We start from the raw sequence: 144179 nt of genomic DNA, 5'->3' as shown, positions 1-144179 counted from the left end.
GGTGTAACCTTTCAGTGTAGGACAATTGGAAAGATTATTTACCAAATGGTCAGGTTTATTCTGAGCCCCTCAAATTTCTCTGACAGTTTCATGACCGCCCAAAACCTTGAGAGATTAGCAGGTATGTATGCAAACCGGAATGTTTATTCTGCTGACTTAAAATGCAATAAAATCACAACATTCCACTTGCAGGGAGCCCCATCCCAACCCCACCACATATCTGTGTTAAGCAGAGCTTCAGGGTAGCTGAGGAAACCCTTATGCAACTCAGTTTTGCGAACAAATGTGTTCTATGTTAAAAAAATCTACAACACAGTGATATAGTAGTTGTGAAAAACATTTTTATTTTTCAGTTATGATCATAAGACATAGGAGCAGAAGTGGGCAATTCAGTCTATTGTGTCTACTCGTCCATTCAACGAGACCATGGCTGATCTGACAGTCCTGAACACCACTTTTCTACCTTTATCCCATAACCCTTGATTCCCTTACTGATTAAAAATCTTTCTATTTAACCTAACAACTCAGCCTTGACAGCCTTCTGCAGTAAACAATCCCACACATTCACTACCCTCTGAAAAAAGAAGTTTTTCTGTCTTAAATGTGAGACCTTTTATGCTGAGGTTATGCACTCTGGTCCTGAACTCTCCCTCAAGGAGAAACAACCGCTCCATACCTACACCCCTATGAGTCTCGAATGTTTCAATAAGGTTGTCTGTCACTCTTCTAAATCCCAAACAACTCATTTGTTCCTTATAAAACAGTTTGTTACTTAGGGTGGCCTGACCTTGTACAGCACATTGAAAAATGTTGAGAGTTAGCTCTAGAAAAAACTCAGCAACCTTTTTCTGCTTAGTATGTTGCCTTTGGACAAATGATACAGTCGAGCATGCCCTCAATGTGGTCAAATATCTTTTCTGAGCTTTCAGGTTGAAGTGTAAAATTTCAGAACCCCTGTAGCTTCAGCAAGGAAAATATGGATGAGCATGTCGGCATCCATCAGATTCTTCAGGGCCAAAGCCTTCCTCAACCATCCTTCAAGGCTTTCACAGAGAGATTTTCATGTTGAATGATGGCTTGCCTGTGATTTTGCAATGCAGTGTGGCTTAACTCTGTTTCTAATTAATTGGTGTAGACACATTATAAACTGACGCAAGTTCAGTTAATCTGGAGTTGCCAGTCCAGATCTTCTGCTTATCATGGCATTCTGCAATTGAATTTCCTATTGTGTTGGTGGGGGTGGCTGACAAAATTGATGCAGAGTTTGAAGCTATCCAAGTTTGACTCATTATGATTTTACAATATGTCCATTTGGCCATTTCAACTGTTGGATACAGAACACACATTTGTCAAACTCTGGTCCATGAATTTATGGTAAACATACAAACCTTCTCATTCTCAAAAGAATTTCACTTATTATTCCTGGTTAAAAAGCCAGAGGTTTTTGAACACTGTGTAAGATGAAACATTCAACATTACAAGATATTCAGGAGATGGGAGATTTCTTAACCCAGGACAGATTAAAACATTTCCATTGCTATGTGTAGCACATCAGTTTGGGAATAATGACTTATTTAAACAGTTTCAGGTTTGACACTTCTGATATTTAAAGGACTATTTTACTAGATTAAATCATAGACAAGCCCATTTTGAAACATACAACTCAATCTCAAGAGCATCTATGAAAGCATCCTTACATTTTGTTGACATGTTTAAAGAAAACAGATCAAATTATACAGGCGCATGAACTTAAGTACTTTCATTTGGAGAAGAAATAGATGGGGAAGCTGCAGAATAAGGGCAATCAATTAAATAATAAGCTGCTTTGGATTTGTTACTTTTCTTACCCATCTTGATCTTTACTTCATTAGTGTTTTATAACAGGTGAAATTCAATGCACTGATTCTTCTTTTATTCATTCATGGGACGTGTGCTTCACTGACTGGGCCAGCATTTTGTCAATCTGAACTGCCCTTGAGAAGGTGATAGTAAGCTCTCTTCTTAAACTGCTGCAGTTCACCTAGCCTGCACATCTTTGGGCTGTGGGAGGAAACCGGAGCACCAGGAGGAAACTCATGCAGACGTGGGGAGAATGTACAAACTCCATACAGACAGTCACCCAAGGCTGGAATTGAACCTGAAACCCTGGTGCTGTGAGGCAGCAGTGCTAACCACTGAACCACCGTGCCGCCCCAAAATTAAATATGTATAAAACACTGGTTCATGTTCAACTAGATTATTGCATCATCTTCTGGGTGTCACACTTGAAAAAAATACAAAAGGTTTTTTGGGGAAATACATTTGTACTTGAACAATTGTGGTTTGCCATTGTTTCATGACTTCTGCTGTAACTTGCTTTCACTTTAGAATGAATACTTTAGAATACATTTTGGATGGTAGGACCCTGGGAAGCACCAACAATCAGAAAGACCTTGGTGTGCATATACACCAGTCCCTTTTTTAAAATTTATTCATTTGTGGGATGGGAGCATGACTGGATGGTCAGCATTTATTGCTTGTCCCTAATTGCCCTTGAGAAGGTGGTGGTGAGCCGAAGACATAGAGGTGTGCTTTGGACATATTATGGCATTGTGGTAATGTCACTGGACTAGTCAAGTACAGGCTCATGCTCATGAACTGGGTATATTGCTCCAAATCTCATCATGTGTTACAATGACAGTCAGAATTCCAAACACTGCTGCCATTTTTAGCCTGAATTAAAAAATTTATTTTTTTAAATAATCACCGGTGCAATGGCTGGTGGCAAAAATTTTGTTTGATACTGATGGGATGTAACATTTTAAGGTGTCAAAGAAACTTCAAACAGACTGGACTGTGATTTATTTTAAACACAAAGATAACGTGGGGCTGATAACCTCAGCTCAATAGCAGGCCATCCCTATGGATTATGTCCTAAACTACAGACATATTTTATACTCTTTCCCTTAGAAGAACACACAAGGGCAGGGATTTAAAAGTCAGTTTCAAGTCTATTGGTATGTATGAGTGGGTCGCAATATTCTCATGTGTACCAGCCTTGATTCAAATGTCAAAGTGCTGTGCATGTCCACAGTTGAAGAAATATCTCCTAAACACTTCTGCCTTGCAGGTAAAGATAGTTAACACTCCAAGATAGCTAGCTAGCAACCAGGCAAACAAGACAACAAAAGGATTCTCTATTTCAATCTGAATGCTGGAATTCAATTGTAGTTGAAAGAAATCAGAGATACAGAATCACATCCCATTTGCAAAATTATGGATCATGAAATCATCCTGTCAATGTCAATGCTATCAGTAACCTCAATTGTAATGACTACAATGTTCAACTATCCACTCTTCATGAACAATTCAGTGATTGATCCCCACATCTGGTTTTTTTAACATTTTTCTTTTTGGACTCATCTTTTATTTCTAATCTGTATTTATGTATGTTGTGTTACTAATTCTTCTCACTCTTTGTTAATTCAATGAATAATCTCACTCTTTGTTAATTCAAGGAAGCCTAATTAAATTGGATACAATGATACATTATCCATGAAGGCTCAGGAGGTATTTTTACTCATGCATTTCATCTTACACTTACCAATTCAGCCATCAAACCAATTAAATATTCAGACTCTAAGCACACAGAAGGTACTCACCTCTGCTGAAAACTCCAACCCTCCCAACCATTAGTATGTCATGCTTCGGCAAGTGAGTACATACACCCTGTTTAACCCAGTCAGTCCCTGGGTCAGCAAATCTCATTTTTGCAGAGTTGGATGACCATTAGCATGACATGGAGATGTTCATAAATCAACTTAAACATTTGTTATATGAACTGTAGCTTGTAATAGCAAAGTCAACATTGTTATGAGTACCTGTGAGGCCTCAATCAACTGTCAAGTTTTCTTAAAGCTCCTGTATATGCTGCTACCTAGTGGTCCCCAGACTCTAGTAACTGCTGTGGAGGAAGGGTGCTGACCAAACTACCTTATAGCCTGGGATGAACTTAGCAGCAATCCTCTGGGTGACTGAAGCTTTGAGGGTGCCTGCACTCTGAAGATCTTCTGCAGGATACAGGAGCCTTCTGTATTTGCACAGCAATCTGAGTTGCTGGAGTCATGGGCTGATAGGCTAGTGAGCTTTGGTGCACACTCGGAGTGCCCTCAGAAGAGACCTCAGACACAGAGGCCTCTCTCACACAATTCACTTGCACCTCTCTGTTGATCTTTAGGAGCCTCCAGGCACTTTGTACAATCTCACCTTGCCATCACTCCCATCAGCTCAGGGACAAGGTGATGGAATGCAGATATGGGCACATCTCTGGCATCCACTGATGGGACTGCTGAATGCGACTCTCCATAAGAGTTGCCAATCTCTTGATGGAGGAGGTACCTACACAGACTAGACAGAGACTAATGTCTAAAAGAATGTGTGGACTTTCTGAGTTGGGGTACAGATATCTTGTCAAAGCTCCACCAGACATTTGCACATCTGACAACGACTTCAGAGATGCAACATCAGTATGGAGCCGTCCACTCAGAGTCCTCTGAATGTGAGAGACCTTGGCTGTCCATAGATGTCCAGACTGTGACCCTATATCTACTCTGGAATGCAAACCCACCAAGGTGACTGTAGTGGTGAAGAACGCCAAAGGAAGGTGTGATTCTGCACTATTCAAGATCCTCCCCTTCCCTCTGGATGTGGTCAAATGTTCATCAAAGATGACAACCCTGCCGGTTTGAAAAAACAAAATGATCCATTACTTCAGACAGAAGCCAACAGAATCAGAGGGAAATGGAAGCCTATAGCTTGCGGAATATGAAAGCCATCATCTAAGGCTCACTACATGCTTCCCTAGAGGGCAGTTTTGAGGTCATTCACTCCACACTAATTGAACTCCAACCTCACCCTCTGCAAATGAACAACTGCCCTTGTAAGCTACCATCTGCAGAGCCTTTCCTGTATTAAAGTCAGGAGAACAATGATTGGCACACCACCACTGGTCTGTGCCCTCTCTCTGCAACTTTGGGAGCTCCTGTGCTGCACTGGCACAATCACCTAATCATTTTGCACAATTGCTGCAGTGTCTGTTACTGTACAAGTGACATTCGGCCACTCTGAAACCCCTTGTGTGGTTTGGCAGTGCTAAGCTTGCTTTCTCTGATAAAGCAATTCTTTTTTCAGATGGAGCTACATTTCTTAAAGTAGTCTTAGAGTTCTTACATTTCTAAGGGTACTGAGAATATGTGGAATTGAATGTCGATATGGAGGAGAAAATAAAGAAAAGTTATGTTAGTATCAGATTGATATTTGAGCATTTGGTTAAGAGATATTAGTTTTCAGAATTACCCACAAGTTTATTTTTAATGTTGACTGTTCTTATGCACATATTTCAAATAATTGCATTTTCTATCTATTTATTTTTTAAATTCTCCTTTTTCTATCTACCATACATTCTAAATTTACTGATACTCTAATTTCAATATGTTATGAGTAATAATTTGACGTGCACAGAAGCTAGTCTGTTTTAAAAGGACAGCTACATTATTAAGAATTTGGTACTTTAATTAGATTTCCTTAATTTTTTGAAGTTTTGCAATATTGAAGCCAGCATGGCTAGATTTGCCTCTACTGAGTTATGGGCAGGGTGAAAAAGTGATCAACCTTCTCAGTGAAGTGCTGCAGACATTTTGTTAATAATGCCCCATCTCCCATGACAAATGTTTAAAAGGGAGATGTAGGATAGAGATGTTATATTCCTATGATTTTGCTTCTCAAGTTCTTCTTGGAGGTAGTGGGGTCGTGAAATGTTGTTTATGTACACTGTAAATCACAGTGAATAAATTGACTCTACATATAAGCTGGCATACATTCCCAACCCTGAAAGCCATGGTTTCATACACTCGATTCATAAGCTGACATGACCCCTAGCGATCCTCCCGCTTTCAGCTATAATACTCTAAACTTGCATTAATTTTCCCCTTGCAAATGCATGATTTACTTATTGGTATCTGCTATAAGAAATAAATCTGACCTGCAACTAGGAACAAGGGATCAAGCAGATTGTGTTGCAAAGTTGTGTAGTAGTTTATAATGTGCACATTCTTCGCATTATATTCCAATGCCATTTCAAACTGGCAATCATCCACACCTATGCTGGGAGTTCACTTTAATATTTAGCATATAGATCAACATCAGAGAGATTTTGAGGCTTCAGATGTCAATTTATACATTGAATCTAGAGGTAAATTACTGGTATGGGTGTGGATGGTCACCATTTTGAAATGATTTCAACATCTAGTACAAAGTTGATGCCAAAAGGATTTTTTGAGGCTTCGAAGGTTGAATAATATGGCAATGACAATGTACGCTTGGTGAGTCACTGTAATGCGCTAATGTGTGGGTAATTTGGTGGTGATAGAGCTACTGATTACACAGCACAGTATGGTCTACTAGCATACTGGTTACATAATAGAAGTCTGAACTAAAGATCTGGAGACATGCGTTCAAATGCCACCAAGGCAGCTGAAAACTGGGATTCAATTAGTCAAAGCTAAATAATTCAAATCCCAGAGATGTATTGTAACTGCCTTTGAAATATCCTAGCTAGCTACGTAATTGTATTCAAGAAGACAACTATCACTAACCACCATCGACAATGAAAGAGTGGCATTTGGCTTTTTAGATAGTTTTTAGAATCTATATGGGTGAGTTGTGAATGGTAAACATTCCTTTGCACTTTAACAAGCAATATAGATGGTGAACAAGTTGGGAGGATTTGAGAGGTGAACCATATTTTGCAAAGTGCCTAATCTCTGCCCTATTCCTGTGACTATGTTGATGATATGGCTCATGATTCGGAGATGCCGGTGTTGGACTGGGGTGTACAAAGTTAAAAATCACACAACACCAGGTTATAGTCCAATAGGTTTAATTGGAAGCACACTAGCTTTCGGAGCGACGCTCCTTCATCACCTGATGAAGGAGCGTCGCTCCGAAAATTAGTGTGCTTCCAATTAAACCTGTTGGACTATAACCTGGTATTGTGTGATTTTTAACGATGATATGGCTGGTCTGGTCAAGCTTTTGATTATTAAGGATGCTTTGGTTTGATAAAAGCAAAATAGTTTGGATGCTGGAATTCTGAACTAAAAAGGGAAAATCCTGGAGAAACTGGCAGTTTCTTTGGAAAGTGAAAAACAGAGTTTTTTTTCCAAAAACGTTTCTTTGGAATTTCAAAGTTCTGAAAAGTAGTCTTTGGATGTGAAATGTGAATGTATTATTTCTGTGTTTAATATTGTATTGGGGTCTGTTAACTCTTAAATAAAGCATTAAATGGGTAACAACAATGTGTCTGACTACATCTGAAAGGTTTTTGGACTCTATCTTTAATCTTTTTCAAAGTTCATGACTATTTTTTTTAAAAAGATTGACATCCAGCCAATAGTCAAGTCATACTTTAACACGTAGTGCACTTTTTTAAAAGGTAGATTTTCAAAATGTTATAAAGTCTGTCATTTTGATCAATGCACAATATTAAAATGACTTGTTAGTTTATTTGCCTGTGCACTATAGATTTGAAGATGTTGACCATTTCAGTTTAAATCCATTCTAGTTTAATGATAACATAGTTGACACGACAGAATACATACAGATTAATACTATATACAGAACACATCTGCACACAGTTTTAATATTTCTGTATGTATCAACTGATTAAATACACTTCACAAGTTACTTCCATTGAAAGAGTAGAGGATTACAATAATCTTTATTATGTAAAGTGCGGATTTTGTCATTTTTCCAATAATGCTTGTTTTAAATAACTTACATGGTGATTTAACTATCCTCAGGATCAAATGTTAATTTCAACTGTTTAAATACAAATGAGAAGTGGTGCAAACTACTTGGATGCACAAATAGTTTGTTTGTTTATGATAAAGATGACTTTAATGGAGTGTAAAGATTAGCTGGGTGTAAAACAGGCAGTTGTGTTAGAACTACCCAATTTAGTACGTTAAAATTGCACATTGACATTCAGAGAAAAGGGATAATTAATTATTTTGCTAACATACCACATATGAACATTGATACCCGAAAAGCCAGATTAATAGGGGTAAAAACATGGCCTTATTGACTGTGTGGTAAGGGTGTCTTAATTATTTACATTGCTCAAGTGGGAGATATCAAAAGGATACCAATCAAAGTAACACAATGTGATTGATGATGCTGAGCTTTTGTTCAGTAAACTTGGTCCCTGGCCACATCCTGTTGCAATTTGTAGGCAGGATGTGATGCAGGAACTAAGAGCTACACTAAAGAGAAAACAGTTGCAGAAGAGACACCAAAGCATTAATGATTTATCAAGTGCCAGCAGCAACAAAAAATAAATACGGAACAAAATGTCACACAGGCTTTCAATGGCCTTTTTCCATTACTATCAAGTGTGCAATTGTTTCAGAATGGATTTCAGAGGAATCTTTCAAAAGGTGTCTTCCACCTGTCTGCCTTTACTTTCTTAAACAAACCATGTCTGAACTAGAATTAGTGAGAATCATGCTGCTTTCTGATAGAACAAGGATTTAAGGTGTCAAAAGCTTCTAAACTGTTATAGTGCAAATGTATTTTATTAAAATAACTGTGTACAAGCTGTTTTCTTTTCCTAATTCTCCCATATTTGGCAGACTTCCCTGACAGAGGATAAGTTTCTGCTAGGATCAGTTAATACAAAATGCAAAAGTGTGAGAGAATTGGTTCATCCTTCTATCCTCAACGTGGATTAAAAAATTATCTTCAATCAACATCTTTCTAGATAACCTCTAGCTAGAATTGAAAACTTGCTGCAAGAGGTCCAGGTGTCAAACAGCATGGCACTGGAAAAGCAGGTCAGGCAGCATCTGAGAAGTAGGAGAATCGACGTTTCGGGCATAAGCCCTTCATCAGGAGGGTGTGAACATTCCCGATGAAGGGTTTATGCCCAAAACATCGATTCTCTTGTTCCTCAGATGCTGTCTGACCTGCTATGCTTTTCCTGTGCAACTCTTTTTGACTCTGATCTCCAGCATCTGCAGTCCTCATTTTCTCCTAATTGCGGCAAGAAGTTCAGGACCAAAGTTTTAAGATCTTAAAGTAAGTCCATCCATATAATGCAAAAGCTTATGCCAATATTTAAAACTGACATATTTTACCAGGCTTTCCTGGATATGCTATTTTGAGTTAGTTATTAGGTAAGGATGTGCTTTAAATGAAAGTCTCAACAGCTTTGCACAAATGAGTTCAAAATATACGAGCACATAGCCAAGATGGAGGGAATAAGGGTCATTCACCTTATCACCTGAAGAAGGGCCTGTGCCCGAAACGTCGAATCTCCTGTTCCCTGGATGCTGCCTGACCTGCTTTGCTGTTCCAGCAATAAAGTTTCAACTTTGATCTCCAGCATCTGCAGACCTCACTTTCTCCTCATTCACCTTATCAACACATTGATATAGACTTTATAACATTCTAGGCAGTTCTGGGGAATATACACACCGTTATAAATTTTATTGCATTACAGTCAACATGGAGAGTTCACACTGATGCTGAGAGGATCTAAATGTTATATTTCCAAGTCTGTGAATGGCACAAAACCAGGTGAAATGTGAGGATGCAAACAGGCTTTAAGGGGCTTTAGAAAGGCTAAATGAGTAAGCAAGAACATGGTAAGCGGAAAATACCGCAGATAAATGTGAAGTTATCAACTTTAGCAGGTGGGCTGGAGGTGAAGAACATGGTGAAAGATTGGTAGGTACTGATGTCTGATCAAAGTGTCCTTGTTCATAAGTCACTGAAAGCTAACATGCATGCAGCAAGTAATCAGGAAGACAAAAACTGTAGCAAAAGGGTTTGAGGAATAGGAATTGAGAAGTCTTACTGCAGTTGTACACAGCCTTGGTAAGATTGCAACTGGAATATTGTGTGAAGTTTTGAGAGTTCCTAAGGATGAGTATACTTGATGTACCAGAGGGTACATCAGAGGTTCACTGGACAAGTTTCTGGTATGGCAGGATTATCCATTGAGGAAGGATTGATGGGACTGGCCCTGAATTCTCTGGTGTTTAGAAGAACGAGGCGATTTTATTGGAAACTACCAAATCATTACAGGGTTAAACCGGAATAATACAGAAAGGACATTTCCACTGGCGAGGGGACGTAGAACAAGGAAACAGAGTGTCAGAATAGGGCCCAAGCCATTTAGGATGAGATAGAGGATTTTTTTCATTTAGAGGGTAGTGCACCTATGACTACTCCAAAGATGGTGGCAGCTCAGATATTGAGTATATTCAGGACTGAGACTAATATGTTTTTATATGCTGGGGACATCAGAAAATATAGAGATGATGCAAATGGTTGACATAGGTTAGATGGTCAACCTTGATCTAGAATACAAGATCAGGTTACAGGGGCTGAATGGCCTACCCTTGCTTAGGGCACAAATTGTTTCAAGGGCTGGTCTTTAGATTTTCTCAAGAGTTACTTTTTTTCAATTTTTGACTTCGTTTTCATTCTCACTCATTGATTTATTGGGTGTTACAGTCACATCTTAACAATACCTTCTGTATTTGTATTGGCATAAGGCATGAAGTGGCAAATTTTGATGTTACATTTTAAATTGGTACAAGACAAGAAGCATATGAATTTTTTTCCAATATATATAGCACACTTATACACACAAAGTCCTAGCACCCAAAACACAACTTCCACTGATTGGTGATTTCATAACTAATTTGTTTTTACCAAATATATATAAAACTGAAAATATATTAACCAGGCAGTTTTTATGGTATCTCAGATTTTAATCTCAAATTTAAATTTCACAATTTACTCAGTGCTCATTGCAGTAATGCCCTCTACATTTTCTCCCATTATAGTAGCTCCTGAACTTATACAACTTTAAACAAGAGATTCCACATTCATTCGAAAGGAATTAATTACTTTCGTAATATTCAATTTTCCTTTGTTTCTAGTAGGCTGAATATGCTTGTATTAACAAGGTGAAAACTGTTCTGTTTCCTTTGTAGCCTTCTTCTCATAGAAATAGGAAAGGGCCATTCAGTCCATTTAGCCCATACCAACATTCAATCAAGTGGAGAACAAAATTGTATAAAGTGGCATCACAAAGGGACTTGGGGTACTTGTAAATGAAACACAGAAAGCTAACACGTAGGTGCTGCAGGTAATCAGGAAAGCTAATGGAAAGTTGAATATTATTTCAATGGTGTTGGGGTATTTACATAGGGAAATCTTTCTACAACCGTGCCAAGTGCTTGTGAGACCACATACAGAATCTGAGCAGTCTTCACCCCCTTATTTAAGGAATTTTATCATTTCATTGGAGTCAGTTCAAAAAAGGTTCACTAGGATGATTGTCTTATGAACAACTGTTAAGCACATTGGGATTCTACTCACTGGAATTTAGAAGAATGAAAGTTGATCTCATCAAATCAGAGAATTCTTAAAGGGCTTGATAAAGTAAATGCTGAGAGGATCTTTCCCCTCATGGTAGAGCCATTGGAACTCCTTGCCACAGAGAGCTGTTGGGGCAGAGTCCTTGTGTACAGTTAAGGCTGAGATAGTTATGTTCTTGATCAGTAGTGGAATCAAGAGTAATAGCAGGAAAGTGGACATGAGGAATGATGGATTATGATCTTAGTGAATGGCAGAGCAGGCTTGAAGGGCCAAATGACCTAATCCTGTTTCTAGTTTTTAATTGTCTTGTGATCTTACAGATTATGACTGATCATCTTTATTCCTGCACTGTCTACATGTCCTTTGATTTTGTCGGTCCAATAAACTTAGAAGATTCACTTCCTCCATCCTTTCTTGTAATCTTTCTCCATGTCCTCACCTCTTTCAACCTCTGTCCTCCCAACTCTCTTGCAGGCTCCTCCTGCTTCTTCCAGCCTCTCTCCCCTTCCTTGAAATATGCACGTCCACAGTCTCTTATTCCCCAAACATCATCATGTAGCTCTTTTTCTCTGCTCACCCTTCTCGTAGCCACCACTTTACCCCTATTCCTGCCCTCCCAGACTCAGCAAAGAGTTAGACAGAAAGTATGTAGATACAACATGTAATCAAGATGGCTAATGGGATGCTCTCCTTTATTATAAGATGAATTATACAGGAAAGTCAGTATGCTCCCGTTACACAGGGAACTGATGAGATCACACCTCGAATAATGTGTATGATTTTGTTTCCCGGAGGCATTAATGCATTTCAGGTAGTTCAGAGTAGGTTTACAAGATTGACACTTGGAAGGAGCAGGTTGACTTAGATTGGATATATGAGGTTACAGGGGCTAGGATCATTTCCACTGGGGTTTAGAAGAGTGAGGAGAACTTGATTGAAATGTGTAATATCCTGAATGATCTTAACGATATCAATTTGGAAAGAATGTTTCTTCTTGTGGATCAGTCCAGAGCTAGGGGACATGATTTAAAGTGAAGAGATGCCCCTTAAGAGACGAGGAGTTGTTGTTTGGAACTCTGTGTTTCTGAAAGTGGCGATACAGGTTTATTGAATATTGTTAAGAAGCAGGTGGATAGATTCTCGGTAGGCACAGGAATCAAAGGTTACTGGGAGTAGAATAGCATATGGAATTTGAAACAGAGCAGCCTTGATTTTACTGAATGGCAGAACAGGTTCATGGGTTGGAATGGTTTACTTGTGCTCCTATTTCGTATGTTTGCATGTTTGTAAGTCTGTTTGTACAATTTGCTCCATCATGGACTTTAATGTACTGTAGTGATTTAATATTCTGAAAGAAACATCTGTATCAATATTTCATGATCCCCAAAAGTAATCAATAAAGACTTCAGAATATTCATCCCTTTTATCTATCCTGACCTATTGCTCTGGACAGCCAATCTCCTTCTCTTGGGTTGTACTGCAGCCACGTGGAGCATTTAATTATCTCAATCCCAGTTTAATTCCCAGTGACTGTCCACTTCAATATTTCTGTGATGTATTCAGTGTACAAACTCTGTATTCATTTCCAATATTAGACAATGGGACACTTTTCATTTGCTTGTCATTAAAGATAATTATGTTCTCTACTTGTTTGAAAAAAATAAATTTACATCAACTGTCCTTTGAAGGGACACAAGCTACACACTGCACCGACTGAATCTACGTCTCCCCACATTTTAAAATGTACAAAGGCAGCAATGAAAAGAAACCCACTGCAGGTTTTGTATTGTTACACTGTATCAATGTTACGTCTCTGACCATGAGGTTTTATATCAGTTTGTAATATCTTTTAGCATTATTTATAGGCAACCCTGGTGGGAGACTGGAGCTTATCTTTGATATTTCGTGTTACATCTCTGCGCCTTTGGTGGTTTACTGGGTACCAAAGAAGGGCCTTGATCTAACTAGACTTCCAGGATTTCTCTGTGCTTGTCTAGTCAGTTACACATTTAAATTTTTATGTTAGATATTTTCCTTGAGTTCATCATCTGTGAACATTCCTATAAGTTAACCATATCTCCTTGGCACAGAGAATGTATAAGCAAGTCCCAATGATTAAATTCATTGATAGAATTTATTATGTGATTTCCTCAATTTTGAAAATTAGGAGATGAAGAACTTTATCAAAATCTAGCCTAAACCAAAAGCTAACATAAAATTATCTAATGTAAATTGCATTTAGTAATTTAGTGTCACAGAAACTAAGTGTTACTATAAAATGAAGACATATTTTTGAAGCATTTCACCTTGTACTTATAAGGACAGTTCACAAGAAATACCAAAGTAACAGGAAAACAACATTTATATTGCAGGAAAAAAATTGGTTGGCAAGTGGACTTTGGTTGGTGGAGGCATTGCCATGGAGAATGCACCAGATAGATAATAACTGACAGTTACCTGCTAAGCTTTGTTTACATTTTAGCCCAGGTAGATTAAATTTGATTGGTCAAGATAGTGCTGTGAGAAATGAGCTAGAGAACGTGTGTTCCCTATTTTTGCTGAGTCTGGACAGAAAGAACACATATATACATTATGTCTGCTTTAACTTGAGCTGCCTAGCAGAGCTGAAGAAAATCCTGGGGTGGAAACATATAACATTGTCTTTGTGAACACCAGAAACATCTGTTTGCTTTTATAGGCCCAAGCAAAATTAATTTCAGCACATATTCTTTGAAGTAGCTAACATACCACTAACATTTATTGGAGAAATACATGTCTTTATAGACCATAAGAAATAGGACCAGGAAGAGATTATTCAGACTTTTGAGCCTGCCGTCCCACTTAAATGATCATGATTGATACAATTGTGTCCTTAACTTCACTCTTCTGTCCATCCCTTTGTTGATCAAAAATCCATCTAACCCAGCCTTGAATTTATTCAATGACCCTGCCTCCACTCCTCTCTGTGGAAGGGAACTGGAAACATGAATGATTGTCAGACAGAAGACATTTGTCCTCAGCCTTAATTGACCCCTTATTTTAAAATTGCATCCTCTACTTCTAAATTTCCTCAGGAGTGCAAATATGCTGTCAGCATCCATATTGTCAGACCCTCTGAGAAACTTATATTCTTTAATAAGATCACCTTCTATTCTTGTTCATTCTTCTAAACTCCAAAGACTATGGGCGCAAACTGCTCAACCTGTTCTTGTAAGTCAGCACCTTCATCCCAGAAATCAGCATAGTGAACCTTCTCTGAATTGTTTCCAATGCAAGTATATCCTTCACTAAGTTGACCAAAATTGCAGTACTCCAAATGTCATCTCACCAACATCCTGTACAGAATTAGCAAGATTTATCTCTGTTTCTATTCCAGCTCATTTAATGTTCTGCTTTTCTATTCTTCCTGCCAAACCACCTCTACAACTTTGTGTTTTCTCACATTATACTGCAAATGGAACATTTTGTCCACTCATTTAATACATCCACATCGCTTTACAAATGCTTTGTATCCTCCTCACAATTTGCTTTCCTGCTAGTCTTTCTATTTCAGAAAATTGGGTGACAAAACAATGAGTCACTTAATCAAAGACATTAATATAAATTTTAAATGGTTGAGGCTCCATCATTGATCTCTGTGATAGCTCAGTAGTTTCTGCTGACAATGACCCATCAATATTGAGCTTCTGTTTCCTGTTAGTTTGTCAATTCTCTACCCAGGCTGATATATTATCCCAAACACCATGATCTCTTACCATTTCTTATGTGAAGTTCCCCTTTGTCCATATTGCTTGTCTCAGCTTCAAAGAACCCTATTAATTTTGTTAAACTCAGTGTGCCTTTTATATATTGACTGTTCTGGGTGTAGGTTTGCTCGCTGAGCTGGAAGGTTCATTTTCAGACGTTTCGTCATCATACTAGGTAACATCTTCAGTGAACCTCTGGATGAAGCCCTCATCTGGAGGCTCACTGAATATGTTACCTAGTATGGTGACAAAATGTCTCAAAATGAACCTCCCAGCTCAGTGAGCAGACCTACATCCAGAACCTCAACCTGAGTAATAAATCTTTTCAAAACTCGCTAACATATTGACTAGATTGTGACTTTCTCAGTGCCCTTCTACCACTTCCTTAAATAATGGGTTCTGGCATTTTTCTACTAATAGATATTCTATGCATTGATACTGAAAATAGCATTTGGACTGGCATTGATCTTGAGTAGATAACTGAGGGTCCCCGTAAATTCTGATCTTAGGCACTGAAAAATAGGGGTAGAGCTGAAATGAGGAATTAAGCATGCCACTCCTGTTTGAATTCAGCAACTGTTTAATTTTTATCTGGCAGAGGGAATTAAAATCTAGTCCATTAGTTGTTCTATCTCTCTACAAAATGGTGTACAGATTATTCAGACTATAATGTATATTTTACGTCACTTTCAGAAATAGGTAGCAGTTGTTGAATATTTTCTTGTTTTTATTCATCGTATTTGTTTAAACATCAGAGTACCGACATGTGTAGTTACAATGGAGAAGGATCAGGTCTTTGATGAAGACAGTGAAAATGCATTACAAGTACTTTGGTCTTTAATGAAGCACCATGCAATGCAATGTTTTCTGTGTACTCAGATACATCACACTTTATATTTCCAGTATGACTACAATATATAGTGGTCAAAATACACTTCTTAAACTAACTCCGCTTAGAGCTCCACATGTCAAATGTACAATCATTAAATCATAGTTATTGAAAATACATAAAAATGACATCAGAAAAGCAAGATAGAATCTGCATAATGTACTTAACAGTTCCAAAGCTTTCTGATTTGTCTTGTTACAATGATTATATTGATTTTCAATGCCAGGTATATATGGACTTCACTAAAGCTTCCCACCATTTTATTACTATAAAAACAAGTAACCTAATTAAAATCCTCCAAATCTCAAAAATGGATGAGTGAACATCACATATTCCACCAGCAACTTATATGAGTAGACATCTTTTCCATCAGCCTACTTCCCAAGTAACTCATCATGAGCTAGTCCCACAGGTGGCCTAGGACATTGAATTATGAACGTGATGTCAACTCTCTTTCCACAGCATACTATAACACGATTTATACTGAAAATGGCAAACACAGTCCAATAAATAATCTAGCAGACAGAAATCAAGCATTTTTCCCATGTTAGATTATTAATTGAATCATAAAAACAAACACCACACATGGAGTCCATTGTATGAGTGCCTCTCTTTAAAAGCAATATCCAATTAAATTATTTTGCTGATGAATTTTTAAATTCTATATTAGATAACTCTATAAGTTAAAAGTTGCTTCAGATCTTTGCACACACTTATGAAAGCTAAGAATATAAATTTTATGTATTTTTTCATTGTGACTGAGCACTGGGGTGATTTTATATAAGTGACAATGATGTACTGAGTTGTAAACAACTTCACTTTCTTTGCAAATATGGAAATAAAATTGTTGATGTATTTTCAGGTTTAAGATTAATTTGGGTCTTTGAGCAGAGATATGCTCTAATTTTTATGCCTTCATACCTGTTTCAGGTATACATCCTTGTGAAACTGCCAGTATAACTCACAAACAAGGTTGCTCAGTCTGAAACTGAGCGTGCTAAAATAAGACATGAAGAATGAACACACTTGGCTAGGTTTCTCATTAGGTGCAAATGTTAAGATCCTAGCTGACTTTACTAGTGGACAAGTTGGCACCCAGAATAAAATCTGGCTTGACAGCTTATGTTATTTATTTTATAAATGTGGCACTCTTTCACTGAGATATCAGATTTAGTTTTAAAAATAAAAAGAAGTTTATTACACAAAAGAAAGAAAAATAAAGCAAGCTGAGCTATCGAAATACAACAGTTTGAAAACACATTGCAAAACAAAACATCACCTAATAGATAACATCATCACATTACAGTTATTTAAAATCCAGAGAAATTTTTCTCCTCTATCAAATCCATAGATTTAGATTAGATTCCCTACAGTGTGAAAACAGGCCCTTCGGCCCAACCAGTCCACACCAACCCTCCGAAGGGTAACCCCACCCGACTCATTTCCCTCTGACTAATGTACCTAACACTATGGGCAATTTAACATAACCAATTCACTTGACCTGCGCATCTTTGGACTGTGGGAGGAAACCCACGCAGACACAAGGAGAATGTTCAAACTCCACACACAGTCGCCTGAGGCTGGAATTGAGCCTGGCGCTGTGAGGCAGCAGTGCTCCCACGAGGAGGTTGGACAGTTCATCCACTTTACTAACACCTTCCACCCTGACCTCAAATTTACCTGGACCGTCTCAGACTCCTCCCTCCCCTTCCTAGACCTCTCCATTTCTATCTCGGGCGACCGACTCAATACAGACATTTACTACAAACCGACCGACACCCACAGCTGCCTAGATTACACCTCCTCCCACCCTGCCCCCTGCAAATACGCCATCCCATTTTCCCAATTCCTTCACCTCCGCTGCTTCTGCTCCCAGAAGGACCAATTCCACTACCGAACAACCCAAATGGCCTCCTTCTTCAAAGACCGCAATTTCCCCTCTGATGTGGTGGAAGATGCTCTTCTCCGCATCGCCTCCACTTCTCGCACCTCTGCCCTTGAGCCCCGCCCCTCCAATCGCCACCAGGACAGAACCCTACTGGTCCTCACCTTCCACCCCACCAACCTCTGGGTACATTGTATCATCCTCCGTCATTTCCGCTACATCCAAATAGACCCCACCACCAGGGATATATTTCCCTCCCCAACCCTATCAGCATTCCAGAGAGACCACTCCCTCTGCGACTCCCTCGTCAGGTCCACACTCCCCACCAACCCAACCTCCACTCCCGGCACCTTCCCCTGCAACCGCAAGAAGTGCAAAACTTGCACCCACAGCTCTCCCCTCACCTCCCTCTAAGGCCCCAATGGATCCTTCCATATCCGCCACAAATTCACCTGCACCTCCACACACATCATTTACTGTATCCGCTGCACCTGATGTGGTCTGCTCTATATTGGGAAGACAGGCTGCCTACTTGCGGAACGTTTCAGGGAACACCTCTGAGACACCCGCACCAACCAACCCAACCGCCCCATGGCTGATCACTTTAACTCCCCCTCCCACTCCGCCAAGGACATGCAGGTCCTTGGCCTCCTCCATCGCCAGACCCTGACCACACGATGCCTGGAGGAAGAGCGCCTCATCTTCCGCCTAGGAACCCTCCAACCACACGGGATGAGTGTAGATTTCTCCAGCTTCCTTATTTCCCCTCCCCACACCTTATCTCAGTCCCAACCCCCGGATTCAGCACTGCCCTCTTGACCTGCAATCTTCTTCCCGACCTCTCCGCCCCCACCCCCTCTCCGGCCTATCACCCTCACCCTCACCTCCTTCCACCTATCATATTCCCAGCGCCCCTCCCCCAAATTCCATCCCCCCTACCTTTTATCTCAGCCCGCTTGGCACACCAGCCTCATTCCTGAAGAAGGGCTTATGCCCGAAACGTCGATTCTCCTGCTCCTCGGATGCTGCCTGGCCTGCTGTGTTTTTCCAGCACCACATTTTTCAACTCTGGTCTCCAGCATTTGCAGTCCTCACTTTCTCCTAGCAGTGCTGACCACTTTGCCATCATGCCACTCTAACAACTTCTTCTCAGTTCCACTTCCATGAGAATGTGGAGCCTTTTCTCTTGACCACTTACAGAGCTGAGAACTTAGATTTACTCAGCCTTCTAATAATCTGCAGAGATATAACAAAACACTCCCGGTCTGGAAGTTTCACAGACACATCCTTTCGTTGAGCTGATCCCTTAATCGCTCTGAACAATTTCCTTTTCAGGAGAGGCTATACTTGCCTATGATTTCAGTCAGGTATCCTTTGAACTGTTAACTAAATTTGAATTAAATTTAAAAAGAATGTACTCATCCTAGCTTGTGCTAATCTAATGCTTTCATGTTTTCTCTCTCCAGTAGTAAACCCTTACAGTATATACAAACTTCCATTAACACTCTGGGTGGCACATGCTCATTTAAAACCATGGTTCTCGAAAGATTGACCTCGTTAGTTTTTAAATCCCTCCACAAAAATAAACTCGAACAACTATTTGACGTTATTTTGAAATCCAAACTCTAAACGTACTACATGTATGTAAAAATCACATATCTTTCATCACTGAAGTCATTGTTTAATAATAAGAAAGTAGACCTTCTGGCCCACAATCTCATATTATTAAAAATAAGCTTATTGCTGTATGCAGCTCTGCAGTTGTCCAAGGTTGCCTGTAATGAGCACAATTCACAGTTAGCAATAGATCTGTGCATTGAGTATTGTATTCTATAAATATCAGACTCAGAGCAGTGTTAGTGGAACAATAGTTCTCTTACGTTAATGTAACTTAATGCAGTCATTAGTGTAGAGATTAAATGTGTTAGTATGATAATTCCTGTCTTTCTTTGTTCCTCTCAAGGCTGGGGGAGTGTAGTGTTATTACAGTCCTACTTCTCTACAATATAAAATAGAAAATAAAAAATACTTTTTCTAGTTGCCAAGATGAAAAAAATAAATACCTGGTGTATTATCAGATTTTTAACAAAAAATCTATTAATTGTGTTTCTTGATAAATACAATTAGGAGCTTATCAAATCAAAATTATTCAATAAAGATGCAATGGTTGGTTAATATATAGAATCAATAATAAGTATAAATGTTTATCTCTCTAAATATTGTCAAAACACTCACGCAATCACACATTATTTATATTGTCTTCAGTGAAATAAAAGATTTATCTGCAAAGACTGGCTTTCTGGAATAGAAAGACGTTGGCCAATGGTTAAGCATGTGTGATAAATTATTTTACCATAGCTAATTGCTTCTGTAATCTGGCAAAGTTTATACCAAAAATACAATCTTGAAATGTTCTTTCAATCACTCTTTCAAAAGAACAAATAGGTTCACCTTGAACTGAGATAGAGGATTATTTTTCAGAAATGGGAGAGATCAGCTAGGTAGCTAGGTAGTTCTCTGCAAGTTTCCCTCCATCTTAGCTAGTTCTCAGCAAGTTTCCCTTCAAATCAGCCAGTTCTTAGCAACTTTCTTCCATCTTAGCTAGTTCTCAGCAAGTTTCCTTTCATCTCAGCTAGTTCTGAGTAGTCTTCCTCCAACTCAGCTAGCTCTCAGTAGGCTTCTCTTCAACAGAACCAGATATTCAGAAACGTCTCCAACCAGTAACTGTTCATAGCAGCCCTAGCAGGGTATGAACAAAGTAAGCAGTTATCATTGGTCATAGTGATTTTCCGGAAACCTCATTGGAATAAATTCCAGTGTCCTTGCCGTCTTTCAATGACATCTTTGAACGAAACCACATCAGATATGTCAAAATATTTTGAAATACATTCATTTTTTCATAATCCTTCAAATCTTAGGTCATCCAAGCAAAATTAAATATAAGGTGTTTATTTCAAGATATTTAAATGAAAGGTGTCTGCAATTGAAAATGTCATTGATTAAAATGTCATACACACAGACTAAGCAGTAACATTGACTGTTACTTTTATAAATACTTTTCCAAGCTTATTTCCAATTGAAAACATTTAAAATTGATGAAATCTGGAGCATAGCAAACTTATGAATATGCACATTAAGTTATTTCCAAGTGAAGTACAACATTCTATGATGAGTATGCATCAGCAAAGCAATAGTTCTAATTGGTGTTGACCAGCCTTTCTGCTTCATGACTGATATTTGAACAGATGTGCTCAGTTTCTTTGGAGTCATTAGAGAATAAAAGACAGAGCTGCTATCTACTTAAAAGAGAGAAGGAATGTATGAAATGCATGAAAGATAAAGCAATTAGACACACAGTGTCACAGAGATGTACATAATGTTAGTTTCAGTTCTTTGGGGCATAGAATGCAGTCCTTAATAGAATGCCTTTTGGACCTCAGCGGCTATAGATTTTTTCAGAATATATAGACTTCATTGCTTTTCATTTAAAATCTCTTCAGTGGTGAATCCCAAATGTATGCTTCCCCCAACTCCAACCCCCAATCCCATATCTACTAATCTATCATTTAAAACTTCTGAGAATGCATTCAATAGTAAACTACATTCGAGCTTTTGAGAAATGCCGAATCTTTTGTCCTTGTGCATTTTAGAATTTGTTTCCTTGTTAGCATCTGAGATAGCGAGTAACTTTGCTTGTGGTTTTGGAGCAGGTAGGGAACAGAGCACATTTGCAGAGATGGGGATTGGAAGTGGAACTTGGAGATGCCAGGAATATAATGCAAGACTTCACCAACAATATTTTGCGGATTTTATGCTGACCCTGAGGTGAAATACCAGTGATAGGTAGCCATAGCCACTGGGAGAAAAGAAACAAGTTGCTGGGGAGAATGGGGGAAGTAGACTGAAAACTGTGAGGGAAGAAGGAAAATTAATAAACATGTTTTGCTAAGGTAAACAAGATATCTAGCACAGGATACTTGAATTAGTGAGTGCCTTTGTGTGGCAGTGGTAGTGTCCCTACCTTTGAGCCAGGATTCCCAGATACAGAGAGTTGTGAACATAGCCCAATCCGTCATGTAATGCAGCCTTCCGTCAATGACGCTATCTATACTTCCTGTTGCCTCAAGAAAGCAGCCAACATAATCAAAGACCCTTCCCTCTCTGGTTACACTTTCTTCCACCCTCTTCCATTGGGCAGAAGATAGAAAAGTTTGAAAACAGATACCAACAAAATGAAAAACAGCTTCTTCCCTGCTATTATCAGACTTTTGAACAGACCTCTCATATATTAAAGTTCATCTCTCTCTACACCTTCTCTGTAGCTGTAGCACTATATTCTGCATTCTGTTCTATTACCCTGATGTAGTTATATATGGTATGATTTGCATGGATAGCATGCAAAACAATACTTTTCACTGTATCTCAGTATATGTGACAATAATCAAGTCAAATCAAAGTCCTACTTATTCCAGTAACGTGTAATGCGATTTCTGAATAGGCTCATGAGGAAATATTGATCTGGCACAGGAATGGATGATTAGTTGATATGGAACAATATTTGCTCGAGTGGTTGGGAATAAGCACACTTGCTCTCCCTCTTACAAGCAACTCTGTTAAAAACATTTACTTGCTGAATCTGCTTGCTCATTTCTCCCTTCAGCTCCAAAGATCTTCGTTGGTCTGTGTTAAGTTCAAACCTTATGAATCCTCATGAATATATTTCACTCATGGGCCTGCCTTTTTGAATGGATTAATTAAACGCTCCTAAAACTGCAAAGGGTGAAATTTAAGTTGGTGCGCTTATAGCGAGTTGGGATATTTGCCAATTTTCCCCACCGTACCTATTCAGATCCTTTCTTGCTGTCATTAAGGGGCAATAAAATTGTCCACTTATTACTGCAGTACCAGTTCATTGTCATTCTCATTAAGTCCAAAAGGTTTTTGTATGATACTAAGAAGCAAAACAAATCATAAGCGCAGTGCAACACGTGGATTTAAAAAAGATAGCGTGCCATTTATTTAATTATGCTCTAATTTAACAATGCAAATATAAGTATCTGATCACTATAGCAAATTACTTGATCCATATTTTTAAACTTTGTGACATTGCTATAATAAAATAGGTTATTTGACATCTCAGGAAAGGGGGTCAGTAGGCTGTCCCTGCTGTTTCAACCCAGGGCCAGCATGCATTGCAAATGACTATGACCAGTAAGGTTTCATTGAGTTTGACTGGCAAAGGATGTTCCCAGCTTAAAATAACATTGGGATTGGAATGATATTGTCACATTCCAATTTTTGTATCTCATAGAGTCATAGAGTCAGAGATCTACAGCACAAAAAAAGGCCTTTGACCCATCGTGTCTGTGTCAGTCAAAAATGACCTACCTATTCTAATCCAAATTTTCAGCACTTGTTCCATCATCTTGCATGCCATAGCATCAAGTGCATATCTAAACATTTCTTAAATGTTATGAGGGTTTCTATCTCTATCATCCTGACAGGCAGTGAGTTCCAGATGCCCACCATCCTCTGGATGAAAACATTTTTCCTCACATCTCCTCTAAACCTTCTGCCTCTCACCTTAAATCTATGCCCTGGGTCATTGGTCCCTCAATCAAGAGAAAAAGTTTCTAGCTGTCTACCCAACTATTTCCTTCATAATTTTAAACATCTGAAGCATGTCCCCATTTGATCACCTCTGCTTTAAAAAGTCTGTTCAATCTCTCTTCATAACTGAAACTCTCCAGCCCAGGCAATATTTCCATAAGATTCTAGAGTAAAGGCTTCTGATGCATGGGCTTCCAAAAATGCAGCTGTTAACATAGTGCAGACATGACTGTGGCAAGGAGCCACAGCTACCCACTTCTTGTTGGGAATGGACAATTAAAATTCATCCTTTACTTTGAGTGATCCAATAATTGTGGTCAGGTGTTGTCTAACCAAATGCTCAAAGGATGGCCAATTCATCTAATCCAAATACTATCCCAAGGAATGGGTTGGAATAAGTTCTTATTGTTAAATTCAAATGGGAGAGACAATCAATTACATGTATTGGCCATGGTTAATATCTGGAAAGTACTTTTAAATCTCTCTAGTTTAAATTAAATATTCCATCTAATATTTTCAGAGAGACTTCAAGAAGAACATGGAGAGAAAGAGAGAGAGGTTAAAAATCTCCTGCAATACATCCTTGTGGATGAAGCTCTGTGTCATGAGCATTCATTTGTAACATTGCCTTCAAGATGTAAATGACAGGCATTTAGGGATTTGTGGTTAACCACTGCCAAAGTGAGTCAACCTCTATAATTACTAACTTATGGGGAATATAATATTCATAATAGATGGGAGGGTAAGTGGTGAGAATGACACAAACTTCCACAAAAGGAATATAGACAGGTTACGTGAGTGTGTTTTGGTTAGGGACAAATAATATAAACAAAGTTCCCAGCCCATCAGCTTCCCACCCATCTCCAAGCTCAACCCCAAAACATAGATGGTGGCCTTCATCAGGGCTCCGGTCTGAAACATCGATTTTCCTACTCCTCTGATACTGCCTAACCTGCTGTGCTTTTCTAGCAACACACTCTTGACTCTGATCTCCAGTATCTGCAGTCCTCACTGTCTCCTAAACAGGGTAAAAGCTCAGCTGTTCCCAATATTACCTTGCCCATGCCACAACATGGTTGACATGGTCAGGTGGACAGGAATGGGTGTCTCTTCTTTTCTCAATGTGTTTAAAATGGCAGGCAGAAAGAGTGGATGTCATTGGACGAACCCTTATTCACCGGGGATATCCCTGACCAAAGATAAAATTTCCTCCCCAGTCAGGTACCAAAATCCTCCTAGTTCCAAAACTCCAGAACTTACGTGCCTCATAGGTGGTTTTGCCTGCAGTCCTGACAGTGCCCATTACCCTGGTACCACTGGCACTATTGGAGCTGCCAGCAAATCAGATCAGCCAGCAATTCCCAAGAATGGATCCTCCTCATGATGAGCACAAGTTCCACTGAGAGCTTGTTTAGCCCACCCACAACATGGCAGGGCTGAGCCACCGGCTTCTAACTGGCTACTCAGATGGTCACCGGCTCCTCCTCCAGCAGTGGGGTGGGAGAGCCAGCTGTTCCTCACAATTTCCACCTCACATCATTTGCAAATAATTCATGACCGTTCACTTGTTGGAGTTACAAGCACAGAAACAGGTCATTTGGCCAACTATATATAATAGCATTAATATTTCAGTTTTTGAAAAAAGTGTAATATGGTACTCAAAGCATTAATTCTGTTTCCATCTCCACAAATGCTGCCAGACCTACTGAGTTTCTCCAGCATTTTCTATTTTTATTTTAGATTTCAGGCATCTGTTGTACTTTATTTTTAATAGGGGCTCCTCACACCCTTTTCCATTTCGTTCTATCCAGTACCTTATTGGTTAGTTTTCTCTAAAATGTTTAATAAGCTACCCTTTAAAAACCTCTGTTGTTTACTTCAACTGCACCTTGTGATAGCACATTTTACATTGTAACCATTATTTGATGAAACAGTTTTTCCTGAACTCTCTTCTGTATTTACTATTGATTTTTTTATATTGAATTTTGATCTCATTCAAAAGTGCAAACACTGGACTTATTTTGATGCAATCCACCAGAATGGAAATTCCAGAAAAAGGGGCCAGGAGCCATGGGCAGGAATTCCTGAATCAGATTCCTGATGTTGGGAAAACTGTCCCAATTAGGTTGGGGAGTCACACTTGCCAGTGGAGGCAAAGCAATTAACCTCATTTATGAGCAATCTAAATTCAATTATCCCTGACCAACTGAACTTTAGTGATGGCTGGAGAGTTTAGTGCGAGTGGCAGGGGTGTTGTTGTGTCGCAGTGATTAGTGTATCTATCCCGAAACCGGAAGACCATTGTTCAAACTCCATTTGCTTCAGAAGTGAGTAATAACATCTTTGAATAGGTTGATTAGAAAAGTAGGTGAAATTTTAAAAACAAACTGAGAGTGGCACAGCATTCCTGTGCTTCCAGAAGTCTACTCTGTAACCTAAGAAGGGAGGGCGGTCCTCCATTGCAGCAGGAGTGAACAGAGTCACTGCATGTCAAGCCTCTCCCCTTGCCACTCCCTCTCTGGCAACCTCTACCCTGTGGACCTCCATCCTGCTCTGAATCAACTGTCTGTTGGGAACCAGTGTTGATTTTGGTGGAGGGCCTCAGTGCTTTATCCTTTCTGGCAATGGAGAGCTGCCGGTCACCAATGAACTACCAGCATTTGGGACCGAGATTTCCATGTCATTGTGGCTTGATCATATAGAAGGCTTTCACTGTCTAGTGAAGTATCTGAGTGACACGTTGGACCTCCTGCAGGATGTGACATGGGTTCTCATCCAGGCAGCGAATCCCACATTCCTGGAACAAGATCCAACCCAATTTCAAGGCCTAACCTATCAAGGTCTTTCATCTTGTTGAAGACCTCTATCAGCATTCAATGCTCTTCAGTATTCTCTTTCCTGGACAAAGAGCCCCAGCCTGCTGAATCTTTGCTGATACTGAAAAACTCTCAATCCAGAAACATGTTTGTGAATCTTTATTTCAACTTTTGAAATGCCTCTTTTTTTTATATAGTTTAGAAACCAGAACTGCTCACACCATTTCTTGTGGTCTAAACAAAATCTGGAACCAGTTTAATATGACTTTTTTTTTGGTGTTCTACCTCTCTAGAAGTTAATTTCAATGTTTAGTTTACTTTTGCTTGGTCTTATCAAACTGATGTAACTCCTTTTAATAACTTGTGTATCGGTTCCCTAGATCCCTTTCTACCTCTACATCATTTTGACTTATTATCCAAGTAGTATTCCTTTCCTATACAGAGCTGAAAATGTGTTGCTGGAAAAGCGCAGCAGGTCAGGCAGCATCCAGGGAACAGGAGAATCGACGTTTCGGGCATAAGCCCTTCTTCAGGAATGGCTTTCCTATACATCCTACCGAAATGTAACCCCTCATTTGGAATGAATTGTTAAAACAGCTTGTTCAGATTCTGCTCTCCAGGAGCAAACAGCTGGGAGGGAGGATGGAAACCAACATGATAATGCTACCCCAGGAAGGTACATTTGCTTACAGCAAGGATTGTTGTACAAAAGGCCAAGCCATTAATCTCCTAATTAGCTTTGATGCAGTTATTATGAAGTGCTGAAAATCATTCCATTGACACAGTGGTGATTACCTTAGAGGGAACCAATTCGGTACCATTTACAGTTACGCCACTTGGAAAACAAACTGCTAAAGGAAGTCTCACAGATATTTTACGTGGAAGTAACAAATGTTTGTAATCCTAAGACACTTGAAATGTAAACGATACATTTGTCATTATAATTTTGTTTGCTTGTTCCTCTGCATATCTCTCTTGTTAGCTGATCCCAGAATGACTGGTATACCCTGCAACACAGAAGTACAGTGCAGAAACTTAAAGGGGTCCAAGTGACGTGGGCAATGGCCAGACTTGTGGCAGATTTGGATGAAAAGTCCAGTGAGACCAACTGTAAAGTCAAGGGCATCTTGGTGCACCCTTTATGTATTTGCTGTGTGGCAAGGTGGGTTTCTCTTGCAAGGCAGTGGTAGATTGCCAATAATGGCAATTATAACATGCTAAATGTCTTATTAATACAGCAACATGCTTTATTAATATTTAGCTTCCTATCTTACCAAATGTGTTGAATAAGATGTACGCCAAAAAATCTCAACATGGAAATTGAAGTGGGTATTGGTAGACTTCAACTCGTCACTAACTTCAACCAGCCTCCATGTTGGTCAGCACCAAACAGCAGCTCAGGGTGTGATCCATGGGCATCAGCTTCACACATCCCTTGTCATTTGACATTTGTCAATGCCTCATGGCTACCATGGCACCTCTCTGACTGATTTCCGGTGGCAGCGATCTGGGCATCTCTTCCTCAGCCAGCTGTGGAGCTTCTGCAATGAGGCACTTGATGGACTGTTGCACTTCCAAACTTTCAAAGGCTACATTTCCCACTGAGGTGTCAGCATTTGAGTTTGTGAGGGCTGCACGAGACAGCCTTGATGATATTTCCTCTGAAGCCTTGGTACTCTAGATCTCAAAGGTCAAGGGGATCTCTTCTGGGAGAACCAGCCATCTCATCATGGTGGTGGTGGAGATGCTGGCAATACCTGTGAGACAAGAGAGTGAAGTCATTATGGTTAATGGATAGACATCCTGTGAAATGAATGATACTGAAATCAAGGTTGATGTGAGAGTTGCAATGGAATGAAGAGTAGTACTTACTTGATTCATCACAGCATCCCCACAGGTGTGGTCCCAGTCTTCAACTGTGAGGGCCAGGATTCGCTCCAGGGCTCCCATCCTCCCTCTCCATTCATCTGAGCCCTTTCTACTATATTATGGGCTGTCTTTGTCTGGCATGAGAGAAAAAGAGGGATCAAGCAAGACAGAAATGGGTGTTAGTGCTGGTGTTGGTGCTCAAAAGATGCTGATGTGTCTCTGGTGAATGAGTACAGAAGCCACTCACACTCATGCAAAAAAGCAGAAATAACTGCAGACCAATTGGACAATTGCAAATAATGAGTTATCTGCAGTCCTGCCAACTGAGATACCTTTTATTTTTTACTGGCAGAGTGTTTCACAAAGCTTGCATATGGAGAAATATACACAACGTGAATCTTTCAAGGTGTCAGGAGACACAGCCAATATTTTCATTTGCTTTTATTGCTCTAATTTCAAAGTAGAATGCAATTAATTCTGCACTATTATTATTCCCATATTTCTACACAAAATGCAGATATATAATCGTTTAAAATAATCAATTTCAGCTATGTTTTAATCTTTTCTTTAATGAGAATAACATAAATAAATGATGCATTATTGCTGTCATGACATTATCTCAGTTGATAACTTTTGCAGATGTGGCCAGCAGCTGACAACTGGAAAATATCCAAAACAGGAATTGCATATTTCAATCTACCAGAACTAATTTATTTTATTAACCAAACTCAACATCCACCTTGACAGGTCATCAGCCAGCTACATCAGTTTCTCTCTCCACAGATGCTGATTGGTTTGCTTCCAACATTTTCCCCAGATGTCCATCTTACTTTTGTTTCAGTATTTATATTTGACTTCATACATATGGAAAATGTGTTACTTTTAATTTACAGGAAGAAAAATCACTTTTGTCACTCATCTGGCCATCCAACCACAAGGGATGAACTCAGATTTCTCCGGTTTCCTCATTTCCCCTGCCCCCACCTTGTCTCAGTCAAATCCCTCGAACTCAGCACCTCCTTCCTAACCTGCAATCTTCTTCCTGACCTCTCCGCCCCCACCCCCACTCCGGCCTATCACCCTCACCTTGACCTCCTTCCACCTATCGCATTTCCAACGCCTGTCCCTACCTTTTATCTTAGCCTGCTGGACACACTTTCCTCATTCCTGAAGAAGGGCTCATGCCCGAAACGTCGATCCTCCTGCTCCTTGGATGCTGCCTGACCTGCTGCGCTTTTCCAGCAACACATTTTCAACTCTGATCTCCAGCATCTGCAGTCCTCACTTTCTCCTCGAAGATTTTAACCTACTGTGAATCCTCTTGCAAGGATGCCTTCCTTGAAGAAGCTCTCTTCCTCCCTCTACAAGGATTTCAGTGAGTCCCTCTCTCACTGCACACCCCAGGTCATCTCCTCTGCACAGAAGCTCTTCAGCCACGTTCTCAAACAGACTTGCTACCACAGCCACATCTCCTTCCTCAGCACCTGCCTACGGAACCAACTGACCCCGCACGGACTCCGGACTATGTTCCGACCAACAAAATTTGGACCCAACCAGGACAACCAGTACCTACAACAAATCCGAAGCCTCCAGCAACAGACCTCCCTCCGGATCCTTTGCTCCACGCTTGCAGCCATGCGCCGCTACCTACATTCCCTGCAACTAGACCTACCCCAGCTCAGGACAACACTCTCACAGACCTGCAAAGGATCTCTACTGTTCTTCATCCACAGAAGAATCCATACACTAAACAAACAGTTCTTCCTAGCCATATCGGAAATTAAAGACAGTAAGAACCAAAAACTTTCATGTACTTACCCCCACACTCTGGGTTCCTCAACTGTTCCAGAATCTTCCATCGGCCTCCAAAATCACTCCAGCGCCATTAACCACGCGGCCGCTACAGCGCCTGCGGCAACAACCGCCTCCGCGAACCATGACGTCACTTCCGCCCCCACCGACCTCGCAGCCTCCGCGATCGCCGCCCAGACAACCGCCTCCACGATCGCCAGGAAGACCATCGCCGACAGATTCGTGGCCTCCGCGGCTATCGGAAATAACACCGTTTCTGTCGTCGCCACAGCCATTTCCGCCCCCTGGGTTGCTGTCGCCGCAGCCACTTCCGCCCCAGTGACATCACTAACCTGCACGACCACCACGCCGCATGTGTCACTGCCCCCACTCCAATCTCCATCACCATATCTAACCCCGCCCCCACGCTGATCTCCGTCCCTGCCCCCACGCCCAACCCCGCCCCCACTTCCAGCACCAGCCCCACACCAGGTCCTAGCTCCCAGCCTTGCCGTGTTTTCACCAACCCTCCAGAACTACCCCTCTCTGAGGATGAAAGATCAGTCCCCAGCAGAGGCCTCACCTTCATTCCCCATGCTCCCGGATTAACGAGTTCAACACGCGGCGTGACATCGAACAATTCTTCTGCCGCTTTCGCCTCCGCGCCTACTTCAACCAGGATTCACGCCCACCCTCTGACGACCCCTTCTCCTGCCTCCAACACACCCCATCCACCTGGACACCCCATGCTGGCCTCTTACCTGTCCTCGATCTCTTCATAGCCAACTGCTGCCGCGACATTAACTGCCTCAACTTCTCCACCCCTCTCACCCACTCTAACCTCTCACCCTCGGAACGTGCAGCCCTCCACTCCCTCCGTTCCAACCCCAACCTCACTATCAAACCGGCAGACAAGGGAGGCGTGGTAGTAGTTTGGCGCACCGACCTTTACACCGCTGCGGCTAAATGCCAGCTCGCGGACACCTCCTCCTACTGCCCCCTTGACCATGACCCCACCTCCCACCACCAAACCATCATCTCCCAGACCATCCATAACCTCATCATCTCACGGGATCTCCCATCCACTGCCTCCAACCTCATAGTCCCACAATCCCGCACCGCACGTTTCTGCCTCCTGCCCAAAATCCACAAACCTGACTGCCCCGGCCAACCCATTGTCTCAGCCTGCTCCTGCCCCACCGAACTCATCTCTGCATACCTCGATACGGTCCTGTCCCCCTTAGTCCAAGAAATCCCCACCTACGTTCGGGACACCACCCACGCCCTCCACCTCCTCCATGATTTTCGCTTCCCCGGTCTCCAACGCCTTATCTTCACCATGGACATCCAGTCCCTGTACACCTCCATCCCCCATCACGAAGGACTCAAAGCCCTCCGCTTCTTCCTTTCCCGCCGTACTAACCAGTACCCTTCCAAAGACACCCTCCTTCGACTGATTGAACTGGTCCTCTCCCTGAACAACTTCTCTTTCCAATCCTCCCACTTCCTCCAAACCAAAGGAGTAGCACCTGCATGGGCCCCAGCTATGCCTGCCTCTTCGTAGGATTTGTGGAACAGTCCATCTTCTGCAGCTACACTGGCACCACCCCCCACCTTTCCCTCCGCTACATCGATGACTGTATCGGCGCTGCCTCGTGCTTCCACGAGGAGGTTGAACAGTTCATCCACTTTACCAACACCTTCCACCCTGACCTCAAATTCACCTGGACCGTCTCAGACTCCTCCCTCCCTTTCCTAGACCTTTCCATTTCTATCTTGGGCGACCGAATCAACACGGACATTTACTATAAACCGACCGACTCCCACAGCTACCTAGACTACACCTCCTCCCACCCTGCCCCCTGTAAAAACGCCAATTCCTTCATCTCCGCCGCATCTGCTCCCAGGAGGACCAGTTCCAATACCGTACAACCCAGATGGCCTCCTTCTTCAAAGATCGCAATTTCCCCCCAGACGTGATCGACGATGCCCTCCACCGTATCTCCTCCACTTCCCGCTCCTCCGCCCTTGAGCCCCGCCCCTCCAACCGCCACCAGGACAGAACCCCACTGGTCCTCACCTACCACCCCACCAACCTCCATATACAGCATATCATCCGCCGTCATTTCCGCCACCTCCAAATAGACCCCACCACCAGGGATATATTTCCCTCCCCTCCCCTATCAGCATTCCGAAAAGACCACTCCCTCCGTGACTCCCTCGTCAGGTCCACACCCGCCACCAACCCAACCTCCACTCCCGGCACCTTCCCCTGCAACCGCAAGAAATGCAAAACTTGCGCCCACACCTCCCCCCTTACTTCCCTTCAAGGCCCCAAGGGATCCTTTCATATCCACCACAAATTCACCTGCACCTCCACACGCATCATTTATTGCATCCGCTGCACCCGATGTGGCCTCCTCTATATTGGGGAGACAGGCCACCTACTTGCGGAACGTTTCAGGGAACACCTCTGGGACACCCGGACCAACCACCCCGTGGCTCAACACTTCAACTCCCCCTCCCACTCCACCAAGGACATGCAGGTCCTTGGACTCCTCCATCGCCAGACCATAGCAACACGACGGTTGGAGGAAGAACGCCTCATCTTCCACCTAGGAACCCTCCAACCACAAGGGATGAACTCAGATTTCTCCAGTTTCCTCATTTACCCTCCCCCCACCTTGTCTCAGTCAAATCCCTCGAACTCAGCACCGCCTTCCTAACCTGCAATCTTCTTCCTGACCTCTCCGCCCCCACCCTCACTTGGCCTATCACCCTCACCTTGAACTCCTTCCACCTATCGCATTTCCAACGCCCCTCCCCCAAGTCCCTCCTCCCTACCTTTTATCTTAGCCTGCTGGACACACTTTCCTCATTCCTGAAGAAGGGCTCATGCCCGAAACGTCGATTCTCCTGCTCCTTGGATGCTGCCTGACCTGCTGCGCTTTTCCAGCAACACATTTTCAGCTCTGGCCAGAAATTTAGCTCTGTTAATGTAAAGCATTGAAGAAATGGTTATCCATCACTGGATTTGATTCATTTTCTGGCCGAGGTAGACAAAGAGCCTGCCCCCACTGAAGGTTTTTTTAAAAATCACAGAGCTTTACCATTAACTTTGCTGCAAACAGGATACATTGATCCTAAAGGTACATGAAAATCTATTAGTGTGTATCAACAGAAAATTATTCAGTCAATACAGCACAATGAATTGCTAAAAGGCTGTCTTCAGCCACAGAACTGAAGAAGAAAAAGACAAGACATTCACATGTGGCACATATGGAACAATAATGTGGAAAAGGAGAAGTCATCCTGGAAACTAGAAATGATGCTGAAATAACTCCCGAGTGCAACCTGGAACAGAGTATTCACTGTTAGCTCAGGGAATTAGCTGAGGAAGGACAATAAATATTCCTGAACAGAATGGAATTACATCACCCGCATGGTTTGCACATGTGCACCGAGAACCTTTTGGGGTTATCAACAGACAATCTCAAAAGGACTGCTGAGCCTTTTAAAAGATAGACTTGCATTTAAATGGTTTTCTATGACAAAGGATTCAAACTACTTAACATTAATAATTTTTGAAATGCGGTTGTTGTACAGAGTGAGATTTCACAAACAACAATTAGATGAATAGTCTGTTCTGTTTTCTAAAGATGATGATTGAAGGCTTGATGTTAGTTGCTCTTCAAAATGGCCCTTTAGATCTTTAACATTTAATTCAACAGCAAGAGCCTTGGTGTCACATCCCTAAAGAACAGCACATCTTAATGCAGCGGTCTCTCAGAATTGTACTGCCATAGGGGCCTACAATGGGGTTATATACTCACAAATTCACACAAGCTCACAACTAAGATACAATGTTATTAACTGAACCAAACTGATATTTTTTCTTTCTCATAGAAGAAATTGTTCATCGCATTGTTCTTCAGTGAGAATAACTTGTTTATTTACATTAAACACCATGCGCATGAATTAGAGCAAATCAAACCAAACAGGCACTTAATCAATAATCTATGATCGAGACATGCTTCATTGACTGAATAATTTACTGTAGTAGACCCTAACAGGTTCATGTTCCTTTAGAATCAATGTATCCTGTTTGTGGCAAAAGTGATTGTTTTGTTCAGGATTGGCCATTTTGAACAAACAATCGCTGATCTTCCTTGTTGAGCAACAGAGTAGTGGCCAAATCAATTTATGCTAGAATGATGCTTGATTGGAAAAGCAAAATTTATTTAAAACAAATATATGGGCAAATATTAACCAGCACTAACATGTAGATAAAAAGAACTAATTCAATGTCAAGGTATTTTTTGTTGTTTTTTTAATTTAAATTTCTTTTGTCACTAATTGTAGCAAATTCCCTTATTGCTAAGACAGTATTCTAATTGTTTAGAGTGAAGGGAAAATCTAACCATGCGTCATTGATTTCTCGTTAATAAGTAATTGGCTTGCTTTACTATCGCTATGATACTGATGTCTGAAAGCAGAAATAATTATGGCTACTTGCAAAAGATTGACATGATTGGATTATAAGCGATTGAATTTATCAGTTTTACAAGTCAGCCTCTTCAAAAAATATACAGTGAGATTTACAAGTTATGTTTAGTAATGTTAATATTTTATTATCTATTTTATGAACTAAGTTCTAATCCTGATTGACTATAGTTCTGGAAAGAAAAATCTGCAAATGCCAGTTCTTGGTACAACCAAGTACGGTGGCTGAAAGAAAAGAAGCATAATGTCGATAATTTGCCAGGTAAGTATTTGGATTGAGATGATGGCACATAATCATTATTAATAGGAATGTTAAGTGATTTTTAAAAATTAAATTAATCAACAATTTAGAAGTATGTTAATCTTACTTAAAATGATATATTTAATAAGTACAATCCACCTCTTTCAAATTTTTTTCATATATATTTTTAGTAGTTGGAAAAGAATGCATTAATCAGGTAACATTTTAACTTATCTTTTTATCTCTCCTATTGTTCTCAAACATGTTGTCCCCTGTCATACAAGCCTTTCCTCTTTATCTGTGCTTCTTGATTAAAAAGAAATTTGTACTGTTATATGTGTATTGCTTTATATGAATTAAGACTGCTCAAATTAAATGAAATTATTGAGTAAAAGGTCTAATAAAGGCTTATTAGTTGCTATTAAACAAATTTTTTAAATCATAATTTCATCTCATTCAGAACTTGGAAGAAAATATAGCAGTGGAGGAGTGATGTTAGATCTTTACCTGATATACTTGCCATTAACCCATTTAATTAGGTTTGGTCATTCACCAAAAAAAAAGGTGCAGGAGTTGAACAGCATGTCCCCAAACTGTTGGTATTGGTCCTATTGGCAACTTGATGTACATTTTGAGGCATAGACCTTAAAGAAACATTAATCCCTTGAGTACGTAAACTAGTTCATGATATGTAGGTCAAAGCCAGATTCCAATGCTTACCAGATAAGGATTCTTCAGCAGTAACCTCCACAAGAAAGAATTGTAACATTCTCTTGGATCTCTTTGTTTGGGTGTGGGCTACTCACACAGCACCAAGTCTAGATATAAAACAGCTCCCCCTCCATTGTGGGTAAAAATCTGGTCATCAGGTGTGAAGCATTCTGTTGTTGTATGTGGTGCAAGTCTGGCCTATTCCCGAACCTGCACAGTTGCAGTCACCCAAACCATCTTCCAACTCATCTGGAAGTCTACGATGGACTGTGTCCATAGAGACAACATGTACAAAGCTTTGAATAACGGGGGCAATGACCACATCTGTGTGTGGCTGCATTAAGCTGTGTTAGACCGTTGGTACGCAAGTACTGAATGTCACCAAGTAGTGAGGTTCTACCTGTCCCTGGTGTTGCAAAAGATGGGACTGACCTCGCTGCCATGCAACACTCCAAGTAGTTGGACCATTCCATATCACCTGTCCTTCCTGGAGAAATTTGCAACCAAAAACACCTTTGATCACAAGTCCATCAGGAAGTGGTCAGTACACAGTGTCCTCAAGACCCTGTGGGAAAATAAGAGGGTGGATCCTGCTTGATTATTTCCCATGCACACTGTCAAAGTAATTTGGTAGAATTCCTCATCACCAGGACAAGACATTGCTTGCCTGGTGGTGAGAAAGACACTACCTGTGAGACCCTTTCTGTACACCCTGACTCTCTAGGCTACGCATGCTCCCCTTGAAGTGGCTACAGGTGGGGGATAGAGACTGTTATACCTCTCCTGTGCCTTAACAAAGGAAGTCTGAAGGGAGATCATAGAATCCCTACAATATGGAAACATGTCCTTTGGCCCAACAAGTCCACACCGACCCTCTGAAGAGTATCCCACCCAAATTTACGCCTGATTAATGCACCTAACTTACACATCCCCGAACATGATGGGCAATTTAGCATGGTCAATTCACCTAACCTGCACATCTTTGAATTGTGGGAGGAAACCGGAGCATACAGAGGAAACCCATGCAGACACAGGGAGAATGTGCAAACTCCACACAGTCATCCGAGGCTGGAATCAAAGTTGGGTCCCTAGCATTGTGAGGCAGCAGTGCTAACCACTGAGCCACTGTGTCACCCTAATGATGAGATTTGTCTCAAGCCGTTCTGTGATGCAGGACTCTGTGCTCTATGGGCTGTTCCCCAGGATGGTCATCGATACAAACATTGACTCTGCCTAAAGGACCATCAACTTGATGAAAGATGCTCTTTGGTCTGCTTAAAACATGTTGGTCTCTACTGAGATCAAGGAATTGGCCTCTACTGAATGTTGCAGACTGACACATTCCAAGGATCAGGACTACACGCTGAGGAACACACTAAACCTTGGGGCAGCTGCTTCCAACTAGGTAAAAAAAATTACTGCAGATTCTGGAAACCAGATTCTGGATAGGAATTGCTTCCAAGGCACAGTGGGGAAAGACTACCGTATAAGGTCTTCTGCTGAAGTTAAAAGGAGGTCTGTTCAGTTTTGGGATCCTTCTGGTGTCTCAAATATATGTAAATGTAGTCTTGTACAAGTAAGAAATGCCTTTGGTTTGTTTGCTAGTAAGAGTCAAACTCCGATTTTTTTTTTGTTTCTTTATATGCTACCTTACGGAATGGAACTACTTTAGTGACTATGTGTATAAAGATATTTTATAAATAAAGCATATTTTTGAATTAGAACATACACCAACTTCGATCAATATCAAATTCCAATGTTTATTTTTCTTCACATGCAAAGACTGTACAGAACTGTTTTAGTGCCTGTGAATGTAGAAAAAGATATTTTACAAATAAAATATATTTTTGCAATAAAAGATGCTAACTTTGATCGCATATGCTTTATCTTTGATAGTGACATCAATTCTATGCATTATAACACATTTTAGACTCTCTGTCAGAAGCCCTCAGGTCCTTTGCTCAAGCAGAATGGGTAAGACAATGAGAAGTAAAGTTAATAGAACTTTATGGAGAAGTTTTATATACGGGTTTGTATATACATGTGAACATATGAATTAGGAACAGGAATAGGCTATTCAACCCCTTAAATGTGCTTCGACATTCACTAAGATCAAGGTTGATATGATTCTAGCCTCAACTCCACATTCCCGCCTACCCTGATAACCTTTCACCCCTTTGAATCATAAAATCCCTACAGTACGGAAGCAGGCTATGTAACCCATCAAGTCCACACCAACCCTTTGAACAGCATCCGTCACAGACTCTCCCTTCCACCTATCCTTGTAACCCTGCATTTCCCATGGCTAACCCCACACATCCCTGGATAATATGGGCAATTTAGCATGGCCAATCCTCCTAACCTGCACATGTTTGGATGTGGGAGAAAACTGGAGCACCCGGAAGAAACCCATGCAGACACGGGGAGAATGTGCAAACTCCAGAGTCATCCAAGGGTGGACTTGAATCTGAGTTTCTGGCACTGCAAGGCAGCAGTGCTGTTGATCACTGAACCAAAGTGCCACCCTTTGCTTAACAAGAATCTATTTACCACTGCATCACAGAAGGGGGCAATCTCTCACTATTTAGGAAATATGCTTTTTTATTCTCTTTGCAAAAATATACAATTTTACATTTTCCAACATTATTCACCATTTCCATCTCTTTTTAAAAATAATTTAACTAACCTATATATTTTAGTAGCTTCCTGATGTCCTCTTCACAACTTCCTTTACTACCTAGCTGTAGCTGCAGCTGCAAGGAAAGAGCTACAAAGGCTATCTATCCATTGCATCACTACTCTTTCGCTAACACCCATAGTAGCATTATATCATGTCATTGTTGAATATAGAAGCATCATATGTTGTAAAGCCTTCAAATAGTTATTTATGTTAATGTTATTAATCAACAGGAAAAGCAAAGAGAAAAAAAATTAAAAAGCTACATTGTTTCTGGGACGAAACGGAGTTGCTTGCATTTTAAGCAACAACAAATTTACAGTTAATGACTGATGACTTCATCCAACCCAAATCAACTGGAAACTGTTGTCAGTTAAAGTTCTTCTGGCTTGTGTCTGACACTGCAACGTTCTATTGTGTAGAAGGTGATGCTCCTTCCGCTCCCTAACTTCAGCTTTGTCTCCCTGCACTGTAACTATGCTCAGTCTCATTCAGGATTACATTATAGAACCACCATCCATCCAAAGATTAGTTGGGCTATCCATGTTAAATTGCCCAAAGTGTCCAGTGATTCATAGGTTAGATGGATTAGCCAGGGAAATGCAGGGTTACAGGGATAGGGGAGGGAGGGTGGGTCTGGGTGGGATGCTTTTCAGAGAGTCAGTGTGGATTTGATGGGTCAAATGGTTTGCTTCCACACTCCAGTGATTCTATGATTCCTAGGACACAGTAGCCTTTGTCTCCTAGCAGCCATTCTTGTAAGGCATTCAGCTCTTGAAATGAATCAAAAACTGAGAGTTATCAAGGCTATATTTATGGCCGCTGTCATGAAGATGTGGGTGTACTGTACCTTTAAGAAAGTTAAAAGCTGCTAGAACTACCTAACAGAACCAAGTGTTCTGAACAAGATTCAATGTGACCGTTTGGTCTAGCAGCTATGTAGCTGGTTGCTAAGAGACAAAAACAAATTTTAATTAGGTCAATCAGTTTGAATGATATGCCAAAAAAAACCTCCAATCAAGTTTGAATTTAGTATATTGACAATATTAAAAGCCAATGACACAGTCTGATGCTTTGGGAAAAATCGAATAGCTGGAGGAGAACTGCCGAAAGACCAATAGATGTAGACTGCTTATAAGAACTGTTTCAGAGGTACCTGTCTAGGGAAAGAGTTTGCACAGAGAAAACATCGATACCGACATGTAGAGCAAATCTGCAAAGAGAAGATTCAACAGCTGGCTGGTTTTCTTTGAATTTTGAATTTTTCAGTAAATTGTAATTGGGGGTATTACCGGACTAGTATTATATAGGGGAAAGTAAAAGATAGGTTAGAGGAAGGAGTTGTTAATAGTTGTTAGTTAATTATTCTCTGTTATACTTTAAGACATAAAGTTGTTAATTTATACTTTAGATAGTTCTTGGCCTCTTAAATTTTCACAGAGTATTGCACAGGATAAATTGTTTCTGTGTTGCTGGTTTAAATTAAGCAGGAGGGTTTACCCTGTGTCGTAACACAGCTTCCATGATATTTGGTGTCATAGATGTAATACTGATGATTATAGATAACTTGTACATTGATTGAATGGAATCCTCTTCCACTGATGAAGTTTGCTTTGCTAAGAAATGCCATTCTCAGTATAATGTGTGCAGAGTCTGTGGTGCCCTGTGTTTGGTTGAAGCCAGCTATGTTGGCAAAGCCTACTAGGCAAAAGTGAGGACTGCAGATGCTGGAGATCAGAGTCTAGATTAGAGTGGTGCTGAAAAAGCACAGCAGGTCAGGCAGTATCCGAGGAGCAGGAAAATTGACGTTTCCTGATTTTCCTGCTCCTCGGATACTGCCTGACCTGCTGTGCTTTTCCAGCACCACTCTAATCTGGCAAAGCCTACTGCCCAGACTGCAGAACTAACTGTGTCATGGGGAAACAAGATGGCACAAATTGCATCAGAAACAGGTGCACTTTTGATGTATTTTGGAGTGTGTTTTGAGAAATCCCATAAAGGTCCGTAGTGGATCCCTTAAAGCAGTCAGTTGCATGAAAATTTAGAATATCTGCTACATTGATGGCCACTGGGATATGATGGTCACTTGCTTGTTCAAATTAAAAATCCTGCTGTAGGAGATGACACAGGTCTGTAATGGTGTCCAGTGACATCCTCATTCATTAAGGACATTGTGCCTTGCTCCCCCAAAGGAAATGGCATTGAGAACAATAGACTGTGGGTCTTGTGTACTTTTTTCATAGCCTGTAGGGACATTCTGCTGCAAATTCTTCATTTGGAATAAAAACCAAAACTGCAGATGCTGGAAATCAGAAACAAAACAGAAATTGCTGGAAAACTTCAGCAGGTCAAGCAGCATTTGTGGAGAGAGTTAACGTTTTGGGGTCTAATGGCCCTTCCACAACCACTGGAAGTGTCCGCTGGTCCTGGGCTTTTTGACACATTTGTTCCTCCTCAATTTATCTTGAGCAGCGATCACAACAATAACACCTACATTCATTGGAACGTTCGTGACAATTCCAAAGAATCGAAGTGAAGAATGTCAGAAACAAACCAACTTCTTAGACATATGAGCAGTTAGCAGTTTTAGCAAATGCAAATGACAGTTTACCATAATCCTGAATGCAACAGGACATGGAGTCCTTTGACAAGGAGAGCCATGCGATGCTTGTGCATGGACAGAATAGGCATTATTCCAATATATGCAACACATTACTCAGGCCACCTCACCACTTTTTCTGCACCTGCTTATCTTCAGCAGGTATTGGTGATATCCACACAGCTTCTGTCTGAAAACATACAGCCCCTTAGGCCATCAGCTCCTACTTCAGCTCAGAGTAAAAAGGCACGGGTTATTGAGAAGATGCACCAGCAAGTCTGCACCCTCCACCAACCCAAATATTTCCATTTGGATGGGTACTTTGAGTCTAAAGCACATTCCGGTGACCACATCACTGCAGCTGGCAGTGGAAGAAATGCCTCGGGTCACTGACACTCAGAGGACTGCCAGAGACCAGGCATCTGTTCAGCCTCAGGCAGAAGAGGACTCCATGGTGTCAGCAATGAATAACATTGTTGAAATGCACAGAGGCAGAATCAGCAGTTGGGTTTGTCAGAGACATAATGAAGTGAATCTGAGGTTGGAGGAGTTCACAATGTTACCAGAAATGTGCTGACTCTGACATGTGTGTGTTTGGCTGTTTCCATGGACAGGAGAGCCATATCCAGCAGAATACAGAACAACATGGGAGACCTGCAGTCCATTACTTTAGCCACTGATGCTGAGAATCAATGTACGGCAACGAGGAGAGAAGTAACCCCAACCTCACTCCAGGTGCCCCTTCCTTTCAGTGAGACAAGGTGGTGCCAGTAGAAACTCACACAGAGGAGAAACCATATTCAGAACCCTCCAGACTCTTATACCAGGACATTTCAGAGATGCACAAATCTTTCACCTCCACCCTTTTTGTGATCCCCGACTTGTGGGTCGAGTTGCAACCGAGGAGGACGAAACTGCATTTGGGCAGGACATTTCGAGCATACACAAGCCCACTAGCCACAAATGCCAGCGGGTTTCTCCTTCCAAGCCTCCAAGACTAACAGGTTCCACCACAGAGCAGGACCCCTCAGCCCAGCTGCAGATTGGGACTGCACCTGATGAAGGGCTCCTGCCTGAAACGTCAATTTTCCTGCTCCTCGAATGCTGCCTGACCTTGCTCTGAGTTGGTCCTAATGCCATCTTGATGCCTTTGTACATTCCCCTATATTCCCCGTTATAGCGGCCATCTGAATTTCCTTGCCATGCTGTGTCTTGTACTCATTAGCACAATGCTTGGCAGTCCGCTGAACCTTGTTCCTGGTAGCCCTGATAACCTGCAGGTTCTTCCCGCTAGCTGATTCCTTGTACTCTGCAATCTGAAGGCTGTGTAACGTCATCAGCCATAGTTGGAGAGGGTATATTTTGTCTCCCAGCAAGCATTTGTGTAAGACATTTGGCACTTGAAATGGAGCAGGACTGTGAGAGTTCTCCAAGATACAGGCATCAAGGCAGCTTCCAGGGTAGACTGCTCAGGCAATGACGCTCACAGATAAGTTTCACATTGACCAAATGGAACAGTTTCCTTTTAAAGAAATCAGTCATTTTGTGATATATGATTAGGGAATGAACTTGACCATGTGATCGAAGATTTGGTCAGGGAGATTTCATTTCAGGAGCAGTGACCGTAATTCAATATGTTTTAGGTTACTTATAGAGTCATACAGCATGGAAACAGACCCTTTGGTCCAAAAAGTCCATACTCACACTAATACAAAACTAGACTTGACAAATAGGATTAAAGAAAATCCCAAAGCTTTTTACACTTATAAAAGGGGCAAAAGGGTAGCTGGGGAAAGGATAAGTCCACTCAAGGATAAAGGAAGAAATTTATGTGTGGAGCCAGAGGACATGGGTGAGGTCCTGAATGAATACATTGCATTGGTATTCACAAAGAAGGACGTGATAGATGGTGAGTCTACAGAGGGATACAATGACACTCTAGGGCATATCAACAGAACAAAGGACATTTTGGGTGATTTGAAAAGCATTAAGATAGACAAGTCTCCAGGTCCTCATGGATCTAACTCAGAATAATGAGAGAAATGTGGGAGGAAATTGCTGGTTCTTTTTATGAAATCTTTGTATCTTCTTTAGTCACAGGTGAGGTTGCAGAGGACTGGAGAATAATCACTGTCATTTCTTTGTTTAAGAAGCGCAACAAAGATAATTCCGGAAATTACAGGCCACTGAGCCTTACGTTAGTCATTGGGAAATTACTGAAGGAGGTTCTTAGGAGCAGGATTTATTCACATTTGGAAAAATATTGTCTTATTAGCAGTATGGCTTTGTGCAGGGAAGGTTGCATCTCACAAGTTTGATTGAGTATTTTGAGGAAGCAACAAAGATGACTGATGAGAGCAGAATAGTGATGTTATCTATATGGACTTTAACAAGATCTTTGACAAGCTCCCTCGTGGCAGGCTGATATAGAAGATGAAGTTGCATAGGATCTGGGGTGAGCTGATAAGATGGATACAGGAGTGGCTTGGTCATAGAAGACAGAGTAGCAGTGAAAAGGTGTTTTTCTGACTGGAGACATGTAACCAGTGGTGTTCCTCAGGGATAATTGCTTAGACCCCTTTTGCTTGTGATATATATGAATGATTGGAAAGAGAATGTAGATGTCCTGAATAAGTTTGCAGATGACACAAAGATTGGGGAGCTGCAGACAGTGAGAAGGATTGCCAGAAGATACAGCAGGATATAGATAGGTTAGAGACATGGACAGAGAAGCGGCAAACAGAATTTAATCTGGAAAAATGCATGGTGATGCAATTTGGAAGGTCTAATGCAGGAGGGAAGTATAAATAAATAGAAGCATTAACTAACAGAGGGAGTTAAGTATATATATCCATAATTTCCTGAAAGTGGGAACACAAATAGTTAAGGTGGTCAAGTATGGCATGCTTGCCTTCATCAGTCCAGGCAGAGTACAAAAATCGGCAAGTCATGTTACAGCTGTACAGAACTTTACTCAGGCCACATATAGAACATTGTGAAAAGTTCTAGTCACCACACCACCAGAAAGATGTGGAGGTCTTTGGAGAGGTTACAGGAAAATTTTACCAGGTTGCCTGGTTTGGAGGGTATTAGCTGTCGGTTTGTTTTCACTTGAGCGTTGGAGGTTAACCGGTGACCTGATAGAACTTTACAAAATTATGAGAGGCATGAGTAAAATTGATGGTTGAAGTCTTCTTACAGGGTGGAAATGTCAGTTAATAGGGACATAAGCTTTCCCCTTTCACCTTAAACCTAAAAGAAATATGAGAGGCAAGTGTTTTACACAGAGGGTGGTAAGTGCCTGGAATGTGCTGCCAGAGGATGTGGCAGAGGCTGATGCAATAGCAATGTTTAAAAGGAATCTTGACAGATACACAAATAGGCAGGGAACAGAGGGATACAGACCTCATAGAAACAAAAGGTTTTCAGTTTAGAAAGGCATCATGTGTTGGCGCAGACTTTATCAGCCAAAGGGCCTATTCTTGTTGTATTGTACTGTTCTTTGTTCTCTGCCTAGCACTCTCAGTGCCATCTGTATAGAGCCCAAAGTGCCCAGCACCAGGGTGAAGCTAGCTATTTGGCAAAGCCTTCATCACGGGCTGTAGCACTGATCTTATCATGGCAGAGTTTGGAGTGTGGGTGTGGGTAAAGACATGGAAGAAGGTGCTCAGGCCCTAAAATTGTTAAACTTGATATTGAGGCCTGAAGGCTGCAGGGTCCCCCAGCAGAAAATGAAATGCTGTCCTTCCTGTTTGCTTTGATCTTTGCTGGAACACTGCAGCAAGTCCAAAACATAAATGTTGGTCAAGGAATATGGTTTTGTGTTGAAGTACAGCCAACCGGAGGCTAGGAGTCATTTTTACAGACAGAACCTAAATGATCCACAAAGTGGTCACCCAGTCTGCATTTCATCTCCCCAATATTCTTTATCTACCACCACATTTAAGGTCTTGTTATGACATGGGCTGCTTTCAGCACACCCAAACCATTTTCACCTATTCATGGCCCCCATTATCAGCTTTTATTCCTCTCTTGCATACTATCCATTGCCTAACTTTCTGAATCCATCTGGCTTCCATCTCCACTTGTCCGCTAATACCTTATCCCTAATCCCCTGTCATCAGCAAATATGCCTCCTTTTCCTAGCTATTGTCAGTTCTGAAGAAGGGTCACGGGACTCAAAATGTTAACTCTTTCTATCCACATATGCTGCCAGAAAGCTGAGTTCCCCAGTAAATTCTGATTTTATTTCAGATCTTAGCATTCACAGTTCTTTGTTTTATTTCTTTGGTAATGTGACTGGTCAGCAGTAGTACCAACACAAATTAGGTATTACCATAGGCCTTCACACAATAGGACATGGACATCTCCAATAATGAGGACTATGAGATGCCTTTATATGGACTTTGGTCATATTTGACTAGATTCAGATGTAGGAACACAAGCCACAATGTGCACCTTATGTATTAGGTTGGAAATACAATAGAATATGGAAACTTCGTGGCCCTGCCCCAAAACAACACATCATTGTCAATACAAGAAAGCTTGTACTGCATGTTAAGAGCACGTTCCCAAATATGGATAATTCAATGTGAGAGCAAAGAAGCTTGATGTCTTGAACAGCTTCTGAGTTCTTGGGATTTAGGAATTGTAGGAATTTAGGAAGGCGACCAGTTAAAGGTAACCTTTGATCTGATTCACATCGCCCACAAGTGGAGCCTGCTCCTGCAGGCAAAACAAACTTACTTTGCCCAATCTAATTTGCTGGCGACCATTTTCATGTTTATTATGCAGATGAGAATCAGATGAAGATGCAAGGCTAAACATATTGCATTTGGACGGATCGATTTGTAGACTCTACCTGTCAATACATGTGTCGTAGAGCTGTAGGAAATAGCAGCAGGACTAGGACATTCGGTCCATTATGCCAGCTGCACCATTCAACATAATCATTGTTGATCCTCTATCTCATATTCTTGTCCTTTCCCCTCTTGACACCTTTAACTTCTAGAAATATATTTTGCTCTTGAAAAAAAATTGGGTGATTTCACCATTTTACAGCCTTCAGTTGTAGAGAATTTCACAGATTCACCACCCCCTGAATGTAAACATTTCTCCTCATTTCAGGCCAAAATGCCCTCTAACTGTTTAACCATACTCTCCTCTGTACTAATCTAAACTGACCACCACAGATGCGTGATCTATGTACACATATGAGAAGAGTGCCATTGCTCACTCTGCACCAGATTTGCAGACTTAACCACAATGGAGAACCTGATGTTACCCACGGAACAGAAGTTCATGGATACCCGTCAAGAGGAATTCTATACAAAATGTTTATTCTCAGCAAACCTCTAACCAGTAAGTCAAAAGTATAATATCAACTACAACTAGTATACTTACACACCTTATTTGGAATAAACTAGGCATTTATGCAGAAAACACTTTGTCATTAACTCAGTATAAAATCTGCTATTTCACTTACAAGCCAATTTTAAACCAAAAAGAAGTCACAGGAGGAATTCAGTTATTCCGAACTTGACCACTTTACTTGTTAGGAGAAAGTGAGGACTGCAGACGCTGATCAGAGTCGAGAGTGTGGTGCTGGAAAATCACAGCAGGTCAGGCAGCATTCGAGGAGCAGGAGAATCACCATTTCGGCCAAAAGCCCTTCATCAGGAAACTTGTTACTCTTTTCCAGCTGCATACTCCTATCCATGTGTTTAGTTCTTTCATTCTGGTCTGTTCCGCAGTTCTATCTGTCTATCAGCTTCATCACTTTGACAGAGTCTTCAGTCGTCTCATCCTGGACTCTGGAATTCTCTTCCAAAGCCTTTTAATTCTTTCATTATCTTTAAAAGCTTCTTTAAAATCCTTTTTGTCAATCAACTTTGGTCAAAACCCATTATTGTCCTAGCTCTCATCTATCACTCAGTGAAGCTCTCTGACGTATTTAGAACATGAAAAGGGTACCTTAATGTCGTGAAGCTCAGAACCGCATCTCGATTTTTCACACATTACTGATCCTCAAGAGACTATAATGCATGGTCAGCAACTTTAAACTGTAATTTTGTACCTGCTGAAAACTCATTGGGAAATCAGCAAATTCAATTCACTTAGGACTTATCAAAAAGCAATCTTATCTACTTAATTTGAATTTGAACCCCAGTTTCTCAGATAAAAGTGCATTCAAACACCATGCTCCTTTATGCTTGCTTTGCAATATTCATTATACATATTTGCAAAGGGATGTCAGTCAAAACAAATACAATTGAATTAATGATGCACAAAAAGAATATTTTGAATTGTCACTTGTCCTTCAAACCTTCATGTTCTTTTCTGTATTGCAGTTCCTGTCATCCCCATCAATTTGGTGCCTCCCAGCATTCCCACCCATTCCTTTTGTTTATTCACTTCCCCATTTAGACCCTGAGTCCCAGACCGACCACAACGCAATGCCCAACATTGTGGTGCACTGTCCCTCCACAGAAACCAATGAGATAGTGACCACTGATGATCCCTCTCAAAGTACCCTATGCCTTACAACATGATATCATCTTCCAATTTTATAAGTTATTTGCTTTACAATAATTGTTCCCACTCCATCCCAGCAACCTGGCTCCAATCCTCACATGTGACTTGCCAATTTCCCCAAGACAGCACTTCCTCCTGATAAATATCCTTGTAATCCAGTGCCCAAACTCACAGGACTGACTGCGGCTCAGTCCCCAGACCATCTTTGGATGACAACTAAAATTGATGAAAGTTTGGACCCTTGGCTGATTTTTGTGCAGCTCTGCAACTGGTCCTTTGGTAATCATTAAAATAGATGGGCTCACTGCAAGACTGACAATGGCCTAATCTTTCAACTGGAATGACACAGATCCCTGGATCTTGCTTGCATCAAGCTACCAATTTACTGTGGACAAACTCCTGGATTGAGAACAATAATGCCCTTGACTAATTATGGCAGTACCCCCTTAATTTGACCATGGATTACTCCCCTTAGACTTTCAAGCATGGCCATGTTGGTTGGAGTACATGCAGTGTGTTGGCTGCATAGGCTGCTAGAACGTGCTGTAAGTGTGATCAGCATTCCCTCTAATACTCTATCTGGCTGCACAGATTTCCAAGGCCGATGCACGGCAGTGACTTCAGGAACTGGAAGTCAATGCCGCATGGGCATGCAAATGCTGATCGCTGAGCGCAGAACATCAGAACAACATTGACAGAGCACATTTTTGTGCATAATGTCTATCTACTGGACTGTTCAGTGCTCGCCAACATGACAAGCTGCCTAGCTCTGTCTGTGCTAAAAGGTCGGATAAGACAGAACTGCTGTGAGCTTGTAAGTTTTGAAGGAAATGGCAATGCGCTAAAAGGCAAGATGAGGCTGAAACGCTGTGAGGAACCAAGGAGATACATTTACTCAATTTGACATTCAAGTTGTGAACTGGGGCCATCTAGCTTCTCTCCAGCACCTGGAAAAATTGAAACCTGCATATTAGTGAAGGAAAATTAGCTAGTAAAGACATGCAAATGTATAGAAATAGTGTCCTTGCCACATAATAGCATGCTTCTCATCTAAGCATTGAATCCTTAAGTAGGAAAAAATGACTTTCTCAATGTCAAGCATTGCATTTTTGCCACATTGTCCAAAACTTTTCATCATTGACCACATCATTCAGACACTGGGAAAATTTCACACTTTGTTTCTCTCAATGCTGCTTGAATTTCTGAGTATTTCTAGCATTTTATGCTTTCATTTCAAATTTTTAGCATCTGCAGTATTTTACTTTTAGAGTCACAGAGTCCTACAGCACGGAGACAGGTCCTTCAGCTCAAACTGGTCCATGCTGACCAAAATGCCCATACACACGTAGAGTCATAGAGTAGCAAGGCACTTAGGAGTCGTAGATTTGTTTAAGATTAACATGCTGGAGGTTCAGTTAGGAAGGCAAACGCAATGGTAGCATTTGTTTCAAATGAATACAAGAGCAGAGGTGAACTACTGAGGTTGATTAAGGCTCTGATCAGACTGCATTTGAAATATCATGAGCAGTTTTGGGTCCATATCTAAGTTGTGCTGGCATTGGAAGGGGTCCATAGGGGTTCACAAGAATGATCCTGGGATGAAGAGTCTGTCATATGAGGATTGGTTGAGGACTCTGGGTCTGTAATCGTTGGAGTTTGGATGGATGAGAGGGGTCTTGATTGAAGCTTACAGAAAACTGAGAAGCATGGAATGGAATAGGCGTGGAGAAGATGTTTCCAGTAGGACCCAAGGGCGCAATTCAGAAGAATGGACAACCCTTTTGATCTGAAGTGAGAAGGAATTTCCTCAGGCAGAAGGTGGTGAATCTGTGGAACTCATTATCATAGAAGGCTGTGGAGGCCAAGTCATTCAGTGTATTTAAAATAAGATTGATGAGTCTTGATTAGAAAGGGGATCAAGGGTTGCAGGAAGAGAGCAGGAGAATGGGGTTGAAAAACATATCAGCCACAATTGAATGAAGAAGCAGACTCAATGGACTAAATAGCCTAATTCTGCTCCTATGTCTTATGGTGTTATGGTATAAAAAATATTTGGATTATAAATCATAGGCAACCTTTGTACCCCAAAGTTAGATACTTGAATTGCAACAGCAATAAAGTCATGACTTACACTCTAAATTTCACGGTATAACTAAGCACTGCACTCCTCCTAGGAACACTGATATATCACTGCTGAATTTTCTACTATTATTTTAGATTTTGAGCAATTTCCTCAAGACAATGACATTAATTTGAAGAAGCATCAACAGAAGGAAACTTTTAATGTATGTCGAGTGTAAGTAGAACCTAAATGGTATATTGCTAGTTGAAAAATTAGGTTCATCTTCATTACAATCTGTAAAATACTAGGAATGGTAGCAGTGCAAAGAAGCAGGGTATAAGGTTAAAACAATGTTCAAATAAATCCCAGCATGAAACAAAAGCTTTTTGAAGTTTTCTACCAGAAACATACACATGCAAAGCTTTTAGGTGGCTGCCGACTACTGCCTTGATTTGATTGAAGTAGCTGAATGTGTTCTGTCATCTTTGTAAGACGACTTTGATGCACGTCTGGGACTTCATGAATATTAAATGAAATAGCTCAAATGAAGCTATCTTTATATTTCTGTATTGCTGATGCATTTGCTCAGAAGCAGGAGACAGTGAAACACACATGAAGATGTGAAAATTGAACCATTCATTAGCAATATTTTGAAGATGGCATGAAACCTAGCGTTTGTATTCTAATGATTCTCTGTGGTGTAAAAATCAAATCCAGAGGTAAGTGCAACAGTGTAGTGCTTTAAAGAGGTTTACTTTTTGTGTTTTTAGTTTTTTGTTTTAATTTCCCTTTTATTTTTGCTTCTCTAATTTTATATTTTCCACTCAATTTTTTTTTCCCTGAAGCTATGATTCTGGTGTTATTTTTCAGGCTATAGTTATTATCTGCTAACCTACCGACAGTACCATTGTTCAGGCATGAAATATGCCATTTCTCACTGGCCATGTTAAATGACTTCAAAACCATATTAAATTTATTGTATATGTTTGCCTCTTTGCTAACCAACATCCAGTGGACCAGAAAGTTTTCTTCATACTCTTCTAGTCGAGATACTTATAATGCCATTCACCTGTTTATCCTTTTAATACAATTAACAGGCAAACACTTAACCACATGTATCATCATCATAGGTGAACCTGACCAGCTCGTCATCTGACACTTGTACTTTCAAGTTAGGTTGTTGAATAGGGATCAGGCATTGAAAATCTGGCAAAATACCATTGCAATTCATTAGATGCAAGTAAAGGACAGTCAAATAATGGGAAGGGAGAAGATGTTCTCATTTTGGGCAGTGAATAAAAGGCCTAAAGGTAATTGTTACAAATGCATTTCTAAGTTTTGCTTGCAAAGAGGAAGTGCCTTGTGCGTTTAAGGTATCGACACATGACTTAAGTGTGAACATACAGGTGGGTTTAGCTGAGTCTGATTCATGATCAGGAAATTATTTTTATATTTTGTCTATTTTTTTTCCATTAAAATTGCTGTATCTGTTTTTACAATTGAGACTGCTTAAATGAGCTTGTTACTCAGTAGGTATACCCCTCCCCCTTGCCATGGCATATATTGTTCTTACAAATACATACTACATACAAAAAGTTTTTCCACTTTTTACATAAAAATAGTCTGACGAGAAGTGTACTTTAGCTTCATGTCTTTCACATCTAGATAGTAAAGACTACCCATCCTGGAAATCTTTCAATGGGACTCAGTTGGGAATAATTAACTATTGTATAACTGTAAAAGAGGTAAGACTTGGAGAGTCGAAATGAGTTCACTACAGGCATAAAAGATAAGGAATATATGAGTATGAAAAGAGTATTAACTTAATGAGATGTTGGAACCATTCTTCAATGTTTGGATTTCTAACATAATTACAGATGTATTAATGCAGCTTTCAATAAATGCTGTGTTAAAAGGGTAAATTCATAATATCAGACTAAATAAAAATCAGAAATGATAGGCTGCAAAGGTTAAAAAGGTGAAATTCCTTTTACTTTAATTAGTATAAGACAAAAGCGGGAAGTTGGGTGGTCAGTAACTTAATGATATAGAGTGTGGGTCTCAAAAATGAGATGAGTTTGCAGAGTGTGTGGAGTTGATGGGAAAGGGAAATAAAGAACAAAGTGGTAGGTCTTGGTCTAAGAAGGAGATTGTTTTCCATTGAGGGTTGAAGAGTAGAGGAAAGACCAGAAGTATTGAACAGAACTAAAGTGCCAACAATTCTGAAAATTACCTCAACAGGCAAGGTAGTAGTTATAGAGTGAGAAACAAAATTAATAATTGTGGTCTGTGACCTTTCAGCAGAGCAGGTAGAAATTGGAAATGTAACTTATTAAACAACTACAAAGGCAGGGAGAGAGGGTAGGGGAGGAAAGAACAAATTAAAAGGATGTTAGAGGATGGAAGACAAGGGAGATTATAAAACAAAAGAGATAATGGTGCAAAGTAAAAGTATCCTGTTAAAAGGATAAGTAAAGTAAAAAATGAAAACAGAACAAAATATAGGCCCAGGCAAGGTCTAATTAGGAATACTGTAGTTAGATCTTTACCAACAGCTGTTTGTCTGAGAAAAAGAGGTAATGAAATTTTTGAATTCAATGCTGAGCCTGGAAGCCTTGAGTTTCCCACACACTTCATTGGAACAGGATAGCATTCCAAATCAAAATATTGGTGTGGGAATAGAACAGAGAATTAAAATGAATGTGATCAGAAGCTCATGGTCATAGCTACCGCATAAAATGGTATTTCTATCAGCACATGGTCTTCCCACGGCAGAGGATACTGCACCATGGAGTACAGTATATCAAAACTGAAAGAACACAAGCAAGTTTTTATTTCTCAACAAAGCAATATTTTGTGGCCTGGACAGTAAGAAGAGGTAAAAGCACAGCAGTTGCGTTGTGTAAGCTGGCTGTGAGGAGAGGAAGGAATGTTAGAGGGTCAGAGATGAAGGGGTTCAGGGAATGAAGGGAAAAGAGAAGATACCAATAAAGGAATGGGAAATATATAGTCATGAAAAGGAGCCATCAAGGCTGCATTTAACTGAATGTGGGGTTGGTGGAGTCATACCTGGCACTTATAAAGATGTTGTTGGAGGTCAGTCATCTCAACTGCAGAATATCTCTGCAGGAGTTCTTCAGGGTAATGCTCCAGGTTCAACCATCTCCAGCTGTTTCATCAACGACCTTCCCCTCCATCATTCAGTTAGGAGTGGGGATGTTTGCTGGCGGTTGTACAATATTCAGGATCATTCGCAACTCTTTATATAATGGAGCAAACCATCTTCAAATGCAACAGGACCTGGATAATATCCAGGCTTGGGCTGACAAGTAGCAAGTAACATTCAGGCCACTCAAATGCCAGACCATGACCACCTCCAATCTGAGACAACGTCACCAACGCCCCATGACATTAAATGCTGTTACCATCACTGAATGTCCCCCACAATCAACATCCTGGGGGCTTAACATTGACCAGAAACATTGACACGCCATGTAAGTACAGCAGCAACAAGATCAGGTCAGAGACTAGGAATACTGCAGCTGTTATTCACCTCCTGACACCCCAAAGCATATCCATCATCTCTAAGGCATAAATTAGGAGTGTGATAGAATATTCACCACTTGCCTGGATGACTGCAGCTCGAACAACACTCAAGAAGTTTGACACCATCTAGGACAAAACAGCCTGCTTGACTGGCATCACATCCACAAACATTCTTCCAGCACTGACGCTCAGTAGCACCACTGTGTTCTATCTATCCTGAAATTCACCAAAGATCCTTCAACAGCACATTCTAGTCCATGACCACTTCCAACTAGAAGGACAAGGGCAACAGATACATGGGAACACCGTCACTTGCAGGTTCCCTTTCAACCTGCTCACCATACTGCCTTGGAAATATCTTGCCATTCCTTCCCCGTTGCAGGGTCAAACTCCTGGAATTTCCTCCCGAATGACATTGTGGGTTACCTACAGCCATTCAAGAAGACAGCTCACCATCACCTTCTCAAGGTGAACTAAGAACGAGCAATAAATGCTGGCCAGCCAGTGACACTTATGTACCACGAATGAATAAAAGAAAGCTGGTTGGTAGAAAAACCTCTCTCTCTATCCAGGAATGCCGGAATGTGGATGTAATGGTGGAAGAGAGACAGGTAGTAAGGCCAAATGACACCATTGTTGACTGGTTGGTAGCTGAACCTGTTGATGGTCATCTTGACCAGGCCACAGAACAGTCTCACAAGGAAGTCTACTGGTCTTCCTGCTCCATCTATGATAGGTGATCAAAGATTGGGAGTATAGATTCTGAGGTGCATTACCTCAAAGCCCCCTCAGATATTAACAGATGAACTTCAAACTCACACATCCTACATAGCTGTAAAACATCGTTTTCAGCTAAAACTGCTGAATAACCTGCTAAATGTAGGTCTCCACCAGCCAGGGTTAAAATAGCACTGAGGGGAATGAGGTACTTTAGTGGACAAGTAGACCACCCAGTACCTCCACAATACCATTTCAAATGGGAGACAGAACTGGGAAAGGTAATGGGGCAGGCTGGCCATGTGTTGTACTTTATGAGCTCCTCCTGCCTTCCAATGAGCTGGTTGGTAACCCTAAAGTAAGGGTTACAGTGGTGACTTGTGGGGCACAGTTAGTCTAATGTATTGAAAGTGAGGTTTCAGAATCACCAGGCAAAGTATCAACATCTTTAGTAGGAGATGAGAAGTTTGACAAGACAGAAGAAAATTCAAGTTAAAATTGTAAATAAGAGGAAATGAAAATTGAAAAGAGAATTTGGTAAACAGAAAATATATTAATCAGAAGTAATGTACAGGTAGTTCTCATATAAGAATGGTATTTTCAAGAACGCTTACCTCTGTTTGCAATAGCGTGATTCCAGTGGCAATCATTTTGCACACTTCATTCTGTGCATGCGCCAATGTCAGCTGCCGTCAGAGCATGTGCTAGGTATGGTACTATACATTGAGCAGGGTAGCATTTTGTTCAATAAGATATCATCTGTCACCCTATGAACAACTTCTTCAAGACAGGAAATAAAGGGCAAAGCAGCAAAAACTGGATGTCTTTTTTAAACCAATCCCTAAGAAACAGTCAGAAGACAATCAACCACAGCCATCCACTTCTGCAAACCACAACTGGACTAAGCCGCTTTACCTGCAAACGTCAGCTTTGACAAAGGGTCGGTTAGATGCGAAATGTCAGCTCTTTTCTCTCCTTACAGATGCTGCCAGACCTGCTGAGATTTTCCAGCATTTTCTGTTTTGCACTCACCATTCTGATCTGATGAGGTCTCCATTCCTTCGTTCCTTCACTATTACCTTTCCTTCACTATCACTGGGTCAAAATCCTGGAATTACTTTCCAATAATGAGTGTACTATACCGAAAGGATTGCAGCAATTCAACAAAGCAGCACAATACCAGGGTAAATAGGAATGGGCAATAAATGTTGGTCCAGCCAACGAAATCCAAATTTCCTGAATGACTTTTTAATATGTACTGTGGTCAAGTGACCATGGCCCAAAATTGAATGTTTTAAATTGACCCATAGCCAGAAAAATCATGCCCAGAAGAAAATTGGCCAAATTAAGTTAAACACCAGGCAGCAGCTATTGACTACCGAGAAGAGTAGAAACCAAGATCAAAGAGGATTGAAATGTTCAAGGGGAACCAGCAAGAACCAGAGGCTGTGTACTTGAAAAGTGTTGATCAGACATTCTAGCATTTTGACTGCCTGGCATGGCAACAATGAATGGTGTGACCTCATTGGATACTTAAACCCAGCTCATGACCTCTTTGCCAAAGGCGACAGAGCATTCTGGAAGATCAGAGGCAAGGAAGGATAAGAACACACACCTTGATGCCACCCCATTAGGGAAGACTCAAACTGGCCAAGCAGTGGAGCTCTGACCAACTGGAGAGAGAAAGAGAGAGAGAGAGAGAGAGAGAAAGAGACAGAGAAGATCTGCTCTGACCTGCAAGACTCACCTTCATGGAGGAGAGCCAGCACTAGATCAGAGAGGAAGATTTCAGTAGCCCAGCTCAAACACAGATCGTTGCAGGTAATATCCTTTCTCAGACAATAAACAAAGATTAAATACTATGGGAGTTTGGGAAACAATCATGTGGTGTCTTTAATAAGAAATATTTTGTTAACAAAATCGAGTTGAACTACAAACAGCATAAGTGTCCCTTTGTTTGCTTCACTGACAAGAGCACTTGGGTAAAATGTTATTAATACATAAACTGGTCAAAATGACCAAAGCACAGAGAACAGTACTTTTTAATAACATGCATATTCATGTTTTTTTCTTACTGAAAAAATGCATAATGATGTGGACTGCATAATGTTACAGGAAACCTGTGGCTCACTTGGCAGTTACCCACACATAATTTTTAAAGCTGGTCTGTGTTCTCAGCAGCCATCAGTGTAAAATCTGTGTTCAAACAAGTTATATTGATATAGATGTGCAACGTTTTTTTCCTTTAAGATACTATATACAAATCAGAGTCAGGAAGTACTGAAGAGCTAGTGCTATTATATAGTAAATTTGAATGAACAATTTAATGAAAATTAGAAGTCAAATTTAACCTTTATATGTGTCAATGGATGCATCGACATTTATCCGTTCACATGCTAAATTACAAATCTTCGGAGAGACTGAAGAAATATCTAAGGTCTCAAACTGGAGACCTTAGCAGCATTCAACAATGAAACTGAATAACATATGTGTTTCAGAAGATAATGTATTAGAGGGAATTAATGCTCACACTATATTGAATTCTACCCATTCTGTTGATGTCACACATAGTCTGTACGTCATCACAGTTGCTTGCTAAGCTACTTGAGAGGACTGTTAAGAGTCAGCCTTATTGCTTTGGGACTTGAGTGCATCTAGACCAGATCAGGTAAGGATGGCAGATTTCCTTCCCTGCAGGACATTAACTTATAATATTGTGTATTTTTTTTACGGTAACAGGAACACCTACTAACATCAAAAAGAAAAATTCCTGGCAGAATGTAACGTTGGTTTCTTTCTTTAGAAGTGATAAGCCAGGGTCTATAAAAGTGCTCAGTCCTGAGAGAAATCCATATGTGCACTGAAGTATTTCTAAATGTGGAAATCTGCTCTGCACAACTACATCTATTAGAACAATTGAACCAGTTGAGCCAAAAACCCATCAGTTCATCATGATCAACATTGGAATGTATAATTTCTTTGCCTAAGAACTGTAATGTGGCATTTTATTGAATACTTTATGGAAATTCAAATACACCACATCCACTAGTTAACCTTTATCTCTGTTCCATCTGCAAAGAAAAATGCTAATATATTTGTCAAATATAAAATACCGTTAAAAGCCATGATGACCCTGTTTGATTGTATTGTGATGTTCTAAATGTCATACTACCACCTGTTTAATACTTGATCTAGTATTTCTACTGAGGACAGATGTTAGATTAACTTCAGTCTTTATTATCTTGCTTTTGGACTTCCACCTTTCTTATAGAGTCAGAGAGTTACAGAAATGTACAGCAGAGAAACAGACCCTTCAGTTCAACTTGTCCATGCTGACCAGATATCCCAACCCAATCTAGTCCAGCCTGCCAGCACCTGGTCCATAATCCCTCCAAACCCTTCCAATTCATATACCCAACCAAATGTCTTTTACATGTTGCAATTGTACTAGCCTCCATCACTTCCTCTGGCAGCTCATTCCATATATGTACCACTCTCTGCGTGAAAAAGTTGTCCCTTAGGTCTATTTTATATCTTTCCCCTCTCACCCTAAAACTATGCCCTCTAGTTCTGGACTTCCCCAACCCTAGTTCTGGACTCCCCCACCCCAGGGAAAAGACTCTGTCTATTTATCCTGTCCATGCCCCTCATGATTTTATAAACCTCTATAAGGTCATCCCTCAGCTTCTGACGCTCCACGGAAAACAGCCCCAGCCAGTTCAGCCCCTCCCTATAGCTCAAATCCTCCAACCCTGGCAACATCCTTGTAAATATTTTCTGAACCCTTTCAAGTTTCACAACATCTTTCCAACAGGAAGGAGATCAGAATTGCATGCAATATTCCAACAGTGGCCTAACCAATATCCTGTACAGCCGCAACATGACCTCCCAACTCCTGTACTCAATACTCTGACCGATAAAGGAAGGCATACCAAATGCCTTTGTTACCCTAACTACCTGCAACCCCACTTTCAAGGAGCTATGAACCTGCACTCCAAGGTCTCATTGTTCAACAACACTCCCTAGGACCTTACCATTAAGTGTATAAATCCTGCTAAGATTTGCTTTCCCAAAATGCAGCACCTCACATTTATCTGAATTAAACTCCATCAGCCACTCCTCAGCGCATTGGCCCATCTGATCAAGATCCTGTTGTAATCTGAGGCACCTTCTTCGCTGTCCACTACCCCTCCAATTTTGGTGTCACCAGCAAACTTACTAACTACACCTCTTATGCTCACATCTAAATCGTTATATAAATGATGAAAAGTAGTGGACCCAGCACCATACCTTGTGGCATTCCACTGGTCACAGGCCTCCAGTCTGAAAAACAACCCTCCGCTACCCCCCTCTATCTTCCACCTTTGAGCCAGTTTTGCATCCAAATGGCTAGTTCTCCCTATATTCCGTGAGATCTAAGCTTGTTAACCAGTCTCCCTTGGGAAACCTTGTCGAACACCTCACTGAAGTACATATAGATCACATCTACCGCTTTGCCCTCATCAATCCTCTTTGTTACTTCTTCAAAAAACTCAGTCAAGTTTGTGAGACATGATTTCCCATGCACAAAGCCATGTTGATTATCCCTAATCAGTCCTTGTCTTTCCAATTATATGTATATCCTGTCCCTCAGGATTCCCTCCAACAACTCGCCCACCACTGACATCAGGCTCACTGGTCTATAGTTCCCTGGCTTGTCCTTACTGCCTTTCTTAAACAGTGGCACCACATTAGCCAATCTCCAGTCTTCCACCTGTGACTACTGATGATACAAATATTTCAGTAAGGCACCCAGTAATCACTTCCCTAGCTTCCCACATCTGATCAGGTCCTGGGAATTTATCCACTTTTATAAGTTTCAAGACATCCAGCACTTCCTCCTCTGTAGTATGGACATTTTAAAAAATGTCACCATCTATTTCCCCACATTCCTTTTCTACAGTAAATACTGATGCAAAAAACTCGATTAGATTCCCTACAGTTGGCCCTTCGGCCCAACAAGTCCACACCGACCCTCCAAAAAGTAACCCACCCAGACCCATTTCCCTCTGACTAATGTACCTAACACTATGGGCAACTTAGCATGGCCAATTCACCTAGCCTTTGGGAGGAAACCGGAGCACCTGGAGGAAACCCACGCAGACACGGGTAGAATGTGCAAATTCCACACAGACAGTCACCCGAGGCTGGAATCGAACCTGGGACCCTGGTGCTGTGAGGCAGCAGTGCTAACCACTGTCTCCCCTATTTTCTGCAGCTCCATACAAAGGCTGCCTTGCTGATCTTTGAGGGGCCCTATTCTCTCCCTAGTTACCCTTTTGTCCTTATTGTATTTGTAAAAACCCTTTGGATTCTCCTTAACTCTATTTGCTAAAGCTATCTTATGTCCCCTTTTCACCCTCTTGATTTCCCTCTTAAGTATACTTCTCCTGCCTTTATACTCTTCTAAGGATTAACTCGATCTATCCTGTCTATACCTGACATATGCTTCCTTATTTTCCTTAATCAAACCCTCAAATTTCTTTAGTCATCCAGCATTTCCTATACCTACTAGCCTTTCCTTTCACCCTAATAGGAATGTACTTTATCTGGACTCTCGTTATTTCATTTCCGAAGGCTTCCCATTTTCCAGCCGTCCCTTTACCTGCAAACATTTTGAATAATGTGTTTTGTGGTTTTCCAATTTGCTGGGGCTTTTGCAGAATCTAGGGCATATTTAAATATTAAATGCTCTCACAATTTCCACATCCACTTCCTTTAAAACCCTAGGATGCAAACCATCAGATCCAGGGCACTTGTCAGCCTGAGTCCCATGAGCTTTCTCATGCCTTTTCTGTACAGATCATGAATGTTTTAAATTTTTTCCTTTAGCGCAGCTTTTTTACTATTCTTAGGTGCCTTTCTTCTCTTCTACTCTAACTGCAAGTACAAAAAATCTTTTCAATGACTCTACCATTTCTATGTTTCCCAATTTTAGTTCTTATGTCTCATCCCTGAAGGGACGATCTGTTTTCCAACTGTTACTGTGTTCCTTTTTCAATACTTGTACATACCAGGTCATACTAATTTTTGCAAGTTTTCTTTTATATACTCATCAACACAATTTTAGACAACCACCTGATGAAGGAGCGGCGCTCCGAAAGCTCGTGTGCTTCCAATTAAACTTGTTGGACTATAACCTGGTGTTGTGTGATTTTTAACTTTGTACACTCCAGTCCAACACCAGCATCTCCAAATCATAATTTTTTTAAACCACAGATGCACTTTTTTGCTACTCGTGAAATCTCTTTTTCTTAACTATTCCAATTAGCAGTTTTCTTGCTTTCTTTTCGAACTCAATTTAAGTTTCATTGAATATAAAATTGTCATCTGAACAGGTCATACTAAGGTATTAAACTGCATTTAAAATAATGCAATCAGTATTAAAATCAGGCATGAAATATACCATTGGTTGGTACAATTGCCTTTTCTATGTGGTGGCTAGGTGTAAAGTCTACCCAGGAGAAAGTGAGGTCTGCAGATGCTGGAGATCAAAGTTGAAACTTTATTGCTGGAACAGCACAGCAGGTCAGGCAGCATCCAGGGAACAGGAGATTCGACGTTTCGGGCACAGGCCCTTCTTCAGGAAAGTCTACCCAAGTCTAAAGGAAAGGAAATCTGTTCAGCCTACTGTTTGTGTTTATGTGAAATGAGTTTCAGCAGTTTCACCCTTGCTGGCATAAAGCCATATTTACAAATCTTATTCAGAGAAACCACAGGCATGGACAATTATCAGATGTGCAGCTATGAGTTGCTGGCTGAAATGGAAAGCGTTTCATTCCTCACCGTCCTTTATCAAGTTATGTGATTTAAAAATATATGTATGCGGACTCATTGTGTTTTACCCACTCAGGTACTTACACATCTGAGGAGCAGGAGAATCGACATTTCGGGCAAGAGCCCTTCATCAGGAATCAGCACACCACTCTCGAATCTGATCTCCAGCATCTGCAATCCTCACTTTCTCCTACCTACACACATCTCCCACTTCCTCTTCTTCCTCCGCCTGGGCCATTGTTAATTCTCCGGCTGGTTTCCTTTCTGTCTGTCAGCGGTGTCCATGGAAACTAGACGCGTGCCCTCTTCCGTTCTGATTGGTGGCGTCGCGGGCCGTTCCACGCTGATAGGTCAATCTGGGCCGTCCATCAAACCTGGAAGGCGGACTCTGAGCGTGTTGGATGGCAATGAGCATGCGCAGAGCGGAGCCGAAGGGGAAGCTTGGGGGCAGTTAGGCTCGAGCCGTTCGGGGTGGGCTCGTGGGTAGGAGGGTGAACGTGTGTACGGGCGGCGGCACTGGCGACGACGGTTGGATTCAAATTTGAATGTGCTCTCGAGCGCCGCGGCGACGATCAAGATGCCGGTGAGTGAAGGACGCGAGTCTGCAGACAATAACGGGGTGCTTTGGGCGGATGGAGGGGGCGGTGGCAGAAAGGCCTCTATTTAACTGCCGAGATCGAGTCTGGGTCTCGGACTGGTTTTCAGATTTCCCATAGCGGAGTGAGGCCTTGGTCTGGAAATCTGGAAAACCGAACGACTGATCGGTAACCAGGGGGTGGGGATGCGGCGGAAATTGGGTAGCGCCCTTCCTTAAATCAGTTTAGCCAGCTTGCCTGTCTTACCCCACCATCTCTTGGGGGCGGATTGAAAGATTGAATCCTCCCACTCTGATCCTTCTCTTCATTTATTTAAGGGGGGCGGGCGGGCGGGAGATCAGTTGGGATTGTGTGAACCGACTCCCCCCCGCCCCCCCGAGGGATCATGATGGATTGGGTTTGAGAAGCGGGGATCTGGAGGCAGACCTGTCTGTGCTGTATATATCACAGACAGACAGAGAAAGGCTGTGAGGCAAGCCCAAGCGGCAAACAGGAATCTGCTGTAAACAATACGTGGGGACGAAAAAGCTGATGACGCCCGTGCCCATAGGAGCGAAATGGAAAGGTGTCTGAGCTTGACCAGGGTAAAGGATTGCAATTCCAGGACTGATGTTGCACCATGTCTTGATGGATGGTCGTGCCGGAAATATTGCTAGATGACCAGGTTACCCCTCCCCGAGTCTCGTTGCATATGCCCTCCGCTCCTTTGAGTGCAATTTCATGGGAGTGGTTCAGTCTCTTCCCCCACCCATATTTCGTTATTATTTTGTAGCTATTCAATAATTTATGCAAGCTAGCACGAAGGATGCGGTTAAACGTTTGCTGGACGAGCTGGATCAGTTATAAAGTTAGGTTCACAAATGAAAAATTAGTACTTGCAAATGTATATAAAATTATCTGGGGCAATGGAGTGAAGTTGGTGCAGGGAAATTTACCAAGACCTAAATGTGATGTTAAGCTGGGAGTGCCAGAATCTATTGGCAACATGGAAAAACAATTGAAAAAGAAAACATAATTGGTTCGATCATCAGAATCATGGAATAAACAGTAGATTTCCTCCAGTATGTAAACAGGCCCTTCAGCCCAACAAGTCCACACCAACCATCCAAAGAGTAACCCACCCAGACCCATTCCCCAACCTACCTACATTTTACCCCTGATTAACACACCTAACGCTATGGTCAATTTAACATGGCCAATTCACCTAACCTGCACATCTTTGGATTGTGGGAGGAAACCGGAGTGCCCGGAGGAAATCCACACAGACAGTCGCCTAAGGTGGGACTTGAACCCTGGCACTGTGAGGCAGCAGTGCTAACTGCTGAGCCACTGTGCCGCCCAGTACTTTGCTTTTGTTCCAGCATTTAGAATCTCAATGCAGTCTTGTCCTGAATATGAAATCATCTAAAAGTCAAGTCCCTGTCACCATCATTTTCATTTAAATGATGTCTTAACTGTTTAAAAAAAATTATCTTGTTTGTTTTCAAATTTCTCCACCATTGGTATCTGCACCTTCTGTGTTCAGTATTGGATGCATATATTGGAAATGGTGGAAAAGAGCAATAAAGCCTGTTATCCTACTTTTCATGATACAGTGTTATTTACAATATTTTTACTTGGTGTGCTTGAATATGGCTTTTTAATTTGCAGGTTAAAGGAAGGATCAAACATTCTTCTAATAGTTCTCTTATGCTTGTTAATTATTGCTGATTGTACTTTTATTGGAGCTTGTACATGTTTGTAACAGTGTCAAGAAATTCCACTGTATTTAAATTTATGATATCAAGTTTAGTTTGGATTTCAGGAGTATCTGTTTTCACCAATTTCAACATTCTGTTTTTCTTTGTAAGTCGTGAAAATCTCAGGTAAAAAGCCACTATTGGCACAGCATCTCTACTCCTCATTCTTTTGGTGATGTTTAACACAGACCAACCTGCCCTTAATAATATTAAGCAAAGAGCTACATATGCATGAGATCTGAAACAAAAATAGAAATTGCTTGCAAAACTCAGCAAGTCTCGCAACACCTAGGGAAGAAAATACAGTTAACATTTTGGATTTGGTGACTCTTTACTAGAACTGTTAGCAGTTAGGAAAACGTCATATTTATGCTGAAGATGAAGTTTGGGGGAGGGAGAGTATATAGGTTGAAATATAGCCCAGAGAGAGAGAAACGTGAAAGGGATAGATTTGCAAGGAGAATATGGATGGCAGGCCAGGACAGAAGAAAAGCTGAATAAATAATATTAAGAGCTGAGAATGGGTGAGCTGTACTGAAAACAACCCATGTCTTAACAGGACTGTGTGTGTGTAACAGGACTGTGTGTGTGTGTGTGTGTGTGTGTGTGTGTGTGTGTGTGTGTGTGTGTGTGTGTGTGTGTGTGTGTGTGTGTGTGTGTGTGTGTGTGTGTGTGTGTGTGTGTGTAATATATCAATCATGGAAGGATGGAATCAGATTCTAAAGTTGTTGATGTTGAACCCTAGAGGTTGCAGGGTTCCCAAATTGACAATGAAATGTTGTTCTTCAAGCTGGTACTGAGGTTCATTGGAACACTGCAGCAGACCTGTAACAGACATGTTGGCATGGGAGCTTCGCAGTATGCTGAAGTGGCAGGCAACTAGAAGCTCAGGATCATCCTTGCAGACAGAACGTAGGTATTTTGCAAAGTGGTCACCCAGTCTGTGTACTGAGGAGACCACAGTGTGAACAGTGAATACAGTAGACTAGATTGAAGTGCAGGTAAATCACTCCTGGCATTGTCTGGGGCCTTGAATAGCGAAGAGTCATCGTATGGGATAGTGTCCTGGGAGTGTGAGGAGGAGTTTGCAATGGTGGAGGAATGAATCAGAATGTGCTGGATGGAATTGTCCCTGCAGAATGCTGTCGAGGGAGGGGAGGGAGATATGTGTCTTGTAGTGGCATCCTGGTGGCTTACAAATCTTTGGATGTGGAGGCTGGTGCAGTGATAAGTGAGGACCAGGGAGACTATTGTTATTGTGGGAGTGAAGGGAAAGTGTGACATCAGAAGTGTGGGAGATGAATCGAACAGGGGCCCTGTTGACTAAGGTAGAGGGAATCCTCAGTTGAGGAGAAAAGTGGATATTTCTGATGCCCTCCTGCAAAACGTGGCACTGTCAGAACAAATGTGACAGAGATAGTGAAACAGGGAGCATGGGATGGAGGCCTTACAGGAAGCAGGGTGTGAGAATGTGTAGTCTAGGTAACTACAGGAGTTAATTTGTTTGAAATGGATATCGGTGTCCAGCCTATTCTCAGAGATGGAAATGGATGTTAAGGTAGGGAATTGAAGTTGGACCAGGTAAAGTGGAGGGCAGGGTGGAAAATGGAAGCAGAAGTGAAATTCAGAATTTCAGGGAAGCAGTATGATGTCATCAATGAACTGGAGGAAGAGTTGTTGTGAGGAGGGACCGGAGTAGGATTGGAACAAGGAAGCTGCACGTATCTCAAAAAGAAGACAGGTCTAACTATGGCCCATGCAGGTACTCGTGGCCACCTTTGACTTGAAGAAAGTGAAAGGCATTGGAGGAGAAGCTGTTCAAAGTGAGGGCGAACTTGGTCAGGTGAAGAAGGGTTGTTGGAGATGGTTCGAGCCTTCTTTCCAGGAAGAAATGGAGGGCCCTTCGACTATGCTGATTGAGGATAGATTTGTAAAGGGATTATGTGTACATGGTGAAGAGGATGCAACTGCTGCCCCCTGTGAACTGAAAATTCTGAAACCATGAAAAACCACAGGTGTAAGTGGGAGGGACTGGATAAGGGAAGAGAAAACAGAGTTGAGATACAAAGAAGTAAGTTCAGTGGGGTAGGAACAGGCAAAACCAATATGTCTTTCCAGACAGTCCTGTTTGTGGACTTTGGGGAGAAGATAGAAGCAGACTGTATGGGGTTGGGGGACTATTTGGTGATAGTTATGGACATATGTTGAACGGTAGCGTCATGGTCCAGGGGAAACAGAAGGAGTATGCAGAGATCAGTATGCCAGAGAACCACAGCATCAACCTTGTCGGCAAGTTTAATGACAAAGTCAGGGAGACTTTTCCTCAACTTTGTGGATACATTTTTTTTGTTTGGTTTACTCCTACCTCTCTGCAGACCCACAAATGAAGCTAGAACCATTTAATAACAATCCATAGGATAATCATTTAATAACAAACTGAAACTAAGTATTTAGCTGTCACTAAAGTCTTCTGTGCCCATGCCTCACCTTCCACGGCATGCAATCTTGACATTCTGTTTGACCCGAGACGAGATTGCAGATCCACTTAACTTTACAATAGCATTGCTCCATGCATATCTCCTCTCCTAAATGACTGAGATCCTTAAACTCTTTTTAACTGTAGATTTGATTTCTTTAATGACCTACATGCTAACCTGTAGAATCACTATTACTACACTCCCACTCCCTTCTTATCCAAAGCTTGGTTGTATGCATCTTTTATGGAGCAGCTCCAATTTCCTCATGACTATTTTCCTCATTTGTCTTTGTTCACTGGCTGACTGCTGACAAGTTGAATTCAAATCCTCATTCTGAAATGCAAATCCCATTTACAACTTTGTGCCGCTTTCTTTTGCGACCTCTTCCTGTTGTAGTCTTTTGTCCATTGGCTCTGCTTTTGCCTTGAGTCTAAATTGCAGCAAGACCATACTGTTTGTGGCTTCTTTGTTGAATCTTTCAATTGTTTTGTTTAAAAGTCTTAGCAAAATTCTCTCTTCTAACCCTTTAACCTTATTCAACCATTAATAAGACTCAACCATATTTTGCATTTTTCATACAATAAGGATTCTTTATAAGTGAAAGTTGTTGGAAGTAGTGAACCTATTAAAACCTGCTGTACAACATCAAATATTCCAACATAATTGTTCATGCATTTACTTTAGCACATGTGCCTGCATGATTACTCTAGGAAATAAAAAATTATCTGAATACTAATAGTGTATTCTGAATAATATTACACAATTCATCTACATTTTAAATGTTTTAATAAGTACTCAATGGTTCAGCACTAGTATGCTTATTGGAAAACAGGAATTTTTGGACACGAGAATATATAAGGTAAAGTTACTTAACTCATTAACTAGATCTGCAAAACATAGAATATCAGAGCAAGAGTAAGCTATTCAACCTTTTAAGCCAGTTATCCTGTCTGTATGATCTTGCCTGCTCATCTGACTCAATTCCTGTTCCTGTTTTCTCCCCTTATCCTTTGATCCCTTTAGTCTAACAACTGTAGCTTTATCTTTCTTGAAATTCTTAAATGGTTTGGCCTCAACAGTTTCTTTGGCAGAGAATTTCTCAAGTCACCACTCTGGGTGAAAAGTTCATCTTTATAGAATCCCTACAGTGCAGAAAGAGGCCATTCAGCCCATTGAGTCTGCACTGACCCTCTGAAGAGCATCTTAGCCAGACCCCTACCTATCCCCTTAACTCCACATTTACCATGGCAAACCCACCTAGCCTGTAATTGCTGGACACATACCTAATTGGTACACATTTTGGTCTGTTTTTTTCCCCTAAAAAACTGTTTATCCTGAGAGTGTAACGCATGGTTCTGGACTCCCTGGTCATCAAGAGCTTCCTTCTTGCACCTATCTGTCTAATCCTGTTAGACTTTTATAGGTTTCTGAGATCCTTCCCTCGGTCTTCTTACTTGTGTGAATATTGTCTTAACTGATCTCATCTCTCCCCAAACGTTAGTCCTTCTACCCCATGAATCAGAGCTGAAAAATGTGTTGCTAGAAAAGCGCAGCAGGTCAGGCAGCATCCAAGGAGCAAGAGAATCGACATTTCGGGCATAAGCCCTTCTTTCCTGAAGAAGGGCTTATGCCCGAAATGTCGATTCTCCTGCTCCTTGGATGCTGCCTGACCTGCTGCGTTTTTCCAGCAACACATCTTTCAGCTCTGATCTCCAGCATCTGCAGTCCTCACTTTCTCCTACTCCTACCCCGATTCCTGAAGAAGGGCTTATGCCCGAAACGTCGATTCTCCTGTTCCCTGGATGCTGCCTGACCTGCTGCACTTTTCCAGCAACACGTTTTCAGCTCTACCCCATGAATCAGTCTGGTAAACCATCTTTGCATGCCGCCACTAGCCTGAACATCCTTCCTCATAAGGAGACCAAGAACTGCATACAGTACTTTTGGTGTGATCTGTCCAAAGCTATGACAATTGCAGCAAGGCATCCCTGCTCATCAATTCAAATCCTCTCGCTATGAAAGCCAAGATACAGTTTGCCTTTTTCATTACCTGCTGCATCTCCATGCTTGCTTTCAGTAACTGGTGTATGAAGATGCCCAGGTCTCATTGCACATCTCCCTTTCCCAAATTATTTCCACTCAGTTAATAATCTGCCTGCTGTGCTTGTCTGCAGAGTGGATAACTTCACATTTATCCACATTACGCTGCATCTGCTGTGTTTTTGTCCACTTTATTAGCTTGTCCAACCACACTGCAGCTTCTCTGCATCCTACTTGCAGTGTACCATCCCATAGCTTTTTACTATCTGTAAACTGGAGTTATGTTGTCTTCATCTCACTTGGTTCCTGACACCTTTGTGTTGTCTGGTCAAATGCTGGATATGTTGGATAATAAATAGGTTTGTATATTTTTTTCTGTATTCCCCACTTTTTTTAAATGATATTGAATTGTAAATGGCAGTAACTGGCCTGTACCTTAAAATGGTTGCAATTCCTATCAAATTCCATTTCTCCAGGGAAATGCTGCCGAACCACTATCATAATAAATTTATTCTTCTGAGTGCTTGTCGCTATAGTTTAATGAAATACTTGACTGCATTTTCAACTTAATCCCTTTGAATGATTTAAGTACTTTTCCTGTATCAGGCCTGTTAGTCTGCAACAAATGTTGTTGTCTACCAGTTAGCCTGTTCTATTTAATGTGGATTAAAAATGTATTATCTTATTTTCTGACCCCACTGCCAATACATTTCTGTACAAATGAGTCACTACTCAGCTTTCGTCTCTTTGTATTACTATTTCTCTACATTGTCTTTGAAATTTGGTTTATGCATGCACCCATGGAATAGTTGCTAGTTCAAAGTAGGTTTTAATAATTCATCATGCAAACATGTTTTATTCAATTTCTCTATTATCTGCAAATATCTAATCATTAAAACAAGTTGCTTCTGTTTTAATCATTATCGCAGTACTAAAATAGTATTTTATAGTTTCTTATTTAAATATTTTTAAAAGCTGTATCATATTCCTCCTTAGCCTTTTTATGTTTCATAGTAAGTAAACTTAGCTCTCTCAGCTGGTTCCCAAATTGCTTGGATGTGAACCTAGGCATCTATATTTTGCTTTTCTCTGTACCCTTGGTAAAGTATCAAGAACCTCCACCGCAAATGAAAGTCAAACCTCATTACTGATTTTTGTAAGAATACTACTTTAAGTATAACACAAATTAGGATTGAAGTGAACAATTACTTAGATCTAAATAAAAATGGAATTTTACTATTCTATGTTTATATTAGAACATCTCTTATTTGGATTACAATTGGAGTGCTTGCAATCATAGATTCATTAACAGGGCATTTATGCTACGGGATTGGTGTCTGTGTAAAGTGATTTTCACTTACCACAGGATATGCACTGGTGCTATAAATGCAGTTCCAACTTATTTCAGGAAAAGTTGTGTGTGGATGCAGGAGGTGATAATTCTAGCTTACAAACTGTTTCAAAGTTGTATGGTCAATCTAGATTTTTGAAAAAGAAATTCTGGTAATTTAAGCAATTACAGTGGCAATTTTCCTGTGCCTAAACATGGCTAATGTCTATTAGGCCTAGAATACTCGAGTAAGTTTGGGTTATGCATTCCCATCTCTAGAGTGGGGTTTGAGCCCACAAAGCTGACTCAGCAAAAGTACTAATTTTTTACTTTAATCCGACACTTTTTTATAATTGGCATAATTAAGCGTGGTCTGAAATTTATTTTCTGTAATCATTCATTTACACTGTAGCATCTACATAAGCTCTTGTTAAAGTATTTACTGATCGCAGTTTACACTTTCCTATCATTGTTATCTGAAGGTGTGGCTATCTTTAATTTTGAGTAATTTGTTAAGCTGCTTCAAAATGTGATCCTTGTGATGTGGCATTTATTGCTATTTTAAAATAAAACTTATTCATAAACTTTTGTGATCATCTAGCCAAGGTTTTCTAACCACATACCTAATATATTAAACATTAACTATCCATGATTAAAACTAGTTCTCTCTCTCTTGTGTTGACAGAGTATGTTGGCATTCAAAGTTGTGAGCCTTGATAGCCTAGCTAAGAAACCTATTTCCTGGTTTGGTGCAAAACCAGGAGACCAAGAAACCTCAGGTTCAACGCTTGGTTTGTCATAGAGTCACAGAGTCATACAGCATGGAGACAGATCCTTCGGTCCAACTCGTCCATGCTGACCAAGTTTCCCAAACTAAACTAGCCCATGTCCCTCTAAACCTTGCCTACTCGAGCACCTATTCAAATGTTGTACCTGTACCTGCATCAACCACTTCCTCTCGCAGTTCATTTCACATACAAACCACTCTCTGTAAAAATGTTGTCCCTCATCTCCTTTTTGTCCTCTCACCTTAAAAATATGCTTCCTAGTTTTGAATTCTGCCAGCCTTGGAAAAGGACCTTTGTTGTTCACCTTATCTACATTCCTCATAATTTTATAAACCTCTATAAGGTCTCCCCTCAACCTTCTGTGCTCCAGTGGAAAAAGTCCCATCCTCTCTTTGTAACTTAAACACTTCAGGTCCAAGGATATCCTGATAAATCTTTTCTGAACCTTCTTCAATGTAATAATATTCTTACTATAGCAGGGCGACCAGAACTGTAGGCAGTACTCCAAACATTGCCTCACCAATGTCCCACACAACCTCAACATGACAAACCCAACTCCTGTACTCAGTGGTCTGAGCAATGAAGGCAAACATGCAAATGTGGGCGGCACGGTGGCTCAGTGGTTGGCACTGCTGCCTCACAACACCAGGGATTGGGTTCGATTCCAGCCTCAGGCAACTGTCTGTGTGGAGTTTGCACATTCTTCCCGCATCTGCATGGGTTTCCTCTGTGTGCTCTAGTTTCCCTCCACAACCCAAAGATGTGCAGGTTAAGTGCATTAGTAAGGGGTGAATGTAGGATAATAGAGTAGGAGAATGGATCTGGGTAGGTTACTCTTCGGAGGGTCGGTGTGGACTTGTTGGGCCAAAGGGCCTGTTTCCACATTGTCATCAACCAGTAATTAGTGCGCATATGTGAACGTTGACCAATTTGGACTTTTGTTAAATAGCTGACTGACTGCTGTCCTGGGTCACTTTTATCCCAAAAGCAGTTCAGTATTTATTTTTATATGTGAAATTGTTAATTTTGTTTCTGCCTTCAGTAGAGTAGGGGGAATAAATTATAATGGGAGAGGGCAGCACAGTGATTAGCACTGCTGCCTCACAGCACCAGTGACCAGCGTTCCATCCCAGCCTTGAATGACTGTCTGTATAGAGTTTGCATGTTTTCCCCATGTCTGTTTGGGTTTCTGCTGAGTACTTTGGTTTCCTCCCGCAGTCCAAAGACATGCAAGTTAAGTGTATTGGCAATGCTAAATTATCCTGTGGTGTCCAGGGATGTGCATGCTAGGTGGATTACCCACAGTAAATGTGGAGTGATGGCAATAGGATGGGTTTGGGTGGGATGCTCTTTGGAAGGCTGACTAGCCTGTTTCAGCACTGTTGGGATTATTAGATTAGATTAGATTACTTGCCGTGTGGAAACAGGCCCTTCGGCCCAACAAGTCCACACTGACCCGCCAAAGCGCAACCCACCCAGAGCCATTCCCCTACATTTACCCCTTCACCTAACACTATGGGCAATTTAGCATGGCCATTTCACCTAACCTGCACATTTTTTGGACTGTGGGAGGAAACCCACGCAGACACGGGGAGAATGTGCAAACTCCACACAGTCAGTCGCCTGAGGCGGGAATTGAATCCGGGTCTCTGGCGCTGTGAGGCAGCAGTGCTAACCAGTGTGCCACTGATTCTATGTAAGAACTTGACATATTGCTGCTTGATGTGATACTTGACCAAGGTAAAAGGTGACCTGGTTTGCAGCTGCGGTGGAAAATTACTGATGGGGATAAAGACTGAGGTTGTATAGTTATAGGTTGTTGAAATGTAGAGGGTGTATATATTAATCTTGTTAGTCTCTCTGTTCTTGAGCAACATCGGGAACAAAGGGAGTAGCTGCTCTGTGCTTTTCTATAGGTTTATTGTGTTCAAGATTACTTGAGTGCTGCACGTAATCTAAGTAAAACTAGCAAAGTTGTTTGAATCATTTTATAAATGAAGGCTGTTTGTTCAGCTGGAGAGAGTGCTGTGGGACAGTGGAGACAGTGGCAGCCTCTCTGTGAATTCACAAAAAAAAAGCTTTTGAAACCAGACCCGAAGTCTCAGACTAACTAATTTCCTCGACACTAGGTGTATGAGCAGTAGAGTACTTGAGCACCTGAAGAACAAAAAAAAACATATTATGTGAGCTGAGTGAAGAAAGTACCAATGTTTCTCAGTTAAATTTGCAAATGTGATAGTTTAATAACTCATGTTGGATTTTAACTATTTAAAAAAAAGTAGCTCTGAACTAATTTGTAAAGTTCCACTTGACTAAACAGTCTTTCTCATTTATGATCCGAGTTTCATTCCGACTTCACCTCTGAATCTTTAAGATTCCACTTAATTGTTGCAATATGTTTGCAACTTTGAATTCTAGTGTCTTATCTGTACCAGGCACAGATCTGATCGTGAGAATACTGTCAATATTTCAATGTAAACCTAAATCCCAAGTGTCTCCACTGAGAGCTGTCTTTGATCTCCTCCTTTATCCAGGCAGTAGTAAGACTTGTGCCAGGTCCCTTTGGGTATAAGGTCTCATTTCTATTTACCAGTTCAGTGTGCTGCAGATGTTTGGCAGGTGATGAATGTGCAAATTTCTGAAGATAATTACCGTATATACTCAAGGGTGAGTTACTCTCATGTAAAAGTTGACCCCTTATTTTGGCCAAATAACCCGGACTTTTCCATATATCTTGTGTAAAAATCAACCCTTGTTCTTCACAGATAACAGATCAACATTTGAGTCAGTGAGCTGGTCGTCATGTCCCACTCCAGCTTTCCAGTCTGCCGGTTATTCCGCTCCATTCCTGTTCTTCCAGTCTGCTGGCTGTTGTATTCTGCCCTGCGTTTTCAGAATTACCATAATTCCTTTTTTTCTGTTTATTCGTTTAGAGATCAATTGGGCTTCTGCTAATGATATGGTATGAATTTTAACTGGTATGAATTTCAGCCTCTCAAATGTAATAGTCCATGTAATAGTCAACACCATAAATTTAATCTTAAAAAGTAGTCAAAAAAGTGCAACTATTGCTTGAGTATATACGGTGTATTTGTGTTTATAGCTTGATCTGTTCAGATGTCAGTGTAAGAAAAGTGTAAGCATCTTATATATTTTAGAGTTAAGTATGCAGCAATGGCTATAATGTATTCAAAAGAAAGTGAAATTAGACCTTACAATTCATTTGTCTTAAATTGTCTTTAATTGCCTCGAATGTGACAATATATTTTATTTACATGTAAAGATTTGATTCAAGACTGGAGGAGCACAAAACCATGCAGAACTGAAGTTTTGAGAAGATTTGTAGCTCAGGTTGAGGTTCTGGACGTAGGTTTGCTCGCTGAACTGGAAGGTTCATTTTCAGACATTTCATCACCATACTAGGTAACATCTTCAGTGAGCCTCTGGACGAAGCACTGCTGGTGTTTTCTGCTTTCTATTTAATTGTTTGGGTTTCCTTGGGTTGGTGATGTTATTGGGATCCACAAACGAAGCTGCATCAGAACATTATTTCAACGAGCCACCACACGCTGCAGCACAGAGGGACTATGCAGAGCAGAGGAAAATCACCTGTACAGTGTATTCAAAAAGAATGGGTACCCAACACAGTCCGCTGATTTTCTCAGTAACAAACCCAAACAAGCAGACGAAACGTGTCCAGAAACCCGAGCCACTCTCCCCTACATCAAAGACATCTTGAAAATGGCTGCCAGATTACTTAGACCCCTTGGCATCATGGTAGCCCACAAACCCACCAACACATTAAAACAGCAGCTAATGAATTTGAAAGACCCTATACAGATAATAAGCAAAACTAATGTCATTTACAAAATACCGTGCAAGAACTGTAACAAGCACTACTTTGGACAAACAGGCAGAAAACTAGCCACCAGGATACATGAACATCAACTAGCTGCAAAATGGCATGACCCTTTCTCTCACTAGTATCCTTTACAAATAAAGAAGGACACCACTTCGACTGGGACATCACAGCCATCCTCGGACAAGCCAAACAGAGACATGCACAAGAATTCCGAGAAGCATGGCATTCCAACTGGAACTCTATCAACAAACACATTGAATGAATTGGAACCCATTTACATCCCTCCCCCTGCCCCCGTGAGAAAAACAACAGGAAATGATGTCACCACAATAAATGACATCACCAACCCAAGGAAACCTAAACATGTAAATAGAAAGCAGGAAATACCAGCAGTGTCTGGTATTTCCTTTGTCTGGAGGCTCATTGAAGATGTTACCTAGTATGGTGACAAAACATCTAAAAATGAACCTTCCAGCTCAGCAAGCAAACCTACATCCAGAACTGATTTTAATCAGAAATCTAGAGTTGGCTTTCATACTGTTCTTTTCACTCATGGGTACTGACGCTCTGCTGATAAATGTAGAGTCAGTTGAGGAAGAATATAATTCAGTTGATATTCAAACATGAATAAATGGCTGATAATGTTAAGTGGTCACTTGAGGTGGACTGCAAGTGTTTATGCAACTGTAGCTGTATGAAGTATTGCTTTCAGAACATGAGAGAACATTTAAGGTTAGGAAAAAAGATTTTGTTCTCTTCAGCAAAAAGAAAATATGACTGTTGGGACATTTTCCTACTTCATTGGTGAATGACAAGTCATGTTATTATGTTTAATGCAGAGTAATAAATTGGAGAAGATTGACCGCGTTGAGGCTAGCGATAACGTGAAGGTTGTGGTACGCTGCAGGCCGATGAATGAGAAGGAAAGAAATATGGGACACAAACAAGTCGTGAATGTGGATGAGATGCGAGGAACAATCACAGTCTACAAGACAGATGCTGCTAATGAGCCTCCAAAAACATTCACTTTTGATACAGTTTTTGGCCCAGAGAGCAAACAAGTTGATGTGTACAATCTCACTGCAAGACCAATTGTTGATTCAGTTCTAGAAGGATACAATGGTGAGTTTTAGATTTGTAATGACTTTTGTTATTTAAAATTAAAAATTAAATATATATGCTTTTAAAATATATTTCATTGTTTTAAGAGGTAGGATTTCAAAGCAGCGAGGTCACTCAGAGTCCTGCAGTTAGTTGTGAGAATCTATTAAGCATTCCGGGAAAATTATTTTACAGGTTAATCTATTTCATGTAAAATATTTATTTTCCTCAGCAATTTGTTATTCATAGAAAATAATGTGAATACCAGTTAGCCTTGTAGAATTATTTTATACAATCTCTTCATTGGCAATCCTACCATCTAGAAACAAGTATATTACAAATATGCACAGGTGTGTCCTTCTGCTCATTTCTTCTAGTAGTTGGGCTAAGGGCTCTTGTGGTGCAATGGTAGTGTCCTTATCTTTGAGCCAGATCAGTGTCAAAACTCTCAATATGCGATTTGAGACCCTCACATTGCTATTGACTATTCACTGCCATCTGAAGTGACTGAACAATCTAGTCTGTACTTAAGCATTAAGGAATGGGTAAAATGTCGTGGCTTGGTCCTGACTTAAGTCCCACAAAAAATTCATTTCTTTCAAAAACAAATCTCTGTATATTTTCCTACCTTCCACTGAAATTAACCAGTATTGTTCGTCTCAACTGCTTTGCATGATACTGAGCTCTGTATTCTTAAAACACTCAAAAAAAAAAGTTTCTCACTAATTCCTTATTGGGTTTTTTAATGAATATCTTTTCTATGGCCTCTTGTTATTTGACCTCCCAATTGAAGAAACTTCTCCTCTATCGGTATCCTTATTCAATCAAATCCCCTCATAATTTTAAATGCCTCGATCAGGTCACTTTAGTCCTTTCTCTTTATAGCAAAAGGAGCCTCAATTGTTTTAATGATGGATTACGTATTGCTGAAACAATAGAGAAAACCCCTAAAGGTGCATTCTGAGTATTCATCCCTTCCGTTCATTGCCAATCACAGCCTTTCTCGCTTGTAAATGTTTTAGTTTTGCTATTCAACCTCATTCTATTATAGTTGAAACATATACCACAAAATACCATTTTTATTTCACTTCTTTAGGCACCGTGTTTGCTTATGGACAAACAGGCACTGGCAAAACATTTACTATGGAAGGAGTACGTGCTGTACCTGAACTTAGGGGCATTATTCCCAATTCGTTTGCTCATATATTTGGACACATTGCAAAGTCTGAGGGTGACACCAGGTAAAGTTCCAGTGTTGTCTTTTAGGGGTGCAGAAGCTTTGTGGACCATAACACTCTGGAATCATTCAGTCAGAAATTGGGTGGAATGAACTAGTTAGACCTTTAGAACTAAGATGAGAATTTCTTCAGCCAGTGGGTAGTTAATCTGTGAAGCTCAGTATCACAGAGGGCTGTGAAGACCAAGTCATTGAGATTTAAGATTCAGAGATGCCGGTTTTGGACTGGGGTGTACAAAGTTAAAAATCACACAACAGCAGGTTATAGTCCAACAGGTTTAATTGGAAGCACACTAGCGTCGCTCCGAAAGCTAGTGTGCTTCCAATTAAACCTGTTGGACTATAACCTGCTGTTGTGTGATTTTTAACATTGAGATTTAAGACAGAGATAGGTAGGTTCTTGACTGATAAAGGGATCAAGAGTTAAGGGAGAAGGCAACAGAATGGGGTTGAGAAACCTATCAGTCTTATTGAAATTCGGAACAGACTTGCTGGGCCAAATTACGTAATTCTGCTCCTGTGTCTTGCGGTCTTATTATGAATACCAGGATGTTGATTCCAAGCTAACATAGCATAATGTTCTTTTATAACATACACTAGCAATTTAAAAAAAAGTCTTCTCTTCTGAAGACAGTAGCTCCTTTTTATTTGCTGAGAAACTAAGGGGAATGGTTTTAACAGAGGCGTAAAGGAGATGAGGTAAATTAGTAAATAGTGATTATGTGGCTTAAATTTTCATTTTAAGAATTTGCAGATTATGGGAGAACAAAAAGCTTAAGTAGTCATGAAGTTTCATACTTCTCAATTTCCAAGGCAAAAATGAGTGTTACTGTAGAGGATAAATAAAAAGTAGTACATTGGGGGTTAGAACAGAAGTGAAGTTCAGAGAAGTATTTCATGGAAAATAGAGATACGAGTTTCAGTGGAGGAGATGGGCGACACAGTGGTTAGCACTGCTGCCTCACAGCGCCAGAGACCCAGGTTCAATTCCCGCCTCAGGCGACTGTCTGTGTGGAGTTTGCACATTCTCCCCGTGTCCGGGTTCTCCGGCTTCCTCCCACAGTCCAAAAATGTGCAGGTTAGGTGAATTAGCCATGCTAAATTGCCCGTAGTGCTATGCGAAGAGGTAAATGTAGAGGAATGGGTGGGTTGCGCTTCGGCGGGTCGGTGTGGGCTTGTTGGGCTGAAGGGCCTGTTTCCACATGGTAAGTAATCTAATCTAGAGATGAGAGTACCTGTTAATGATCAAGTTTTCACAACTCTTATTTGAATGCTATAAAATTGGCAGAATAGTATTGAAATATTTGGTATATTTGAGATTTATAGAATCTCTATTTAGTGGCAACAATTATTTGATACAAAAAAGTGGAAATTAAGCTCCTTGGAACCATCATTATCAGTGGAAAAAATATAGTTCTACTTGAGGCTATAAATCATAGAAGTACAGAAGGAGGTTATTCATCTTAGATCTGTGCTGGCTGTTTTCAAACTTGAGTTCATTACCCAGCTCTGTCATACCTCTGTAGTGTTCTCTGTCTCAAATGTTTGCTTTTCCGTTTAAAAATTACAATGATTTCTACCTCAGTCACAGCCTTTGAAGAATTCTATCCTTTAACAACCATCCATAGTGAAATTCCTCTTAGCTTTTCTTCTCACTCTACGACAATTTTAAATTGCTGCCCTCTTCTCGCTGCTTTTCGTAGAGCAAACTTGAGGAAAGGAAACATTGCACTTTTCCAAATTAGTCATTGAATTATCAATTTCTTGTGTAGTGGGAGGTAATGTTTCTACTGCATGATTAGTTTGACAAATGAAAAATGAGGATTGAGAAAGTAAATTACTTAAAAATGCTTAATATAAAGGCTGATTAATTAGGAGATTGGAGGATAAATTCAGTGTGCCATGTTCCCAGTGGTTAGTTGTATTTGAAATTTACAAAAGAATTATGTATAATTTTTACATAATTACATGACCTTGTCTCCAAACCATTCTGCCTTTGTTAATGTAGCTCCCTGCTGGGACTTTCAAGTTATTGAATTTAACTTCAAGTTATAGTTTTTTTATTTTACCCGCACAAACCCTTCAACTTTTTAAGGTTCCTTGTTCGAGTGTCTTATCTGGAGATTTATAATGAAGAGGTTCGTGACCTTCTTGGAAAGGATCAAAGTCAGAGACTAGAGGTGAGAAATTCAGTTCATATTAGAAGAAAAATCAGTCAAATTTATAGGTTTATTTATTTCCCACACTCTGGCAGCTAAATTAGGATGCGATGTTAACACTCTCCAAATATAAAGGGCACTCTCAATACTTATTATTTGCTTATATTGGAGGATTCCACTCAGGAACCTTCGATAGTGACACTCCACTAACTTAACCTATATTTTAGCTAACTTCTTTCTTACATGTAGAGTTCAGTTATGAGAGTGTTTTTTTTTCAACTTCTTAATGAGCTAATAATCTGCAAATTGATTTTTACCTACTCAGCCAATTTACTGCCTGGACAATAAAGCTGGAAGTGATTCCTATTACGTTCAGTTCTGGTATTGTTTATGCAAGTTTTACAAATCTGTCTACTCATGCGTCTTATTTCTAATTTTTAATGTTTCATCGAGCAGGTTAAGGAACGGCCTGATGTTGGAGTGTACATTAAAGATCTTTCTGGTTATGTGGTAAACAATGCAGATGATATGGATCGTATTATGACTTTGGGGAATAAAAACCGTAAGTTTTAAAAAAATAATTCATATGAAATGTTTGAAAGTCACAAAAGAAATTCTGATTGACCATGTATGATTGACCATGGTGTTCTATCCCTTCTTGACCTGTCTGTAACTTTGACATTGTTGTGCATACCATGCTTCTCCAACATTTTTCCTCATCCACCTGGATGAGTCTATTGTAACTTGGTTCTATTCCTGTCTATCCAGTCAAAACCAGAAAAATCACCTGTAATGGAATCTGTTCCCACTCCTTATTACCTCTTGAGTTCCCAAGGTCTCTTAAAATTTATCTATGTACTATTTTCAGGCTTTATCATTTAAAAACACAGCATATATGTGGAAACTGATGCTGAGGAAACCCAATTTCACCTAAACCATGCCCATCCACTGCCTCAAATCTGCCCTTCTGCTTGTTTGCCATCCAGTCAGAGATAGGCAAGAATTTTTCACTGACTAAATTTTGGAGAAGACTTGTTTTTGATCACAGCATGAATGCCACAAAAAAATTATCCAAAACCCTGCTCAGTCACAAAGTTCCATTTACCCATTTGTACTGCACTTCCTGACGAATATTGGCCCCTTGTAGTTACTTTGTAGTTATTTTTTTCAAATCTGAGTTTAGACATGCCGCTTTCTGTCTTAGTTCCAAAACTCTCTGGGGTTTCTATGCTCCTCCAATTCTGGCTTCCTTCTCATCCCTGTTCTTAAATTGTTCAACAATTGGCTGCCTCTGCCCTAAGCTCTGGAATTCTCTACTAAAGTTATGTGCTTCCCTATTTCTTCCTTTCACAGTTCTTGCTTCTACCTCTTCAGTGATCCTTTTGATCAAACCTTTGGCCGTCTACCCAAATAATTTCTTGTGTAGCTTGATGTCAGGTTTTATTATGTTAAAGGTGCTCGACATATGCAACGTTGTTGGTTTTAAAAATGTTCTTTTTGGCCCAGGTTTATTAGCTTCATTTTGTACATTTGTGAGCTGATGAAATAATTTTAATTTTTCTCTGAAAACCTGCTGGTTATACTGGCTGGTCAGTCTGTCTTCTCAGTTGAAATCGCCTGCAATATCAACTCCGGTTTTTTAAGAAAAAAGAATTTCATGTTCTAAATTGTGTTATTACTTTAGTCCATCTCTCTGAGCTGTCTCCAGGTTTGCTAAAATGATGAATATAATAGTGTTGATTCTATTTCTTTCTCTTCAGGGTTTTTATGTCAAATCTGAGTATGAGTAAATAATCATGATTCCACAGACATTTCCAGGTGGAAAATAGTGTCTCTGGTATTATGCCCAGTCATTGTTTTGTAAATCTCTGTGAAAATTTCTCATATAGAGTCTTTTTAATTATCATTATTCCAGTTGCTGTTCAAAAAAAATTACCAACATGTTAAGGATAGCATAACTACAAACAAAAGCCTAATAATAGCAATCCTGATGCTGCTTCAAAATCCTGGAATTCTCTTCTTAACAGCAGTGTGGACTGTTAAAGAAAGTGAATCTCAGTGATTTTTTTTTTGGTAAGGGCAAGTTGGAATCAGGAACAAGTGTAGGTCTTTCCAGTCATTTGCAGAATTGTACATCGATAAAAATCAAGTTCCTTTTTAAGACTGTAATGTAGTGGTGTTAATTGTTGTTGAGATGAAGTGTTGCAGCTTTGACTGTAACACGTTTGTGATTGTGCTACTGTGAAACTGAACAATATTGCTAAACTTGTATATGTATTAGTGTTGAATTAAACAAAAAATTGCTAGTGCTTAATAGATCTCAAACAATGGGAACAATTTTAAACTGAAGCCAAGATGAAAGACAGTATTATAACAAACTGTTGTGCTGTCTACCCATAAGTGAAAGGGGAGTTACGGTCTGACCTTTGTAGTTTTGGTTTTGAGTAAGTTTTTTCTTTTTGTATTTTTATTTTTGAATAAAAATGCTGATTGATATTGCTTTGATATTTTATTGATATTGATTCTTTACTTCCTCTAGGTTCTGTTGGTGCTACCAATATGAACGAACATAGTTCCCGCTCTCATGCTATTTTTACTATTACCATCGAGTGCAGTGAAAAAGGAATTGATGGAAATATTCATGTTCGCATGGGCAAACTGCACCTTGTTGATCTTGCAGTAAGAATTAGCAGAATATCTAAAAAACCCTTGTACACACTGCTATTCTGTGTTTCTTGTTCATTCTTCTCATAGAGTCATAGGGATGTACAGAACGGAAACAGACCCTTCGGTCCAACTTGTCTATGCCGAATAGATATCCTAAACTAAGCTAGTCCTTTTTGCCAACACTTGGCCCATATCCCTCTAAATCCTTCCTATTCACTTACCCATCCAGATGTCTTTTAAATGCTGCAATTGTACTAGCCTCCACCACTTCCTCTGGCAGGTCATTCCATACACGCACCACCCTCTGTGTGAAAAAGTTGCCCCTTAGGTCCCTTTTATATCTTTTCACCCTCACGCTCACCCTATGCCCTCTAGTTCTGGACTACCCCACCCAAGGGAAAAGACCATGTCTATTTATCTTATCCATGCCCCTCATGATTTTATAAACCTCTATAAGGTCACCCCTCAGCCTCTGACGCTCCAGGGAAAACAGTCCCAGCCTTTTCAGCCTCTCCCTATATCTCAAATCCTCCAACCCTGGCAATGTCCTTGTACCTCTTTTCTGAACCCTTTCAAGTTTCACAACATCCTTCCGATAGGAAGGAGACCAGAATTGCATGCAATATTCCAAAAGTGGCCTAACCAGTGCCCTGTACAGCCACAACTCCTATACTCAATGCTCTGTCCAATAAAGGAAAGCATATCAAACACCTTCTACCTGTGATTCTACTTCCAATGAAACTTTTGTTTTAGTTTATCTAGAATTTGTCATATCTCTGAATATCTTGGTTCTTATTATTGAAGCTCAAAACTGGAAGGGTGATAGTTGGGGACATTCCAAACTCCTATGCACCCTGATCAAGCTTGGAAGTTTCTGTGGGCAGTCCCGGAACGAGCTGCTTTGGTCCTGATTTAAAATCTTAACCAATGTTGCTTTTGTTATTTTTAATTCCAGTGCCAAGAGCCCCAAAACCATGTTTGTTGCATCAACATCTGCAACTTGATTTTTTTTTCAAAAATAATAAGCAGTTGATGTATTTTTCTTGCAGGAAGCTTGCTTTTTGTCTGGTACACTTTTAGATAACCAGTTCTAGGCCTGCCCTTCCTGATCTGAACACAAGACAATTTCATATTGTCTGGCTGCTACACAGAGTTTTGGCTCTTGAATAAATTGAATATTTTGATTTTGTAATGAAAATAAATCATAAAATGCTTTAGTCAGCTGGTTGTCAAGTAAGGATCCGAGGAGCAGTAAATTCGACGTTTTGGGCAAAAGCCCTGCATCAGGAATAGAGGCAGAGAGCTTGAAGGGTGGAGAGATAAGCTAGAGGAGGGTGGGGGTGGGGAGAAAGTAGCATAGAGTACAATAGGTGAGTGGGGGAGGGGATGAAGGTGATAGGTCAGTGGGGGGGGAGGGTGGAGTGGATAGGTGGAAAAGAAGATAGGCAGGTAGGACAAGTCATGGGGACAGTGCTGAGCTGGAAGTTTGGAACTAGGGTGAGGTGGGGGAAGGGGAAATGAGGAAACCAACACCACTCACCTGCATTCTGCTGACACACCCCCCCACAGATCCCACTGTTACCATTCCCAGCCCCCAGAACCCTGAGGGGAATACCGCCCCTGCTCATGACTCCACCCCCATTCTCCCCACCGTCACAACCACTCCAGTTATGGCTCCGCCCCCACTCCCAGCTCCACACCCACACCAGCTCCCAGCCCTGCCGAGGTTTCACCATCCCTCCAGACCTCCCCCTCACTGAGGACGAACGATCAGTCCTCAGCAAAGGTCTTACCTTCATCCCCCTCCGTCCATGCATCAATGAATTTAATACATGCCGTGACATCAAACACCTCTTCCGCCACCTCCGAGCTTACTTTCACAATCAGAATTCCCGCGCACCTTCCGAGGACCCCTTCACCCACCTCCAACACACTGCATCCACCTGGACTCCCTGCACTGGCCTATTACCTGCCCTCGGCCTCTTCATTTCCAACAGCCGCTGGGACATTAACTGCCTCAACCTGTGTACCCCCCTCCCCCTCACAACGCGCAGCTCTCCAATCCCTCCGATCCAATCCCGACCTCCCCATCAAGCCAGCAGATAACGGGGGCGCAGTGGTCGTCTGGCGCACTGACCACTATACCGCTGAAGCCAAACGCCAACTCGAGGATACCTCTTCCTACCGCCCCCTCGACCATGACCCCACCCCCTATCACCAAACCATCATCTCCCAGACCATACAGAACCTCATCACCTCAGGAGATCTCCCACCCACAGCTTCCAACCTCATAGTTCGGGAACCCCGCACTTCCAGGTTCTACCTCCTTCCCAAGATCCACAAGCCTGACCACCCTGACCGACCCATTGTCTCAGCATGCTCCTGCCCCACTGAACTAATTTCTACCTACCTCTACCTATCCCCCCTAGTCCAGGAACTCCCCACATACGTTCAGGACACCACCCACGCCTCCACCTCCTCCAAGACTTCCGTTTCCCCAGCCCCCAACACCTCATCTTCACCATGGATATCCAATCCCTCTACACCTCCATCCGCCATGACCAGGGCCTCCAAGCCCTCCGTTTTTTGCCTCTCCCGACGTCCCCAACAGTACCCTTCCACCGACACTCTCATTCGTTTGGCCGAACTGGTCCTCACCCTTAACAATTGCTCCTTCGAATCCTCCCACTTCCTCCAGACCAAAGGGGTAGCCATGGGCACACGTATGCGCCCCAGCTATGCCTGTCTCTTTGTTGGCTACGTAGAACAGTCGATCTTCCGTAATTACACCGGCACCACTCCCCACCTCTTCCTCCTCTACATTGATGACTGCATTAGCGCCACCTCGTGCTCCCGCGAGGAGATTGAGCAATTCATCAACTTCACCAACACATTCCACCCTGACCTTAAATTTACCTGGACCATCTCTGACACCTCCGTCCCCTTCCTGGACCTCTCCATCTCCATTAATGACGACCGACTTGACACCGACATTTTTTACAAACCCACCGACTCCCACAGCTACCTGGATTACACCTCTTCCCACTCTACCTCTTGCAAAAATGCCATCCCGTATTCCCAATTTCTCCGCCTCCGCCGTATCTGCTCCCAGGAGGACCAGTTCCACCACAGAACACACCAGATGGCTTCCTTCTTTAGAGACCGCAATTTCCCTTCTCACGTGGTTAAAGATGCCCTCTCGTCCACATCCCGCACCTCCGCCCTCAGACCCCACCCCTCCAACCGTAACAAGGACAGAATGCCCCTGGTGCTCACCTTCCATCCTACCAACCTTCGCATAAACCAAATCATCCGCCGACATTTCCGCCACCTCCAAACAGACCCCACCACCAGGGATATATTTCCCTCCCCACCCCTTTCCGCCTTCCGTAAAGCTGGTCCTTCTCTCCGTGACTACCTGGTCAGGTCCACGCCCCCCTACAACCCACCTTCCCATCCTGGCACCTTCCCCTGCCAACGCAGGAATTGCAAAACCTGCGCCCACACCGCCTCCCTCACCTCCATCCAAGGCCCTAAAGGAGCCTTCCACATCTATCAAAGTTTTACCTGCACATCCACCAATATCATTTATTGTATCCATTGCTCCCGATGCAGTCTCCTCTACTTTGGGGAGACTGGACACCTCCTCGCAGAGCGCTTTAGGGAACATCTCCGGGACACCCACACCAATCAACCACACCGCCCTATGGCCCAACATTTCAACTCCCCCTCCCATTCTGCCGAGGACATGGAGGTCCTGGGCCTCCTTCACCGCCGCTCCCTCACCACCAGACGCCTGGAGGAAGCATGCCTCATCTTCCACCTCTGAACACTTCAACCCCAGGGCATCAATGTGGACTTCAACAGTTTCCTCATTTCCCCTTCCCCCACCTCACTCTAGTTCCAAACTTCCAGCTCAGTACTGTCCCCATGACTTGTCCTACCTGCCTATCTTCTTTTCCACCTATTCACTCCATCCCCCTTCCCCCCCCACCCCGACCTATCACCTTCATCCCCTCCCCCACTCACCTATTGTACTCTATGCTACTTTCTCCCCAACCCCACCCTCCTCTAGCTTATCTCTCCACCCTTCAGGCGCTCTGCCTGTATTCCTGATGAAGGGCTTTTGCCCGAAACGTCGATTTTACTGCTTGGATGCTGTCTGAACTGCTGTGCTCTTCCAGCACCACTCTAATCCAGAATCTGGTTTCCAGCATCTGCAGTCATTGTTTTTTACCTGGTTGTCAAGTAAGTTATAAAATCAGATTAGATTGGAGATAGCTGATTATTGGGAGTGTACATGATGAACTGAAAGTCTCATTACTCTTCCTTTGTTTGGCTCTTGTAATGAATTGAACTTCTATTGCAAAATTACATATTTACTTTAATAAAATTAGAAAATAGATAAAGGTAGAATTCGGTGGAATTATTATCTTAACCACCCTCTCTTGGCCTCCAATTTTAACCATGCCATTCTCCAACTTTATTTTCACTTTTACATGTTCTGTATTGCATTGTGACAAGCTTTCCTGTGGTTTCCGTCATAAGAATTCACATGGAAGTTATCATGAACATATAAAAAGACAATATACAACATAAAATAGAGAATAACTTTATATAGACACTCCTTGTCTCAAAAATGCCTGCATCTTCTTGTGACATTTTACTTGAAGGTAACGCTGATTTCGTCTCTATAAAAAATTGAGCATTATTTTATTCCTTAAAAAGTATTCTAAAATTAGAAATGTATTCTTGACTGGCCTTGGTATTTCACAATTACCTTGTCTGTCCAGTTCATAATTTTAATTCAGAATTGTGTTTTTAATTCTTGGCAACTTATTCAGGCATTAATTGCATTTTTCAATAATAAATATGTATTTCAGAAGCTTATAATGATAAAACAATGGTGTGTTAAGATACAGTTCATCCCATGTTGGTGGTATCTTTAATCTATTAATAGGGACCAGAATCAGTGAAAATGGAATAAACATAGTCAACCTAGAAATCTGACAAGAGGTATACAGTGTGTGTCAGTTTGGACAGTTCACATTTTTACTTCTCCAAATTGAATTTTATTCCTTATTATTTGTGCAGAATGCATAATAATTAAATACAATTAAGTACTAATTTTGAAAGCTAAATGAAAATTAAAAATGAAAGATGCATATCCAAAAGGCCATAACCTGTCTATTATCTTCACAAATGTAGATGAATGTTTGTGCATTTCAACATTTTTTGTTTTAATTTTGTATGATGATGTTTTTAAAAAAAGTCAAATAACTTTGGTAACTGCAGTAATTAAAAGGTAATCATGAGAATTTATACAGTAATGTTTTGAGGGTCAGTGAATTAGCCCCATCATATTTGCAGGGTTCTGAAAGACAAGGAAAGACTGGAGCCACAGGACAGCGATTAAAAGAAGCAACAAAGATCAACCTCTCATTGTCCACCTTGGGTAATGTTATCTCTGCTCTTGTTGATGGTAAAAGTACACATGTGCCCTATCGTAACTCTAAACTGACACGTCTACTCCAGGATTCATTGGGAGGCAATTCAAAGACGATGATGGTGAGCTTTCTTCCTCTTATTGTTGCATAATTGAGAATAATTAATATAATTTGGTGAAATTAGTTTGTTTTTAAGCAACATATGTTTTGAAAATCAATTGTTCCTATAATTCACAAAATATCTTGTGTTTAAAAGGTGGCTAAATAAAGCAGTTGTATGATTCTTATTTTCGTATTAGATTTTTGGGTACTAAAGAATATATTGATAGTGTGAGGAGATGGAATTGAGGTAGGTAGGCTATAATCTTGTTGTTTGATGGAGCAGGCTCAAAGAACCAAATGGCCTACTCTGCCCCTATGTAAATGAGCTATCCAGGTAAGATATGTGGTACAAAAATAGATTATGCATTTCAACTGATCCATTTATGGTCCACTTTAGCCTTTGCCTGTCTTTCTTCTTCTATATCCATCCGCATAATCCTCTTTCTCCTTCTTCCTTGTACACTTGTTTAACCTTTTTAAATGTATCTATAGTACTTACGTTAACCAATCCTTGTTCACGATTGCTTCATGTTCTTGCTGCTCTTTCAAAGAAGACGTTTCTTCTGAATTCCAAATTGGATTACGTGGTGGCTAACTTGTATTGAAAGCTTCTTGTAATGCCCTTCTCCATCGTGAAAACTATCTCTCTATCCAATCAATCAAAACATTCCATAATTTATAAGACTATATTAAGTCATTCTTTCAGCCGCTGTTGTTTTTGAAGCCAAGAGAAATCTGGTTTATTAAGTCCTTTTCTGACACCACATATTTCTGGTAATCCTTGTAAATTGTCTCTACATCCTCTGTAGTACCTCCTTTCTATAATATGAGTTTTTAAAGTTCATACACGAGACAAGAGCATTATTGGCTTGGCCAGTATTTATTACCCATCCCTAATTGCCTAGGTGGCAATTGAGAGTCAACCACATGGCTGTGGTTCTAGAGTCACGTAGGCCAGAGTAGATAAGGATGTCCATTTCTTTCCCTTAGGTTGGGTTTTTCTGACACTCTACTATGCTTTCAAAGTCATCATTAGACTCTTAATTCCAGATTTGTATTGAAATCAAAATCCTCCGTCTGCCATGGCAGGATTTGAATCCGGGTCCACAGAACATTATTTGGGTCTCTGGATTAACAGTCCAGTAATAATACCTCTAAATTATCAACTCCCCTCTTGTAGTCTCAGCATGGTTTGTCAATGCTGTCGCATAATTTTTTTTCTACTTTTCAGTTCTATCTCTGATAATAATCTTGGTGTTTGGTTTGGTTTTGGTTTCATGGCTTGCTAACGAGTGGCACAACTTTTAATGGTACACAAGTTCTCTTTGTACCATTATTCACCTAGATTTAAAACATCAAAGTAATAATTGACTTTACTATTCCTCTTACCAAGATATATTATCTCATCTTTCTGTGCTGAACCTTGTTTTCCATTTATTTGTCTGCTCTGCAAATTTATTTGCATCCTTCTTTAATTTGTTGTAGTTAGTACTGAGCAAAACTGTCTCCACTTTTTCTCTCTGTGCCATTTGCACAATTAGCAATTATGTTTTTGAATCGAGAAAGTGGTGCTGGAAAAGCACAGTAGGTCAGGCAGCATCCGAAGAGCAGGAGAATTGACGTTTTGGGCAAGAACCCTGATCTGCAGTCCTCACTTTCTCTTAATCGTGTTTTTTCAAGTCCAGAGTCTAAATTGTAATAGTAATTGTGAACAATGGTGATCCCAAACCGATCCCGGCGGATCACCATTACCATCCTCCACTATGTCCTTACTCCAGCCTTCTTTTTTTGAAGCCTGCAAGCAATCTATTTTACCACTTGTTCTCTGATTATAGTATTCTCTAATCTAATTCATTAGTCATTAGGGGACATTTCTTATTGAAGGTCTTTACATCTAGTTCATTACCAGTCTCTGTGTTGGTCTCTCTGTCTGTCATCTCCCAACAATTAGTAGAGTTTGTGAAATGACGGTTTTCTTTTCAATTCCTTGTTGTCTATTCATTATGATATTTTTGCTTTTAGATGATGTTAATCTCTTCATCATTTTCCTTATCACTGTTGTTAACCTGGCTGAGTTATGAATTCGTGGGCATGTGCTATCACTCTTTGAGGAGAAAGTGAGGTCTGCGGATGCTGGAGATCAGAGCTGAAAATGTGTTGCTGGAAAAGCGCAGCAGGTCAGGCAGCATCCAGGGAACAGGAGAATCGATGTTTCGGGCATAAGCCCTTCTTCAGGATTCCTGAAGAAGGGCTTATGTCTGAAACGTCGATTCTCCTGTTCCCTGGATGCTGCCTGACCTGCTGCGCTTTTCCAGCAACACATTTTGAGCTCTATCACTCTTTGTCAAATATAGGTATTAGTTTGGCATCTACCAGGCTTTTGGCAGTACACATTATTTTTTTTCTCAAATCAAAAATGTACCAGTGTCATTATCATGTACTTCTTTTTGACATTCCAGCAACTAATATAATCAATAGCTACAAAAAGTTAAAAAAGTTCTTTAGGCATTTATCTATCACATACCATGACAAATCTTTGATGCAAAAATATTTTGAACTATAGTACTATGCTAAAAAGTTTTTGAAAATTGGTAGTAAAGTTTATGTAGAAACTGCACAATCTACTGCAGTTAAATGTCTGAAATAAATGCTGACAGCTTGACAATACTGTATCAGAAGTCTAAATCAGTTCTTATTTACAGCATCTCAACTTAAGGTTGTGTTTAAGATTAGTATTATATGATTTGAAGTTTATCCAGAATTTTATTGAAAAGGTGAAAACCAACATAGTTAGTTAAAGGGACACAAAGCTGAAGGGATGACCTGTGAGAAGCATGTAGTGTGGTTTGGACAGGCTGAGTAAGTGGGCAAATGCATGGCAGGTGCAGTGTGAAGTTATTCACTTTGGTATTTGGCCATAAATTGGGAGGGGAATGCTCAGCGAGAGCTAGGCGTTCTCATGCACATATCAGGCAGTAAAGAAGGCAAACTGCATGTTGGCCTTTATAGTGAGAGGTTTTCAGTACAAGTACATGATGCCTTGCTGCAATTATAGAGGTGAGGCCACACCTGGAATGTTGTGTGCAGTTTTTAGTCTCCTTATCTGAGGAAGGATGTTCTTGTTACCAAGGGAATACAGCAGAAATTTACCAAATTGATTCCTGGGTTGGGAGGACAAGCATATGAGGAGAGATTGATTTGGTTAGGAGTGCACTCAATGGAGTTTAGAAGAATAAAGATGATCTAATACAAACCTATAAAATTCTCAGGACTACACAGGTTGATACAGGAAGGATGTTCCTGCTGGTGTGGGAAATCCAGAACTAGGGATTGTAGCTTAAGTGTAAGAGGGAGTAAACATGAGAGGAGAAATTTCTTTACCCAGATAGCTGCGAGGCTGTGGAATTTACTGCCACAGAAATTGGTTGAGGCCAACACGTTGTATCTTCAAGAAGGGCAACGGGATCAAGCGATATAGGTGAAGGATGGAGTGGGGTGATTATAGAGTGGCAGAGCAGACTCGAGGAGTCGAATGGCGTACTCCTGGTTCTGTCATCTATGATTCATGTTAACCAATGATCAGTCTGTATTTTTCAGAAGATTTTAATACTTGACTGTTTTAAAATGATATTTAGTGGGTTCCTCCCAAATTCCTTTTTATATTTCTTTATCAAATCAAACTGTCCAGAAACACTGCTGGAGCTGGTGGGATTTGAACATAGGCCTCTCTGATAACAAAATGGGGACACTACTGATGTGGTACAAGGACCCTAATTTTTGGATTTGGATATTTTCTGACACAACATGTTCAAAGATGTTAATACGCACCACTGGAGCAGATGGCAATTGAACCCTGGGCCTCTGAAGCTGAGATAGGGACACTACAACTCCCCCACAAGAACCCCCTCTTTGTTTTTTTTCTTTATCTTTCCAGAAGGTTTCTTGCATACAATTGAACATTTTCTTTATCCCCATTACTATCAAATCACCAGTGATACTGTTTTGGGCTTAATGACTTCCTTGGACTGAAAAGCACCTGCATCTCAATGAATGAATAATCATCCTAGATTGAGGGTGTATTTGCGCCACCAAGGGAGGTAACTAATCTCTTCTTGGCACCTTCATACTGCAAAGTAATCAAGATTGAGAGTTTAACATGCAGGAATGAACTTTTGGCACTTTTTGCTTTTTACACCTTTTTTCTTTCTCAGTGTGCAAACATTGGGCCAGCAGATTACAATTACGATGAGACTATCAGTACTTTACGCTATGCAAACAGAGCAAAGAATATCAAAAATAAAGCCAGAATTAATGAAGATCCCAAAGATGCATTGTTGCGCCAATTCCAGAAGGAAATTGAGGATCTTAGAAATAAGCTAAAAGAAGGTATGTACAAGTGAAGTAGAAGAACATTGACGCATTGATGAAATAAAAACCATATCTGAATTAAAATATTTAAATATTCGCAGGTGAAGAAATCTCTGGTTCAGAAATGAGTGGCTCTGAAGACGATGATGAAGAAGGTGAAAATGGAGAAGGAGGAGAGAAGAAAAAGAAGCGAAAAGGTAGATGTTTGAAATCAACTTGAATTATGTCTTTATCTGATATATAATGAGTGCGGGGATGGGAGTGTTTAGATTTAATGTGATAGTAAGCTATATTTTACAATGCATTTGAATGGGTCAGGATTAATACATTTTAAAATTTTATTTTATTTCTCCCTTCCCTATTTAATTAACTTGGGCTGATAACGTTAAAACCTCAATTTTGTTAAGCTAGAGTAATGATGCTCCATTTATTTTTCAAAAACAATTTCGATGAATATAAGACAAGCGTCAACCTTGTGTATACTGTCCCTCTCTAGTAATATGGTGTTTTGAATTGTATATTGGTTGTATATTCATGTCTGGAATTTGTTTTTAATTCTTTCTCTGGTTATCAGGGCTACTGGCAAAACAGACATTTGTTTCCTGCGTAGTTACAGTCTAAAGGAAATTAATGAACTGCTTGGAGTTTGTGACAAGACATTTTTACTTGCAGCATGTTTAAAAACTGATTTCAAACTTTCAAGCTGACATAGTGGGATTTGGGTTTATGTTCAACTAATCCACCTGCCTTGTTCACTTTTCTAATAGCATGACCATTATGCAGTCATATCTTTTTGTGTTTGCATGTTTCAATTTAACTGTAATACCTTATTCCTAACTGTATAGCAGAAATCATAGTATATTCTGAAGAATGGGGATAAGTTGAATGGTGGAATTTAAATGATGCAAACATGTTAAAATAATTTTGGAACAATAGGTGAGTTTCTAAAACCTGCCTAATACCTGCTGTTCACCTGCCAAAACTAGGCCAGAGGTAAAATTTGGACGAGTGATTTGCATTTCAGTCTTCAGTTTTATAAGGGATGTCATGGGCTGTTTCGGCATGCTGTTTGTAAGGACTACAGTTATAATAAATTTTATTTCATTCTATCATCTTGACAGTGCCGCTAACTTTTTTTTGTGATTTGCTTCGTTCCTGGGCAAGAGCAGCTGTACACAATATTTGTATTAACTATTAGTTTTTCTTTTTCTTTCAGTGACAGTCTCATCATCAATCTTCATTGCTTTGGCCTTCTGATTTGCAGAAAATAATGATTAATTTGTCTTATTTCCCTTCCTTCTGTATTCACACGCTGCCTACCTGTGGCTTGCTAATTTCTTCTTAATTCAAGATCAAACAGGTTTGTGGACTCTCTTTTTTCATGAGTTTGAGTGGGTTATTTTCCTTTCTGTATATATTTCTGTAATGTTAATAGCTTATGCAAGATCTAAACCTGATCCCAATAAAAAGTCTATTAGTGCATGCTTGTATACAGCATTGTACCTTTTAATATTTATAGGCAGGTTAACTGAAATGAACTGAGGTAGAAACTGAACTAAAAGTGATATCAAAAGAGATTGTAATTGGGAAGTGTGGAGACAGAATGTGTTGGGTACTCAAAATAAATATTGTGGAGAAGTAGGATTATGTGCACATTGTGGTCCCTGATGGATTTCTTCCCTCAATCATAACGATGGGGACTAGACTCAATCAAGAAATAGATCAGTGGTTATATAAATTTAAGTACAATATGGAAAAGCAAATTCAGTTTTAATGAATAATGTACTTTGATACAGTTTATAATAGGAAATTCCAAGCAGTCCAAAACTTTTATAAGAGTAGCAATCTAAGATGCTGTGGTATTATGAACAAATTGATGACTAAAAGGACTGGAAAATAGATATATTCCAGTCAGTTCTCTGGAATTGTCAGTGTATGATTTGTTCTAATTTTGGCAATAACAACTTAGCTCAAAATTCTGTGTAAGTCACCCTATGGGAATCTAATTTGTAGTTTATTGAAAGATCAAATTTATCAAAACATTGAAATAGCATGATATCAATTATTGAATGTAGTATGCGACTACAAATGTATGCTACATGATCTAATTGAATGATGCAACAGTTTCAAGGGAACGTCTACCCCTATTGGTTAGTTTATAATACAAAGCCACTTGTCGCAATGTTTGAAAAAGTTGGATTTAGAACATCCATAATGCATTGAGAGATTATTGACTAATTTCAAAATCTTCCACTTCCAAAGTGCGTGTCAATTTGTTTATATTTGATTAGCTCAAATAACCATTGACTATTAATAATGCTTGTTCATTCCTTTACAATCTGATGTAAAAACCTAATAGTGGGCAACTCTAAACTGTCTGAAAAAAGCTAATGAAATTCACAATAATACCAGAAAGTACTAGTGAAAGTCAGCAGCTTGGCCGCATCTATGGAGAGAGAAACAAATGTTTGAGTCCAATCTGATACGTCAGATTTGAAATATTTGATTTTCTCTCTCAATAGATACTGCCAGACCTGCTAAGTTTCTCCAGGACTTTGTTTTTGTTTCCAGCATCTGCAGTATTTTGCTTTGAATTAAAATCTGAATGTTTTTTGGGTAACACAAAATAACTTAAAATATACACTGAAATAATGCCAGAAAAGTCACCAGACCCTCTTACCTGCACAGGGCCGTTCCTACACCAAACTTCATTCCCGGAAATAAACTTTCTGTCTCACTAGCAGAGTCTTTTGTCTGGCATTGGCGTTCCTGATACCGTTTCACCCTCTTCTGCTTCCCCACCCCCCACTTTTAATCTTGTGAGGAGTCTTCCCATTAGTAACTCTGCTGGAGCTATTCCTGTAGTTGCATGAGGAATGGTCTTATGTTCAAGTAGGAACTGGGACAGTTTGGTATCTAATGAAGGTGTAGGCTGTTTCTTTAAAACTGCTTTCAAAGTTTAGACTGCTATTTCTGCCACACCAATGGATGATGGACAGTATGGAACGGTCTTTGTATGTTGAATACCATTTGAAATGCTGAAGTTCTCTGTTGTTAAATAATGACTCATTATCTGTGACCAACCTGTCTGGAAGTTTGTGTACTGCAAAAACTGTGCGCTGTTTTTCTATCGTTGTCTCCATGTTTGACTAATGAACTCTGTGCACATGTCTAGCCATTTTGAGTGGGCATCCACAATGACTAAGAACATTGAGCCTATGAAACACTTGCATAGTTGATGTAATCGAGTTCATCTTTTTATCCAGCCATTCCCACAAATGTGAGGAGTTGCTCGTAATAATGTTTATCCTTGTTGGCAGTCTAGGCACTGCCCCACCAATGCAGCTATGTCTGAATCCAGTCCTGGACACCAGATGTAACATCTTGCTGACAGCTTCACTTTGGAAACTCCAGGATGACCCTGTTAGAGTTCATCCAGTATTTGCTGGCAATCTTTGCTCGGGACAGTCACTCTTGCTCCCCACAATAATATGTCCTCTGTTGTAATTTGTCTCTACGGGTTCAAAAAGGTTTCATTCCTGGTTGTGACGGCACTTTGATTTCCATGCTCATCATCAGCTCTGAATGGAAGTGTGTGCAGAAAATTTAAAACTATTAAGAGTCTTCCAGGGGTGGTACCACTGGCATGTATCTGCTAACGGGAGGCAGCTCAATACATCAGCTTTCTGAATTTGGACTCCCGGAGGGTGTTTCTATTTGAAGTTATATGCACGTAGAAATAGAGCCCGCAGCTGAATTTGGCTTGAAGCTATGAGCGGTACTATCTTGACCTTTTTAAGTAGTCCGAGCAGAGATTTGTGGTCTGTTATTATTGTAAGCTTACATTTCTAAAGATATTGGTGGAACTTCCTGACTATAAATACGACTGCCAAACCTTCCTTCGCTATCTGGGTATGTTCACTCTCTCCATTAGCCAAGGTCCTGGATGCGTACACTGTTGGGCGCTTTTCTCTGTCGGGCCTTCTATGAGCAAATACTACCCTGATGCCATACAAGAAGGCATCGCATGTTAATAACAGATCTCGCTTGGAATCATAGTGTGCCAGCTCCTTAGAGAATGATGGCTGTTTCTTCACTTTCCTGAAAGCTATGGCTTAGCTACATGACCATTTCCAAGGCTGACTTTTTTAAGAGTTGATGCCAGGATGGAGGCCAGGTTATGTATGAACTGTTGTGGTTCTGTTCGCCGAGCTGGAAGTTTTTGTTGCAAACGTTTCGTCCCCTGGCTAGGCGACATCATCCGTGCTTGGGAGCCTCCTGCGAAGCACTTCTTTGATGTTTCCTCCGGTGTTTATAGTGGTCTGTCCCTGCCGCTTCCGGTTGTCAGTTTCAGCTGTCCGCTGTAGTGGTTGGTATATTGGGTCCAGGTCGATGTGTTTGTTGATGGAGTTTGTGGATGAATGCCATGCCTCTAGGAATTCCCTGGCTGTTCTCTGTCTGGCTTGAACAGACAGGACTTAGGTTCAGCGTCCTTTGACAAAAACAATCAACAAAGACGGCATACTTAAACTACTGGACTTGTGCCTCACAACACACTTCACATTCAACAACCAGATATACGAACAAATCAACGGAACACCCAAGGGATCACCAATCTCGGGACTCATAGCAGGGGCAGTTATGCAAAGGTTAGAACAAACAGTCCTACCACAAATTCAACCCAAACTCTGGGTCAGATATGTCGATGACATGTTTGTAATCATTAAAAACACGGAAATAGAAAAAACACACCGGATCATCAACGCCACACTCACAGGAATCCGATTCACGAGAGAAGAAGAAAAGGATAGCCAACTCCCATTCCGAGACGTGATGGTACAGAGAACACCAAACGGAGAATTCACTACAAGGGTATACAGGAAAGCCACACACACAGACCAAGTCCTAAACTATGAAAGTAACCACCCCAACACACACAAATGAAGCTGCATCAGGACACTATTCAAAAGGGCCACAACACACTGCAGTACACCAGGACTGCAAAAAGAAGAAGAGGAACACCTATACAAGGTATTCGCCAAAAACGGATACCCGCGCAACTTCATCAGCAGATGCCTAAGAGAAAGACCACGGAACGAGGACATACCACAACCAAAAGGACTAGCCACACTACCATACATCAGGAGCATCTCGGAACTGACTGCCAGACTACTGCGACCCCTAGGACTCATAACGGCACACAAACCAACAGCCACGCTCAGACAACAACTCACCAGAACGAAGGACCCGATACCCAACATGAGCAAGATGAATGTAGTGTACAAAATACCATGCAAGGACTGCACTAAACACTATATGTTTTTTTTTCTTTCTTTTTTCTTTTTTTTTTCTTTCTTTCTTCTTTCTTTTAGGAAGGTAGGAAAACACCCGGGTGGCCAGTGACAAACACTGCCCTTCACATCAAAGGGCAGTGCTGCACTAAACACTATATAGGACAAACAGGAAGACCGCTAACAATCCGCATACATGAACATCAACTAGCCACGAAACGACACGACCAGCTATCCTTAGTAGCCACACACGCAGACAACAAGCAACATGAATTCGACTGGGACAACACTACTATCATAGGGCAAGCCAGACAGAGAACAGCCAGGGAATTCCTAGAGGCATGGCATTCATCCACAAACTCCATCAACAAACACATCGACCTGGACCCAATATACCAACCACTACAGCGGACAGCTGAAACTGACAACCGGAAGCGGCAGGGACAGACCACTATAAACACCGGAGGAAACATCAAAGAAGCGCTTCGCAGGAGGCTCCCAAGCACTGATGATGTCGCCTAGCCAGGGGACGAAACGTTTGCAACAAAAACTTCCAGCTCGGCGAACAGAACCACAACAACGAGCACCCGAGCTACAAATCTTCGCACAAACTTTATGTATGAACTTTCTGTAATAATTCACCAGCTCAAGGAAAGACCTAAGCTCCACAACAGATGCGGGGGTTCATAGAGATGTACAGCACTGAAACAGACCCTTTGGTCCATCTTGTCTATGCCGACCAGATATATTCTAACCTAATCCAGTCCCATTTTCCAGCACTTGGCCAATCTGCCTCTAAACCTTTCCTAATCATTACCCATTTAGATGCCTTTTGAATTTGGAATTGTGCCACCCTCCACCACTTCCTCTGGCAACTCATTCCATACACGCACCACCATCTGCATGAAAATGTTTCCCTTTGGGTCTCTTTTAAACTTTTCCTCCCTCACCCTACACTTATGCCCTCTAGATCTGGACTCCACCACGCCAGAGAAAATACCTTGTCTATTTATCCTATCCGTGCCCCTCATGATTTTATAAACCTCTATGAGGTCACCCCTCAGCCTCCAATGCTCCAGGGAAAACAGCCCCAGCGTCTTCCTGTGGTTCAAATCCTCCAACCCTGGCAACATCCTTGTAAGTCTTTTCTGAACCCTCTCAAGTTTCACAATATCCTTCCGATATTGGGTGGCACAGTGGTTAGCATTGGGACCAGGGTTCAATTCCCGCCTCGGGCAACTGTCTGTGTGTAGTTTGCACATTTTCCCCATGTCTGCATGGGTTTCCTCCGGGTGCTCCGGTTTCCTCCCACAGTCCAAAAATGTGCAGGTTAGGTGAATTGGCCATGTTAAATTGCCCGTAGTGTTCGGTGAAGGGGTAAATGTAGGGGAATGGGTCTGGGTGGGTTGCTCTTCGGAGGGTCGGTGTGGACTTGTTGGGCCGAAGGACCTGTTTTCACACTGTAAGTAATCTAATCTAATCTAATCTAAAAGGGAGACCCAGAATTGCAACATCCCAAAAGTGGCCTAACCAATGGTCCTTTACAGGTGCAACATGAACTCCCAATGCCGAAATTCAATGCTCTGTCCAATAAAGAAAAGCATACCAAGTACCTCCTTCAGTATCCTATCTACCTGCGACTCCACTTTCAAGGAACTATGAACCTGCACTCCAAGATCTTACCATTAAGTGTACAAGTCCTGCTCTGATTTGCCCTTCCAAAATGCAACACCTCTCATTTATCTAAATTAAACTCCATCTGCCACTCCATGGTCCTTTGGCCTATCTGATCAAGATTCCTTTGAACTCTGAGCTAACCTTCCTCCTCTGTAATATGAACATTTCTCAAAATGTCACCATCTACTTCCCCACATTCCATATCTTCCATGTCCTTCTCCACAGTAAACACTGAAGATACTTGTTTAGTATCTTCCCTCATTTTGTGTGGTTCCACACATAGGCTGCCTTGCTGATCTTTGAGAGGTACTGTTCTCTCCCTAGTTACCCTCTTGTCCTTAATCTATTTGTAAAATCCCTTCGGGTTCTCTTTAACTATTTGCCAAACCTATTTCATGTCCTCTTTTTGCCCTCCTGATTTTCCTCTTAAGTATACTCCTACTGCCTTTATATTCTTCTAAGGATTCACTCGATCTCTGCTGTCTATGCCTGACATATGCTTCCTTTTGCTTAACTAAAACCTCAATTTCTTTAGTAAGCAGCATTCAATACATCTACCAGCCTTTCCTTTCATCCTAACAGGAATATCCAATCTCTGGACTCTCATTATCTCATTTTTTGGAGGCTTCCCATTTTCCAGCTGTCCCTTTACCTGTGAACATCTGCCCCCCACCCTCAATCAACTTTTGAAAATTCTTGCCTAATACTGTCAATATTGGCCTTTCTCCAGTTCAGAAATTCAACTTGTAGATCCAATCTATCCTTTTCCATCACTATTGTAAAACTAATTGAATTATTGTTGCTGGCCCCAAAGTGCTCCCCCACTGACACTCCAGTCACCTGCCCTGCCTTATTTCCCAGAAAATTTTCTTGTACACACTTAACAAATTCCTCTCTATATCTAAACCTAAACACTATGGCAGTCCCAGTCTATTTTTGGAAAGTTTAAATCCCCTACCATAATGACCCTATTAATCTTGCAGATACCTGAGGTCTCCTTACATATTTGTTTTTCAATTTCCCGCTGACTACTGGGGTGGTCTATAATACAATCCCAATAAGTTGATCATCCCTTTCCTATTTCTCAGTTCCACCCAAATAACTTCCCTGGATATATTCCAAGGAATATCCTCCCTAAGTTTAGCCACAATGCGATACCTTATCAAAAACGTTACTCCCCCTCCTGTCTTACGACTGTTTCAATCCTTCCTATAGCATTTGTATCCTGGAACATTAAACTGCCAGTCCTATCCATCCCTGAGCCATGTCTCTAATTGCTATGATATCCCACTCCCATGTTCCTCACCATGCTCTGGTGAGTTCGTTTGCCTTGTCTGTTAGGCCTCTTGCATTGAAATAAATGCAGTTTAATTTATCAGTCTTACCTTGTTCTCTGCTTTGTTTCTGCTTGCCCTGCTTTTTTGACTCTCTCCTTTTCTAACTGTACCCATCTCAGATTGATCTCTTTCCTCACTATTTCCTTGGGGTGTTCTCGCTCTTCCCACCCCCCCACCTTACTAGTTTAAATCCTCCTGAGCAGCTCTAGTAAATCTCCCTGCTAATACACAATTTGCCTTGCAATCTGTCCTCCTTGTACAGATTACCTCTACCTCAGAACATTTTCCAGTGTCCCAAAAATCTGAACCCTTTTCTGTTGCACCAGCTCCTCTGCCACACATTCGTCTGCTCTCTCCTCCTTTTCCTCCCCTCACTAGCTCGTAGCACCGGGAGTAATCTAGATATTACTACTCTCAAGGATGTCCTTTTTAAATTCCTGCCCAACTTTCTATATTCTCCCTTCAGAATCTCATCCTTTTCCCTTCCTACATCATTAATTCCAATGTGTACGATGATCTCCTGCTGGTCTCTCTCCCCTTTGAGAACATCTTGCACCCTCTCAGAGATCTCCTTTATCCTGGCACCAGGGAGGCAAAACACCATTTTGATTTCTTGCTGCTGGCTGTAGAAACATCTGTGCCTCTGCCTAGAGAGTCTCCTGCCACAATCGATCGCTTGGAACCCATGCACCTCCATTCCGTTAGAGCCATTCTCGGTAACAGAAACTTGGCTGTTCTTGTGACATTCCTCTGAGAGTCCATCACCCCCTACATTTTCCAAAACAGCATACTTGTTTGGGATGTGGATAGCCACAGGAGATTCCTACACTACAAGCCTACCCCTCCTACCTTCCCCTGAGTTAACCCATCTACCTGACTGTCTTTGCAGCTTTTCTCCCTTCCTATAACTGCCATCCACCACCCGCCCCCATCTCCTGTAGATTCCTTATTGCCTCCAACTGCTGCTCCAACCGATCCATGCAACAAAATAGGATTTGCAACCAATGACACTTCTTGCAGACATTATCATCAGTCACATCAAAACTCTCACTAAACCCTCACATCTGACAGGACGAGCACATCACTCTACTAAAGGCCATCTTTGCTCCTTCGCAATCTACAGACCCAGAAAGTAGCACCGTCTTATTGCTTTCAAAAAGCCTTGCTCCAGGCTGACGTAACACTTACGGCTTATATTTTTAAACTTTAATCAAGAGATCGATCTCAATAAAACATATAATCAAGAAAGAACTCACTTTACTCACTACTGTAAATTTACAGCAGGGCTACACTTAAATACTATGCACTTATCTGTTCCTGTCCCACACAGGTTCCTCCAGGTTAGCTGTGAATTTTGTTGTTTGTTACTTTTTTCGTAGACATACTCCAGTGTCCAGAGTTACTTGAACTCAAGCAGCAAAGGCAGTAATTGTGCAGATTCACTGCTGTGTCAGGCAGCACTATAGGTTTCTTTTCTGACCATGTGGTCACTGCCTTTGTCTGACTTCCTCCTTTTTAAAGTGCCGTTGTTTTGATGCTTTGTTCCCCAAAGTTTCAAAACAATGCAACAGTATATAAAACAGTAATTGCTGCTCCTGGAATTCAAGGAAATCACCTCCAGCACTTAAAATACCTCAAAAAAGGAACAGCTCCTACAGCCACAATTTTTTCCTGTCCTCCAAGATTACCCAGAATCAGGCACCTTTGATTGCCCTCACTTTATCTTTTAGTGGATGCCACAATGGTCTTGTCAACTCTGTAGCCCAAGTAGGTGCCTGGAACACATTTTTTCCTTTTAAAGGGTAGCCCACCTGGGAGGAACATCTAAGGACTATGTCCAAGTTCTCAAAGTGCTCCTTATTTGTCTTCTCTGTTATTAGCAAGTCATCCAGATAAGTGGTGCCCTACATATGGTGACTTGGGGTGAACCTTGTAAAATACACTGTATCGGCTACTGGGAAACTGCATAGGCTGGTCTTACCTCAGATGGCAGTCTTGTATATTAGAACAAATACTAATGGGTTTTAATTGTAACATACTTCTGAGAATCCTCATCTAACTGCATTTACAAGTATACGTGCTGTGATTGAAAGTGTGTCCAGAAAATTTAAAATCACCTGCTTTTCATAAGAGACCGAAACCAAACTTGTACACTTAATCTGTAAAGTTCCCCTCTTATAGGATCTCATTCCAGCCGAGGTCTTGCACAAACTTTAGGGTTGGAGTCTGGAACTAATCACCGAAACAATCGCGTCATTATCAACCTCTATTAGAACTGTGTGACCATTTAACTAGATGTTTATTTTGATTGGTTTTGATTTGGATGTTGCTAAGCAATTTCGCTGTTCCAACCAGATGTAGGTGGACTTTCCAGAGTGTGTACTCTCCTGGATGTTGGCCTTATGTATTCTGTTAGTCAATTTAGGTCCAGTAGGACCCTTTGCTGTCTTGAGTCTGCGTACCGGTAGCAACTACAATGACTTGCTGGCCCAGATCCTGAAGGAAATTTTAACTGTTTGAGGTTTTGAGGTTTGTTTTGAGGTTTTGCTGTGGGTTGACCTAGAGTCCCTCTGTACAGGATATATCTTGAGTGAGGTTTTGCAATTGCTTTCATTCTAGTGGTGTTCCCTGAGCTCAGATGGACTGATGCGGATGTCCACTTCCATCAGAATACCTTGCAGCTCGTATGCACCACTTGCTGCATTTTTCAATGATAAAGTCAGTTGTAGTGCCTGTTTGAAGTCCAGTCGGGCTTCAGCCAGTACTCATTTTTGCCTGGTTACATCATTAATGCCACTCGCGTCATCGCTGAAATAACTCCACAGAGCCTGGTATCCTGTCACCAGGTCATCCTTTATTTACATGAGGAGAGTCCTTGACCCTGAACCAACTCCCTCAGAGCCAGCTCTCAGAGTGAATAGGATGTCTGACACTCCTGTTCTTTGTTTTCGTGAACAGAACCTCTGACATTCCTGTTTGTTTGTTTTTTTTCCTTTTTTCTTTTTTTTGAGCAGGATGTCTGACACTCCTGTTATAGAGTCATATAGATGTACAGCATGGAAACAGACCCTTCAGTCCAACCTGTCCATGCCGACCAAATATCCCAACTCAATCTAGCCCCACCTGCCAGCCAATGCTCCCTGATTGGGGCTGTTAATTTGGTCCATTCAGGGAACCCATATTCTGAGAGGTCCACCTGGCTGACCTTATTACAATCACGACATATTTCAAATAATTGTTAAACATGTCTAGAAAATTGTCCTTACTCAGGTTCCATCAATGTATTTTTTTGTCAGGTAGTCAGCCCACTTTGGGAGTTGCTGCTTTGTGATGCTTGTGCTCTTTCACTGGCCTGTTCTTAGTGTTGTTTTGTCTCTACATTTTTGTATTATCACCCTGCAGTGAGCGATTTCAGCTCCTTCACATTAAATGCCTTACTTTAATCAAGACTGCTTCTTGCAGGTACCTGATGATGTGTACTGTTCTGGTAGCTGAGCGTTTCTCTCTTGCCATGATAAAGCATTCCCTTGAATGTTCCTACAAGCTTTTTGCCCAGCTGCTCCATACTTACCTTGACACAAACATTCATGTACCAAAATAATCAGCAGACAGCCTTTTCGAACCATGCAATGTGCATGACTGAAAATTGGTATGCATTTTGAAACAAAATAAAGTTATCAGCATTGCTTTACAGTATTCTTAATGACATTGTCATCATGCTAATCCAGGTCACTCAGCTGAAAATGTAAAAATGTGATCTGCTGAATAAGATTGAACTTTTTTGCTTTAAAGGAAGAAAGAAGGTATCTCCGGAAAAGATGGCAGAAATGCAAGCAAAGATTGATGAAGAGAGAAAAGTTCTTGAAGCTAAGCTTGACATAGAGGAGGAAGAAAGGAATAAAGCCAGAGCAGAACTAGAGAAAAGAGAGAAAGATCTGCTGAAAGCACAGTAAGATTTTTAAAATTCATACATGGGATGTGGATGTCACTGGCTAGGCCATCATTTATGGCCCATGCCTAATTGGCCAGAGGGCATTTAAGAGTCAACATTCTTGTGGGTCCAGAGTCGCATGTAGGCCAGACCAATTTAAGAATGGCAGTTTCCCTCCTAAAAGGAAATTAGTGAACCAGATGGTGTTTTTTTTCTGACAATTGACTATGCATTTATGGTTGTCATTAGACTCTTAATTCCAGATTTTTATTGAATTCAAATTCCACTATCTGCTGAGGCAGGACTCAAACCTGATTTCCCAGAACATTACCTCGGTCTCTGAATTAAAAATCCAGCAATACTACTACCACAAAGCTACCTTCTCTTCTCCCCATGGAGAGTATAGAAGTTTAATAAACTAAGACATTGACATTAAATTTGAAAAAGTTAGTAACATATATTAATGCAACCCTGTGCTCCTCAAAATAATAAAGAAGAGATTTGGGATATTTTCATTGGAAAGAAAGAATCAAAAGTAGATGTGGTCCATGCCATAGATATTTGAATACTGTGCTGGTCAGTTCAAAATGTTTTACATACTCACTTTAATGAGCAGAAATTCATGGACTGACGAGCAATGATGATGGTGAAAAGCATCAACGTATAGAAGTTTCAAACTTAAGATGCAAGAGCATAAGTGATCATGTGATCAAATTGGCTGGTTTTATGATCACAAAGAATGTTTTGTAGATGGGCTCCTGTCGGATTTTTAAAAGATGCAGAATGTATACCTTGTATTTAAGAGAGGGTCATATAGTACTTCTGGATTGTGGTGATTCCTTCTGCCATAATGTTAAGGGTTTAGATGGAGAGGAATTTGTTAAGTGTGTACAAGAAAATCTTCTGATTCAGTATGTGAATGTACCTATTAGAGAAGGTGCAAACTTGACTTACTCTTGGGAAATAAGGCAGGGCAGGTGACTGAGGTGTCAGTGGGGGATCATTTTGGGTCCAGCTACCATAATTCTATTAGATTTAAAATAGTGCTGAAAAAAGATAGATCGGATCTAAAAGTTGAAGTTCTAAATTGGAGAAATGCCAATTTTGACAGTATTAGACAGGAACTTTCAAAAGTTAATTGTAGGCAGATGTTCACAGGTAAAGGGACGGCTGGAAAATGGGAAGCCTTCAGAAATGAGATAACGAGAATCCAGAGTAAGTATATTCCTGTTGGGGTGAAAGGAAAGGCTGGTAGGTATAGTGAATGCTGGATGACTAAAGAAATTGAGGGTTTAGTTAAGAAAAAGAAGGAAGCATATGTCAGGTATTGACAGCTTAGATCGAGTGAATCCTTAGCGTATAAAGACAGTAGGAGTATACTTAAAGAGGGAAATCAGGATGGCAAAAAGTGGACATGAGATAGTTTTGACAAATAGAATTAAGGAGAATCCAAAAGGTTTTTACAAATACAATAAGGACTAATGGGTAACAGGGAGAGACTAGGGCCCCTCAAAGATCAGCATGGCTGCCTTTGTGTGGAGCTGCAGAAAATTGGTGAGATTCGAAACGACTATTCTGCATCAGTATGTACAACATATAGAATGTAGGGAAATATATGGTGACATCTTGAAAAATGTCCATATTACAGAGGAGGAATGCTGGATGTCTTGAAATGCAGAAAGGTGGGTAAATTCCCATGACCTGATTAGGTGTACCCTAGAACTCTGTGGGAAGCCAGGGAAGTGATTGCTGGACCTCTTGCTGAGATATTTGTATCATCAATCATCACAGGTGAGGTGCTGGAAGACTGGAGGTTGGCTAACATGGAGCCACTGTTTAAGAAGGGTGGTAAGGACAAGCCAGGGAACTATAGACCAGTGAGCCTGATGTCGGTGGTGGGCAAGGTGCTGGAGGGAATCCTGAGGGACAGGATGTACATGTATTTGGAAAGGCACGGACTGATTATGGATAGTCAGCATGGCTTTGTGCGTGGGAAATCATGTTTCACAAACTTGATTGAGTTTTTTAAAGAAGTAACAAAGATGATTGATGAGGGCAGAGCGGTAGATGTGATCTATATTGACTTCAGTAAGGCATTCGATAAGGTTCCCCACTGGAGACTGATTAGCAAGGTTAGATCTCACGGAATACAGGGAGAACTAGCCATTTGGATTCAGAACTGGCTCAAAGGTAGAAGACAGAGGGTGGTGGTGGAGGGTTGTTTTTCAGACTGGAGACCTGTGACCAGTGGAGTGCCTCAAGGTTTGGTGCTGGGTCCTCTGCTTTTTGTCATTTAGATGAATGATTTGGATGCAAGCATAAGAGATATAGTTAGTAAGTTTGCAGATGACACCAAAATTGGAGGTGTAGTGGACAGCGAAGAGGGTACCTCAGATTACAACAGGATCTTGATCAGATTGGCCAATGGGCTGAGAAGTGGCAGATGGAGTTTAATTCAGATTAATGCAAGGTGCTGCATTTTGGGAAAGCAAATCTTAGCAGGACTTATACACTTAATGGTAAGGCCCGAGGGAGTGTTGTTGAACAAAGAGACCTTGGAGTGCAGGTTCATAGCTCCTTGAAAGTGGAGTCGCAGGTAGATAGGATAGTGAAGAAGGTGTTTGGTATGCTTTCCTTTATTGGTCAGAGTATTGAGTACAGGAGTTAGGAGGTCATTTTGTGGCTGTACAGGACATTGATTAGGCCACTATTGGAATACTGCATGCAATTCTGGTCTCCTTTCTATTAGAAAGATGTTGTGAAACTTGAAAGGGTTCAGAAAAGATTTATTAGGATGTTGGCAGCATTGGAGGATTTGAGCTATGGGAAGGGGCTGAACAGGCTGGGGCTCTTTTCCGTGGAGCATCGGAGGCTGAGGGGTGACCTTATAGAGGTTTACAGAATTTTGAGGGGCATGGGTAGAATAAATAGACAAGGTCTTTTCCCTGGGATGGGGGAGTCCAGAACTAGAGGGCATAGGTTTAAGCTGAGAGGAGGTAGATATAAAAGAGACCTAAGGGGCAACTTTTTCACGCAGAGGGTGGTATGTGTATGGGATGAACTGCGAGAGGAAATGGTGGATGTTGGTACAATTGCAGCATTTAAAGGGCATTTGGATGGGTATATGAATAGGAAGGGTTTGGAGGGATATGGGCCGGGTGCTGGCAGGTGGGACTAGATTGGGTTGGGATATCTGGTCGGCATGGGTTGGACTGAAGGGTCTGTTTCCATGCTGTACATCTCTATGACTCTTACGTCACCTTGTTACTTTTGAAATATAACAAGTTGGGATTGAATAATTTTTGCTTAGTATCTTTAGGAAGGAATAATTTCATCATCTGATAAACTTCCAGCTAACAAATCAATATTCATTTTGTGTAACTAATGTACTGACTACTAAAAAATAATAGCGATAAGAACAATGCTTATATTCAAGTTCTAGCAAACCCACTTCTAGACTTTAAAATCCTGAGTGGCTATCTGTGTTGCAATGCAGGTCGACGGGGTAGTGGAGAAGGTATTCGGTACACTAGCCTTTATTGGTCAATGCATTGAGTATAAGAGTTGGAATGTCATGTTGCTGCTATACTGTACAGGACATTGGTTAGGTCGCTTTTGGAATACATTGTTCAATTCTGGTCTCCCTGCTATAGGAAAGATGTTGTGAAATTTGAAATGGCTCAGAAAAGACTTAAGAGGATGTTCTCAGGGTTGGAGCTAAAGGGGGAGGCTGAATAGTCCGGGGCAATAGAACATATAGAACATAGAACAATACAGCACAGAACAGGCCCTTCGGCCCACGATGTTGTGCCGAACATTTGTCCTAGCTTAAGCACCTATCCATGTACCTATCCAATTGCCGCTTAAAGGTCACCAATGATGCTGACTCTGCCACTCCCACGGGCAGCGCATTCCATGCCCCCACCACTCTCTGGGTAAAGAACCTACCCCTGACATCACCCCTATACCTTCCACCCTTCACCTTAAATTTATGTCCCCTTGTAACACTCTGTTGTACCCGGGGAGAAAGTCTCTGACTGTCTACTCTATCTATTCCCCTGATCATCTTATAAACCTCTATCGAGTCACCCCTCATCCTTCGCCGTTCCAATGAGAAAAGGCCTAGCACTCTCAACCTATCCTCGTATGACCTATCCTCAATTCCAGGCAACATCCTGGTAAATCTCCTCTGCACCCTCTCCAAAGCTTCTACATCTTTCCTAAAGTGAGGCGACCAGAACTGCACACAGTACTCCAAATGTGGCCTTACCAAGGTCCTGTACAGCTGCAACATCACCTCACGACTCATGAATTCAATCCCTCTGCTATGAACGCTAATACACCATAGGCCTTCTTACAAACTCTATCCACCTGAGTGGCAACTTTCAAAGAGCTGTGAACATAGATCCCAAGATCCCTCTGCTCCTCCACCTTACTAAGAACCCTACCGTTAACCCTGTGTTCCGCATTCTTATTTGTCCTTCCAAAATGGACAACCTCACACTTGACAGGGTTGAACTCCATCTGCCACTCCTCAGCCCAGCTCTGCATCATATCCAATTCCCTTTGCAGCCGACAACAGCCCTCCTCATTATCCACAACTCCACCAATCTTCGTATCGTCTGCAAATTTACTGACCCACCCTTCAACTCACTCTTCCAAGTCATTAATAAAAATTACAAACAGCAGAGGACCCAGAACTGATCCCTGCGGAACTCCACTTGTAACTGGGCTCCAGGCTGAATATTTACCATCTACCACCACTCTCTGACTTCGACCGGTTAGCCAGTTCTCTATCCAACTGGCCAAATTTCCCACTATCCCATGCCTCCTGACTTTCCGCATAAGCCTACCATGGGGAACCTTATCAAATGCCTTACTAAAATCCATGTACACTACATCCACTGCTCTACCCTCATCCACATGCTTGGTCACCTCTTCAAAGAATTCAATAAGACTTGTAAGGCAAGACCTACCCCTCTCAAATCCGTGCTGGCTGTCCCTAATCAAGCAGTGTCTTTCCAGATACTCATAAATCCTATCCCTCAGTACCCTTTCCATTACTTTGCACACCACCGAAGTAAGACTAACTGGCCTGTAATTCCCAGGGTTATCCCTATTCCCTTTTTTGAACAGGGGCACAACATTCGCCACTCTCCAATCCCCTGGTACCACCCCTGTTGACAGTGAAGACGAAAAGATAATTGCCAACGGCTCTGCAATTTCCTCTCTTACTTCCCACATAATCCGCGTAATCTTCCCTGAAGCATTGGAGGTGAAGGGGTAAAATTGTAGAGGTTTATAAAATCTTGAGTATGGTTGGGGTGAATAGCCATGGTCTTTTTCCTAGGGTAGGGGAGTCCAAGACTAGAGGGTGTGGGTTCAAAGTGAGAAGGGAAAGATTTAAAAGGACTTTAAGGGCAACCTCTTTTTAGATAGAGGGTGGTGTGTGTATGAAATGAGCTGCCAGACAAAATGGCGGAGTTGGATATAATTACAACATTTAAAAGGCATCTGGACAGGTACGTGAATAGGAAAGGTTTAGAGGGATCTGGGGAAAGCCTGCCAAATAGGAGTAGGTCAGATTGGGATGTCGAGTCAGCATGGATGAGTTGGACTGAAGGGTCTTCTGTGCTGTATGACTTTATAAGTGGAGCTATACATGAAGAAATGGATACGCCAACTGAAGGAAATTGATAGTTGGCAATCAGGAGGTTTGCTTGGCCATGTTTAACTAGATTCCTAGGATCTAGAGTCAGTATTGAGGATTTCAAAGGCCACTGCTTTCTGATATCAATGTGCTGCTGTCACGTCTATGGGTCTTTCTTACAGGTTGGACAGATGTATATTTCATAGTTGTTTTGGCGAAGTCTGACTGAAGGTTGTGATTCTATATGTCAGCCTGATTCTTGATTGGTCTGCAGGACAGCTCAAATGATTTTGGTACAAGCCACACATATTAGCAAGGAGAACTTTGGATTATTGACTGAATAGGTTTGTCTTTGCCATGTACATTGATGTCAGATGAATTGTTCTGTTTTATTCTTGTCTCCTGATGATTTAATTCAGCTGAGACTGAGTGGCTTGCTCAGCCATTTTAAATTGCAGTTGAACGTCACAATAGATCAAAATGCTTCATGATAAAAGACCTCTGTTTCTCCTCCTAAAGGGCATTAATGAACTAGATAGATGGTGGGCGGCACGGTGGCACGGTGGTTAGCACTGCTGCCTCACAGCGCCAGACACCCGGGTTCAATTCCCGCCTCAGGCGACTGACTGTGTGGAGTTTGCACGTTCTCCACATGTCTGCGTGGGTTTCCTCCGGGTGCTCCGGTTTCCTCCCACAGTCCAAAGATGTGCAGGTCAGGTGAATTGGCCATGCTAAATTGCCCATAGTGTTAGGTAAGGGGTAAATGTAGGGGTATGGGTGGGTTGCACTTCGGCGGGTCGGTGTGGACTTGTTGGGCCGAAGGGCCTGTTTCCACACTGTAATGTAATGTAATAGATTTTTATTAGTAATCTGGTTGTTTAATGATCATCATTAGCTTCTCATCCTAGATTTACTTAATAAACTACATTTAAATTTCCACTGGTGGGACTAGAGGACTAATTAGTCCAGTTACATAATTGCTTTTGTGCTCTGCATATTGTTGTCAAAAGAATATTATGACCTCTAGTGGTGAAGCCCAAGATTTTATGTTTTATTATAATCCTGCCAACACTTTTCTTATGTACCTAGTCAGTTTTAAATTACACGCAGATCAAGACCAAGTATTCTTGACCACAGGCAAGCAGCCCTCTTGCTGATTGCCAACTATCAACCTCCTCCTTCAGGTTGGTCTTGGGTGATTTTGAGATTAAAATTTGAAGGGTTGATTTAATCCATCTTTTGAATTTGTGCATTCTGTTCTTGTTTTATATAAAATGTTGAGTTTATATTATTTGAGATTAAGTAGCAAACCCTGACTTAATTTGGGAAATTGAAGAAAAGTTGATTGGAGATGAGAATATCTCTGGATTACAGATTGGGGAACTGTACAAAAGTACTGCAGCAGCACTGTGGAGCAAGGGAAATATGATGACTACAATTGATTATAGTTGTGGAAATAGAAATGTACGATGGATGAATTTTGAGTCATGTACACGACCACAAGATTTATGTGTATAGAGATTTCTTGATTGATGCTGAACTTCATGGTTAAATTGTTCAAGGCTTGAACTGATTTTGTTTAAAATGTGCCTAAGTAGATCAGTTGAAAAAAAAATCTTGAGCAGGTGGAAACATTATCAGTACAGAATAGAATTTCCCTTAACTTGCCATAACTATTATTGTATTAGGGGATTACAGTACCTGGTTATGTCCACCAGATGTAGCTAACATGTCAGTGATGGGAAAATTAGAAATTTCTTCTCGATAAAATTGCAAAACTTTAGACCTTTCCAATCACTTCTAGTCCTTCCAATGCAGTTATGCTACCATTTTTCATTATTCAGTGCACTGGCTGGAATTCTGTTGATTAGAAACCTGATGATGGTTGCAAAACTTCTGCCATTTGTGGGAGCACTGTATGCAATCTTTGGCTGTCTCTCAACTAATTAATTGGTGTCGGGCTTATTTTCTGTTAATAGACTACCCCATTTTCAAAGAAGTGGTGGGTAATCAGAGTCAGCAGCTTAGTGTCAGTGGAAATAGTGCCCACTCCTGAGACATCCTTTCATAGAGGGTAGCCAAGGGGTGCGGCACCTACCCCAAACTAAGTAATGTGGTTTTGGATGCGAACGTCAGTCAGGCAGGCCCTGCCAAAGCTAGGCTGGAGTACACTGCTTGGTGAGGGCAGGGGAAGAGTTGATCTGGGTTGAGACAGGATCATTGCTGCAGTGTCGGTGTGATTCTTGATTAAGCACCCCTCAGGACATTAGAGACCTGTTAGATCTCATCAGGTGCTCTCAAATCTTGCATATACATACATGTCTCATAAAGTACATCCATTGTACATTCCTATTTCCACAACTGTAATTAATTAGAAATCAATTTTGTAAACTAAATGATGTGGTGTGCCAACCGGCCGTGGCATCAAGAACTCATTTAGATAGCTGGAGGAAGACCTTTCCTCAACATCTTATGAGTCCATAGGCCTCTCCTGGTAAAACCCAACCCATTTTCTTTCAAGTGCACGTAAGAGTCACAGCAAGGTTGTTTTCAAATTATTACATTGTTTATTTCTAAGGGCATTGCCTCAAAATCTGTAGAATTTAAACTTTTATAAACTAATGAAATTAAATTTCAACAAAGAATTGTTAACCTGCAACATCATATCGTTCTAAGTTGATTCTTGATAGATTATTTATATTTAACTTCATTATGGACATAGAAACATGTACATAGAGTCATAGAGATGTACAACATGGAAACAGACCCTTCTGTCCGACCCATCCAGGTCGACCAGGATCCATTTGCTTCCCTTTTTTTAACCACAGTTAGCAAATGCAAAAGTACAGTGTGAGGAAAAAATGTGAAATGAGCCACTTGGGCAGGGCAAACAAGGCAAAGAATACAATATGAATGGTGAGACTCTGGGAAGCACTAGGCATCACAGGGATCTTGGTGTGCATGCCCACTGGTCCCCTAAGATAGCGAGAGAAATAGATAAAGTGGTTAAGAATGCTTTTGGGATTTGTTTTATAATCAGTCAGTTCAGAGATCTTAGTCTACACCTATGGACCCACTTATCTTTTATTAGCTGAGGCATAAAGTTTAAGAGTACTGAGGTTATCTTGGAACTGTATAAAATATTGGTTAGTTTACAGCTGGAGTATAATGTACAGTTCTGGTATCCATATTATCAGAGAGTTATGATTGTACTGGAATGCATGCAGAGTAAATTTACCAGGATATTGTGTGAGCTGGAGAGATTTCTATTATGAAGTAAGATTGGACAGATTGGGGTTGTTTCCCTTAGAGCAGAGAAGATTGAAGGAGGACATGATTTGAGATGTGTGAAATTACAAGGGTCGTAGACAGGAAGAGACTTATCCCTTGCTGGAAGGATCAATGACAAAGGGTATAAGTTTAAGGTAAGGAACAGAAGGTTTAGAGAAGATGTGAGGAAAAAGAAAATCACTGAGTGGTGGGAATTTGGAATTCACTGCCTGTAAATGTGGTAGGGGCAGGAACTCTCAGAATATTTAAGAAGTATTTCAATGTACACTTGTGACGCTAAGGCAAAAAGATAATGGGCTAAGTGTTGGAAATTGGGATTACAATAATTAACTGGCTGTTTTTGACCAATGTAGACTCAGTGGACCAAAGGGCCATTCACTACACCATGATATAATGTTCTTTGGTTGTCCTTATAGGCAAACTGTTATTGTTAAGGATTTAATTTATTTATTCTTATTGAAAATAATTTAAAGCTTAACATTTTATGTATGTAATGGGATGTACTCACTGGAATTTTCAAGGCAGGAGCATCAGACCTTGTTAGAAAAATTGTCAGCTCTAGAAAAAAAGGTGATTGTAGGAGGAGTGGATCTTCTGGCCAAAGCTGAAGAACAAGAGAGACTACTAGATGAGTCAAATTGCGAGCTTGAAGCGCGCCGGAACCGAGCAGAGCAGCTTCGGAAAGAGCTGGAGGAAAAAGAGGTAATGTTACTATTTTTAACGCATTTTCTAATTAGCACAAAGTTGAAATACTGCTACCCTCAGTTTTGCTATTGTAATTGTTTGCAAGCCTTTAAACCTCCACCTCCGTGTCACTTAAACCCCACTTTTTGATTTTCCTCCCCTCAAACGTGTCAAATTTTGATAATACCCTATTTTTTAGACTTTGGGTCTTTTTATTCAGTTTTCTTAACAAAAAAGACATTATCAGATTGCTAGGCAATAGATTTGATTAGATTCCCTACAGTATGGGAACAGGCCCATCAGCCCAACAAATCCACACCGACCCTCCGAAGAGTAATCCACCCAGACCCATTTCCCCTACCATATATGTACCCCTGACTATTGCACCTGACCCTATAGGCAATTTAGCATGGCCAATTCACCTGACCTGCACATCTTTGGATTGTGGGAGGAAACCGGAGCACCCGGAGAAAACCCACGTAGACATGGGGAGAATGTGCAAACACCACACAGACAGTCACCCGAGGCAGGAATCGAACCTGGGTCCGTGGTGTGTAAGGCAGCTTGTTGAACCTGCTTGTTTACTTGTCCCTTTTGTTTTCACATTTTCTAATATTTTTAGTTCTCATCATGTTTAAATTCATAGAGAATCGTGTGTCTTCCTCTTGGTTATGTAATCTCCTCAAACTTTAGAATTCCTTACAAATTTATGTTTCTCAATGGCCTTTTTTTTTTAGTTTACATCCCTTTAGTGCAGCTTTTTCCATCTAATCCCCTTATTCTTGAATATCTTTCTTAAACCATTTCACCTCCCTCACCTGCTTCTCTACCTCTCTATCCTCAAAACTTGCATTTTGCGCCCTCTTTTGGTCACCTCATATATCAGGAAAGACAATTTTGGAGAGGTGTTAACATCACATATATTTGTCTTGGTCACTCTTAAAATTCAGTTGATGTCCATTGTGGTGCTTTTCTTTCATTAAATAGCAAGAACGTTTGGACATTGAGGAGAAATACACCAGTTTGCAGGAGGAGGCTCAGGGCAAAACAAAGAAACTGAAGAAAGTCTGGACAATGCTCATGGCAGCAAAGTCTGAGGTGAGAGGTAGCCGTGTTCATGGAGGAGCTGCTGTGATTTGTAGACTTTTTATTCTTTTGCATTTCCAGTCAAAGAAAATGATTTGAGCTGTAAATGAGCATATTAAAAAGTCTGAGGGTCGAGATTATAACAATTGGCTAAATAACTATTCATATGGAATCACCGCATAGGAAATATGAAAGTTGCAAACTTCGGACCTTCAGTTTATACTTTCAGATAATCAGAAATAATATGTATGAATATATTTTAATGAAGCACCAAAAATATAAATGATCTTTTGAATGGGCATACCATAGTGGTACTCACGGGTGGAATTGTCCTTGCCCCTGAATAATGTAAAAGTTGGGAAAATTATGCAAGATAAGCAGTGAGAAGCTTCTCAATGTTTTGAGCAAAATATTCCAATATTCCCAGAATGGCAAGACAAGATTCTCGTTAGTAATTGGCAAGAGGCCTATTTCCATGCGTTAGCATCTCATTATTAATGAATGCTCCTTCATTAATATGCAGCTTCCCATACTTCCAGTCGCTGCATAGAAACTAGATAACCGACAATTCCCAATATTGAAGTCAGGGTGATTACCTGGAGTCTTCATGTCCTCTGGACCTCCATCTTGGATACCAGGCACCAACAATTTAGGGCATGCTCCGTGGGTAGTATTACATACATCGAGGCCTTGGCATCTAACATGTACCAATCTCACCACATCAGAATGGCACATCTCCAATCTACTTGTCAGGTTTTGTACTTCAGTTGAATGCTGATGCCAGAACACTTTGCACAGACAGATAAGCAAGAGTATCCTCCAATATTAGTCCAGGAGCTTGGACACAGTCAGGTTACCACTCGAGAATGTCATAGTCATGGTGTCCATATGTCTGCAGTTTACGGAATGGACACCAGTCAGCCCTGTAGGTCCGGTGCAACAGGTCAGGAGTTGTAGGAGGTCATTCGAGGAGCTGTACAGATATCCATAAGGGATCGGACCCTCATCTTTTGAGGCTGTCTGTCAGTCAAGGGGTTGGGCCACAGTCAGACCTAGGTTCAATTCACTAATATTCAAGGGAAGGATATCACAGGCCAATGCTGGGGGAAGGAAGCTAGGGAACTTACATGTTGGGATTGGAGGCAGAACGCTGGGAAGCAGTGGGGAATAACAATAGTGAAGAGAGCAGACTCAATATAAAAAGGTAAAGTTGCCATAGTCGTACTGGACCATAGGCCTTGTGTCTCATTACAGAAAGATGACTGGTGGTGTTTTAACCTGAGGTCACCATGCCTCAGGTGAAGAGAGGTTGAGAAGAGGAATCCTTCATGGTAACCTCAGTTGATGAAGGAATTGAACCCACATTAGTGAGTTTTGAGAAGATTTGTTGCTCAGGTTGAGGTCCTGGTTGTAGGTTTGCTCGCTGAGCTGGAAGGATGGTTTTCAGACGTTTCGTCACCATACTTGGTAACATCTTCACCCGGAGGCTAGCTGAAGATGGTATCTAGTATGGTGACAAAACGTCTGAAAATGAACCTTCCAGCTCAGCAAGCAAACCTACATCCAGAACCCACATTGTTGGTGTATTCTGTGTTGCAAACTAATCTTCCAGCCAACTGGGCTAAGAATTTATATGTGGGGGAAAGACAGGAAAGGAAAAAAGTCTGGAAGGGAATTAGGACTTTGTTTTTTGTCTATGACTTGTATAAGTTCACTATTCTCTTTACCTGTATTTTTCCTGGAAAGTTCCTGCTTAGTGAGTGGTGTGGCACTTGTGGGCAGCTCATATGAAACAGCAGTCCTCTTTATTTTAAACCCATGAACACTTCTGCATTTTGGGAAAGCAAATCTTAGCAGGACTTATACACTTAATGGTAAGGTCCTAGGGAGTGTTGCTGAACAAAGAAACCTTGGTGTGCAGGTTCATAGCTCCTTGAAAGTGGAGTTGCAGGTAGACAGGATAGTGAAGAAGGCATTTGGTATGCTTTCCTTTATTGGTCAGAGTATTGAGTACAGGAGTTGGGAGGTCATGTTGCAGCTGTACAGGACATTGGTTAGGCCACTGTTGGAATATTGCGTGCAATTCTGGTCTCCGTCCTATTGGAAAGATGTTGTGAAACTTGAAAGGGTTCAGAAAAGATTTACAAGGATGTTGCCAGGGTTGGAGGATTTGAGCTATAGGGAGAGGTTGAACTGGGTGGGGCTGTTTTCCATGGAGCGTCGGAGGCTGATAAGTAGACAAAGTCTTTTCCCTGGGGTCGGGGAGTCTTGAACTGGAGGGCCCAGGTTTTGGGTGAGAGGGGAAAGATATAAAAGAGACCTAGGGGCAACTTTTTCACGCAGAGAGTGGTATGTGTATGGAATGAGCTGCCAGAGGATGTGGTGGAGGCTGATACAATTGCAACATTTAGTAGGCATTTGGATGGGTATATGAATAGGAAGGGTTTGGAGGGACATGGGGCAAGTGCTGGCAGGTGGGACTAGCTTGGGGTGGGATATCTGGTCGGTGTGGACAGGTTGGACCGAAGGGTCTGTTTCCATGCTGTACATCTCTATGACTCTATGACTGTATAAATTGAGTGGGGTTGGGGGGTGGTGTGTGGTGTTGTGATGCATATCTTCCTTTTCAAAACCACAGATTACAGACAGTAATAAGAAGGGATTAAGGTTTTTTTCTCTCTCATCCCTTCCCCTAACAATTGTATTTAATGGTTGAATGTTACTTCTACTAGACCTTGCTTGAAAACTCCTGGCAATCCAATCCTTCTATAAGTAACCCCTTTGCCCAATTTCTTTTTTTTGCATTACATCTTTCATTTATTGTGTGCTTCATTTCATGATAACTTATTCAATTCATTTTGATGTTTTTTTAAATTCAAAGATGGCAGACTTGCAGCAAGAACACCAACGTGAAATTGAAGGACTGCTGGAGAATATAAGACAGCTGAGCCGTGAACTTCGTCTCCAGATGCTCATTATTGAGAATTTTATTCCTCAAGAATACCAGGTTGGACAGGGATTCTTAATTCAATATTTATGTTGGGGTTTTTGATTATGGAAAAATGGCATGTGTAACTCTTGTGCCTAATTGGGTATTTGTTACTTATATAATACAGCTTTCATGAATAAGCAATATCTTTACTATAAAAGTGTACATCACTGGCCTATATGAGTCCTTGAACTTTTATTAGAAAATAGTGTAAATTGAAATATAGAACAAGAAGAAAGTGGGAAATTGATAACATTTATACGATAAATATTGATGTTTGGAAATTGATTTTTTTTTGTAGTACACCATGTGATTCTTCAAAACTAATTTAAAAATAATGTTGTTAAAAATTTTATATACTGCTAATGTGCTCTTATAGAGTCATAGAGATGTACAGCGTGGAAACAGACCCTTCGGTCCAACCCATCCATGCCGACCAGATATCCTAACCCAGTCTAGTCCCACCTGTCAGCACCCGGCCCATTAGCTAAAAATATACTTTAGGTAGTTCAAAGTTTATGAGAAGATTTGTAGCTCGGATGCTCGTTGTTGTGGTTCTGTTCACCAAGCTGGGAATTTGTGTTGCAGACGTTTCGTCCCCTGTCTAGGTGACATCTTCAGTGCTTGGGAGCCTCCGATGAAGCACTTCTGTGATCTTTCCTCCAGCATTTGTAGTGGTTTGAATCTGCCGCTTCAGGTTGTCAGTTCCAGCTGTCAGTTGCAGTGGTCGATATATTGGGTCCAGATCGATGTGCTTATTGATTGAATCTGTGGATGAGTGCCATGCCTCTAGGAATTCCCTGGCTGTTCTGTGTTTAGCTTGTCCTATAATAGTAGTGTTGTCCCAGTCAAATTCATGTTGCTTGTCATCTATGTGTGTGTGGGGGCTACTAAGGATAGCTGGTTGTGTCGTTTTGTGGCTAGTTGGTGATCATGGATGCGGATCGTTAGCTGTCTTCCTGTTTGTCCTATGTAGTGTTTTGTGCAGTCCTAGCATGGGATTTTGTACACTACATTGGTTTTGCGCATGCTGGGTATTGGGTCCTTCATTCTGGTGAGTTGTTGTCTGAGAGTGGCTGTTGGTTTGTGTGCTGTTATGAGTCCTAGTGGTCGCAGTAGTCTGGCTGTCAGTTCGGAAATGCTGTTGATGTATGGTAGTGTGACACGACCAGCTATCCTTAGTAGCCACACACACAGATGACAAGCAACATGAATTTGACTGGGACAACACTACTATTATAGGACAAGCTAAACACAGAACAGCCAGGGAATTCCTGGAGGCATGGCACTCATCCACAGATTCAATCAATAAGCACATCGATCTGGACCCAATATACCGACCACTGGAACTGACAACCGGAAGCGGCAGATTCAAACCACTACAAATGCCGGAGGAAAGATCGCAGAAGTGCTTCACAGGAGGCTCCCAAACACTGAGGATGTCACCTCGACAGGGGACGAAACATCTGCAACACAAATTTAAGTGTAGTTGTTGTTTATTGCATTTAATATTTCTACGGTAGTTAATATTAACGTCAGTTAAAAAGAAATTGATGTTAATCGGTTTATTGAGGAAGCAACGTTTTAAGCAAAACATTTTGTCCTGAAAACTGTCCTGTCCACAATTGGGGGGAAAAAAGTAATTGAATAGAGGTTCTGTCATACCCCTTTGTACCTATTTGGATACAGAACTGACTCAAAGGTAGAAGACAGAGGTTGGTGGTGGAGGGTTGTTTTTCAGACTGGAGGTCTGTGACCAGTGGAGCGCCACAAGGATCGGTGCTGGGCCCTCTACTTTTTGTCATTTACATAAATGATTTGGATGCGAGCATAAGAGGTATAGTTAGTAAATTTGCAGATGACACCAAAACTGGAGGTGTAGTGGACAGCGAAGAGGGTTACCTCAGATTACAACAGGATCTGGACCAGATGGGCCAATGGGCTGAGAAGTGCCAGATGGAGTTTAATTCAAATTAATGCGAGGTGCTGCATTTTGGGAAAGCAAATCTTAGCAGGACTTATACACTTAATGGTAAGGTCCTAGGGAGTGTTGCTGAACAAAGAGACCTTGGAGTGCAGGTTCATAGCTCCTTGAAAGTGGAATCGCAGGTAGACAGGATAGTGAAGAAGGTGTTTGGTATGCTTTCCTTTATTGGTCAGAGTATTGTGTACAGGAGTTGGGAGGTCATGTTGCGGCTGTACAGGACATTGGTTAGGCCACTGTTGGAATATTGTGTGCAATTCTGGTCTCCGTCCTATTGGAAAGATGTTGTGAAACTTGAAAGGGTTCAGAAAAGATTTACAAGGATGTTGCCAGGGTTGGAGGATTTGAACTTCAGGGAGAAGCTGGGGCTGTTTTCCGTGGAGCGTCGGAGGCTGAGGGGTGACCTTATAGAGGTTTACAAAATTATGACTGGCATGGATAGGATAAATCGACAAAGTCTTTTCCCTGGGGTCAGGGAGTCCAGAACTAGAGGGCATAGGTTTAGGGTGAGAGGGGAAAGATATAAAAGAAATCTAAGGGGCAACATTTTCATGCAGAGGCTGGTACGTGTATGGAATGAGCTGCCGGAGGATGTGGTGGAGGCTGGTACATTTACAACATTTAAAAGGCATTTGGGTGGTTATATGAATAGGAAGGGTTTGGAGGGATATGGGCCGGGTGCTGGTAGGTGGGACTAGATTGGGTTGGGATATCTGGATGGATGGGTTGGACCAAAGGGTCTGTTTCCACGGTGTACATCTCTATGACTCTAATGACACTTTCTCAAATATTTACAAAATTAAAACAAGATTAATGAACTGGACTCTTGATTGACTTTGATTTGTTGCATTGATCAAAGAAGGCAGGTTTGCTGAAATGAATGTATATACCTTCTAGGAGATGATTGAGAACTATGTACACTGGAATGAAGACATTGGAGAGTGGCAGTTGGTAAGTTTGTAGTAATTCAGGACAACAAATTTTGTACCCAACTGATGCAAGACTAGTTTTGCATGAAATTAGATAGAATATCCATCGCAGCATGTGTTGGCCAAATGACACATGCTTGTCAGTTATATGTCCATTCTGCAAGCTTATACTGTTGACTCATAACCTGTTGCAGTTGACTTCAGTAATAACGTATTTTTACCATTACCCCAAAACCTCCCATCAAATTGATGTCTTCCATGAATTTAGGAATTGTGTTTTGTTCCAAACATTTTTGTGTTATTCATTCATAGGATGTGGGTGTCACTGGCTAGGCCAGCATTTGTTACCCTTCCCTCATTGTCCAGAGGGCAGATAAGTGTCAACCATATTGTTGTAGGTCTGGAGTGTAGTGAACCAGATGGGTTTTTCTGACAAATGACAAAAGATGACAGTGTCATCTTTAGACTCTTAATTCCAGAAATTTGTTACCCTTTCCTCATTGTCCAGAATTCAAACTCCATCGTCTGCATTTTAAATATAGATACTTTGTAGGAAGCAAACTCTTACATTGTTGAAAATCTGTACAAAGGTTTTATCAATGTTTTCTAAGATTAATCCAGCAGCTTCTGTTTTGAAGCATTCATATTACTAACTTTCACCAGTTTGATTCCCTATAATCAGCTATACTCTGATTCCAATACTAGTCTGTTGCAAATTGTCTGCAAATATTTTCACACTTGGTTCTGTTTAAGTGCCTCCTAAAGTACATGTTAAAGAATAATATTAACTTTTAATTTTTAACTTTTTTTTAATTGTAGAAATGTGTGGCGTACACAGGAAACAACATGAGAAAACAGACTCCAGTAGCAGACAAAAAAGAAAAAGATGTAAGTTTTGAATTTTTAGCTTAAAGGAAACATCATCTAAATAGATTCCCTTTTTTCCCTTTTGTTACCTTCACCTCTGCTAGTCCATCTCTGCCCCTCAATATTATTTATTAATTGTAAATAAAAACAAAATTGAGAAATTCTTAAGTTTACTGAGATTAGCACATTCCTTGACCTCCTGCCGCTGTCTATCATTGAATCCCTGATGGAGCCAAGATCGGAATGTGCTATGGCTCAAGTAGTTATGATAAGTGGATAATTTAAATTGCAGTCAGTGGCAGATATGCCCACTCTGAGCTGACTGGAAGATCTGGGCTAGTGTATTTTAGATTAAAAATGGCACCGATTTAAACTTTTTCAAAAAACTGTTTGCAAAATTTGAGTTTTTTTCTGCCTTACTGAGGTTAGTGAGTCCGGGTGGCACCTGAACTCATTATACAGTATGTTTTGCATTGACGGGTACCGCCCTGAAATCACCTTGTATCAACCTATAAGTGGCAAAGGAACATTATTCTTAGTCACTTGGAAGAAATTTGTTAAAAAGAATTAGAACCAAAAATCGATGCAGCAAAGTATTGGTACAATGATATAGCAGGTTGGCTTAATGGTAAGATTTCTCATCTGAGTTAGAAGATTGAGGCGCTAGGTGAAAACATGCTGAGAGGTTCTGCCCACTATTTATCCCTTAACCAACAGCACCAAAGCAGACTCACTGCTCATTGTGCTGCTATTTGTGAGATCTTATTACATGTAAATGTACAACACGTTTACTGATGAAACAAATGGCTACAGTTTTGCACTTTGGGATAGCCTGAAAAGTGAAAAATGTGTAAGAAGGTAAGCCGTCCCTTTCTGGACCTTAGAAGACTAAATAAACCTGGTTTAATTGCAGAACTATAAATGTTGTTCAATTTTCCTACTAGCATTCATCATACTAAACTGTTACAATGTCGTTTACTATACATTTCAGGCTGAGACGGACAGAATGTTGTTGACAGGAAATCAAGGGATGAGTGCAGGTAGAAAGGTGGAGTTGAATCCCGAGTTCAACTATGATAGTAATGAATGGCAGAGCAGTCTCCACGGGGCTGCATGGCCTTCTCCTTCCTCGTGTCATTGTGTGTTATGTCATGCTTTATGATTTCTGTGTTGAATTATAATGCAATCTTACTGAGATGTACAGATGTGTTTTCTAGAAGTCATGTTAAGTCATTCAAACAAGGCCTAATAAAAGTTAAATGAGCAGGTCTTGTCTAAAGTGGAGTTCATTTTAAATTATGCCATGAAGTCTAAGTTTAAATGTATAAGATGCAAGTGATCAGGCTAGTAGTATAAACTACAATTTCAGAAGTTCTGATTACTTCACAGAAACTCTATTTACTACTTGGAATTAATTTTTAATTGCCTTCTTTATTTTCTTAGCCATTTGAAGTGGATTTGTCACATGTTTACTTGGCTTACACTGAAGAAAGTCTGCGACAGTCATTAATGAAGTTGGAGAGGCCAAGAACCTCAAAGGGAGGGAAATCCAGACCCAAGACGGGCAGAAAGTAAGGCAACAATGGGAATATTGAAATGTTATGCATTTTCTTTTGGTTTGATAGTGTCTTCATTTTCTTTCAAGATAACCACAGATAGAGAGTTCTCCCCTTTGGCACTTCTCTGTCTTGCTGAAATATATCTATCCTGTGTATTCTGAAGTATCCCTTAAATGCCTGGCTTTGCATCTCTATTAATGTATCCATCAACCAAATTTGCCAATTCATTCTAGCAAGTGTAGCAAGAGTACATTTTCAGGTACAAATAATTGCCTTTATTTATGTTTAAAATTCTTGTTCTGGACCGAGTTTTCCTCATTTTAAAATTAAATCCTATATCAATCACAGTAAGGGTGTCTTCAGTATGAGGTCACTAACTAATCCTATCTCATTGTGTAATATTGAGTCCAGTGTCGCCTGCAATCTGGTCAGCTCCAGAACTCTTCATCTAGGCTACCTTTCCACATCTGATTTTTCCAGACAATATGCAGGCTAAAATCCCAGTGGTTTTGCTACATGTTTCTGACAAGCTCCCACAATTTCTTCATTAGTACTGTATGGTTAAAGTTAGATTACACCATTCCCAGTAGTGATTTTGTTTACCATTTTTCATCACTAACAAACTACCTGTGTATCTTAGCTTCCTGAACATAGACCATCCTTCTCCATTGTGTTAATAGCATCATGAATTGAGAGTTACCTACCATCTTTTCCTCGCTTCTTTTCCTTCCTAAATATCTTGTATCCTTTAATATGCAGACCACAATGTATCATCCTGCAGCCTTGCTTCTGTAATCACTATCAGATTATACTTCTATTTTTTCCTAAAGTTCTACTGTATGTTGAGATAAGATTATGATGAACTAGTTATGTCAACACCTTGCAAGTTTATGACAAGCAGAATGGAAAGAAACAGCCTCCAATTAAGTTGCAGGCTGAATGAGTAATGAGAAAAAGTGTTGTGGGCATCATTTTTGTTAGCATTTTAGTGTTCATTTTGGAAAGGATTAAACTGAATAATTCATCCAAAGGCCATTATGATCTATTTCCTTTTTCCATAATTAGGAAACGATCTACAAAATCTGAAGCTGGAATTGAAACCCTTCTTCAGTGATCAATAGATGAGACTGGCTAGATGCATGGACCAGATTTTAGATGGATAAGGTTTCCAGGATGATGAAAATTGATAGATGTGACAAGAACAGCAAGTTGTCGCTTTTTTGAACCATACACATTGACCTGTAAGAAGAATGGAATTTAATGCTAATATCTAAATGAAATGCCAGTGAGTTTGTAACTTTTATTCGGCAATGTTCGAATTGCTGTCAGAATGCTGGTCATGAATGTTTACAACTAAATGCTTGGGATCCCAGTATTTAGTTGTTATTTTATTCTTCTTGATGTTGGCCTTGGCTTATATTTTGGTTGGTTTTGGTGGTGGGTAGAGAATATACTACTAGCAGCTAAGCTATTAGTAGGAATTTGCTGTCTGTGAAGGAAATACAAACCCTAATTTAACATTTTCAAATATTGCTTCAAGCTCAAAGAATGTTTTTTTTAAAATAAGAGCTTCAAACTTCTGGTCCATAAATTATTTTACTGAACTGAAAATATTCCCTCTTACCTTCATTCTGCTTTAAAAGTACAAAGTTGACTTCTACACTAGTTCTTTGTTTACCTTGACTTCTGTTAACCAGAGGTTTATGTGCACTTTGTATAACTGTGATGGCAAGGGATTGCAGTACTCAAAATGCATTCCATGACTGCTATAAAGTTAGATAATTTTGAGTCTTACTGTTGGATAAGGTTTCTTTGATTAGGATGATATGTTGCATCTGTCATTTCAGAATACGTTATTTAACCATAGGGCACATTAATCATTGAGTTATACAGCGTGGAAACTGACACTTCCGTCCAACTAGTCCAAACTGACCATGTTCCCAAACTAAACTAGTCCCACCTGCCTGTGTTTGGCCCGTATCCCTCCATACCTTTCCTATTCATGTACTTATCCAAATGTCTTTTAAATGTTGTAACTGAATCTATATCCTCCACTTCTGGCAGTTCATTCCACACACTGATCATTCTCTGTGTAAAAAAAAAAAGTTGTTCCCATGTCCTTTTTAAATCTTTCTCCACTCATCTTAAAAATATGTTCCCTAGTTTTGAACTTCGGGAAAAGACCTTTGTTATTCACCTTATCTGTGCCCCTCATGATTTTATAAACCTCTATAAGGTCACCTTCAACCTTTTATACACCAGTGAAAAAGGTCCCAGTGTATTCAACCTATTTCTAAAACTAAAACCCTCCATTCCCGGCAACATACTGGTAGGAGAAAGGGCAGAACTGCAAAACTAGGAGGCCATCCCTGTTACGGAGCTGGCATAGACATAATGGACTGAGTAGCCTATTTGCATAAATGTAGTTAATTGAAAGTTTGAGAAATTTGCCGTATGTGTAAAGAAGTGTTGAGAAGCAGCCCTTTGTACTGGTAATTGATTCCCTAAAAGTCAGTAACACAAATTATCAAAACAGTAAGCAGACACTTTGCAGCAAGGAGCCTGACATGCACACATGTAGATAGACCTATAGTTCTCCAATCCATGCTAACATTAGAAACACATGATTGCAGAATTTGCTGTCATTAGCCTTAATAGGAAGAGTTGATCAGATATTTCACTTATGCATTTCTTGGTTGGACTTGTTAAAAGGAAAGCATTGTTTGCTTAGAACCGTGACAGATTCTGGTTGGAACTTTTACTCTGCAGCAATATGGAAGGAATAGAAGATAACCATGAAAAAATAGTAAACTGTACAAACAAAAAAATGTTTGATAAGTATCGCAAGACTTGTGCTTCTGTTACTACTGACACTATACTGTATTCTTAACTGTTATTTGGGTGCCCTGCTTTTTAAATAGTAACAAACAGACAAACTTTAGCCTAGTGTTCATCACCCACTCTGAGAACTCAGGTGGTACTTGCTGCTATAAATGTGATAAACAAAAAGTCGTATATGCACACAACAGCTGATCCATGTTCCTTCGTTCCATTTTTTGACATAGAGCTATGAACCATTGTTGGTTCTTTTACACATATTGACCTCAGAAGTAAATTTGATCATATTATCTCTGACTCAGTTGGAAAGTTAAGGGTTATGGAATCACAGATTTCATAATACTGGGAGAGCACTGGTTTCAAGGTCAAAATTGCAATGCGTTTAGTTTTCAGTGAATATTACTTTACAAATGCATTGTGAAAATCTATTTATGTATTGTAGGAACTGTAATCATGAGAGCTGCTAACTTTAATCCATTGATATCATAATGTACTATTGATGGTTTAAGCTGTTTTATGATGAGCATTTTAATGGACTGCTTTTAATTCCTTTTAAAACATTAAGTTGACCATATTTTCAATTGATCGATTTCTGCATGATTTGTAACCATGCCAGATTGCTCTTATTTCTCTTTCCTACATATTAAATAGCACAGGGACCATGTAGCTCACAGTGTTTGTTGTAAAAAGCTGATGGAACAACCCAGCATTCAGAAAAAATAGCCAATAACTTAGCTACTTCCTTTGTAATATGAATTTAAGATCTATATTGCCAAACCCAGGGACAACTGTAAATGACTGGTAGGTAATGGCAGCAAGAATCTGCTTACTAGTAAAGGAACTATGTCCACATTATTCTTTTCATTTGTAACTATCAAATACTGTGGTTAAGCTGTTAGTACAAATATTTTGTTACAAAAAGCCTTTTTGCAAGTTCCAATAGAGAATGCATTATAGTTTGTGAAATTCAGACCTCAGTTGTGAGTACTGCTAATTTGATGGTTTGTAGAAATGTGAAATAAAGAGGTATAGCTATGTCAAACAGTTGTTTTGAGATTGTCATGCAATGTCAGACTGACAAATTTGACTATCCAATATTTCCTCTGATTCGTTTATGAATGTCTGTATTGTGTTCTTTATTATGAGCTTTAACAGAGACATGTAGTATTGTATTTTCTCAACATTGATTCAGGGAAAATTATATGCTGCAAATGGAAGCTACTTAAACATGTGAAAATAATCTTTTCTTTCATCTGCAAAATGTGTCAATTTTTTTTGTATCTACCTGATTAAACAACTGACCCTGGACTACTAATAAGAACACTTACATACCCTCTCCATTTTTGAATTTAATAGAGAATCTTGAATGCAATGATATTACACGTCAAGTGCACAAATCAAGAATTTTATTATTGTGTTTTAATGTTGTAAGCATCCTATGTCTTTCTGTTGTAAAGTTTATTGTAAAATGTTTAAAATAACTACTAGAAAGCTGCACATGTTCTGAAATCCTATTTTAATGCTGGGTTGTATAGTGTGATTAATAAGAGTCCCAAATTGTTAGTTTTATTTCACTTGACCTGAACTTACATTCTATATACTATGTTCAGAGCAGTTGAAATAAACACTTTACAAATGTCTTTTTTATTTGATTATTCTTTGTAATCTATTATGTATAAATTAATCATTGAGATGTACATATGAGACCATGAGTATGTATATATGCAGCATGTTAATGTTCATAAATAAAGAAATATCTATACAATTGTATGCTTGATCATGGGTAACCTCAGCAATCTAAATTACTGCTTCGCTATATGAATTGAAAGTCCTATGATTGGTGATACCATTATATAAAGTTAGAGTCAATTAGTTGTCAAAACAGACTAGCAGAACATCACTTGGCCTATTATGTCCTTTTAAAGTGTGGTCACTTTTGGATTGTAGGAAACTCTCCTCAAACAGCAATATTTAGAGACCAAAATATGTTTTAACATTGACCAGGATTATGGTAATATCTCCCTTTTTCTTTAAAATAGTGCTTTTGACCTCCTCTTGTCTACCTATGTTGTCTCATCTGAAAGACAGACTTTCTGATACTTTAGCACTCCCTTGGTCAGTGTACTGTTGTGTTTTCAGTTTCTTGAGTTGAGCTGGCATTCACAATGTTCTGCCTCAAAATTCAATGGTCTTGATTCTATGTTCTGTAGGAGAGAGTTCCAAAGACACAATCCTTTGAGAGGAACATTTCTCCATGATCATCAATACATTTTGGAGGGAAAATTCTAGATCTGCACAACTCCTAGTATAAAGTGATGAAGAGGTGAAATGACTAAATAAACATGGCATGGAAAATCTGTTTCAATATATGATGTGGCTGAGTGATTAGTCCATTGTACAGCACTGTCCAGACTCTTGTAGCCACCTTAGGTTGAATATCCTCAGGAATGCAGTTAATCCCATTATGCCTGCATATGTAAATCAGCATTTTTTTTATGTGACATGTGGCTATACTTTTTTCATATAACAATACATAGCTGTAGTTTGTAGCATTCACTGTGTTACTATAGGCAGCTGTTTCTACAATAATTGCCCCAACAGTGATACATTCTGACTATCCTAAATGACCGAATTGTGATTTTAATGTTAGGTCTCTTTCTTTGGTTTTTCCTGCTCGAGAGAATTGCTTCTCTCCACCCCATCCAGTCATTTATTCATCACTTTTAGATCACATCTTAATCTATATTTCAGAGAATACAGGCCTGGTCTTGTGACTTAACCTTTTTAACCTGCATAGTCATTGTGATAAAACTGCTCTCACCCCCTCAGAGCCAGTATTTTTATTTTAGGATGTAAGTTTGCTTACTGAGCTGGAAGGTTTGTTTTCAGACGTTTTGTCACCATGCTAGGTAACGTCATCAATGAGCCTCATGTGAAGCGCTCAGTGAGTAAACCTACATCCAGAACTTCAACCTGAGCTACAAATCTTTTCAAAACTCGCTAATAGTTATTTTAATCAACTTGTTTAACATGTTATGATATATCTCCAGGGCAGGTGGAACTTGAACTTGGACCCCCTTGCCTAGAAATAGGAACACCATATCATTGCTACGTTACTATGCCCATTATTGAACACAATACTCCAGATTGGATTTAACGTTTTGTCCTGCTGTTATGTAACATCTATCCATTTGTATTTCAGCTTTTGAGATCTAAAGACAAGACACAAGAATTAGGAACAGAAGTAGGCAATTTAGCTTCTGGAACCCCCTGCACCATTTAGTAAAATCATGTCTGATTCGATTTGCCTGATTGCTATTCCCAGCCTACCCCTGAAATCTTTCAACAGCCTTTCAAGAATCTGGAGAATACAAGAATTAGAAGAAAGATCATCAATTATTCTGTTTCAACTTAAAGATTACTTTTTTATCTGTCCATTGGTTTTCTGATTCTGTACACAGGCTTCAAATATCTTTGTTCATCTACAGTTTTAACTTTTGCCATGGGAAGATACTCTGATACATCTTTTCACTGTTCAAAATGGATGTCTTCACACTTCCCCATTTCGAATTCCTATTTTCATCCAATTTTCTTCACTCAATCTTTCATTGCTTCTTTGCAGCTTTCTACTCCCATAGGCATTGAAAAGGGCCTGTTTCCACACTGTAGGGAATCTAATCTACTTTTCAATCTCAAGAATTTCCCTAACAACATTTAATGTTACGTGAGAAGGCAGTTCCTTATGGAATAAAAGTGTGAGGATATGTAGCGCTGATGTGAATCAGTAAAACATATTTAACCACAGTTATATTCATTGTAATGACCTCAAAACACTTTCAATGTCTTGATGTTTTCTCTGCGGTGAAGGTGTGAATTATTTTATCTAGCAATTAGGCAGATGCATATACTTGCATTTAATAGTGTATGCATTTCCATTCTGCACTGTTTTTTAAAAGAAAAGGTTATTCCTACGTGTAGTTGGGACTATACGGATGCATATGCTCAATCCCCTGGTACTGTCAATGAGGTACTTGTCCAACAGTAACATGTTATAAGTTTAAAGCTTTAAAATTTATCAAAGCTTGACCTGATCATTTCATATTTATAGCTTTTCAGCCATTTGTGCCAGTAACTTGATTGTATCCCAGTTTTCATTCCTTCCAATCATGATGCAGTGTTCAAACCAATTTCACTTCACACCACCCTTCTCCATAGCAGTACAAATTCTCAAATCATTTTGAGTGTTGCAGTATTCTCATTCAATCAAAATAATATGCAGTCAGCCCAGTTTGTTTAAAGTGCAAATTTGACTTTTGTGATGCTGGTATATGACTAATTTTTTTTCTGGTTCTGTTTTATTACTGAACAAATCTGGACAAGTGTCCGAAAGCAGCTATGTGATATGTTGGCTAGGGTAGTCATTCCATGTGGTGAGCCATTGTCATCTGAGATCAACTGTTGCACTCTGACTAACTCACAATGGAAAGTGGTTTGGTTTCAAGAAAAAAAAACTTTGTGGAGACTGATCTAGCTGTAAACATGAGAAAAATATTAGGAAGAAAAATCCAAGATGTAACGCGCCAATTCATACAATCTCATCCTTTTGCAGGATAGTGGTAAATCTCTTGATAAATTTTGGTGGATTAAAATGTATACAATTCTGATAGGACTGGATGCAGAGAGGATGTTTTCACCTGGTTGGGGAGTCTAGAAACAGGGAACACCATCTCGGGGGGCAACCGTTTAGGGCTGAGAAGAGGAATTTTCTTTCATTGGGTAGTGAACATGTAGAATTCTCTACAACGGGCGGCCAGTCTCTGAATATATTCAAGAATATTGGATTTTAAAAGCATCAAGAGATATGGAGAGAAAGGTGGAGCAAGCCCGAAAGGTTGAATGGCTTACTATTGCTTCTAACTTCTCTGGTGTACCTGGACCCTGACTGCTGCTTGTTAAATACTTTTGACAATGGGATGAAGCTCTTATGGGCCCTTCAGTGGCTTCAAACTTGCCTCAGTTGACCTCTGAGTAGGAAGGCTGTCTTCCTTTCCCAGGCTTCACAGGGGTAGAATGGGATTGTGGGTAGTGTCAGGAAAAAGTCCTGGTTTCCTCCCAAATTTTCTTGCCCCATTTTACAGGGTACACGCTGGCGTGGTTTCTTGTTGTGGGAGACTCTAGGAGCAGAGAAGGGGGTCACCCAGTTCGGACAGAATTGAGGAATTTCTCTAAGAGGGTAGTGAATCTGTGGAATTCTTTATCACCAGTAGGCTGTTGACACTGGTTTATTAAGTATATTTGAGGCTGAGATAATCAGGAAAGCAATCAAGGGTTATAAACAAAAAGCAGTAAAATTGAGTTCGGGCTTATTAGCATCCGTGGAGTAGGAAAGTCAATGTTTCAGGCATAAGCCCTTCATCAGGAATGTGGGGGGGGGGGGGGGGGGGAAAGGTAGCTGGGAAGGCTATAGGTCGATTGCAGGTGGGGGGGCTGACAGTGATAAGTTGGAGATACTGTGCTTTTCCAGCTCCACACATTTTGATTCTGATCTCTAACATCTGCACTCCTCACTTTCTCCTTGAGGATTATTAGATCAACCAATTGACCACGAGAACAGACTTGATGGACGGAATGGCCTGCTTCTACTTTTATGTCTTATAATTTTAAGAATATTTTCAAAAGATGTTTGCGTGGGATACACGAGATTTTTAAGAATGAGGTATGACCACAATATGGAATGAGTTATGAGAGTTTTCTTTAACATTTAAAAATATTTTGTCATGGTGCCATACCAACTGCAAATATAAATTATGCAACGTGATACATCTTCTAGATGATGCAATTTGAATATACCACAACTCATTTTCCATTGTGAGAATCATCAGAATGCTTGCATGTTTGCTGGTTCATAAAGGATATTGGGAAATCTGATAAATTGTTTTGGTTTGAGATGGTTACTTGAAATGACTATCTTAGTGGTTACCAAGAGCCCTAAGATAGGTTAAGATGTTTCCTGTGAATCCTTTATGTACAGGTGATGGCCTCTGTCAAAACCTCCATATCTGATTGAAATGGTAAAATGAATCATTTTTGTGATTCCCATCTACCCCTACAGAAGGTTTCTAGGGTTTTTCCTGTATTTCAAATGAGTAGAAACAGTACATTTTCATTGACTCATAATAGATGGGCCTCTAACCGGGCCACAGTCAACAAACTGTTAAGAGTATCTCCCTGAAATGGATGAATTAAGACAAGTTAAGAAAATCCAGATCTCCAAGAGTGAAATGAAATGCAAAATATTGCTGGTGCAGAAAATCCAGAAACAAGATAATATCAGTGGTGGAAATACACAGGAGGTCAGGCTGTTGAGAATGAAAGTTAGGGTCAACATTTCAGCTTGATGAACCTGAAATGAGGTGCTGAATTAGGGGCAACTGCAGAGGTCATTCATGTGAACTCCTGCAATTTATTTCCCTCCATTTCATGTCCCTGTGCCAACTTAGTGCCGACTTTCACCTATCACCCTTATCTCTTTCACCTATGTTTGAGTATCCACAAATAAACTATATTGGTGAAAAACTATAGTTTTTCCACATAAATATTTCTCATTTACAAATGCCTATTTTGACACATAAAATCTTTGTGAAAGGTCTTTACAAGTTAGATAATTTCAAAGGAATTAAGAATTTTTTATTCGTAATGTTTTCTGTGGCAAACAGTGCCAAATGGCCCCTGACTCCTGACCTTCACATCAAAGGATACCTGATCCCAGCCCCGAGGTATACTGACTCCGTATTGTAGAGGCCCCTCAACTCTCCAAATGGGTGCATTGGCTATCCAAAAGAAAGGTACTGAGAACAGAAATGCTCTTAGCTGGTCTAATCTCCACATTCTGGCTTCCAGATATCAGTGACTTCAAAACCTCTTTGTCAGTAGAGGCAGTTGATCGCGAAATACCTGGCCTCAATCCTGCACCTGTAAGGATAAATGCTGACTTTGAGGGCAGACTTAGGGATTCCCAACTTCTAGCATTTTAGTTATGGAGGAGATGTGCTTTGTTGTTTATAAAGGGGTGCCTTGTGCTTTGCATGAGATATGATCATTCAGAGTCAGCATTATTTCATGGATGGGAAAATTATCCAAAATTCTTTGAGTAGGAAACAAGCAGGATAGATAAAAAGGAACCAGGATTTCTAAAAAGGCATTCAGTAAAGTTCCATATGTAAGGCCACTTATTACGATAAGAGCCCATGGTATTTGGGCAGTATATTAACATGGATAAACTAATAGAAAATAGAGTTAGGATTAGGGGGCATTTTCAGGATGGCAACTTGTAATTAGTAGGGTGCCACAGGGCTTAGTGCTGAAGTTTCAATTATTTAAAGTATGTATTAATATCTTGGATGATCGAAATGGATATATTATCGCTGTAGAATAATAGTCATATAGCACAGATACAGGGTCTTCAGCCCAACTTGTCTATGCCAGCCGTATAGTCATCGAGTCATACAGCATGGAAACAGACCCTCTGTCCAATTTATCCATACTGATCATAGAATCTCACACAGCACGCAAACAGACCCAGTCCGGTCCAACCCGTGCACGTGGATATTTATTGCTAGATATCCCAAATAAATTTAGTCCCACCTGCCAGTACCTGACTCACAACCCTCCACATCCCTCCCATTCATACAATCCAATACATACTGCAATTGCAACCACCCTCACCCTTTCTGACAGCTTGTCCCACAGATGCACTACCCTCTGTGTGAGAAAGCAGCTGTCCAGGTCCCACTTAAATTCCTCCTCTCCTGCCCCAAACCCACGTCCTCCAGTCTCAGACTCTCCCACCCCATGTTTGTGGATGACAAAAATTGGAAGGAAGGCAAGTTGTGAGGGTAATGCAGTTTACAGAGTGAAACAGACAAGGTGAGCATGTGGGCAGAACTCAGCAGATGGAAAAGAATGAAGTTGTGCATTTGGCGGGAAGGCTAAGTGAACCGGATGTCCTTAGCTGGAGAAAGTCTGCAGAAAGCTCGAACACGGAGTGACTTAGGGATCCTTGTGCATACATCACAAAACACAAGTATATAAATTCAGCAGGTAATATTGAATATAAGTGAAATGTTGGCTTCAATTTCAAAGGGAATGGAGTATAAAGGTTTTGTTATAACTGCAAGACACATCACATCTAGAATACAGTGAGCAGTTTTGGGTCCCTTGTCGACAGAACTGTACACTGGGACTGGAGGCAGGTTCCTGAGGTTGAGACCAGATATTGATGGATTTTATGCAGAAAAGGACAGTGATGAAGAGAATCTCTCAGAGAATAGTGAATCTTTGTAACTCTTTCCCACATTAGGTGCAGAGGTTGAATCATTCTATATGCTCAAGGCTGAGATAGACCGTATTTAGTCAGTAAAGGAATTGAGGGATCAGATCAGCAATAATAATCTTGAATGGTGGAGAAGACTGAACCAAATGACCTACTTCTGCTCCTACATCTTACCATCATCTTATCTACACAATTACATGGCTCTTCAGGGGCTCTCCATTATCAGGTTATCTATTACATCACTACTGACGTCACTCAGTTTACACTGTAAAACGTTAATTCTCAATTCCACAATGTTCTCTGCCACTTCCAGCTTCCTGACTGTCAATTATTTTCACTGCATGTCTCATGAATTTTTTTCAGCATCTTTTCATGGAATTCCAGTACAGGAGCAGTCAAAAAAGGCTGCTTGGCCCATTGACTGCCTCAAATGATTTGTAAAGAGACAAATTGTGGCAGCAGACCTGTCAGAATATCACATCTTTAACCTGAAGGGAAGTGAAAATGAACCCAGAGTCAATTCTATTCAGTGCAAGACTGCAGAAGGAATTTCAATACAATGCAGAAATAGTGTATTGGCCACTGCCCTTTTTAGTCACCCTTGTAGGCAACAGAATTTTCACTGTCTAAAGAGAGCTTTTGTGCAAGTAAGCTTTCACAATGTGTAACCAAAACAGCAACTGCTGAAAATATTCAACAGTTCTTACAGGATGTGTAGAGAGAGAATTTAATCAATTTAATTTCTACTGAATTGCCTGTATTGAATACAATAATGACATCACTAACGAGACTGCATTTCAGTCAATCTTTCCCCTGGACTGGGGGCTGCAGCAATTGGTTGCTCTTCACTGTTAATCTATCTTGTCATTTGTTTTAGATAATTCTTTGGTCTGAACAAATATCACTCTGGTAAACTAGATTGAAGATACGTACAACCATGGGTAGTAGCTCATGGTGTACATGGTCATAAGAAAGTGTATGGTCCTTTACCAACACTGCTCCATTTTTTGGAGTTTCCAACACTTCGCATCTCCATTTTAAATGAGTGAACCCTTATTCTGTAATATGTCCCCTAGTTCAGTAAACCCCAACAAATGGAAACATCTAATCTGTCAAATCCCTTCAGAACATTGTACATTTCAATAAATCACCTAACATTCTTCTAAATTCCAATGAATACAAAGCCTAACCTGTTTAGCCATTCTTAATAAGTCACTCCCTTTTTCCCAGGGCTCAACCTAGGAGGTATAGTTAATAAGTTTGCAGATGACACCAAAGTGGGTAGTGGACAGCGAAGAAGGTTACCTCAGATTACAATAGGATCTTGATCAGATGGGCCAATGGACTGAGGAGTGGCAGGTGGAGTTTAATTTAGATAAATGTGAGGTGCTGCATTTTGAGAAAGCAAATCTTAGCAGGACTTATACACTTAATGGTAAGGTCTTTGGGAGTGTTGCTGAACAAAGAGACTTTGGAGTGCAGGTTCATAGCTCCTTGAAAGTAGAGTCACAGGTAGATAGGATAGTGAAGAAGGCATTTGGTGTATTTCCTTTATTGGTCAGAGTATTAGAGTTGGGAGGTCATGTTGCTGCTGCACAGGACATTGGTTAGGCCACTGTTGGCATATTGCATGCAATTCTGGTCTTCTTCCTATTGGAAGGATGTTGTGAACCTTGAAAGGGTTCAAAAAAGACTTATGGGGATATTGCCAGGGTTGGAAGATTTGAGCTATAGGGAGAAGCTGAATAGGCTGGGGGTGTTTTCCCTGGAGCATCGAAGGCTGAGGGGGGACCTCATAGAGGTTTATAAAATCATGGTGGGGGGGGGCATGAATAGGATAAATAGACAAAGTCTTTTGCTTGGGATGGGAGACTCCAGAACTAGAGGGCATAGGTTTAGGTTGGGAGGAGTAAGATATATAAGGGACTTAAGGGGCAACCTTTTCAAGCAGAGGATGATGTATGTATGGAATGAGCTGCCAAAGGAAGTGGTAGAGGCTGATACAATTGCAACATTTTAAAGGTATCTGGATGGGTATTTGAATAGGAAGAGTTTGGAGGGATATGGGCCAGGTGCTGACAAATGGGGCCATATTAGGTTAGGATATCTGGTCAGTATGGATGAGTTGGACCGAAGGATCTATTTCCGTGCTGTACATCTCTATGACTGTGACTCTATTGAATCTCTGCCAGTTCAGAGATTGCCTGTCGTTACCTATTTATTATTTTCTTTTCAAATATGGGAGCAAAATGTAGTCCAGATGCGGACTCTGCAGCACCTCATTCAGTTGTTACAAGACATCCCTATTTTCAAACTCCCTGCCAATAAAAACCAAAGATTCATGTGCCTCCTTAATTACTTGCTGCAACTTAATCACTCATCCTGTAAAATGTGTACCTTGTCTTGAATTAATCTGTAATGGTATTTCCCATATTAGGATGACCTCTTCAAACATTATTCAAGCAACATTTGTCACTGAACAGTCTTGTAAGGAATAAGCTTCCACCCACCCTGTAAATTCGTCAAAAACAACTAATGTGTTCCCCTAATTCAGTGGGAGGGGTCTGATGAAATCTGTTTGTAGTGCTCTCATGGTCCCTTTGGTTGGGATCGGCATGACCTGTGGATCTTGACTGATCTTGCTGAGCACATTTCAGGGATTGCCGTCAGTATTTCTTTACAGCTCTTCTGATTCCTTGCCACGATCAGGACCTTCCCACCTCCACTATATGGCTCCTCTCCCAAAGTGTGCTATTCCGTGGTATAGTTTATGAGATTATGTTGAGTGCAGTGTGGTACTACCATCCGCTCCTCTCTTCACCAGATTCCATCAGCATTTTTTAACACTCCTTGTTCTTCTGTTAGCCTGTGTAAATGCACCATGTTTATTTCACCCGAACCCATTGCTGCTGCTGTTATCTGACACGCAAGGCCTGTTACAAATGCCTTCTTAGCTGTCTCATCTGCCCATCAATTACTTAATTATCTGTTCCCTTTTGATATGCTTTAACCTTTATTATTGCTGCCTGATAGCCAGACAGCTCCCACCAATTCCTTAATCATTGCCTAATGCTGGATATACCCTTCTGAGGTAATATACCCCTTCAACTCCATGTTACCATGGAACCCCAAATACAATCATGTAAAACTCTCATCTATATAAAAGTTAGCCTGTTGAGTGCGGTATCACATTCTATGATTAATTGTACCAAACAACAGTTTATCTCATTCAATAACATTCTCTAACCAAAACTGTTGCTAATTCTTAATTCCTTGGACTTAGACACAAATGCTTTAACTATCAAATCAAATGAACTTTGAACAGTTTGCCTTTAGCTGCCCCCTGCATCCAACTTGTCAATATTCATTATTATTTCTGGAAATGGTTCCATATTTTCAAAACAAAGCACATTTACTGTGTCTAATTTCTCATGAACTTTCAGTAACTTTTTTACAATATTCTTAAAAACAATTCTATTTGATCTCGGGCACTAACATCTTTAAACATCTTTACACTTCGACTACATACATACTTCACATTTCACATTTCTGGATTCAAATAGGCTAATGGGTTCCCTTTAAATCTAAAGTTCCTCCTTTTAAAAAATGTTGCTCTTTCCCATGGAAACTACTTCCACGTGTGTCAGTTCAAGCCATCCCTCGTTTGTGCTATAATCTTCCCTGGCTGCTTTCCATGAATGGAGAAGAAAGGGAGGTGTTTCACTTAAACTGCTTTCATCCTGTAACTCTGACGTGGCTCACTTATTTCGCCTGCCTATGTGGGTTTTGCTGTATGGACTTCTGAGGGATCTGAAAGGCATGACGTTTTGCCTTTTCTATCCCATTGTCCCACCCAACACTGAGGTTCTGCCTCCTCAACCCAGTGCCTCCTTTCTTGAATCCTTCTCCAGATTCCTTGGATATTGTCCACATCTTTCCGGTACAGCTTGCACTATGCCTCATAGTGCCAGTGCTGGGGATCTCCTGAAAATATGCAAAATGACATTATTAGATTAGATTACTTACAGTGTAGAAACAGGCCCTTCAGCCCAACAAGTCCACACCAACCCGCTGAAGCGCAACCCATCCAGACCCATTCCCCTAAACCTAACACTACATGCAATTTAGCATGGCCAATTCACCTGACCTGCACATTTTTGGACTGTGGGAGGAAACAAGAGCACCCGGAGGAAACCTACGCAGACACACGGAGAATGTGCAAACTCCACACAGTCAGTCGCCTGAGGTGGGAATTGAACCCGGGTCTCTGGCGCTGTGAGGCAGCAGTGCTAACCACTGTGCCACTGTGCCGCCCACAAACATCACGATGTAAAACGACTTGACAAATTGATGTGAGCTTAGGAAAACTGGTTATGATCATTTTCATTATACATGTGTATGAAGAATCAACGCTTACTGTGGTAGGTTACAAACACCTTTAAGCTTTATACAGAACATTACAGCATCCATAACCTCTCTGCTTCACGTTATCTACTGTTTCCACAGTCTTTACAGGCATTGCCTGTATTTCACCCAAGGCCTGCTTTATTTTGCTGATAGGATTAAGGTTCCCTTACTTTTAGCCTGCCTTTGTACACCTGTGGTTTCCATTAGCTTTACAATATGACTGAAAATGTAACCTTTAACTACGTGAAAATGATTCTGCCCCTTCAGATGGCACGGATGTGAAGCACCTTTGGGTAGTTTCCTGTTTTAAAGGTGCTAATTTATGGCAAAATATTGTTGTTATTGTAAACATTACTATCATAACTATGATCAAACGCAGCCAGCAGCACCATCCACTGCATTACTTGCTAGCCAATTATTTTTGTGCAATTTACCAGCTCAACCCTAAAGCTGTGCACTGAGTGTGATGATATTCTTTGAAGGTTAATTAGCCATAGATAACCATGCTTAGATTAGAATAATTGGCCGACACAGACTCGATGGAATGAGGGATCTTTTTCTGTGCTGTAGATATCTACGACTCTACGACATACTCTATGAATGTTAAAGCATCCCAAATGTATATTGGAATTTCATTTCCAATGATAGCCGAGTCCAGCTGAGACTCCACCAGATCCCATCCCGATTCCTGATGATTGCCTTAAAACATCGATTTTCCAGTTCCTCGGATGCTGCTTGACCTGCTGTGCTTTTCCAGCACCACTCTAATCTTGATTCCGTTCCCTCTCACAATCTAAATACTCTTCCACAATGGCTGTCCTATCATTTAGCCTTGGCGACTGTGACCCACTTTTCAGCTAATCAGATGCAGAAAATGACAATGTGGATAATTGCTTTTCTTTGCTGCTATGTTGTTACATTGTTCAGATGTTCTATTTTCAATTCCCATCAATTTTGAACAGTTTCTTGCAAGAAAAATCATACAATTCCACAAGTGACTTTTCAAAATAGGCTCAAAATAGGTCAATTTTGTGGAACGAAATTTGCAAACTTCATAACTTTTATCTGATCTGATATTATATCTCAGAAGTAATCACCAATGCCAACTTCAATAATTGTTGATAAGAGTTTCCTTTCTGCCAGCTTCACTGCTTGGGGAAGACCTTAGATTACGAAATTAAACATGTGAAATGATTCATGTTAGTAAATCTCAGATATGACAAGGTAGCTTGACGGTAATCCAGTGACAACCTTGGTTTTTCCAAGATATTGAAGGAGTGAATATAAAAGATGTGTTCACTCTTCATGGTTTACAGAAATTTCTGGTGATACATTAATCTGTTATCTCTTGTTGAAATAACCAGAACATTTTAAGTATCTCAGTCAAGATGTTGAAGGTTGTGATTTTGCTTTTCTCCATTGTTGTGTGTATCAACAGTGCAGTCGTGCGAACATTAAACTCAGAAGACCAGACATTAATGGAGATTATCAACACTCTGGAGCATGTAACAAATGGACAGATAAGTAAAGTAAGTGTCTTCTATGCTAATACATAATAACTGCAGCATATTAAAATGGAGCATAATGGTTCTAATATTTTGATGCACATTACAGCAACTAAAATGGATTTCATTGTCTTGTCTGATACACATTATGAAATCTGGCTGATTATACAACTTGAGGTTTCCAGTTAGACCGAAAAAAAAGGAACAAAATAGGTAACATCCAACAGTGCATGTTCTTCATTGAAGGTCAGATAAGTTCATTGAAAATAGAGAGGAGAGAGAACATTTGTTGTTCATTACTATTGCACACAATAAGAACAGTAAGTATGCTTAGACCGATTTATCATTATGTAGAGGAGTCATGTTGGGCACTTAATTGTAAAATATATTTTTTTTATTCATTCACTCGATGCTGGCATCACTAGCAAGGCCAGCGTTTATTGTCCATACCTAATTGTTTTTGAGAAGGTGGTGGTCAGCTACCTTCTTGAACTGTTGCAGTCCATTATTTGGTCTCTAAATTCAAAACTTAGTTAAATCTACAATTTAAGACAAATTACTAAACACATTTTGCTATGTAGGAAGATGTTAGAGGCAGTGTAGGACATTTCAGCAACATTTCAGTTCAAAGGCAATAAACATATTGTGCTGTTGTGTATCGGAGATGAATTACTTTGAATAAAGTTTTAATAGCACTTTTTTTTCTTTGAAGCCTGACTGTCGTAGTATCCTGGTTTTGGACACTTTCAGTGATATTACAGTAAGTTAAATTGTTGTCTGATTATGAAATTGAAGTTTATGAATTATACTTTAAAGACTGAAACAATATCAAATATTGTTACAGCACTGTAAAGCTTCAATCAGTCTTAACCATTCTTTAACTATATCATAATTAATGGCTGTTCATCTTAATGTAGGTTGTTGGAAGAATAAATTCACAACTTGTGTTCACTAACTGGTGAACTATTGTGTATTATTAGCAATGGATGATTACTTCTCAATGAGATTCTGATTCTGTTGCTGCTTCATCATAGAAGAAGGCCAGGAGGCAATAGATCAGCTGGTGTAGTGAAGTTGTCCCAACGCACATTGCTAGCTCTGTCCTTTCTAGATTCTTACATCCCATCATCAGCATGAAATGTTCTGGCTCAGCCAAAAAAACATGTAAAGAAATGTCTAAGTGCATAAGAGCAACACCTGGTGAGTTCTTCTCTGCACTCCTCAGGTGTCATCACTCTGACATTAACTGTTATTTCGCTTCTGAATTTTTTTATCAAGCCATTCAGAATGTACCCAGGCATCCTGCCCTCGAGGTAAAACCATTACCACTATGTTAGTGAGTTAAGCAGATTCCTTGTCCATTGACTAGGATCAAGTATAGTCTCGGTTCTTACTGGGTGAATTCACTTTTACCCCTTATTTGAAATTAATTGATACTTTTGTAAATTTAGCAGAGAATGGAGTATCATGTGATTATATTAATATGCTAATACTGCAGAATGTGATTTTGCCTGTTCGAACTTTATAAAATGCCCATCGACTATTTTTCAGTGTTACTGAAAATAATTAGATAATTAGATGTAAATACTCAATTAGATGTAAATACACTGTGATGTGACCATATTTAATGCATTTTACGAGCCCCCCATGAGAACAATTTTCAAACTAGCTAGCCATTTGGATAACTTATAGGCTTGTAACCATGGACTGAATTCCTGGAATTCGTATGGGCCTAACTTCTAAACTGGCTGTAAAAGCCGAAAATGTTGGCAGGTCAGTCAGCTATTGAATGAAAAAGATAGATTCAAGAATTGGATTAGATGCGGATAATAACAGAAAGAACTGCGGATGCTGGAAATCAGGAAGAAAAACAGTAACAGAAACTCTACCATGCTAATTATCTTGAATGACAAAGAAATATCAATATTTCAAATGGAAACTAACTAATACTCTGGAACCTGAACAAACTTAGACTTCGGTACATTTATTCACAGCTAACTGGTGTGTTAATCTTATATTTCTCACGCCATTATTTTAGAAAACAAATTTATAGCTATAAGCATTTCTGGCTTTTCCCCGATCTTGAAAATCATTGTTAATGATCAGAAGACTTTCAAGGCAACTTTTTAAAGTATTAGCTATAGGTTGATACAGCAAAAAAAAATATTAAAAAAAAACAGGAACAATCTGGTGGACTTCATTTTTGTCAAGTTTTCTGTGTTTAACACTCGATAATTTGATTTCAGCATCAGGGTGTATCAGAAACATTTTGTAAAGCTGCCAAAGCTCTGAAGAGTATTACTCCCTGTTTGTCTATCCAACAAGACCTGGAGAGACTTCAAGTAAACTTGCTGAAAATTGGAGAAATGGTAAGACTAGTTTGCAACAGACTTATTCATTCAATATTTTGATAGAATAGTTGTGAATATATTTGCTATTAAACGAATATGCCTCACTGAACTAGTCATCTAGAGCACTAGAGTCACTTCTAGATATCTGTGCTAACAATCTCAACAGTGTGATCAAATCTTACCCTCGTGTGTTGAGACCTTGACTTCAGTTTAGAAAATTAAAAACGGCTAATATTAGTAAAACTGGCTAGGATAGCTTACTATTTTAAAAACACAACTGATTGATGAATGACCTCAGTGAAGGAAACATCTTTATCTGATTTGGCTTAGTTGTAACTCTGGTTTACTCAGCAGCTTAGCTGACACTTACCTTTAACTGTCTTTTAAAGTGATTCTAGTAGATGGCCCACCATCAGTTACTAAGGGAATCTTAGTATAGCCTTGCCAGTGACACTCATATCTGAGAAACACACTTTCAAATTTCCTTCATCGTGCAATTCAATTTAACTGTATGATGCCTTCAGCTTACTTGCCATTCTCTGGCATACAATCATCATGCAGCTCCCCAAAACTATTACTTAAAGGTGTTGCACCAGCTTCAGAGGTTGTGCTTTCTAATACCTACACCCAAGCTTGCATTGAGTGAAAAATGTCCTGACTTTTTGTGGGCAAATCTACAGGTACCCCATTGATAATGAACACGTATATCGGGAGTGTGATGAAGTAATTGCCACTTGCCTAGATGAAGACAGCACCAATATAATTCTAGCAGCATAGCACTATCCAGGCTACGAACAGCGAATAATAACAGAAAGAACTGTGGATGCTGGAAATCAGGAAGAAAAACAGTAATTGCTGGAAAAGCTCAGTAGGTCTGGCAGTATCTGTGGAGAAAAATCAGTGTTGGCGTTTCGGGTCCAGTGACCTTTCCTCAGACCTGCTGAGCTTTTCCAGCAATTGCTGTTTTTGTTGTTGTTGCCACTTAATTAGCATCTCACCAACCACCTTAAACATATCACTCCCTCGACCACAAAAGAACAGTGGCAGCAGTTGCACCATCTATAAATGTACTGCAGAATTCATCAAAGTTCCTTTGACAGACTTTCCAAACTCATGACCTCAAGCACCTAGATGGACCAGGGCAGCAGACTCATGAGTGGCTCAGTGGTTAGCCCTACTGCCTCACAGCTCCAGGGACCGGGTTTGATTCCACCCTTGGGTGACTGTCTGTGCAGAGTTTGCACATTCTCCCCATGTGTGAGTGGGTTTCTGCCGGCTGCTGTGATTTCCTCACCCAGTCCAAAGATGCGCAGGTTATGCGGATTGGCCATGCTAAATTGCCCAGTGTTCAGGGATGTGTGGGTTAGGTGCATTAGCCATGGGAAGCGCAGAGTTCCAGGAATAGGGTTGGGAATAAATGTGGATGGGATGCTCTTCGGATGGTCAGTGTGGATCCATTGGGCACTGTTGGAATTCTATGGATCTACGAATACCACCAGCTGCAAGTCCCCCTCCAAGTCACACATCATCCTAACATGGAAATATATTGCCTTCATTTCTGTTGAGTTAAAATCCTTGAACTCCCTCCCTAACAATATTGTGGGTCCATCCACACCAAATAGATTACTGTGATTCAAAAGAATGGCTCACCAACTCCTTCTCAAGGACAATTAGAGATGGCCAATAAATACCTGGATGGCCACATCACATAAACAAATTACAAAAGGAAGTTAAAAATTGTATTTTTTCCCAACTCTCTTCTGACTCACAAGGCCACGGTTTCATGGATCACTCTATGGCTTGAGTACACAATCATGACTGACATTTCTGGTGTAGCACTGAGGGAGTTGAGTAGTGCACTGTTGAAAATGTTGTCTTCAGATTAGACACTAAATTGATTTCCCTCCTATATGGTTGTAAGAAATCTTCTGACTTTATTTTGACAAATTATAGGGAGCTCTTCCCTCCTTTTTAGCCAATACTTACAATTCTTCTGTTCATCGTCACATTGCCTTTTGTGGGAGCTTACTTTGTTAAGTTTGTCAGCTGTGTTTTCTATCTTACAAAGTAATTACGTATCAACGATATTTCATTCATCATAAAGCACTTTGAGATGTTTGGTGGTCATGGAAGTTGCTATGTAAATACAAGCAGCATTCTTTTTCCTTTTCATAGTGTAATGTTACTTCAATAGCTGCTGTTTAATTGAATACATACTTTGTGACCATAAAGTGTAATTGATTTTTTTTTTCTCTCTTAGGCAGTGAATTGCACGTTGCGCACCGATTCGGAAATTCAACTTGTTGCATTTCTGAGAAACTTGATGAAGTTTTCCATGAAAGCATACAGACAATGATGTTTTGAAGACTAGTGAGATCTTATCTTAATTAGCTTTGTGCATTGGGAAAACACCTGCAAGTGTTTGTTAAATTTGAATGGCTCATTTCTTTCTCTAAAAGTACAAAAATCCCAAATGCAATATTTATTTATTTACTAGACTACATTGTCGCCTTCAACACAAATAAATATGGCTTGTTATTTATATAATATTTATGTAAATAGTACATTTTTCTAGGAATCATATTTATTTGACAGAATTGAAATATAACAGTAAATGCAGATTATAATTATTAAAATTCCACATGTTTCGAATAAGCTTATTTTGCTATAGATTCAAAATATATTCATAATTTAGCTCCTTGCATCTGTGCAGGCACTTTCAAATGACTGATTAAATTATTTTCACTCTTTCCCCATAACATTATTATTATTTCCTTTTATGCATAACTTATCTGATGGCAAAGCAATAAATTGTTACAAACCATATATATTGTGTGAAGTTTCTAAGTTCAACACAAATAGCTTTGATTACCTTGCATTGTATAGAGATTGATTAATTCTATTTCATTGGCGGTAAAGCATTTTGAAATGCTTGGATGTTGTGAAAGATGCCGTGTCATTGGCTGCCCTTCTTCATGTGAAGAAGTGTTACTTTTTTTTTAACTGTTAGCATCCAACTTCCATGCGCAAATCAGTTCTACCACAACTGACTGGAGAGCAAATCTTCTACTTTATGTGGAATAAAATTGATTTGCAATTGCAAAAATCATGATTAA

General features: G+C 40.5%; 2 protein-coding genes and 1 long non-coding RNA gene across 4 annotated transcripts; 2 read left to right on the top strand and 1 right to left on the bottom strand.

Annotated features, from left to right (window-relative positions):
* The first annotated feature begins 27406 nt into the window (after window positions 1–27406).
* Window positions 27407–30626, top strand: LOC148147495 (uncharacterized). Its single transcript, XM_087995189.1, has 2 exons — window positions 27407–27538; window positions 29139–30626. Exon 2 carries the CDS (start codon window positions 29575–29577, stop codon window positions 30466–30468), a length of 894 nt encoding a protein of 297 aa, XP_087851315.1. The 5' UTR covers window positions 27407–27538; window positions 29139–29574; the 3' UTR covers window positions 30469–30626.
* LOC148147494 (uncharacterized) lies at window positions 27532–60793 on the bottom strand. Its single transcript, XR_015759708.1, has 3 exons — window positions 60527–60793; window positions 28249–28379; window positions 27532–28133 (listed from the first exon to the last, which is right to left on the bottom strand). It is a non-coding gene; the product is annotated as an uncharacterized LOC148147494 (long non-coding RNA).
* An 89-nt stretch (window positions 60794–60882) lies between these two features.
* On the top strand, window positions 60883–126233 carry kif3a (kinesin family member 3A). Of its 2 annotated transcripts, none has more exons than XM_087995188.1 (17): window positions 60883–61025; window positions 74114–74396; window positions 75472–75616; window positions 77708–77792; window positions 78228–78333; window positions 80311–80450; window positions 85809–86006; window positions 90199–90373; window positions 90457–90552; window positions 102453–102609; window positions 112054–112234; window positions 113204–113314; window positions 116184–116309; window positions 119173–119226; window positions 120024–120092; window positions 121515–121642; window positions 122696–126233. In XM_087995188.1, the coding sequence occupies exons 1-17, from the start codon at window positions 61020–61022 to the stop codon at window positions 122742–122744; spliced, it is 2109 nt and encodes a 702-aa protein (XP_087851314.1). In that variant the 5' UTR covers window positions 60883–61019; the 3' UTR covers window positions 122745–126233. The 2 variants fall into 2 exon arrangements, with proteins under 2 accessions (XP_087851314.1, XP_043559140.2); XM_043703205.2 differs by lacking the exon at window positions 60883–61025 and adding an exon at window positions 61602–61622.
* Window positions 126234–144179: the final 17946 nt, after the last annotated feature.

The sequence above is a fragment of the Chiloscyllium plagiosum genome, unplaced genomic scaffold, assembly GCF_037043375.1.
Source record: "Chiloscyllium plagiosum isolate Xiang-an unplaced genomic scaffold, Cpla_swu_hap1 HiC_scaffold_16, whole genome shotgun sequence".
NCBI classification, from domain to species: Eukaryota; Metazoa; Chordata; class Chondrichthyes; order Orectolobiformes; family Hemiscylliidae; genus Chiloscyllium; species Chiloscyllium plagiosum.
This window is presented reverse-complemented; position numbering and strand designations above follow the sequence as displayed.

Bases quoted from the DNA above. Each gene is read 5' to 3' on its own strand.
- LOC148147495 (XM_087995189.1), top strand. From the start codon at position 29,575: ATGCCTTCCTTGAAGAAGCTCTCTTCCTCCCTCTACAAGGATTTCAGT.
- kif3a (XM_087995188.1), top strand. The intron at 74,397-75,471 runs GTGAGTTTTAGA...TCACTTCTTTAG, and splicing joins AGTTCTAGAAGGATACAATG to GCACCGTGTTTGCTTATGGA. The intron at 90,374-90,456 runs GTATGTACAAGT...AAATATTCGCAG, and splicing joins TAGAAATAAGCTAAAAGAAG to GTGAAGAAATCTCTGGTTCA.